General features: G+C 39.3%; 1 protein-coding gene across 1 annotated transcript; it reads right to left on the reverse strand.

Moving 5' to 3' along the window:
- Positions 1-27524: 27524 nt before the first annotated feature.
- Ptn (pleiotrophin) lies at positions 27525-112322 on the reverse strand. The gene is made up of 5 exons (XM_052172468.1): positions 112052-112322; positions 46529-46645; positions 45425-45598; positions 42053-42214; positions 27525-28286 (listed from the first exon to the last, which is right to left on the reverse strand). The coding sequence occupies exons 2-5, from the start codon at positions 46641-46643 to the stop codon at positions 28231-28233; spliced, it is 507 nt and encodes a 168-aa protein (XP_052028428.1). The 5' UTR covers positions 46644-46645; positions 112052-112322; the 3' UTR covers positions 27525-28230.
- Positions 112323-126057: the final 13735 nt, after the last annotated feature.

Genomic DNA, 126057 nt, shown 5'->3' on the forward strand with positions numbered 1-126057 from the left:
TCATTGAACCAGAAAACCACCGAAGGCCAGTCATTCATGCCCTGAGGGCTTGGTGCTTCAAGTATATGGATGTTTCTCCATGTCTTATCCAAACAAAATCTCTTCATTATCTAGTAAAGTAAAGTTACTGAAAAACAATCATTCCAGATGTATGGGTATGGTGGATGGCACCAATTTTTTTCTTTTGTTTGTTTGTTTGTTTATTACTTATATTCTTTATTCACACTTCAAATATTGTCCCCTTTCCTGTTCCCCCTCCCCCAAGAATCCAATAAGCCATCTCCCCTTCCCCAATCAACCCACCCCCGCTTCCATGTCCTGGTATTCCTCTACACTATGGCATCAAGTCTTTTTAGGACCAAGGGCCTCTCCTCCCTTTGGTGTCTAATAAGGCCATCCTCTGCTGCCTATGTGTCTGGATCCATGGGTACTCTTTGGTTGATGGTTTTGTCCCTGAGAGTCTGAGAGTACTTGGTGACTCATATTGTTGTTCCTTCTATAGCACTGCAAACCCCTTCAGCTCCTTAGGTCCTTTTTCTGGATCCCCCATTGGGGACTCTGTGCTCAGTTCAATGGCTAAAACTGACCCCCTCTGTATTTGTCATGCACTAGGACAACTTAGCAGGTGATAGCTATATCCAGCTCTGGTGAGCCAGCACTTGTGGGCACCCACAATAGTGCCTGGGTTTTGTAACTGTATATAGGATGCATCCCTGGGTGGGGTAGTCTCTGGATGGTCTTTCCCTCAGACTCTGCTCAAACTTTTGTCTCTGTATTTCCTTCTGTGGGTATTTCTTCCCCTTTCAAAAAAAGATCCAAGGATACCTACTTTGATCTTCCTCCTTCTTGGGCATCATTTGACCTGTGAATTGTGTCTTGGGTATTCCAAGCTTCTGGACTAATATCCACTTATCAGTGAGTGCATACCATGAGTGTTCTTTTGTGATTGGGTTACCTCACTCAGGATGACATTATCCAGTTCCATCCATTTGTCTAAGAATTTCATGAATTCATTATTTTTAATGGCTGAATAGTACTCCATTGTATATACATAGTACATTTTCTGTATCCATTCCTCCATTGAGGGACATCTGGGTTCTTTCCAGCTTCTGACTATTATAAATAAAGCTGCTATGAATATAGTAGAGCATGTGTCCTTATTACATGCTGGAGAAACCTCTGGGTATATTCCCAGGAGTGGTATAACTAGATCCTCCGGTAATATTATGCCCAGTTTTCTGAGGAACCACCAGACTGATTTACAAAGTGGTTTTACCAGCTTGCAATCCACCAGCAGTGGAGGAGTGTCCCTCTTTCTCCACAACCTCTCCAGCACCTGCTGTCTCCTGAGTTCTTTATCTTAGCCATTCTGACTGGTACGAGGTGAAATCTCAGGGTTGTTTTGATTTTCATTTCCCTGATGACTAAGGATGTTGAACATTTCTTTAGGTGCTTCTCAGCCATTCAATATTCCTCAGATGAAAATTCTTTGTTTAGCTCTGTACCCCATTTATAATAGGGTTGTTTGGTTCTCTGGAGTCTTAACTTCTTGAGTTCTTTGTATATATTGGCTATTAGCCCTCTTTTGGATGTAGGGTTGGTAAAGATCTTTTCCCAATTTGTTGGTTGCTGTTTTGTCCTATTGACAGTATTCTATTGACAGTCACTTTACAGAAACTTTGTAATTTTATGAGGTCGCATTTGTCAATTCTTGATCTTAGGGCATAGGCTATTGGTGTTCTGTTCAGGAAATTTTCCCCTGTACCTATGTGTTCAAGGCTCTTTCTCAGTTTTTTTTTTCTATTAGTTGCAGTGTGTCTGGGTTTATGTGGAGGTCCTTGATCCACTTGGACTTGAGCTTAGTACAAATTCAATGCAATCCCCATCAAAATCCCAACTCAATTCTTCATAGAGCTAGAAAGAGCAATTCACAAATCCATCTGGAATAACAAAGAACCCAGGATAGTGAAAACTATTCTCAACAGTAAAGGAACTTCTGGGGGAATCAGTATCCCAGATCTCAAGCAGTACTACAGAGCAATAGTGTTAAAGACTGCATGGTATTGGTACAGTGACAGGCAAGTAGACCAATGGAATAGAATTGAAGACCCAGAAATGAACCCACACACCTATGGTCACCTCATCTTTGACAAAGGAGCTAATTCCATCCAGTGGAAAAAAGATAGCCTTTTCAATAAATGGTGCTGGCTCAATTGGAAGCTAGCATGCAGAAGGATGGCAACATTTTTTTTTTAAAAAAAAAAAATCTTGTATAATATCATAGGCAACCTTGACATTGCAGTGATTCAGAGCAAATAACTTGTTCTGTCCGAGAAATGGAACGTGGTCCTACAGTGTTTAGAGACCCATTGGAAAAATGATTAAATTGGGTTATGTGCTAAGGTTTAGCTACATATTATTTACTGAGTGTCATTGTTGTTTGTTTGTTTTATTCTTTTCTAATACAAAACATCCAACCGCAGTTTCTCCTACCACTCCTCTCAGTTCCCCTAGACACCTCCTCTCTACCCCAGATCCACTCTTCTGTTTTCCTTCAGTAAAGAGCAGGCCTCCCAGAGACATCAACAGAAAACAGCATAACAAGTTAGAATAAGACTAGGCACAGACCCTCATATCAAGGGTGGGCAAGTCAACGCAGTAAGAGGAAAAGTATCTCAAATACAGGCAAAAGTGTCAAAGATACCCACACCCCCAGTGTTAAGAGCCCCATAAGGACATCAAGCTACACAATCATAACAGTTATGCAGAGGACCTAGTTCTGACCCACATAGGTTCCCTTTGTTTTGTTTTCTTGAGATGATTGGAATCCAAGATTCAAGAATCCCAAGTTAGGTCTGGCTATTCTGCTATTGGTCTCAGAAAGTTTTTCAACCGCCTTGCTCTTAGACGTTCTGATAAGAGGATAATAGAAGCATATGACTCAAAGGGTTTTGCAGATTAACTAAATGAAAATATAGAAAGTTCTTGGAAAAATGCCTGGAATATAGTAAGTGCTGTTTTCAAGACAGTATTACTGTGAGATTCTGCAAGGTGCTCAGAACAGAATCTTTTAGCTCTTTGCTTCCAGCTATGAACAGAAATGTGGATTTCTTTTCTTTTTTTTCAGATGTGATAGAAATGAAGCAAAACAAATTGTGTTTAGAAAATAATTCCATTTCTATATAAAGTAAGAGCAGATTTGAAAAACATTTCCGACTACACACTATAAAAACATTGAATTTTAACCAAGACACACGTAGAACAACCTCCAACAATTTGCACAACCTCCTTCCCCCCAAAAAGGAAAAGGACTTGTTTTAATTATCTGAAATTCAAAAGAAAATTTCTGCTGTTAGATAAGCAAGAAAACCTCAAAGAAATCACAGATTAAGTTAGAGACATAACGAAGTCCAAGGGCTGAGGGCCAAGGGAGGAGGGAGATAAGGGGCTTGCTTCTTCATAGATACTGTCAAAACAACTAAAGTGAAAAATACAAATGTTCTTTAGCTATGATAAGGTAAAAGGAATCCACGACATCCCAAACAAACCTGAGAAAGTCTCTATAAGACAAAAAGAAAATACAGACTATAGTAGAAAATGAGAAGAAATAAACAGAATGCAGAGTCACAAGTTATTAAGCAAAGGACAATAAAATGCAAAGTTAACACTGAGCTGGAAAATGACATTTCTTAGCTAGGAACTGAGTAGGAAAGCTTGAATGAAAATAGACCTAGACTAACATATGTCAATGATAGCTTTATGGAAATAAATCAACACTTAAACCCATAAAAATTTTCTTATAGTTATGAGCCTAAAGAGAAATGCTTATATACATTCAAAAGAAGCCCAAACCCACCAAAAATAAAAGATAAAGGTAGAAAATCTGGCTGTGTCCAAGACCAAAATCTGGCTGTACTCACTGGTGTCTTCCCCTAAAAGAGAGGTGTGAGAAAATAAAAAAAAAAAACAAAGTCAGTGGATACTTGGTAAGGTGAAGTTGGTCAAGTAGAAAGGCATGGCTAAATATGAAAAGAAGAAAAGAATATTGAAAATTCAGCCAGAAAACCAAGACCCCAGTATGGGTACTCTGGCTGCTTTAGTGCCCTGTTGATAAATCAAAGCTACTCAAGAGTGCTTTATAGAGGAGAGAAGTTTGTTGTTTGGCTTCCAGTTGTAGAGGCTGAGAAACATAAGAACATGGGGCTATCTATCATTCAGTCAACATCATTATCAGGGGCCCTTTGATGCACCCAGAAAACCAAAATGAAATGTGATTGCTGAGTTGCCTTCTTAAACAAAACAGTTTCCTTACAATAGACCCACTCTCAGAAGAAAGACATTAATCCTGTTTACTGGCCTCTCTTTAAATTTACAATTGGTATAAAAATTAGCACATGAGGAATTAGACATCACTGTGGCATTTTAAACAAATCATTGTTTAGTAGATTTCCTCCAGCTACCTCCTTTATCTCCAGTCACCTGGGTCCCTTGTAACCTCTCCCCTAGTTCCTAGTTCACATTCCTTGTGTCCTTCATGCCCTTCCTTAGCAACTATCATCACTCTATCTTGGTCTCTTATCTAGTTTTAGGCTTTACTCACATAAAGCTATGTATGTATGTATGTATGTATGTATGTATGTATGTATGTATGATATGTGTATGTATTACATGTTAGAAGCCATATATTAAAAAGAATATGTGGTATTTGATTTACTAGGCCTGGACTATCTTGCTCAATATAATTTTTCTACTTCCATCAATATTTTATGATTTTATTTTATCATTTGAATTATGTTCTCTTGTAATTGTCAGTTCATCTGTTGATGGACATTTATACTGATTCAATTTCCTAGCTACTGTGAATAGAACAGCACTAAACATGCTTGTACAAATGTCTTTGTAGTAGGCTACAGAATTCTTTGGGTATTTGCCCAGGAGCAGTATAGTTGGATCATCTGGTAGTTCTATTTCTGTTTTTGAGAAATTTCCAGATTATCTTTCAATGTTATCATTACTTTCCCCTTCCACCAGCAGTCTGATCAGCCCCCTGCCACATATATCCATCATCACATGCTCTCCTTGCCATTCTTGATGATGGCCACTCTGAGAAAAATGAGATGGAATTGTAAAGTAGTTTTAATATTCATTTCCTAGGTGTTAAGAATGTTGAACACTGTTTAAAAATACTTGCTTGTCATTTGTGTTTCTTCTTCTCAGAATTATCTGTGTAGTTCATTAGCCCATTGATGATTGGCAGTTTACCTTCCAATGCCAACACAATGGTAGTCATATCTCAACCCAAATTTCAAAGAAGACAAACACAGTACCAAAATATGCATGCTGGATTGAACTTATAAAGCAGCTGGAGACTAGCCATGTTTGCTTGTTTAGATGTGCTATGAATAGATAGAAGGTCTTCAAAATACTCAGAAACTCACACAGATTAAAAAATGTTTTAATTCAAGTTCTGACATTGAAATATGTCAATTAATTCCTGACAGCCCCCGTTCCACTTGAAAGAAGATTATAAGCATCAAAAACCTCCACATGGAGCTAGCCACTAGACAAAGAAAATGTCCTAACTTCATCTGCAGACAGAATACTGTCCGAAAGAGACAAATAGATACAGGGAAGTCGACTGCCAAACTCTGCCAAGCAAGGGTAAGAAAGTCCTTAATAACCCCTACTTTACAAAAGGTCTGCCAGATATTCTGGGCCAGAAAGCTGAAGATGATGCTCCAATATTTTAGAGACTATTGGGGACTGTCCAGGCAGTCAGCTGTCTCTGTCCTTTCTATAGTTTTTGGAAACTGAATCCCTGATCTTACTATATACTCATGTAATATTTATTCATTCTCAGGTCTTTGATGGGGTTGAAGACTAGATAGTCATAATTTTACTATAAGCTTAGGTTTTTTAGGATGTAAGAAGATGTTCCGGGTATAAGAAGATATTTTTAGAATGTTAATACAAGTTAGGATAGAAAATTATTTAGATATGGAACTCTGAACTCACCAAGATAGAATAATAAAATATCTTCTCCTGAGTTGCCAAATACAAACAAACTAGATTTTTGAATGTAACTCTTACCTAATAATTTTCTAATTGTTTCATAATTGTTTTACTATATGTTGTTTATTGTTATAAGAGAAAGCCATTTTATTTATAGAAAAAAAAAGGGAATTGTTGAAGTTTGGTCTATTGCTCTGTATTGTAATGATAAAAGCATATTGGCCTAGTTGCCTCAGGGTCAAAGGAGATCCTCAGAATTCACCAAGTGAAACTATGTAACCTTGCAGCTTAATTTAAAACTATGGTTGAATAAAGATGCTTACAGCCTGTAGCTGGGAAGAAGAGAGGTAGGTGGTGCTTCAGCTCCCAGTCTTGAGGTCTAAGACCGAGACCATGAGAAGTAGAGAGATGAAGAGAGAGGAGAAGATTCCATGAGATGCATGATTCATGAGAACATGGCCTTGAGGACTGGCCAGTTGGAGCAAGAATGGCCCAGGCAAAATGAAACAAGTTTTATCATGGAGTTATTAACAGGGAAGAAGGCAAAATAGCCTAGAGGGTTGATATCTGCCCAGCTCTAATGCTTTAAAACTTATTATAAAGATTTTGTGTCTTTTGTTTGGGAACTGAATAATCAACATTTGGTTAGAAACCCCTCAAATAATTTTACTGCATACATATACATACAGGGACGTGTATATGGGAGAGTTTGGAAGGAAGAAAAGCAATGAGGAAATGATATAATTATGATATAATATCAAAAAATAAAAATACAAGAGTACTTGGTGATATGGGCAATATGGCGGACCTGTACTGCCAGACCTCGGTGAGTCTGAGGAAAGAGGCTGATGGGTTTGAATCTTCCCTGAGTTATATAGTAATATCTTTTAAAAAAATCATTTGTAGTTTGGTAGTTTAACAAAGAGTGATTGTAAATATTTCTTTACAAACAAAGCTTTTGATAAACAAAGTAAAGATTATCATGAGTAAGAGTTAATAACTTGGAAAATAAATCTAGATTTCACCAAGCCTTAAAAAAATAATCAAAATCACTTTAGAAAAAATGTAACTACTAAATATCTTACCATGTTTCCTTTTATTGAAGATAGATTGTTTTGCGTATCAGATCTTGATTATGGTTACCCTCCCCCTACTCCCAGTTCTTCCCCCACCCCCAACATCCAGATCTACTTATCTCTCATTAGAAAACAAAATGGCCTCTGAGAGATAATACTACAGCAAGATAAAACAAAAGGTAGCACCTCAGAATAGGGCAGGACAAACAGAAGGAAACCGGCACAAGAGACACATCCAGATGCAGCAACCCACTCATTAGAATTTTCACTTAGAAATTCCATAAAACATTAAACTAGGGGATATAGTAAATAGTAAAAGGAATTTTAGAGCAAAAAGATAGAATTTACATATATGAGGAGAAAAATGTGTCCTCCTGTCTTATGCACAGTAGAGTGTCTCTCTCACCAGCCCCATCTCCTTACAGCCTTATCTTGGGGATTAGCCAGCTCTTCCTGAAGGAACATCTCATCTCCTTCCATATATATATATATATATATATATATATACATATATATATATATATATATATATATATATATATATATATATGACACAATTTATAAAAATAAGTAGACCCAACATGGCATTATGGGACAGGAACCACCACAGAAGTTTCTGAGTTATATTTTGTGTTGGCCATCTACTGCTGTGCATGCAGCCTAACTATAAGAGTCATTTTCCCAGTAAGACTTCCTTAGAGAAGAATAAATTTTCACTTGCAAGTAACTATCCATTGGGGCTAACTTCTGGGTTGGGCATCTGGCGCTTGCCCATTTCTCCTTTCAGCTCTAGGACCCAGTCTGTTCTAGACCCATGCAGTCTCTGTGCGTGTGGCTTCTGCCTCTGAGTTCATACGTACCTTAGACTTGCTGTGCTTAGAAGGCCTTGTTACCCTGGTGTTCTCCACCCTCTCTGACTCTTACACTCTTTTCTGCCTCTCCTTCCACAAGGTTTCCCTAACCATGAGGGAAAGGATTTGATAGAATTTTCCCATTCTGGCTGAGTGTTCCAAGGTCTCTTGGTGTCTGGGTAATGTCTGGCTGTGTCTCTGTGTTAGCTTCCCACCACCGCAGGAGGAAATTTCTTTGATGGTGGCTAATCAAGGCCCTGACCTATGAGAAGAGCAGAAGGTCATTAGGAGATGTTTTATTGCTATGTTGTTTTAGTAGAATCATAGTATTTGGTTTTACCTTAGGTCCCTGGGCCATCTAGTTTCAGATTCTTAGTCAACTAACTCTTATAACATTAGCCCAGGATCCAAATTAGAACTGGCTGCATGACCTGGGTGAGGACAAAAATGTGTCCTCCTGTCTTTTGCACAGTAGAGAGTGTGTCTCTGACCAGCCCTGTCTCTTCGCAGCCTTACCTTGGAGATTAGCCAGCACTTCCTGCAGGATCGCCTCATCTCCTTCCAGCCAGTGATTGATTATACATCTTCATTACCTAGGCAATTCATGCACAGAATGTAGAATGCATTCAGCAGTCAAGGTAAGAAGAGGGGAAAAACCATGATTTGGGACAAGATGTGGTTTAGGTAGAAGCTGTGTTTTAAACAGCAACTCACTGATTCTATGATCAATCCTGTTTGGCTGTCAGAAGGTGTGTGTGTGAGTGTGCATGTACGTGTGTGCATGTGTGTGTGTGGGTGCACACGCGCATGTGTGTTTGTGTGTGTGTGCTGTGTGTGTGTGTCTTCTTTCACGCTGAAATGAAAATTCCCTTAAACTCCAGAAATATTCTTTGCAGAGAGAAATAAGCAACCAAGACACTATCCTCACCGATGTCCCCTCCAAAAACAAATAGTTTTGTAAACATGTTTTCTCTGTGTTTCTTGGAAGACTGCAATTGACAGAGAGAGAGAGAGAGAGAGAGAGAGAGAGAGAGAGAGAGAGAGAGAGAGAGACTCAGATTACGCAGGTTCCGTCAACATGGATACATAAACCTCACACCTGAAACAGAGATTATTTTATTATCACAGAACTAGAAGAAACTGCTGTTTTATGAAATGATTTGAAACCCCAGTCAGCCATCAAGGCTTTAGGGATGGAAAAACCACACTCCAAAACAGAAGCCTGCTAAGGCGTCCCCGCTCCCCAGGTCCTTCCTAGAAATTTACCATAGGGAAAGTGAAAGCAAAGAAGTTTAGGATGAGTCGATGGAGGAGAGAAATGTATAGAAAACCAGAGTAAAATTTGGGAGATGGAAATTATTGCAGGTCAATAAGTGTCTTTGTTGTACTTTGTTGTTTGAAATGAAAATGTTTATTTTCATTTCAAAATATAGGAAAATGAAAGATGGGCTATAAAAATCTCATCAGAATAGCAGACGCTGGCTCACTGGGGCCAGCTTCTCATCTGCTCTATCCTGGTGTCCACATATCTTTCCCTTAGAAATCATCTGCCACCAAATTCCATTGGGGGATCCAAACTTCCATTTAATTGAAGTATTTGTCTGTGTGGAGGAATTTTGTTTACAGTCAACTAGAGTTCCAGAGTACTTTTATGGAAACTCTTACAAAGAACAGTCTCACCAGTCCAGTTGTAAATGTCACTATTTTGCCTATATTACCAGACAGGTTAGCTTCATTAAGTGTCATTATTTTGGATTAGGTTCATCACAATCATTTTAAAACTTGATTCTGAAATTTATCACATAAGCTACTCTCCAATTTTCTATCATGCACAAATTCAGTAGCCATGTTTTCTAAGCACTCAGTCATGTCATTGATTAAAATATAAAAAAGGGTAAAAAAATAGAAATCAACAATATTGTGTTAGAAATAGCCCAACATACAGAAAGAGCAACTTAATTCTTGAGTGATTGCTTGATAACCTCTTAGAACAATCCAGACTATTTTTTTTTATTTTTAGTCTATCATTAACCATGAAGTAAGAGAAGCCATTGTCCAGATGACATGCAGAAGCCATTCCATCCAATATTTCATCCCTACCTTTTAAAGGTAATGTATTTTAATGTATCATTAATCAATAAGCCTATATTGCCCATAACCAATAACCACATTAGCTTTGCTATAGGCTCTTAAAAAATGGTTAATAACTCATTCTTGGTGTCATCCATATGACACCATATCAGTGTACTTGTGGAATTTTCTCTGTTTTCTAAAATAAAAAAACATAAAGATGTGTTTTTGAATATTGGACATTTTTCTTGGCAGACATATTCTGACCATTTTATTAGCTTCACAATTCCAAGTACCAACATTGTACATATCTAATATTTTGGAACACTGTCATTATGCTGTAAACAACATAACAGTGTTTGTGTACCAGAAGGTAGATAAGTGTGGAATTTCCATAGAAACAGGCTGAGTTTCTTAATATTGCCAAAACAATTTGGCATTATGAAGACAATTTGTCATTTCCAAACTTCCTGATAATTGGCCTTACTGGCTTGACTATTCAAACACATTAACTCAGCATCTTACACAATGCAGCTTTTTTCAAAGCTGTGTCTCCTCTTATGTGAAAGGTTTTAAAGGTATTTCTTGTTAAAAACTGTGGATTTGAATATCATACTTGAGCCTTTAACCTTAGTTTTAGCAAGTCTAGCGATGGCCAAGCCCTCATCTTACATTTTATTATTTCACTGATTCCAATCACACACATTTTAATAGCTTCAGTCTGCCTTTTATTAGGACTTCTCCTTCTCTGACCCTTCCCTGGATCTTTTCTGGGTTTATTGCACACTGCTTAGGTGGGTTGATCAGGAGGTCCTGCAGCCTTCTTCCGGGGAGGATGCATTGAGGACTCTGTCCTCAGCATCTTAACCACACAAGGGGAGTGCTTCACTGCAGTTCCTTGAGATTCCACAGGATGGTGGCCTTGTCTCCACAAAACAGACTTCAAGTTCTGCATTAGGACTTTATTAGGCTCAGTTTCAAGCTTGGGTCTCAAAGCAGCTGTCAATCTGTTAAAGCCCCTGGTAACAGCTAAGCTTCTGGGCTTGGGCTCCATCCAGCACCTGTGGCTGTGAATCAGGCACTGTGAGTTGCCAGGTGCTTGCACTGAGCAGCAGAATATCCCAAGAATCTCTCTCTCTCTCTCTCTCTCTCTCTCTCTCTCTCTCTCTCTCTCTCTCTCTTCTCCCCATCTCTCTATCTATCTCTATCTCTATTTCCATCTCTATCTCCAAAAGTGTGTTTTGCTTCTGAGTTTTACTTTTCTATTTTTTTAGCCCAGTTGAAATTTCGATGATAGTAAAAATTTACAGCAAGTAATAAATAATATCTTATTCTGCTTCTTGTCCTCTACTCTTAATAATGTACCTCCTTAAGAGCATCATGTTCCAATAAAGAAGTCAACATGAATTCTGAGTATCCGGTGCCAGTTCTAGCATGCTCTCTATGTCAAGTATAAAACTCATGAGATTTCAAAACTCCATCACCAAAAATATAATGTAAAAAAGGATTTATGCCTTAATGTATACAAAATAAATGTTTCTAGTATGTTAAGTTGATATATATAATTAAATATGATTTCACTTGTTATTTCTTAATAGTATTTAGCAGAAATTTTGAAATTGCATGTAACTTGCTTTTCTGGTTCATATAAGAGTTCTATCGTACTGAGCTTTTGTTGAAGAAAACTGGATGATACTTATGAAAGCTGAGGCTGTAGAATTTCGATGCAGCATTTCCTCAGAAATTCAACTTAAGCAGGCTAGTTATCAAGCCTTCTTTGAAACAGAATGCTAGGGAAGCAGTTGAGAATTTCATGTGACTATGACATGGATAGACCATGAACGATCCTAAAGTAGAACTGAGCTATTGTGGTTGACTTCAGACTAAGTGCCTCACATATATGTGATTTTGTCATTGCTTACCCAGCAAATGCCTCCAGAAGAGTCAAATAATGCATAGAAATTCTACATCCTTTAGAGATTTGTATATCCCTGCCTTATACCTTACATTAGCTTGGCTCGCTTTCATGTGCTAATTGTAGCTAATAGACTAACAGGTGGTGAAATGATGTATGATTCCCCTACTTCACATGTGTTGATTTTAAAACAATATGATAGATTGATATTTTGTACTTATATATTTTTTCTTTTTCTTTTCCTATCCAATTCATTATGTTTGTAGCATGTGGGCATAAGAAAGATGTTACTATTAGATGGCTGCTTAACAGGAATGGACTGAGGGGACCACCATCAGTCATGGAACTGCCTGATGGACCAGAGTGCAGCACCCACAATGATACAATTGACTCATGAAAGCCAGCCAACCTAATGTAAGGTATAAGGCAGGGATATACAATTCTCTAAACGATGTAGAATTTGTATGCATTAATTGACTCTTATGGAGGCATTTGCTGTGCAAGCAATGACAAAATCACATGTACCTGAGGTGCTTTAGACAGAGAGCCAGGAGGTTCTTCCCTTGATTACTTAAATGCATCATTTTTTTTAACTTTTTGTAGTAATGAGTCTTTGTTTGAATTAAACATACTGATTTAGAGGTGAGAACGGATACAGGAATTTGAAGTAACCAACAGACTTTGGTGGGATCATTGAGGCGAGCATGGTGGATACCTAGAGAAGATTGGTCCTGCAATTGATGAAAAATAATTACAGTTTAACAGGGTTGATATCCAGTCACCACCTCATTTAAATACTCACATATGCCTTCCCCACCTATCTTATATATGCTTTTAACCTTTGTTGTATGCTAGGGATAAAGCAACAGAAGAGTCTTTTCCTCTGGTGATGAATAAACCCCTCCACATGCAAAATGGTCTTTAGCCAATGATTTCCATCTGACTATTGCTAATAAGAAATTAATTTCCATTAAAAAGGCCGTAACCTGTTTAACTTCTTTTAAAAAACAGATTTATTTTGATGCGTGAATATCATCTATGTCGATGTGCTTTCAGGAGTCACAAGATGATTTTGGATCTCCCGGAGCTGAAGATACAAGAGGTATCCTCTTGTATCCATCTCTCCAGTCCCTCCCGTAACACTTTTGTTCACCTTGCTTTGTAACCAGGCATCCTGCCCTCTTTTGTGAAGCTGGCATCACTGTGACTGGGGACATGATCAATTGTTGGAAACACTCCCAAGATGATTTCACATTAAAGCCTATGACAATGATTGAACATCTGAATGATTATAAATTATCACCACTTGAATGAATCCTGGTTTAGAAACTGCATGTGGCTTAACTTACAGTGTGAATTTTATGTGTCTCTTGACACATAAATTCTTCAAGTACACTTTGTCTCCTTTCTTTACTGCTTTCCCCCAAGACTTAGAAGAGTGTCTGTCACATAGCATGTAAAGCAAATTAAATAAGGAAATGATAAATATTAGATTAAATGGATCTTTAAGTCTTGACTCTAAGAATTAGACTTCATAGTTGCTATACATGGTTTGGACTAGGTCAATACATAGACCTTTAAGGATGCATGGACGTAGTCAGGAGAGAAGCTTGACGTCCTATCCATTTTCTCTCTAGACAGGTTAGGCATCTAGAATTGCTTCCATGAACATGGATAGCTTGATTTCAGTGAGTGCTGAGGGCCATGCATTAAAGTATAAACACGAGTAAAGCATGTGCACCCTTGTGAGAGTCAGAGCAAAATCAGTGGTGTGGTGGAATTACCTCCTAGATCTCTAATAGGTGGACTGCCTAATGAAGTCCTACTTAATTTGTATAGGTAGGAAGATCTCCATTTGGTGAACACACGGTTGACTTAAATGACTCAATTACCAAATGGAGTGTTGAGTTAAGTGAACCAGGACTGCTGTGGCACAATGCCCAGCTGTGTGAGGTTAAAGGAGTACGTCTCATAAAAACAGGGTCATGGAGTTCAAAACGGTCAGCAATAGGAATTAAAGAACAGTTGCAGGAAAGAATAACAGCATAGCAGGACTCCCTGGAACCTTGATGGCAGACTACTCAACTTTCAAAACCGCCAGGAACGAATGTCTGTTGTTTAAGCCAGCAAAACTATGGTAATTTATTGCATCTGCCTGAGCAACATAGGTCACCATTTGTTCTTTGAGACAGCTAAAAGTGTGTGGGAAGGGGGTGGTACATCACTTGACAATATGTCAGAATGCTATTCAAACAGAATGTAAGCAAATATATTTTAAGCAGTACAGCTCAATTTTATTTCTTGCATAGGAACAAATGTCAGGAGTTTGCCTGGAAAATCCAGAGGATAAATTCGCTTTATGTGAGTTCTATCCAGTGAGTCAAAATATTGAGAGAAGCATCGTGTCTCTTGTGGATGTTCTACATTGCCCAGATATTTTTTTCCTTAGCAATAGAAACTGCAGCTAATTTGTATCAGAGGACCGTATAAAATGTTTCTACTATATGAAGAGATGAAAGAAAAAAAATAAATCTTTTCTTTTACATGTTATCTGTCTCTGTCCTCTTAAATTTATGTTCTCAAGTATGACTTTGTAGTCAGCAAGAGCATAGTCGGGTATTTCAAATGACACTTGCTTCATGTCCATGTATCTGCGGACTCTGTCACTCACAGCAATACTGGGAGACCTGCCATTCCAGGCTTTAAGGTGTGTCTTGATGTGTAGAGACTCTCCCTTCCTTACTTATCACCTCGATGTCATTCTTTTCTCACCAAGCTCATAAAATATAAGAAATTGATGCATTCAAGAGTTAGGAAAGTTCTTATGCTGTGAATGAGGTTTCCTGGTGATTTAATTTCGCTGAACTTCCTATCTCAAGTTTAATTCTATTCATCCCAATGGGTATCAGAGTGAAGAACTACATATTACTATGAAAATGAGCAGTGTTACTACACAGTGGGTCATACTTTAGATAATTCAATTCAGAACATTTTCTACTCTGAGAGGTTTTAATGACTCAATATCAACTGTAGGAATTTTGGAAATAGTTGCAAAATAACAAAAGTAACACTTGGGAAGATCAGCCTGCACACTAAAAATTATCTAACAGGGTGGCATGACACTGGCTAGTGTTCTTTGGCTCACGAAGCCCCAGTTGGCACAAAGAGTGAACAATCAGCATAATAATTTCAGTTGACTATGACAGAGTAGACTCACATTAAGCATGCTATAGTGTTGAAATATAAAATCACAGTAACCATGAATTAGTTTGCCAAGAAGAAAGTAACTGCATTTTGGTCTCATTTGATGCATACCACTGATTTTCTTCCTATGCAGATACCTAAACATGACACCAGTAGCCTTGAGGCCAGTCATGTTAAACAAGATGGTGTGAATACACTTCTGAGTGTGTTCATGCTTGAACTGCCCTGTGGGTGGCTGCAGTCTTCTTCCGCTGTACCAGCCACCCTTTCTCATCCTTTAGCTCCCAGCTCTGGTGTTAGCTCTCTGTGACTGTGAACAAATATGCCTGACAAGTGGAATTGTTGGGAGGAAGGGATCGTTTTGGTTTATGGTTTTATAAGGGTTAGAGTCTCACTGGAGTGGAAGGCTTGTTACATTAGGTCTATGGTTGGGGAGCAGATGGTTCTCAGTTCTCAGACCTTTTATTTTGTTTTCCAGTCTGCTACTTCAGTCCCCTGGGTGGTATGCCCATATTCAGGGTGAGTCTTTCCTCTTCAGCTAAAATTTTCTAGAAGCCCGAAGAGATAGTCCTTGACATAAGTGTCTTTAATTCTTGTAAGAGGATGATCACTAACCATCACACCATCTTTTATCTCCCAACTTGTAGTCTCTGCTACAAGGGGCACTTTCCAGGGGCACTTATTTTATGATCTTAAGAAGCATTCTCTTCTTAAAATGTATTTGTTGATACATCTTTAAATGTTTATAGTTTAACAGGGTGTATTAATTATATATAAAATATATGCATCATATATGTGTGTTATGTGTAATTCTGCATTATACATAATGTGTGTTATATGTAAATGTGTAGTGTTGGTATATATAAATATATAGTATGTGATATAGATGTGTGTGTATATCTATATATGTGTACATGTGTATATGTAATGTGAATAGTAAGATAAAATACAAAAATAACCCATCGATATAAACTGTGAGGTTTTTTTCTTATTGAATAAAAAATACATTCGTCAAATCAATATTTATCTACAGCATTCCATAGGCATCATTAGCCTGGCATTAAGGGAGCTAGGATTGGCTCAGCTTCTTCATCTGGAACCTCTTGCAGTCTTCCTTACGTTTACAGAGGTGTTGATGATCTCCATCACCAAGTCAACTCCAAAGAGTGCTTATCTCTTTAATTAAATACGTAGATTTCCCTGGACCTTCAGCTCCAGGGGTTCCTTGCGATACCTTTTACTTTCTGAAAACAGCCCAGCCTGGCAGATAAGCAAATTACTAAGCATATTTATTCCAATTAAACATTCTGGAACTGAGACTGTTTGGGGATGACAGGGTCTGCAGATGGAATTGGCCATCTGTGACCTGAATGTTTTCTAGGGCACATTTCTTATATGTTCCTATAGTCCTCCACGTAAACAGAGGACCACACAGTGCTTTAGATCTCCAGGTCTTAATAATCAAACAGACATTTGATTCAGTATTTTCTCCAAACATTATATGTTTTTCTTTCTCTATGAAAAGTCACCATGAAATGTCCAGAGATCACTTGGGGAAGGGCTATGGGAATCACCATCATAATTCATTGCCTTCATGTGATAAAGACTTCTTTTTAGTGACCTCAATCCCTTTTCAATAATTTGATTATATATATATATATATATATATGATTATATATATGATTATATATATGATTTTATATATATGATTATATATATATATCAGTGAATTATAACTATTTTAGGGAACAAACACCGGGCTCTTCTGTTTCTGCCTTTCCTAGTTATAAATATTCAGTGTCATAGTTACTGGCTGCCTTGTCTACTGCTCAGTTTTTGTACCTAGCAAGGATATTCAATCTAAGGACTCCATTACCATCTCCTAAATTCTCTGACTTTCTAGTCTATTTGCCATCCCTCAAACCTAGTGGTTATAAAGGTAATTGAAGTTCCTGGGTGTTGACTTTTAAATATTAGTACACACTGAATTCCTTTGTGAGGCTGGTATTCCTGATGGCCTGATGGCCTTAGGCACTGGTGTGCTCCAGGGCTCATAGTACAGCAAAGTCCTCTGAGGAGTTTTTGGTCTCCAGATTGATTGCCCCCTTAAGATTGTTTCTTTTCCTTCTCCCTCTGAGTTGAATTCTCCAGCCTTTTTATACTCACTGTTCTGTGAATCTTTGCTTTCTCTAATCTTCTCACACTCCTCCAACAGGGGCCTTCCATTCAGATTCTTGACAAGGTGTTAAATCATGTGTCACAACAACAACAACAACAGCAGCAGCAACAACAGCAGCAATAACAACAACAACGACAACATAACCTTGATAATCAGGTGTTAACTTTTATGTCCTCTCTAGCAGAAAACCTTATCAGTGAATTCTTTTGACCACCATCCAAGCACACCGCCATAAAAAGACCATTGTTTTCATCTATAACTTGCCCTAAGCCTGGCACACAGAATGCAAGATGCACACAGCTTAACTTTCAGTTTCTCTACAAATAATGTGTTTGTATCTCAATGTCCCATACTTCACTTGGTACACACTTATACTGAAATGTTAACTCATTACTTGGAATTGAAATTTACCTGGGAATCCTGTATTTTTATTGATAATTCTAGTTGCTCACACATTCTCTATAGAATACAGTGCTGACACTGCACAAATGTGTTCCCCAATCTCTCATATTTTAGTTTCGCTCTTTAAAAAGTCTTTGTCATTTTCAGATGAACTCACCAGCTCCAGGCTGTACTGCAGATGTTGGGTACAGTAAATAAGTTGTCTATTAAAATGCAATGTTTTGTTGTTTGTTTTGCTGTGTAATGTAACCTAATTTTGAAAGAATGGTCTGAAGTTTATCAATAAATCTAACACTGTGAGCCCTTATATACAAGAAGAACATAGAAGGTAAATGCATATCTAGAGTGTAGAAACTATATACATAATAATGGCTTGGCTATATTCACTAGAATATTCCACCCAGTTCCAATCAAAGACTGCATTTTAGCAATTCTCTATATATTCATGGAGAAGAATACATGGAAGACATCATAAAATATTATTGCAACCTATTTCAAGAAACTTTTACAGTTATTAAATATTTTTAACATGCTTTTATATTGTTAAATTCATACAAAGAGACATCTCACTGTAACACTAAGTCATGTCTGTAGCTCTGGATATACTTTACTTTGTCCTTCTGCCTAAAATTATCTTGTTAACCTAACAAAACACTAGAAATTGGTATTTAATGTAACAAAAATTCCAGGGCTCTTGTCTCTTCATTGATGTAGGAATCTATGACTTAGATAGGAGAAAGCCCACTTTCATATTTTCATATTTTTGTGTTTTCTCCCATTGTTAGAAAGAGTATTAAAAGCACAGTAGCATGCACAATATATGTGGACTCGCCACTGACTGTAAGTACAATCTTCTACCCTACCACATTATAGTCACTGTAGATATGCACAAGAGCCATTACCATGCATTGCTACTCCTCGCTAGGAAGTCTTATTTAATTTGTTAATAATGAGGCAGAGTGTTTTGAAACAAAAATCATTGTTTTCTCAGTATAACAACCATAGCATTTAAATATAATTGGAGCCATTTATAATAAAATACATTTTGAATTTAATAGACAGTATTCTGTTAAAGATACAGGTTTCCCAAGGTAGAAGATAGAAGATGGACACAAAAATGCTAAGAATATTTTTCTGTGTTAGATTTTGTCTTTAGCATCCTCCATCCTTTTATATATCCCAACAGCTTCTAAGTGGCCCATCTATTAGCCTTCTCCAGGATGCTCATGCCCTTGGTACCTAAAGCAATTGCTAGTACTATATGAGTGCATAAGATTTCACACTTTGCATCCTTCCCTGCCCCCACTTCTGTTCCTTCACTCTTTCTTGTGTCCATTTTGATTCTTTAAAAATGTACTCCCATTTCTTAGTGCCCACTTGAAAATAACGGATGCTGGTTTTAGAAGATTGCATCTAGAAACAAAGATTATTCATGCATGAGAGATGTCTAAAGGAAGGAAGGTATTTGTAGAGGAAACAGTTGCAGAGGGTAAGACAAGCACAGTAGGAAGAACCAGTAACTGCATGGAGAAGACATAAATATGAAACACGGAGATCAAGGAAACCACAGTTATGAAGCTAAGAAGAAAGTAGAGTCCTGGCCTGGAGAATGAGATTATGCCTATGCAGCTATTATAAGGTATTCAGAACAAGACTGGACTTACGGTGCTGATGGTACGCTGACAAAGGAAAAACAGACCTTGTCTTAAAGAGGGTACAATTGAGATGACTACAAACTAATTAGTTGAGGATAGGAGAACTTTTGAAGTAAATTAATAGTTAATGTCTGGATCAAAGCCCAGGTCTGGTTCATGGTCCTGGGTTTAATGTGCACATGAGTGAAACAAAATAAATGTGTTCGTAACTTTATTATTGTACCAGGTCATATTAAATAACTGAGTGGAGAATGATTTACAAAGCCTCTGATGGGACTTGATATGTTCATGGGAATGTGAGGATATAAAGGCAGAGAACCTAAAATATCATAACCGGTTAGCTCAGAACATCCATTTCCCTGTTTAGGAAATAGTCACTCTGTGTGACACTGGGAACCTGATGTGTGAAGTGGTAGGTTATTGTGATATCAGATCTCTTGGAATCACAAGAAAACAGTATTACAGTAACAATAGAAAAGTGGGAAAATCAAGAAAGAGAATAATTGGACAGATAGACACAATTGTAAGGCAGATCAAGATGACCATTTTTTTTTCTCAGTTGGAAAAATTTCATGATTTGCCAAATTAATTACCCACCTCAACTATTACACTGGTCAAATTGATGGTATTAATCATATAGGTAAAAGACAAAAATTTTCTGTGTGTAGATAGTGTCATTTCCTTTGAAGTCTACTGAAGCTACAAATGACTTCATTGCTCACCAACCTCCTTTCTTTGCATTCAATTTGTATATAGTTTGAACTCAGGCAAAGATTTCTAGAATTTATTTATTTCAATTATGCTTTTCATTTTGATATTTCAATTGATTAATTAAAATGAATATTATTTTACTTCATTCTGACATTCCCTTTATGTGACTGAGAAGTGAGCCCTTCTTTGAAGAATTCTTCCACTTTCTTTCCCTGTGATTCTGGTAGGCTATCAATCAGAAGATCTTGAGCTTTGGCAATAAGGGAACCATCTGACCCATCAAAAGTCCTTTCCCAAAGGGAACATCTCATGCTGAGACTTAAATTGATTGGAACTACATTGTGTGAAGAGCTGTTAAGATGCCCAGAGTACTGTTTCTTTCAACTCTCTCATTCTTCTATCTTTCTCAGGGCTTTTTTTTTTTTTTTTTGATATAATTTATTTACATTTCAAATGATTTCCCCTTTTCTAGCCCCCCCCCCACTCCCCGAAAGTCCCGTAAGCCCCCTTCTCTTCCCCTGTCCTCCCTCCCACCCCTTCCCAGTTCCCCGTTCTGGTTTTGCCAAATACTGTTTCACTGAGTCTTTCCAGAACCAGGGACCACTCCTGCTTTCTTCTTGTATCTCATTTGATGTGTGGATTATGTTTTGGGTATTCCAGTTTTCTAGGTTAATAACCACTTATTAGTGAGTGCATACCATGATTCACCTTTTGAGTCTGGGTTACCTCACTTAGTATGATGTTCTCTAGCTCCATCCATTTGCCTAAGAATTTCATGAATTCATTGTTTCTAATGGCTGAATAGTACTCCATTGTGTAGATATACCACATTTTTTGTATCCACTCTTCTGTTGAGGGATACCTGGGTTCTTTCCAGCATCTGGCAATTATAAATAGGGCTGCTATGAACATAGTAGAGCATGTATCCTTATTACAAGGTGGGGAATCCTCTGGGTATATGCCCAGGAGTGGTATAGCAGGATCTTCTGGAAGTGAGGTGCCCAGTTTTCGGAGGAACCGCCAGACTGCTTTCCAGAGTGGTTGTACCAATTTGCAACCCCACCAGCAGTGGAGGAGTGTTCCTCTTTCTCCGCACCCTCTCCAACACCTGCTGTCTCCTGAATTTTTAATCTTAGCCATTCTGACTGGTGTAAGATGAAATCTTAGGGTTGTTTTGATTTGCATTTCCCTAATGACTAATGAAGTGGAGCATTTTTTAAGATGCTTCTCCGCCATCTGAAGTTCTTCAGGTGAGAATTCTTTGTTTAACTCTGTACCCCATTTTTTAATAGGGTTGTTCGGTTTTCTGGAGTCTAACTTCTTGAGTTCTTTATATATATTGGATATTAGCCCTCTATCTGATGTAGGATTGGTGAAGATCTTTTCCCAATTTGTTGGTTGCCGATCTGTCCTCTTGATGGTGTCCTTTGCCTTACAGAAACTCTGTAACCTTATGAGGTCCCATTTGTCAATTCTTGCTCTTAGAGCATACGCTATTGGTGTTCTGTTCAGAAACTTTCTCCCTGTACCGATGTCCTCAAGGGTCTTCCCCAGTTTCTTTTCTATCTCAGGGCTTTTATAACTCAATCCCCTGAACCAATAAATGTACTTATGAGAAAAATTTACACACACACATTCCACTTTAAAACAGTAGTTTTCAATGCCTATGATTAATGAATACTAACTTCTGCACAAACTGAGATTTATAAACCTCCAGGAAACCACTGCAGTATGGGGAATTTATTATAGTACTAAGGTCTTAAAAGATAATGAGATCAACTTTACTATTAAACTAGTAATACATATTGGAGAAACGGGAGGTAAAATTATTGACTGGGTTGCCTGGAATAGTGAGGCTGAAATTCATAAGAATATGGGAGAATGGTGTGTTTAATGCTAATGTTTTCTCCTCCACAGCCTTTCTATGACTGTACCCTAAAGATCTCTTTTGACTAGTTACCATACAACATTGATTAGTGAATCAAATTGAGAATTGTCTAATGGAGCTTATTAAACTAGAATGGGTCAACAGAGGGTGTTTGCCACCCATCTTATATGAACTTTGAGGAGGAAAAAATAGAACACAGGATATTTACCAGTTTGCAGAGATCTGAAACCCTTGAACAAATTCTAACCACTAAGTCCCTTGTCTATGTTCATCTTCTGTCTCCCTTGCTTGAGGAAGTAGTGTCTCTCACGAAAGAAACCTAATGATTCTTTGAGCCCTTGGTCCTCATTGGTGCAAGACTCATTATTATTAGTTTTGACAATCTCTTAAGCAGTCTCCTCTGGTTTACATTGCTTTATCTACTCGTTCCTTACTGCTTCTGGAATTTTCTAAAAACTGCCATCTAAGCATTTTTGCACTAGCTGCCCTTACTCTGTATTAGTTCAATACTTTCCCAAGGTTATGGTGAGATTTGATCACCTCTCTAAATTATTTGCTTCTCTAGCATCTCTCATCTCTAGAAGTCATCTTTTATGTCTGTGTGTGTGTGTGTGCGCGCGCGCGCACATGTATGTATTTCTACTTCATCCCCAAACATGTCCTCAGTAGTCTATGACTCTTGACTAACTTCCTTGTCTAGTTCTGTCATTAAAATTAAAATATCGGCATCCCCTTTTGAGTCTTTCTCTCATTCAACCACTATATGTGAATTTAAAATGTGGCCACATCCTGGGTTGAGTCGTTTGAAGGCTTGGTGGCTTTTGACTTTGAATTTTGGAGTGCCCTATGAGGCCATGTATAAGGACTAGTTATCTTGATGGCTATACATTTTCGGAGAGTGATGTATAGAAATCATAAAGTATTGAGAGTAGCTGCACATCCAGTACTTCACTTAAAGAGTCTTCATCTGTTTCTCTGAGAAGTACATGAGTGAGCAATGATGGCATTCAGTCCTTCAAGTTAGCATCCCATGGGACAAAAGTCTCATCAATGGGGACAATCATTACATTATACAATGGCCTCTCTTTAATACATCAAGTGTTAAGTTGCATAGCAATCGCTCAGTGTGTCTTTTCCCCATAGGAGTATCGATTTCCTGAATATCAACAAGCTTGTTATTTTGTTTACTGCTAAACTCTCAGCATCTGCAAGAGTGCTTAACATTTAATACACCTGCAGAGTATATGAATGTATGGATTGCATAATGAAATTGAGTTAAAATAGCCTACTTATGCTAAGAAATATATTCATGCTTAGTAGAAGAAATACACCCAAGGAGATTTTTCAGAAATTAGTCTGCATTGCAATTAAAGACTCTTCTTTGTTAAAAAAAGACTTTGGAAGTATACTTCTTAAAAGAAAATAATCTCATTTTGTATAATGTTAGGTTTTTTTTTGGTTGGGATATGCTTATTTGAAAGAGTGAATTCAACTTTGTATTTTAGGTTAAGTTTCTTTATTAAGTGATTGGTAAACATGTAATATAAACTAGTAAGAAATTCAACTGTAAGCTGTCCTCACTTTAACTAAAATACTTGAAATTTAGACTGCAATTGAAGCTTTGGTTGAAATAATCATCTTCAGCTCAGCGGGAAAAGAGGATCCATTTCTCAAGCCAAAGGGCAGGCAAGCTGTTTGCTAAGTTATCTGGCCTGCTAACCCTAAAAAGAAACCATACAAGGAAAGTTTCTTTTTACTTGTTAAATATCGCACTTTATTTCACCGGGCATAGAAAATGTCAACACTGTGACTGTGCCACAGTATCATTCAGGAGGTCACTAATGCCCACAACCACTACATACTATAGTTGTCTAAAACATTTATAAAATCAAATTGATATGAGTTCACAGTTTGGAACGAACACATACTACTAGCATATAGTACATCATTGGAAGTAAATTTGCAAATCTAATGAAGTATGTGAGAAAAGGGTGTAGCCTGACAGCAGTTGTTAGAACTTATCTGTCACATGTGCCAAAAAGTTAAGGGATCTAAAGAATTTTCCTCTGTAAGACAAATTAGATAATTCTATTTTCAATTCAAATTATTATTATTTTACTTATTCATTTTATATCCTTCTCACCACCCTCTCCCATCACTCCTTCCCACAATCCCTTCCACCATCTTCCCTTGCCTTCTCCACTGAGTAGGTGGGAGCCCCTTTAGTATGCCTCACTCTAACACATCAAGTCTCTGTGAAGCTAGGTACAGTCTCTTCCACTGAGGCCAGACAAAGCAGCCCAGCTAGAAAATCATATCCTACAGATAATCCTTTATTAGATAGTTATTATATATAAACTTTCAATGTTTCACAGATATGTCCTCCTCATATAGAAACTGACAGTATTCTTTCCAAAGAATGTTTTTGAAGAATACTGATTCATTATCATTAGGAAGAACTTACTTGAGCACCATGATAGATGATAGATAAATGGATAGATAGATAGATAGATAGATAGATAGATAGATAGATAGATAGATAGAAGACAGATAGAGAACATCTGTCTCTGTTTTATAGGTCCATGACGTGCTACCTGACTTCTAGAATGATGTCCAGTGCTATGTCCTTAGGCATAATACTCAGTTTGTGATGCTGGTATTTTAAAGGTCCAATAATTCTGAACCCCTGAAGATAAGAATCCTGAATACTTAACTTCTAGTAATACAGTTCTTGTAGGTGAAACTGGCAATATATGAACAACTGTTCATATGTTCAAGTTAGTGTTCATTTTTCATTGCTAGTTTTCCTGAGCCTCAAGACCTTGGATTTGTGACAACATTCCTCCTTTAAGTAAATACTAAATTAGATATTATGTATCACTCACATTCAAAAGATAGCTTGATATATAACATGCTTATTTGTGTTTTAGTGCCAACATGTGTAGCACTTAGGGATCCCCATCTTTTCTATTTACCTGTGTCTTTAATGAAGGTTCAAATAGTTTTCTCATTAAAAGGTGGAGCCTCATCTGTTATAAACAGATCTCATAATTGTCATGACTAGGCAGATTTAGTGATGGTTGGAGATGTAGGGACCAAAAAAAAGTGTTGTGGGGACTTTGAGAGAAGTCCCAATAGAAGATTCAAAGTAAAGTGTTTGAGACTAAGTGCATTCTCCCTGTTTAAGGCATAGGTTTATCACATAAGAGCTGGCATACTCAAAGGAGCACTGTATCAAGAGGACATTTCACAAGGGGTCATGTTGGAGCCAAAGACAATTTGCATCTCAATGCATGAAAAGAGAAGGAAGAAGCCATAGAAGGCAGTGAGAAAAGTCACACACACTAAGAGAGAGAGAGAGACAAAGAGACAGAGACAGAGAGAGACGGAGAGAACCTGAAAAGTGCCAGGAACTTAATTCTTGGTACGGATGAAGCTCATGACTCTTCACCTACCTATTTAGTAATCTTTCCATGGGAAAACCTCAGAGATAAATTCACTGTTACAAAATGTGAGGTCATTCTGGGACTGTCTAGAGCTGCGATGTTCTCATAATCACTCTTTCCACGCCTGTGGGTAACAGTATCTAACATTGGGAATCTCCCGGAGAGTTAGAGGATCTGTACAACAGTTCTATGGGAAGTTGTATTTTTATGAGGGTTCTGGCAAAGCTGCTTTGTGTCTTCCTCATTATAGGATGCAAATTACTTGTATAAGTGTTTGAGGAAATGAAGATGGCTTCCTTACATTTCTCTATCTTTCAATAACAATGAATTTGGAAATACCATTGATAAAAAATGGGAAAACTTGGAGAAAGAGCATTTTCTTGGCACCATATGCTGTTAGTGGTCATCTGTTTCTTTCCTATCTGTGAGCACCATTGATTTGCAGAATGGCTTCTTCCACCAGTTCAGCACTTCTAAGCAACTTAACAAGATAGGCAAAGTTCTCAAAGTTTAAGGAACCTTGAACATCACATTCTGTGTGAGGGTGATTAGCATTGTAACCCCATTGTTTCTTCTTTTGCAGTGAGTCAGGGAACTGGTGTATAGTATCCTGAGAGTCCTGGGCTACATGACAGAGAACCCTGCCTGTTTCAAATCCTGCCTTGTTCTACAGCTAAAAGAGTACTCCACGGTTATTTATAGGGATGCTTTTCCCTTGGGAGATCCTGTTCTAGTTCACCTTAATTCATTATTGATTCATGGCCTGTTGCTTTTGCTTACATGATGATGAGTGACAGTATTAGTCTGGAGTCTAACCAAGTTCACTGCAGACTCTTTCATCATCCTACGGTGCTGCTGTCAAAACCCCACTTGAGACTCTGCCTTTCTACCCTTTCCCCCATCCATCCCCATGAGTACCTTTTCCTATTAAGGCCAGCACATAAAAGGACTGCATTTACTATTCATGTTCCTGTCAGTTGCACTTTAAAAGGTGCTCTGATTTTATTAAGCATCAATTCCTAAGATGCCTACAAGTTTATCCTTTTTAAATTCCCCACTGGCAGTTGGCCTTGACTCGGGGGATGAAATGGACCTTTCAGCATTTCTAGCTTAGGGAAAGATGGCCAGTACAGTTTAGCTGTGGATATCTTAGACTGCACCATATTAGCTGTGGTGAGGAGGGGTGTGTGTGCACACTTGTGCACAGTATGGATGTGAAGTACTACCATCTCTGAAACTGAGACTGCAACAATCTTGGTACACAGAATTTGCTCATTGAATCTTATTACCTTAGAACCAATGGTGACTCTGTAACAACTTTGCAGCCACACTCAGGAACATTCCAGAGACCTTGTTTCTCTGAAACACAGACCTATGGATTGCTTACTCAAGACTGCACTTCAAGGTCTGATGAGGAGGGAGCCCTTGAGTTCCTTGGCATTTGTGGTAGAAAACAGAGTGGAAATTCTTGATTTCTGGAAACTAAGTGTAAACTATCAGTTTGTACTTTGTTCCTGTCATCTTGATTTGTTTTGTATCATGCCAGCCCAAACTCATCAAAGAGATGAACTCTTTTCTCTTGCATTAGACACTAAACTCATTGAAATGGTTGAATTCCATAATGAAATACTCAATACCAATTCAAGTCTAGAGTTCTTATCTAAAATGCTTGGAACAAGGAGCACTAGGATTTTTATTTTATTTTGATTGGTCTGCACACAATGAGGTATTTCAGGGATGGGATCTAACACTAAAAATTGACTAGATTTGATTCTTATACACCTTGTATATACAATTCCAGGCAAGTTTGTGCACTATGATTCAATATGCCTGCATTTTGACTCTGAGTATCCCTGGGATCGAGGGTGGAATCTTCCACATGTAAGGTCAAATCTGTGCACAAAAACTGTCTGGGCTTTGGAACATGTCAGATTTGGAGTTTATGTATGAGTTACCAAAACATGAAAGAAAAGGAAAAAGAGGGAAGAACATCTGAGTAACACTTTCTGCCCATGAGGAATTTAACTTGCCTACATGATGGACTTTCCCAAACAGCTGGCAAAGGGAAATTACAATACGAATCACTGCACACAAAGCACATTTTATTCAGCATCACTTTGATTTATTTTCCTAGATTTTTTTTCCTCTGATGTAAAAATAATTTCATCAAGAAAACAAATGTTTTTCTGCCAAAGTGAAAGGATTTCAATCCTTTCCTTAAAAAACAAAGATCAACATTTTACTACATCCTTGCTCGGCCTCTCTCCTCTCAGTTTGCTAACTTTCAAAGAAAACATCCACTGGCAGAAAACAATGCATTTCTCTCCAATACAATGATTTATATTTTATTGCTGCTTTATTTAGTGTGTATTTTTTTTTGAATTGGGAAAAAAGTCTAGGTGAAAATCTATCTAACAAGAGAAGTAGTTTACATGGTTGTAACATTTATATTGATGCACAAGGGGAAAATGTAAAAAAAAAAAGATTTAAATGTGAAATATCACATAACTTCAAAAAACAAAACAAAACAAAAATAAAAAAAATTAAAAAAAAACTTACCTCAATCCTACCTCCTATCACGTACTATAGCTCAACTTCCTAAGTAGTATTACAGTCCTTTATTATAAATCCCTACTGGTACTATGGTATACATTAAAAAAAATGCTACTACAAAAACATTTCTTTTCTCTTTGTTTTTGCCTATCATGTACTTAAGCTACAGATAACTGCTGAATAAAAAGCCTACAGTAGGTATAAATGTAATAATTAACTGATCCTGTTTGCTGATGTCCTTTTTCTGGTCCACAGAAGGTGGTGTCTTTTAATCCAGCATCTTCTCCTGTTTCTTGCCTTCCTTTTTCTTCTTCTTTGATTCCGCTACAATTTAAAAGAGAGAGAGAGAAAAGAAAATAGCATCAAGGTACTAATCAATATGATAAGAAAGGCGTTTTTCTTATACTTGGCTAAGGTCAACAGACAAGGTGTTTGCTCTTAATAAGTAGTCAGTGTGAGTGAGTGTGTGCACACAGACAAACTAGAGAAGTATCTACAAGGATAAGCAAGATCACCCCCTACCTATGTGCATAGCTAAGCATGCTTGTTATCTTGCTGGCCGTCTCTGTTTGGAATGTCAAACATCATGTGAGGGTCCTCTTAGAAACATATGCAGCAGGCTGGCCTCACTTGGTTGTGAGTAAACCAGGCCTCTGCTTGATGGACGGCTTCAGGATCCCTGCTTAGTTCCATTGCTTCTCCCAGTCCCTCCAACTGAAATAGTCACACACACTCACTTGTGGTTTTCCTTCTGAGAAAACAGTTCCAAAGTGTTTCCAGGTTCAGTCTCACCCACTGATAATAGATTCAGGCAGCTCTTCATAGGAGAACTATGGACCATATAGTGTGTAGTCTGGTGGAACTTTGTTTAGAAGGTCATATAGAGCTGGGTAAAACACATGGAAAGTATCAACCTGCTCTATACTAGATCCACTAACCCATGAGGACTTGTGCCAAATAACTCATCTTTTTTTTTTTTTCTATTCAGTCTTCTTACTGTCTTTCTTTTCCTGATAATGAGAATGTAGTAGATCACATTTGGAAGGTTAATGTTGTATTCTTCGAGAAAGGCCTGAATAAACTCTGTAGGTAAGGCCTATTTCATTGCAGTAGTCTTACAAGGTGACCACCATAAGAAGAAGGGTTGATTTGAACCTGAGGGTCCCCACTATTGCTTCATGATGGTCATACTGTGGCCACTTGGCAGAGCATTAAGAGCCAGAAGGATCCAGACACTGATGTGTAACAGTAGGGCACCTAGGTTAACAATGAACAGAATCAAGTGGCATGGCATGAAAAATGTTAATTCATATTCCATGCTGGAGCTTTTCCCTACCTGAACTGAGACTGTGAGGCAGAGCTGTTTGCTAGGAAACGAGCAACTGTGAAAGATGTGAAACAAAGAGCTACCCACTAGATGAATGACATGTTCAATCTCTTCAGTGATGCCTAAGGGACATTTCTGCTACATGCATTTTAAATGTTATATGGGATTGTGTAGAATACATTTTCTATGCACAGTCAACACAAGAGAAAAGTCAGCCGAACACTGGTGTGCCAGGGACACTGACTGGCTTGACACTTGTGTATACCAGGTAGAAAATGGGCACATTCAATTATTATTTCAGTAATTTACTTGCATAATTCTCATATATTAACCACACCTAATCACTCACAGAGATGAGAAATAAATATTTGGTTTGCTCCTTTTCAGCTAAAGTCTCTTTTTGCCTTCCTAAGTCTGTGGGCCTACATCATGGACTTACACTCAGCTGTGGCTTCCCTACTGACTTCTTCCACCATGAGACAATAGGGAAGACATGTCAATATTTAATATCCTATTTCTGAAATTAAGACTCAGATAGAACATTTGCCATATCATAGGTGATAGGTGATTGTATAGATTGGTTCTGGTTGAAATGCCACATCTCCAATGAGCTCATCACAGTTTGCCACTGCCATACTTACTAATACTTTAATATCATGTGACCAATGGAGAAAATAAGATTCACAAAATGAGAAGTTTAAACTTTAGGATGCGGAGATTTTTTGCAGACTAAAGTAGAACCTGAATAATTAATTGTTCCTTGTATGCTTCCATATGGATTTTACTTGGGGTTCAAAAACTTATAGACATGGAATCTTGAGGAAGAGGGAGAGGAAGGATTGTAGGAGCCAGAGGGGTAAAGGACGCCACAAGAAAACCCACAGAATCAACTAACCTTGGACAATAGGGACTCGCAGAGACTGAGCTGACAACCAGGGAGCCTGCATGGGGCTAACCTGGGTTCTCTGCATATGTCACAGTTGTGTGTCTTGATGTTCTTGTGGGACCCCTAAAATTGGGAGTGGAGGTTGTCTCCCAGTCTTTTGCCTCCTTTTGGGACCATTTTCCTCCTACTGAGTTGCCTTGTCCAGCCCTAATATGAGGAGAAGTGGCTAGTTTTACTGCATCCTGATATGCCATGCTTGGTTAGTATCCAATGGAGGCCTTCCCTTTTCTGCATAGCAAAAAAAGGAGTATATGGGAGGCAGAGGTGGAGGGGGAGTTGGAGCAGATGAAGGAGGGGAAACTCTGGTCAGGATATAATATAAGAGTGAAGAATAAATATAAATTATTTTTATAATTTTTAAAAAGTTATAAACATCGATGAAATAAGTATTATAGGTTAAATGTGTTACACTAAATCTATGCTTAAATCCTAATCTGTGTATCTCTTGAGATCAATACATTTGGAGACAGAGGCTTTGAAAGATTAATTCAATTAAAATGTAACCTGAATCAGATGACTGGTGTTCTTAGAAGAGACAATAAAAGCATAGTAAGAACACAGGAGGATAATATCCATCTACAAGCCAAATGCAGAGATGTCAGAAGACACCAGTCTATGAAGACTTTGCTCCTCTAAGGCTAGCCTGAAGAAGCATGAAGTAATGCATGCATGTTGTTTAAGGTACTAAGCCTGGAATGCTTTCTTACAGTACCTCTAGGACACTAATACACCACTGAATTACTGCCAGACCAGCTAATGTATGTGTATTGGCTGGTTTTGTGTGTCAACTTGACATAGGCTGCATTTATCACAGAGAAAGGAGCTTCAGTTGAGGAAATGCCTCCATGAGATCCAGCTGTGGGGTGTTTTCTCAATTAGTGATCGAGGGGGGAGGGCCCATTTTGGTGGTGCCATCCCTGGTCTGGTAATCTTGGGTTCTATAAGAAAACAAGCTGAGCAAGCCAGGGGAAGCAAGCCAGTAGGTAACATCCCTCCATGGCCTGTGCATCAGCTCCTGCTTCCTGACCTGTGTGAGTTCCAGTCCTGACTTCCTTTGTGATGAACGGCAACATGAAGGTGTAAGCTGAATAAACCCTTTCCTCCCCAGTTTGTTTCTTGGTCATGATGTTTGTGCAGGAATAGAAACTCCAACTAAGACAGTATGTATATCCTTAACATTTGCTATAGAAGGTGAAAATATGTGCTTCTTGCTTATTTCATTTGTCTTACAGAAGAAATTTTATTAATATCTAATTGATATTGTGAACAATGGAGCCTGGTGCTGGAAAGATGGTTCACCAGGCAAAGTGCTTGTTGCAAGAATACAAAGACTTGAGCTCAATTGAGCTTGGCAAGGATGGGCTCTGCAGTGTGTGTCTGTAGCCCCAGCATAGGTAATGATGGAGACACAGGCAAAACATAGAGGCTCACTGACCAACCAGCCTAGCCTAACTGGTGATCCTGATTCAGTGAGAAATCCTGTCTCAACAGACAAGGTAGAGAAGCTAATGAAAAAGGCATCTAACCTCAACCCCCCCCATCTATTATATGCACACATACATGTATTATGTGCACACATACACACATTAAAATGAAAAGAAGCATACAGGAAAGGAGAATGAGAACTACTGCATGTTTTCTGCCATATGCAGAATCCAGATCTATATATGTAGGCATATGATATATGACATAAAAACAAGGGGGACTATTTGAGGGTGGGAGGTGACAAGAAAGAGATTGAAAAGGTAACAACAGATAGAAAAGGTAACAACAGGTGGAATAAGCAAATCACAGTGCCATGTGCATATGAAAACATCACAGTCAAATCTATTATTTTGTATTTAACTCTCAATATTAACACTGGAAAATGCCAGATTCTGTGTTTGATAATAGTCACACAAACACATAACATTAGACTTGTTCAGCCATCTCCATGCTGAACCCTGGTTCCAAGAAGATAAAGACTCCAGTATCCATCTGTAGCATAGCGAAGACTGGACCTTGATGGCTCTTCCTGAGTCTTTCACATTCTCTTGACAGCACCCTTCACAGCCACTAAATTTATTATTCTTGTGTGTCTGGGTCAAAGTCTGAAAAATAGGAGCTTCTATTATTTTTTCCAGAATGAAAATAGGTTTAGATTGTCTTACAGAATGAATATTATGAACACTTTAATATGTGTTCTGTGTGTCTCAGCAGGACACCCCAGGAACATTTTTACCTGCCTTGGAATTTCTGGTGAGCTTTTCTATGAATAATGCTTACTCTTCTAGAAAAAGCCTTTGTTTAGTGTCTTTCCTTTCACTGCCTCTGTGTGCTGAACACCAGCCAGTCAGCTTTGATTTCCCCATAGGCTCCTGCCAGCTTTGCCTCAGTGCAGAGATGAGTGGGACTGCTGGGAGGAGGGATGAGTCCCTCCTGACAGAGCTTGTTACCAGGACAGCTGTGCCTCACATCCTGGACAGGCAACAGAGCCTGCACAGATCTCAAAGCAGAGCTGAGACGGTCTGGTTCTGCCTGGGAGGCCACTGGTATGGCAGGGCATCTTGATCCACTATTTCTCGTTGTTGGCCCCCAGTTGGATAAATACAGTTCTGAAAGTTGTCATTTGGTTTCAATGCAATTACTATGCAAGGAGAAACTTTAAGCCAGGAATTGTTTAATAGGACTCAATCATAAATGGCTCCAAATATATGTGTCTGGCTGTTTTGAATTATCACAAAACAAAACAACAACAACCAAACAGATCATTGATTTTATTTTTATAAATCTTATATTTAAAAAAAAATTCTTCTGGGAGTTCTTGGTGTGGAAATCCCAATGTTTGTCTCAAGCTTAGCCATTCACTGACAGGGTAAACTTAAAACAAATTGTAACATCTAGACTGTAAAATATGGTAAAACATCTTTGAGCTGTTGTAAGGATTAAGAGAGACAAGCCATGTCAATGAATTAACTTGTCATATATCAAATATCCAATGAATTAAACTACTTTTATGATACTCAAGAAATGCCAATAAGCTACAAAGAACACAAGAATTAATTCTTGATTCAGAAATTAGAAGAAAGAAATAAAAAACCTTCAGAGGAGGAAAACCCCAGGATCCTTAGCACAATAAGTTCTTACTATGAACATTGTTCTAGAATGCTGCCATCCTTAATACTGATTATTATATCGTGTTCTGTGTGCACAGCTAGTGAGCCTCCCAAGTGTGGAATTTATCCAAGGAGATGAAATCAGACACAGAGTGGAGTAAGCACCACAAATATTTATAGTTCCTTGTTCTTGAATCTCCCTTTATAAATAGGACCAAAAACTTTCTTGAATAAGGACAAGATCTAAACACTCAAGAGACCCTTCTTCCTGGTGAGCTTTGAGCAGTGGTATCTCAGCAGAGACTGGAAGTCAGTGCATCAACAGCATGCCTACGTGAGCCAAGCCATTCATTCTGGCCAAGCCCCATTCATCTATCTCCTGAAGTCTGGAAGACTGACTTGACTGGTGCAGAGCACATGGACAATGTGTGGAGCAAAGATCAGGAAAAGTCCAGGCAGGAGGATTCTTGTGAAAGCTGGTCATGATTTAGGATCTCTTTGGAATACATTACCATTTTTGCATAGGAGTCATAGAATCTGTATTGAATATACACAGGAAAGGGTCGTTTGCAATACAAGAGAGCCAGACTCAAACTGCCACATGTGTAAGTCCTCAGCCCGGTTTGTTATGTTGGGATTCTGTCCTGAGTACCTAACATCTCTAAAGCTTTGGCTTCCCCATATGTACAACTGGATGTTGCAGGATGTACTTTAGGACTTTAGCCTAAATGTATATCACACTATCATGTATACACACTAAACTAAGCTATGAACTGCAAGAGTAAGTAACTCATAGATACTCTTACTACTGCAATCGCCACAGGACTTCTTAGATAAGAGATTTTGAGGTAAACGGCCACCTTAGAGTTGGCCATAGTGGTACACTACCATACAATACATTAAGGAAGGTAAGGCAAGAGGATTGTAAACTCGGGACCAAACTGAGCTACACAGTGAGTTCTAGGCCAGTATGGCCCAGACAGTCATACTGCTTTAAAATATATACATACATACATACATACATACACACATACATACACAAAAATGCCTATATCAACTGAAAACAGGAAAATTATCTCAAAAAATAATGCACATTTATCAAGCATATCACCTAGGGTCTGCATTTTCATTTTGTCTTTTAAACTAATATTTTCCCTTAAGTTTTGAGAATTCCATATCTATGTACAACATGTCATCATTTCATCTTAACAACAGAGCTATGTGGTATTTCACATCAGAATTTGGAGGACAAAACATATCACATTGACATGAAAGGAACAGAACCAGGTATTGCATTGGGTATAGTATTATAAGCAGGAAATAAAACTATAGGTGCTATCAAAGATTTCAATAAGAAGAATAGCAACAAAATGAAAATCTGAGCATGAACTGAAGAAGTGGGCTTCTCTTTGATCACAAAGAACTGAAGTCCTACAATACCCTATACTGCCTCTTCTGCTGCCCAAGTGGAAGGACTGTGGTCCTTACCACCTTGCTCTGCAGTCAGAGTGTAGGTGGTAGAGGCCAGTCATGAGTTATTCTGCATGGAGACTCTCTGCTATACAATCTTTCTACATTGTTAAAACTCCCCAAACCTAGGAAAGTCTGTGTGCTCAGGGAAGCTATTCCTCTTCCTGCTGGATGACAGCATCCCCTTCCAAAATAAATAAATAAATAAATAAATAAATAAATAAATAAATAAATAAATAAAATGGGAAAAGATGTTGAGGAACTTCTTTTATCTTCAAAAGAACATACTAAAAGAATCTATTTAGAGCCAAGAGAATGGAGGATGCTGGGAATATCACTTTACTGACCCATTTCCCCATTCAATAGTCAGCTTCCAAAAGCTGCACACTGTGCACAAACAGAGGCTGGCTTCTAGACAGTGGCTATTCGTTTGATCTGTAAAGATGAATTATCAAACCTAAGAGAAAGCTAGGCAGCTGTCCCAGACAGAGAAACGTGATGGAAAACTTTTAGAAAGAGCTGGAAGCCGAAGAGGGGAGTGTGGGGGGCCAGACAGGCATTATTTTGAGTAGAGAAATTAAAAAAGAACCTGGCAGCAGAATGTGGATTGTAGCAGAGCTGGCAGACCAATTTCCATTCATCTCCTCAACCACCGACATCTGACTTTTATACTTCCACCGTAGAGCATCCCAGGAACATTTTGGACAAGCCCATAATGCCAGACAAACTCAAAAGCCAATGACCATCCTGCCAACTAAGCAAGCCCTAAATGAACTTCAAGATACTACTGATGCATCTAATTTTAAAAGCCAGAAGAAGAAATTGCCACACATGGCATAATTCAAAGTATTAGAATAGTCTAGAATGATAATCAATGTCATTTGCAACCTACACAAAACCCACAGCTTCCTGGAGCTCCCACACAAGCACCAGTCCCAGCCTCATGCCTGTGCTAGCTAAAGGATCACGTCTGTTTCCTGGCTGCACCATTCACAAAGACAAGGTAAATGGTAGGACCACCATCTCTCCTAGAACTCTCCTAGAACTTTTTTTTTATTATTGGTTATTTTATTTATTTACATTTCAAATGTTATCCCCCTTCCTAATTTTCACTTTGCAAACCCCCTATCCTGTCCCCCTCCCCTGCTTCTATGAGGGTGCTCCCCCACCCATCAACCCTCCCCCACCTCACCATCCTAGCATTCCCCTACACTGGGGCATTGAGCCTACACAGGACCAATGGCCTCCCCTCCCATTGATGCCAGACAAGGCATCTTGTCTACTACTTCTGCTTCTGCTACATATGAAGCTGGAGCCATGGGTGCTTCCATGTGTACTCTTTGGTTGGTGATTTAGTCCCCAGGTGCTCTAGAGGGTCTGGTTGATTGATACTTTTGTTCTTCCTATGGGTTACAAACCCCTTCAGCTCCTTCAATACTTCCTCTCACTCTTCCATTGTGGTTCCCACGTTCAGTCAGAGAGTTGGCTGAGAGCATCTGCATCTGTATTGGTCAGACTCTAGCAGAACCTCTCAGGGGACAGCTGTCTAATCCCACAGTGATTCAAACATTTAAGGAGATCTTTGAGAAAGGAGATGCAGAAAATCCCCAGAGTTCTTTTCTGTGCTTCTTTCTACAGAGCCATCTGCAAGAGGCAACTTTGATTTCCAATTTTTTTTCACTGTTAATACAGCTCATTTAGTCCCATAAGAGAAATGATTGTTTCAAGGAGAGGCTTAACTCTATTGTCAATATATCCATTGTCTTGCATAAAACCTCTCTAGGCACTGCTGTCTCCATGAAATGGCAACAATACCTTCTCTACTGCAAGAAGAGGATGCTAGACACTAACACATTATGACACTCCTATGCATTCTGCAAGATCAGCCCACTAAATGCTAATTCAAGACTCTTGGAGCAGGTCATCCTCTGTTTATAGGTATAATCCGAACAGCCAACTGTATTTCCCAGACCCCCTTGGAGCAAGATTCTGATTTCAGTTTAAAATCTATCAAGCAGGTATGTTTAAATGCATATGGAGGTATACATGAGTAACTCACAACAGGGACCAAATTTGGAGATATTGGATATTCCCACAAAAAAAAGGAGGTAGAAGGGTCTGATTTGATGAGAGAGCTAAGAAGGAACTTTCAGGCTTTGAGTTATTGCATTGCATGTGCTGAGCAAGGGTTAATATTAGCAGAAAGTTTTTGGTAAAATAACCCTATGCGGGGTGGTTAGATATTTTGCTCTGGATCTGTTGCCTTTGGCTGCATTGTTACTGACCTTGCATTATTCAAGCCAGGTTCTTTGGTCTCTTGGAGAGTCTCTGAACTATATAATACCCTTGAAAAATCTCCCTTCTGCTTAGCCAACTGGTGTGCATCTTGACGCACCTAAAATCACTGGCAGATATAGGGTTTTCCTGATTAAATTAAACTTCATTAATTAAAGTGGTTTTGTTTCCTAAACAAATAAAAGCTGTAGTCTCCAATGCATTCATTCTCTGGGTCTTCACTGCAAGGCTGGTAATAATTAGCTAAGTTCCGATTATCTCTGTAGGTTCTCAAAGCAGCACTGCCTAGATGGACCCCTAGAAAAATGATACCCACTTTAAGTACCATGCCATAATGAAGTTCTCCTTGGGTTAAGTGAGTTCCCCACATGCAAATGTGGGAATTCTTAAATAATAAGATTCAAGAAGATACCCTGTGACATTGAAATTGTGGGCTGGGCCTGAAGGATGGGATTTGCATAATGTTGACAGAGCAGCAGCAAGTATCCTTTCTACATTTTAAGAGGCTGGCTTGCCAAAAAGAGCTGGAATGAATTTTAACGCAATTCTTGCCTGAATGTGATAATTAGCAGTTTTGCAATTGTTCAGATGGAATTGGAAACTCAAGACATTCTAGGTCCCTTTCTTTTCTAATCAGCTGTTCTAAACTTTTACCTTATTAGCAATGGTCAGGTCTCAAAGATAGTGTCCAGGTTTTCCTCTACCTAACAGTGAGTGCTCAAAGTCCTATCAACAACCATGTTCCATTTTGAAATTTAATTACATAGTCCTCATATTAACCCAAGAGCATTTTCTGAACTAAACTGTAAGAAAATAATAAAAGAGATCTCTTGACTAAGAAAAGAAAACAATCCCAAATGGACCTTGATGTGTGTTCTGCGTTCAATGACACAGCTGATACAGAGGAGATGGGACTATAAGCTCAGAGGTTCAAAAATTTGAAATAATTAAATGTGTTTTAATGAGCACCAGCTCTCCACAAAACCACAATATCTTTTGCCATTTATTTTGAAAAGCCTGAAAGTTATTAAAAAGTCCCTTTCAGGTGGGTCTCACATATGAAAAAAGAAAAGAAAATGTGTCCAGAAGACAAACAAGAACAAAGCTTGGAACTCCAGCCCCTGCTGCTGAGAGACTCCAGATAGGATGGCCGTAGCTTAGCTGTGGTTTTTTGTTGTTGTTGTTGTTTTGTTTTTTGTTTGTTTGTTTGTTTGTTTTACTATATTCATTTGTTACACAGAGGCTAGATCAGATGATAGGCGACTTCCCAGAAGCTCCTCTGCCATTCGATGAGTGTAGACCAAAAACAGAATACCTCACATGATAAACGTGTCAAGAGTTGACACAATGGGGACTGGCAAGGTGCAACTGAAGAAGGAGGGCAAGGGCAGCATTTCCCATACCATCTGAAGATGACCCGAGTGCCTGGTACGTGGCTTACAAGCTGGGGAACCCCTGGCACAGCCAATGAACCGCCCTGAGCATGTGTTTCCTCAGGGCACGCAGGAGAAACAAATGCTGTTGCTCAGAGTTGCTTTGCGGTTCAAATTAAATGAGGAAGAGGCTCCTATCAGAGTCCCCAGTTAAAACTAGTGAGTTCATATTGCTCCCTGCTTTCTTGCCAGACTGAATTAAAAATAAAAGAAAGGACTGATGACTTATGCTTTGTCGAGGGAAGGAAGACAGTCATTTATATTACACTATTTTAGAATATGCTTTGGTAAAGGGTAAAGAAATATTGGTATTTCCACAACACTCTGGAGGGCTTCATGAGCAGAGCCTTCTCCATTTTAGCATTTATTTACCATGTGAACATTTACTAATCATCTACTATGAACATTTCTTGCTCAGGGCACAATTGATACACTGAAAAAAAAAAAAAGCCTGCCCTGATTCTTTTGACACTCGTCCTATACCTGATGTCTTCCAAAACTCTTACAAATAATGTCTGTGTGTGGAAGGGGCAAATATTTTTCTCCCATTCAGCCCACTGGCGTGGGGCTTCACAAAGCTTGTCTCTCTTACACCTTACATTAAACTTCAGAACTAGACTCATATTACTATGATTTCTGTAATGTATGAGCAGGTTAAAAAAGGGAGTACATATGTAGAGCTTGCCAAATTTGATTCTGTTATTCCTCAGAGAAGCACCGGGAAAGGATATTAACTAGTGTCTGTCTGTCTCCTCTCTAATCCTGCTATATAGGATCTTATGAGATGGTACCTGGGCAGTACCTATAGCAATGGGCAGGAGGGAGAACAGTCATGATAATGACCATGGATGGTCTGACTTAGTAGCATCTGCTTTTCCAATACCTGAAGAAAATGAGCTTTTTCAAGACTGAAGATACAGAAAAGAAGAGGCTACAGTATTGATGTACTGTTATTTGGGAAACAATATAAAAATAGATAATTCCTGTGTCACTGGTTGCATTTTATTTAAACAACAAAACAAACAAAAAACATATCAAAGAGTGTGTTTGTGTATCCCATTTTAAAAAATCTCCAGTCTAACACATCTCCCCACCTCATCTTGTACAGTAACATTTATTATTTGTGCAGTCTATGTAGTACAAAAATGACATTTATGAAATTGTTTGCTGTTTTAGATGGAAAAGATTGATTACGTTAACAAGGGCCTATTAGAGCAAGGGAGAGTATATTTTGATGTCCTATGATCTATAAAATGCCTAAAAAGGAATTCTGGAACATGAGATACACTCAGGCTAATCCATTATAAATTAGTTACTAGCCTTCATTATTTAATATGAATATACCTTATGGAAAGTCTATCCACTTGAGGCATTTTCACTACCATATTTAAAACTGAATGTGATAAAAACCATTAAGTCATCCACCATCACTAGGTTATTAAAAGGAAAATAATGGAAATATCCAACAGTACAACTAAAATGGAGGCTCCTTCTATTATGTTTCTTGAATATCCATAAGGATTCTTTTCAGTTATGGTCTATTAAGTGTTTTTTGATGGTTTTTATATTCATCAACTTCACCATCACCCTGTGCTCCTTCTGACTTTTTCTTCTCTTTTATCACTCTGCATTTGCTCTCCTATACTGCCACTGTGGTATATATGCACACCATCTCTGTCAGGGGATTTCATGCTGGATCATGAGACCTTTTCAATTTTAGCAGTATAACATTTTCTAAGAATCATTCATCCTTACAGAACCAATGGTGATCTGATGGGTCTGATTAAAGTCTGAGCAGTGGGAATCTTCTATGCTCCCATGGAAAATTCTAGAACACAGTCCGGGCAGAGAATCACTGTGCCTGAGCAAAAAGAACTCCTTAAGTTCTTTCCCTTTCAATTCTGTCTTGGTGCGACATTGGCTCAATTGCTGCTTTGAATCAGTCAGTCTAAAGACTGAATATCTGAACTCTCCCATTTCTGAAAATGGCTCCTGCTTTTTAGCTGGTTGTGGCTAGGTATGTAACACTTAGAAAGTTGGTAAAGCTCCCTGGGATGGCCGCCAAAACCGCAGATCCAGCATCTGAGGTCTCATAGGACCCAACCATCCTGAGACTGGAGGTGGCCCTTTCCATTGCCAGCTCCATCAAAAGATGAAAAACTTGGCATATGGAAAGAACCCCCTCTTGTCATCAGTACAAACCACCAGCCATTCTCAGTTTCGGGGGGCGGGGGGGAGTTCTTTTTCTTATTTTGGCTAACCAGTAACATTTATCTGAATTTCTCTTTACAATGAATCTGACAGGATGAATTTTCAAGTTTATTTTGAGAATCAAGTACAAGGGGAGGTCAAGGGGGTATTTTAATTTGGATTTCATTGAAGCTTATGCCATGAATTGTCAAGGAGAGCTGCACAAAGAACCACAGCACGGGCAGCTAACATAATAGGCATGCATTCCCTCACAATTCTAGAGACTGTAAGTATGAGATCAAAGTGCTGGACTGACCTGATTTCTCATGAGACTTCTCTCTGTGGCTGGCACTTCTCCTGTGTCCTTGGATGACCCTCCCCCTGACGGTGTCTGTTTCCTAATCTCCTCTTATAAGAAAATCTACCATATTGGACTTGGACCCACTCCTACAACCTCATTTGAACTTATCTCTTGAAAGTCCATACTTATAAATATAGTCACATTCTGAGATACAGGTTACATTAGACTTGAAAATAGAGATTTCAGAGATGCAGAATTCAGACCATCATACCCAGGAAATGAAAAGATTTTAGCATCTCTTGGCATAAAACCATGGCTGTGTTGGTCTTGTTTTACCATCTCCAGCATGAATGCAGAGCCTGGCATTCTGGGAACAAATACTTTCTCTCTTTCTTTCTTTCTTTCTTTCTTTCTTTCTTTCTTTCTTTCTTTCTTTCTTTCTTTCTCTCTCCTCTCTCTCTCTCTCTCTCTCTCTCTCTCTCTATATATATATATATATATATATATATATATATATATATATATATATTTGTGTGTGGTGTGTGTGTGTGTGTGTGTTTTAGACTTCTGTGAGCTTGGAAAGTTGAAATACTTCAAACATGTAAAGGTTCTGAAATGATTACAACTTACCATTTTATGTGGAGATAAAAAATATAAACTGTATTGTTCCTCATTCTGTAAAAATTATATTATAAACAGTCTGAGAGAGGTTTGATTTAAAGTTTTCTGTATTATGAACTATGGAAGTTTGTTTATCTTGTCCCAATTTAAAATTTAGGATAACAGACATTAGTTATCCAAGCAACAGCCATCTTAATTGCCATGTTTTGCTGAGGCATTCTGATGTATTCTTGTTTAGGTATGCAGAGAACTTCCAGTTGAGCTCAGAGGCTGCCTCCTGAAAGTGTACTCAGCCAATGGGCATTATTTAATTACTGTCCTCAAGTAACTCACTTTGCCTTCTCTTCGAGATTCTTTGGCGTTTGCCTGAGCCTGTCAGTCTATTAAAACTGTCAGAAGGACAGCTTCTTACCTTGAGGCTTGGGCTTGGTGAGTTTGCCACAGGGCTTGGAGATGGTGACAGTTTTCTGACAGTCAGCATTGTGCAGAGCTCGCTTCAGACTGCCAGTTCTGGTCTTCAAGGCGGTATTGAGGTCACATTCTCCCCAAGCCTGGAACTGGTACTTGCACTCAGCTGGAAAGTGCAACACAATGTAAGGAAAATCCTTAAGAAAGCTCATCATGACGATAATAAGGACACAGTTTTGATGTTAACTGTCTGAATTTAAGACACTGTACCTGAAGTTATAAGAAATAACACAAAGAAATTTCATATACTCTTCATCCAACTTCCCCTAATTTTGGTATCTTAAATAACTGTAGGTCTATCATGTGAAAAGAACACTCCAAAAGACTGGTGAAACTTTTTCAGTTTTATATGCATGAATGTGTATAGTTCTATCAGTGTGAGTGTATATGAACACCATTAATACACACAATCCCAGTGTAAGGGGCCCAGGTGTTGCCTTATACAATAATAGCCTTCATATCACCTAAATTTCTTACAACCACAAATCTCTTCCCCAGCACTTTTCATTCTATAAAGGAAAATGTAAAACTATGTGAAAGTTTGTGACTGGCCTACTCTGTTACCCATGGAATTTAGGAGATGGTAAGTGATCCTCTTGATTTGAAGTACTAATAGTTCTAAGAGGTGAAAACCAAACTCAGATCCACTATAAAATCAACAGATGCTCCTCACAACTGAGCCATCTCTCTAGCTCTGAGACTAACTATTTCTTTGCTTAGCATACATTTCTGGCAGCCAACTTAAGCTGTGTAAATGAATAGTATGTGCTTTTATACATATAAACAACATTCTATGATATAGATATATCAAAGCTTATTTAACCATTTACCAGATGAAAGATGCCTAGATTGCTTCTAGTTTTGGGCTAGAATATATATATATACAAATGTAAATTCTATAGAAATACTATAGAATTCTATAGAATATAGTATCTATGTAAATACTATAGATTCCTGCACAGCATTTTATAAGATACATGTTTTATTTTCTCTTAAAAAAGCCAAAGGAACTAATGAGTAGCATGCTGAAGTCAACTAATATTTAGTTTCATACAAACATATAACAAGCAACCCTTCCCAAAAGTAATATTCTTTCTTTATATGGCTTGCTATTTTCTGTTTCCACTGACAGTAAATCCCTGATATAGCATTTTTGCATCTTACCTGCTTTCAGCATCATAAGACTTTCAGTCCCCCATTCTGACAGGCAAATAGTAATATATCACTGAAGTTTCAACCTCTGTTTCCTTAATTGGACAGAGGAATTGAGTATATCTCCAAGTATCTGTTTGTTACTACATATTCTCCTCCAAAGACATGTCTACTGATATAGCTTACTAACTCTCTTCCTGCATAGTTGGGGTTGTTTGTTTGCTTGCTTTGATTCTATATTGATTTTTGCGACTTTTGTAAATGTTCAAGCATGAGTTCTTTAAGATACATCTTATAAAAATTTTTATAAGTGAATCTTAACAGTGCCTCATACTATTATAAGTCTAATCTATAAGAACTTTGTGGCCTTTGTGACAGTTATTGTCATTTATTAAAATGTACTCCCAAGTTACAGAGGAAGTTGGGCTACACATAGAATAGGCATTCTCCAACTTCACTCATATTCAGGCCATAGTGTGTCCTACATGGCCCAGGTAGGAAACTGTGGCCATTATATTCCATGGTGGCCAAGATAAACACCACAATGTATGTGATGTAGAAAGGAAAGCCATTTGGGATTTTTAAATTGGGATAGGAGCACTGTCCTATACATTCATTCGCCTGAGTGGTTCTCAACATGTGGGTCTTGACCTCTTTGGGGTTGAACAACCCTTTAAGAAGGGTCACCTAAGACCACCAAAAAACACAGACATTTGCATTATGATTCGTAACAGTAGAAAATTTACAATTATGAAGTAGCAAGAAAAATAACTTTACGTTAGCGGTCACCACAACATAAGGAACTATATGTATTAAAGGGATAGAAGAAGATGACTCATGGGATAAGAGGCTTGCCCCATGCACATGATGGATCAAGTTTGGTCCCCAGAACCTGTCTAAAATGTTGAGCAGGTATGGTCACTGCCTATGAACCCAGTGTTCTGGAGGCGGAGACAGGGATGGCTCTTTACTAGTGCAATCACTGAGTTCCAGATTCAACAAGAGACTTCAGAAATAGAAGAGAGCAACAGGGAAAAGACCTCCAACACCAACCTCTGCTGGCTACACATATACCCACACACAGGTACCTAAACCTATGTTCACTCACAAATATGCAAATGCATATGAACACTACACAGTTCACAGCACACGCATGTACATAGATCAATGATTTTCACTCTGTAATGCTGAAACCCTTTCATACAGTTCCTTATGTTGTGGTGACCCTCCCAACCATAAAATTATTTTTGTTACTTCTTCAAAATTATCATTTTTCTACTGTTGTGTTTTCTGATGATTTTAGGCAACCTCTGTGAAAGGGATGTTCAACCCCCAAAGGGGATGGACCCACCGGCTGAGAACCACTGATGAAGAGGAATGCAGATAGTTAAAAATGGAAAATGTTGAATAATAATCTAAAGATGAAAATGTTGATTATTGAATTAAAATTGGAAGTGTTGAGAGAACTTGTCTCAAGTAGACAGATCAGAAAGAACATCATGAAAGTGACTAGAATTAATGGGACAAAAGTCTATTAATGTTGGCTCTGACAGGGCCTGTTGGAGTCAGTGAGAGAACCTATAAACATATGTGGAGGATGGGAAGGGATCAAAAGAATGGGTAATTACAAGGGACGCAAGGAAGGAGGATGAGCACAAAAAGGGGAAGTGGAGAGGGAAGTGGGGAATCGGATAGGCCGAGGACGGGACCATTACTGGTGAGTATCAGTGCATATCTTATGCCTCTATAAGCAATGATCCTTAACAACTAACCATTTTGAGTATCAGTGCATATCTTATGCCTCTATAAGCAATGATCCTTAACAACTAACCATTTTGACTCCAAATGACATCAGGACAGTCTTTCTGGCTGGTAAAGTGAGTTGTGTTATGATTAAAAAAACATAGTAGATGCCAAAGATTTTGCTAATTACCGTACAATGTGGAAGACAAAAACAAATAAATGAACACAACAAAAACTCCAGCCCCTAATATCATTAGTGCTGAATTGGAGAGGCAAGCTGTCTGGGCACTTGGTATCTAAGAAAGTACATTTATTTAATTTAATATAAACATTAGTTGGCCTCGGAAAAATTTTTCATAGAAAACTTCCAAACTATTTTATAGTAGTGATCAAAGCAATAGGAGCACAGGGTGAGACTGACCTCCAAACTGCTTCTTCCAGTTGCAAGGGATCTTACATCTCTGAGTCTTCATGGTCTGTTTGCACTCGGCACCAGTGCGAGTGCCCTCCCGGGTGCCCAGTCCACAGTCCCCACTGGTGGGCACGCACACGCTCCACTGCCATTCTCCACAGTCAGATTTTTTCACCTTTTTCTCTGCAATGAAGGAAACAAAAAGCCATCACCACCCAGAACTGTTGTGAGCTCCTAGACATGACGAAGTTTGTTCCTCAGCACCTCAATTGTGGAATCCATGGTTTTTACCTCTACCTACATTCTCATATAAGACAATGGGTATGCGCTAGATGTCTTCTCAATGATCAAGTCAATGCATGAATAAGAGAGAGAAACAAAATGCAGGGGTTGGGGACAGAACTAAAGCTACTAAATCATGTATGTGATGGAGACTGTTCAAAGCAACTCCCCGACATTTGCTTTTAGAAACAACTATTTCTAAGTGAAGGCATTGTCTCTCTACCTACTTTCTAGATACCATGACATGAGCTGTTCTGCTCATGCTATCTCAACTGTGATGGACTGACATCTCTGAAACACTAAGGGAAATGAAACCTTCTTCCTCTTAAGTTCGCTCCTCAGGTGTTTGAATGAAGAAACAAATGGCTGGATAACAAAGATCCTTCAGATGGAATCTAAAGACTGGTGCGCCTCCTATGGAATCTGTGAGAGTATTAAATATTATAAAAAACAAGTATTTCTGTAAAACTAAAAAGTTCTAAGCAGTTTATGAAAAAGAGAAGTAATGTCTATTTTAAGTAATAGTTGTCAGACTAGCAATTTCATCGCAAATGGATAGTCTGGTTTTGTCTGGTAGATAAAATGGCATAATAGAAATGTGGTCTAGGTCACAGACGAAGACAGCCATGCTGCGGCATATTCATTCATATGTATAACGGGATAACATAACAGAAGTCTCACTTAGCATTACCCTAAATAATTGAAAGGAAGTTAGAAATGGTGGGAGGGACTAGGCAGGGAGCTGGTCTGCATAGGTACTATGGTCTTCATCTAGTCAGGGCTGCACAGGTATCACCCAGTGAAGCATTTCTCCGTGAATCCACTGCTTACCAGGTTTCTCTTTCTTCCCGGCCTCAGCAGTGTCCACTGCTGCCAAGATGAAAATCAATGCCAGGAAGGCAGCTGCAAATTTTCGACGTTGCTGCTGGTATTGCTGGGGTGACATTTCTGGGAGTGAAGAGAAAGAGAAAAAGGTGATTTCTACATAAATCAAGATGAAGATGTTCACTCTTTGATGAAGCACTCTGTGCAAAACTTCTGTATCACTAGATTATTATTATTTTTTTTTTTTTGGTTTTTTTGGATTTGGTTTTTTTGAGACAGGGTTTCTCTGTCTAGCCCTGGCTGTCCTGGAACTCACTCTGTAGACCAGGCTGCCCTCGAACTCAGAAATCCGCCTGCCTCTGCCTCCCAGAGTGCTGGGATTACAGACGTGAGCCACCACCGCCTGGCTAGATTTTTTTTTATTAAAAAAAACTATCAGTTATTGCAAGCATAATTTTATTATTGCTCACCAACAGCTGTAAATAGCAATAAATCACATAGTCTCTCACGATATTGAAACATTCTTCATACTAGACATCATAGTCATTTGTTAGATATGACACTGGAGTTGTGGAAGCAAGAGAATTTCAAAGCATAATCTTAAGCAGAGCCTGAACCCAATCTTGCTGTTGCATCCTTGGTAATAACTACTACAACCATCTTCAGGTTGTCTAGCAGTTCCTAGAAACACTCATGGTGTTACAGTCATGGGGTTCATCAGAAGGGTGATGGCAAATGATGGCCTGCAATAGCATGGGCTGTTTTTTATCTTTAGGTACATTGAGCAATGAGCAGTATCTCTGATCCTTATCTCTCCATGATTACAGCTAACATAGTATCATTAACCCTTTATTCATTAAAGTGAAACACAAAAATAGAGCTATCATGCTATGATACTATCAGCTTATAAACTGACTTTACTCAAGACACAGTAATTCCTCAAATCTAGGGAACAGTGATTACACGTGTTCAAAATATGAAATACTCTTCATCTCACATATGTCAAAATCCCTAGATAACACTAGGAAGATCCCTGTTAAAGACATGTATGATAACTGTCTGTCAAGATGATCGCCTTGCCGAAACATCCCCAAGAAAGTAATTGACTATAGACACTTGCATGATAGTCATTTACTTTCATCTGCTGGGTTAATAGTGTTTCATAGATCACATGAAAGTGCAGAAATAATCTTTGGTTATTATTAGTATGTGACATATTTTTACAGGACTGACAATGGACTAGTTTTATTTTATAAGCTCTTTAGTGAACAATAAGACACAATGTGTGTGTATGTTTGTGTGTGTGTATGACCATAGTTGCTAAGCTCATATCAATTTCCATGATTTTATAATTGTCACTTATAGAATCATATTCCATTTTGCCATCAATGACTGGATTCAATAGTATGAATAAGCCCATTTCATCTGAAACTAAATTAACAAACATGAAACCGGCCTAGCTTCCCTAGCACCATTCCCATCTCCATCTACAATCTGGTATTGGCAGCTTTGCTCTTCCTAATGTTGGATTTGTTTTTTTATAATATGGAAAGTTTTATTTTTTTTTCATTTTTTTATTAATCATTCTTTTCTTTTACATCTCAAATGATATCCTACATCCCGGTTCACTCTCTACCAGCCCCCTATTCCATGACATCCTGCTTCCTGGTTACCCCTCTACCACTACTACACCCCATATCCACCCTCCTCCTTCCCCTTTGCCTGTATGAGGGTTCTTCCCCACCCACCCCAGGGCCAATGGCATCCCTTCCCATTGCTGTCAGCTAAGACCATCCTCTGCTACAAATGTATCTGGAGCCATGGATCCTTCCAGGTACACTCCTTGGTTGGTGGTCTAGATTCTGGGAGAACTGGGTGGTCAGGCCAGCCTATATTGTTCTTCAAATGAGGGTGACAGTCTCACTGAAGTGCTCCTAGAAAATCTGGACTGAGTCCGCATCTCATTGCTACACATAAGAAGCCAGCCCAGACTCACTGATTTGCAAGCTTGGAGTTCTCACAAATGAGTGCCCTGTGCACCTATATGATGCTCTTTTTTTCTTATGATATTAAAAAACCACTAAGATGATTAGGTATAACACCAACCAGAAACTATGTTTTCCCCCAAAGGTGCCTTCCATAGTGCCTAAGCACTGTGGTAAAACTTCTGAGAATTCTTAAAAGGCAAATTAACTGCTTCATTAATGGCTTTTCAATTTTATTTCAAATTAGATTTCACTTTCATGGATTAAGACCTACCTTAAATATAGCGTTATGAAGTAGATTATTGTGAGAATCTGAAAATTCACACTGAGAAAACACAACTCTGGAGAAAACTTTCTGACCAAGCAATGAGTGATGAGACTCCCTAGTCTTAATGAGTGTAGATGAAGAGGTCAGAAGTCATTGTGACTAAGCCAGTATCTTACTATCTTAGCTTTTATGGGAGTGTAAAAAGAATAAAGATTTAAAAGAAGAGTAAAAGAAATGGAATGATTAAAATTACTGAAGTGCACCCAACAGTACTTAATAGCAATACCATTTGAGTGCTTCAAACAAGACTCAATTAACTTTTGGCACCTTCGTTGTACATAGATACATGAGTAATTATGCAGATAGCAGTCTGCATGTGCTATATGCAGGGTTGACTCTTTATCATCAGCATCAAATGAAACCAAAAGCTTTCCCTGCATGTAGTTTTACTCTGCTCGTTCTCCAACATGCTGGGTAGCAGATGACTGCAGAAGGAAAAACAAGTCCCCCTCAGACACACAAAGCAATTAGGGAAGTGGGTAATTACTTTTCACACTGAGAAAAAGAAACAATGGAAGGATAAAACTTCCTAAATTGGCTAAGTTCTTTTGAGAAATTTCTTTCTTTCTTACAACCTTCTGCCATCTTTATTATATTTGACCTGATAGACATAAATCACTCTGGTTAACAAATTGAAGGCGACCATAAATGCATGCTGGGATGTAGTAATATATTGTTGAGTTATCTCAATGAATCCTGAAACTCAATGACGATAAAGGAACTGTGGAAAAGCATTCGCTTTTTACCTCTCCTTTGGAAACAGGGCTGATTAGACTATGTAGGAGATCCTCCTCCCTAAAGAATTATAGTGGAATACAGGATTTTGAAGATGCCAATATCGGGTGTAAATATAGACAAAGGATACCAGAAACTGTCCCTGGTGACTTGTTTATAAACGGTAGTATAGCATCTGGAGGCAGAACCTTGTACTCAAAATTTAATTTCACCAGTATTAATATTTTTGCAGATTGTCTTTGAACAAATCAGAATATCACAATCAATTGAATGATTTTGATATCAAAATATTTAGAGTAATTGGTAGGGCTGCTAATAAAACAACTGCTGGAGGCACTTCCCACAAAATCTGCAGGATAGACATAACCCATAATCCAGATATTAGTAATTACATTATCAGCATGGCTTAACTCTACAACTCTATGGTTTGCATATAAAGTATCCCTTATGAATTAGAGGTTTGGTCCCCAACTCTAGCAAGTAGGGCATTAAAGAACTGAGTGTACTGTCAAAATAATTCTGCCTTTATCAGTAATCTAATCCATGGATAAATTTAAAGATTGGATAGAATATTAAGAGACAGCAGAGCTATAGAGGGTGGACTCTTGTTGAGGCAGCAGGTCACTGAAAGCATGCCTTTGAAAGGTTACCGGTCCCTTTGTGCTACTCCTCTGTCTTAGTCAGGGTTTCTATTCCTGCACAAACATCATGACCAAGAAGCAAGTTGTGGAGGAAAGGGTTTTTTGAGCTTACACTTCCACACTGCTGTGCATCACTAAAGGAAGTCAGGACTGGAACTCATGCAAGTTAGGAAGCAGGAGCTGATGCAGAGGCCATGGAGGGTTGTTCCTTACTGGCTTGCTTCCCCTGGCTTGCTCAGCCCAGAGATGGTACCACCCACAAGGGGCGCTCCACCCTTGATCACTAATTGAGAAAATGCCCCACAGCTGGATCTCATGGAGGCACTTCCCCAACTGAAGCTCCTTTCTCTGTGATAACTCCAGTCTGTGTCAAGTTACACAAAACCAGGCAGTACATTCTCCCCACTTGCCCACCTCTATAAGATGAACAGACATGCTTCTGAATCACCTTGGTCCCAAAACAACGGAGGTCTTCCAACATAGACTAAAACATTGTAGCTGTGAGCTAATAGAAATAGTTCCTTCTTTAAACTATTTTAAACGTCTTTCACAGTGTTGAAAAGTTTAATACAAAATGCACTTTTTATTGAAAAAATATAATAAGCATCAAACTTAGCATTTTGGGTATTATATCAAAGCAAAAGCAAATAAAATGTCACAAGACAGAGAAATAATTTAATTAAAATCAGCTAATGGCTACTTCAACCTTCATGGGACCCAAACTCATCCTGCTTTAGTTTTTGGATGCATAATAAAAATTCAGGTAACTTAACTCATGGTGTATCTATTGAGTTCAGAGTAAAGTGCTGAAAATTAGCAACTATAACAATGCAATTGAACCTGTGTGAAGTGAGGAAAATACCTATTTGCAATTATATCCTATGCCTTGCCACATAGAAAAACATTCCTCTTCCATCTTTTTATGTAAACCATCTAAGACAGAAAAAGCCCCCATGCTGAGAAGTTGTTCCTAAAACTTTAATCTTGAAAAAAATCACAGAAACATAGCTTAAAAGAGGTTGAATTTTTAAATTAATTTATTTATTTTACACTTCATATTTTATTTCCTTCTCTCCTCCTTAACCCCTATCTCCATGTGGATGTCCCCACCGCCCACCCCACCTGACCTCTAAACTCCCTGGGGCCTTCAGTCTCTTGAGGGTTAGGTGCATCATCTCTTAATGAACACAGACCCAGCAGTCTTCTACTGTGTGTGTGTTGGGGGTCTCATATTAGCTGATGTATGCTGCCTGTTTAGTGGTCCAGTGTTTGAGAGATCTCAGGGATTCAGTGACTTTTTAAACTAAAATAATATCTTAGCCCATTGGATCATAGGATATGTTATATTGACACTGTGATAGAAGCAATCATTGGTCTCTCCATGATCAAAAGTGATCATCAAGTGGTTAAAAATGCACCTGTATGCCTACTAGATATTTTGTGGTCAATTTGCCTTAACTCCTAAGAAATAGGAAGTCTTGTAAATTATAAAATAAAATAAAATAAAATAAAAGGCATTGAAAATTATGTAAAACCACAGAATATCTGAGTGAATCTTTATTAAAAAATAGAACACTTTTCCAGGAACATCAAGGTACTTTGCATGTTCCTCGTCTCAAATACAGCTCATCTCTCAGGAAGTAATTAATAGAGAAATTATTTCCATTTATTGTTTGAGGACTTTATTGAAATATAATTTAAGCTTACCTAATTTTTTAAAATTTGAATGTCTTTTAACTTATTTTTAACATACATGATTGCCAGCTATTGACTTCTAGTTCTTGCTTCTTACATTCTTAAAAAAGAATACATACTATCCAGTCAATGTATCCCAGATTCTGAATTTTGGTAATTATAGATTAGATCCAATTCAATATTCTTCTATCCAGGTGAAAATTAAAAACTGGATATAGAAGCCTTCCCAGAATGATTTCTAGGATTCATCAATTTGCCATTTCTGATGTTAACCCTAATCCTAACCCATGCCTCCTTTTTGACCTTGTTCTCCTGATTCTAATGAAATATTTGAATCACTTAATTTCCCTATGTTTAACATCCACAAATTAGTTCACTAATAACTAACTAGTCAATATAAAAAATTTAACAGTTCAAAATTAAAACTAATTAAACATATTATAGGTTTATGTTTACCTTTCTAAAGAAAAAAATTAGGACATCCATGTACTTATTTAGATAAAATACCACAGAAAAATCTGTCATGTGCTCTGATTTGGTATGCTGAGAAATCCATTTAGAGTAAAACAATGCAGCCTTTCAGATCAACTCCTATCAGTCTTTACAAGTGTATATACATTTTTTGAAAATTGCTATCTGTCTCTGTCAAACTTAGCTCTAAGTACACAGAAGCATGCAAAATAAGGAGGGAAAATAAGTCAACTATAAAAACAACTGAAAACAAATGAGTGCATTTGATAAATAATGTTTGATATTTATTTTATGACTGATGTCTCGATGTATTTGTTATGTGATTAAATGAGTCAAATACCTTGAACTGTCTGTACTATTTCTTTACTACTTTTAACTTATGTGATCACCAAAGTAGAGATTTAGTTTTAAATTTTTAGAATTTTCTAGCTTCTTCATGACCATTTTAATATCTATTTACTATAATTGGGTAGAAGAACAATTAAGAGTTTAGAGCAATGGTTCCCAACCTCCTTAATACTGTGAGCCTTTAATATAGTTCCTCATGTTGTGGTAACCCACCAACCATAAAGTTATTTCGTTGCTAATTCATAACTTTAATTTTGCTACTGTTATGAATCATAATACAAATATCTAATATGTAGGATATCTGATATGTGGATCTCCCAAAGGTGTCACAACCTATATATTGAGAACCACTGCTCTAAAGGGAAATGAAACAGTTCACTATGCAGAGAACATTCTTTAGCTCAGACAGTAAATAACTCAAAAGTTTTAGGAAGTCCCTGAAACCTAGCAGACACACTAGGCTCCACCCACACCAGGTCACTATAAGCAGTAAGGACTGTTGAGACACACTTTGAGACCATCCAAGCCACGTGAAAAAGACAGAGACCAGCAGAGCTGTCTAGAAGACAAGGTAAATCAGCCAAGCTTCTTAGAAGAGGCTCAGATCAACCTAAATAACTGGAAATGACTCTCTCAAGCCCACTGAGCTGCCTAGAAGATATGTAGTGCAATCCAGTTTTCATAGAGAACTTTTTGGTTATGCAGGTGTCTTTGAGTATGCTTTTTGCTCCTGAGAGTGATGGCTCCTCTATATTCTTGTAAGTTATCCCAGTCAGACTCATTGGTTCACCAAATTGAGCTTTTCTTGTTTTCTTATTTGGACCTGTTTTTGGTTCTCTATCTGGGGTAAGTAGACATTTGGTCATGTCTCCCTAAAGACAAAGTCACACAACATCTAGCACAACATATCCACTGCTTCTCTCTTCTCTGTATGCTTCTGTGTTACAATGCATTCTTCCTATCCTGTTGTCTTTAACCAAAGACAAAGTGGTCTGTCTTTGCCAGTGGCGTGCTCCTGTAATGACCCGTTAATGTTACCCTGCCTCCTGATATATCGTCTTACCTCTCTGATTTTCTTTTACAATGTTCTCCTCTGAAGCCAAGCTGCCCAGACCAAATAAAAAGCTACTTCTCACATGAGTGCCCCTCCCATATTATCATCTCTCCTCTTTCTATCAATGTATTTTTAGCCAGAAAGTATTGCACTTCTTTAATCCTACAATAGTTTAATCTGCCTGTTTGTTTGTGCTGTTCCATGCAATAAATTCTTCCCCAAATCTGTCTACCTGGTGTCAAACTTGACCAACTAGCATGGTTGAGTCCAACAATTTTACCCTCTCTGAAGCCTTTGCCTATTTCATCTTATGTTCTTTTGTTTTGGAACTCACTGGTCCATGCCAAGTCTAGATACTCTAATCACATACAACCCCTGAATGCCATAGTCACATGTTACAAATTCTGTGAAATGAAACAGGCAAAACAGGTATGAGCACCAATGACTGTTCAATCTAGGAAGAAATACATTTAGACAAACAGAATACAGCTTATAGGTAAAGTAAATAAGGGAAAAAATGAACCTGCAAGCCACTGTAGCAACTAGTTTTGCATCTAAAGCACACGCACGCACGCACATACACACCTGTTTGCTCACCTGGGCTTGTTTTTCTGTCACACAGAAATTAACTTGTTAAAGCTTTGTTCTTGTTTGCTAATTATAAGTCTATGCCCAGAGGGCAAGCTTTGTAGAATCATGACACACGCTGGCCATGGAAGTCATACTTAAGTCTGGAGGTAGAATGCAGACACACAAGAACACATCCCATGGGGGTGTGCAGAGCACAGCATTTTTCTGCAAGAGGAGCTAAAATATATCTTATTTCTCTCTTTTAAAGCCTATTAAACCTATTGCCCCCATGGTGCTTGGGAAGTACAGACCTTGTTAAAACTAGTTTATTCTAAGTCAAATGTCTGCTAGACAAATATAATACCCTTCTTATATCTTTATTGCTTCTTATATTATACTTGAGAATTTGTTCCTTAAAGGAGATTTTTATTGTTTTGATTGTAGTTTTCCTTATTCTTTAGTCACCTTTCTTCTATATTTTTATAAACTTCACATTGGTCTATTGTAAAAAGATCAGGCCATTTCCCTGGAGTCATACACTGTCTTATAAATTGGCTTATGATATTGCTAAGTCATCACTCCAGCCTTCTTGAACTCACTTATTTAAAACTAAATCTTGCAAGGAAGTGTCCCAGGTATGAGTACAGGACACACAGCATAAAGATGAGTTCAGCAGCAGACAACCCTGTAACTATGTGCATATTGATTGGACTAATAACACGATGCAGTAATTTAATTTGATGTGACCAATATCCTAAAAATCTAAAACTCTCAGACTGAACTATTTCAATGCCAGAGATGCACCTGCTAGAGATTGTGATATTTTGTGACACTTTCAGTAGTCTACCAGTTTTTATAGCCTTTATATGAAGTAGGTATGTGCTAGTGAGAATATTAACAGCAGATATGAAATAGATTCCTCAAAAATAGTCTTGCAAGGCGTGGAAAAAAGAGAAATGGATGATTCTGATGTTTCCCTGTGGTAAATGAGTGAACAGTCTTCTCTGAGTACACAGGCCCAAACAGTCATGTTTCTTGGTAAGATGAAGGGTGGTAGAGAGTTGAGAAATGTTTTATTTACTGGTTTACATACTTAAATATTTATTTTTTACAACATTTTTTGCAACTTTCTATGTAAAGAAGAAAAGACATGAAGGGAACTTGAAGCTGAAGCATCCTATAAGCAGTGTCAGTATGGCATTTACAAAACATACAGCCATGAAACGTGGTTACCATATAGAGTAGCTAGCAGCACACAACAGATAAAACTACCCCAGGGAGACTGGCAATGGTTAAAACTGATACAGTTTGTGAGATATCAAAGTGCTTTTAAAAAATCGTGTGTTTATAACTTTAAAAATATAGTTTAATGTTCTTGGCAATATCTCTTTGTGGGAAATTTGAATGACCTTTCTTAATTTGGGGCATTTACAAGGAAAGTTGTAAGATGAATCATTATCTGGACACAAGAACTGCTTTTATTATCAAGTCATGAATAAGTGCTTCAGGTTGGTGGAAAACCCGACTTTGTACGCATGCAGCCTAGCTCAGTATGAGAGTATATTCCAAATTATGTAACCTCAACTACAAATGGAAAAGACTACTGCCAGGAGTGCTACTGTGCTTTTGTGTTATTCCAAAACAATTCAGTACAGCTTTACGAACTACTGTGTTCAGGCGACATTTCTAATTGCTGGTGACTTTGCTCACTCAGGCGAAGTGACTCAATTAAAAACATAATTAACAAAACAGCATGCAGATTTTCAAGTTCGCCGGCGTGCCACTAAGCAAAGGAATAGCACTACATACGATCTCGCACTTGGGGAAAGATTAAGAATACACATTGTGGCTCTCATCTCAGTGATGTGTGTGAGGCAGGGAGTTTTCAGGGCTGCAGCATGCTCCAACACACAGGAAAGGCTCCTGTGCATCTGCTGCAAGATCAATAACTACTAAAAATGATCCACCTTGGAAGAATTTTACAAAGAAATTTAAATGTGTTGATTGGCTGATACAAAGTATTTCCATTAATTTAGAAAGGTAGATATGTATGACCTCAAGACCCTGGATAGCTTTGGGGACATCACATATTCTTTCTCATTCATAGTTTTAGGAGAGATGTAAAGTGAGCTGGTAATACAACATCTTCAGACAAGGAAGAACTGACCAAAACAAGGCAGGCTCTGGTCCCATCAGTCCTAGAACAGAAGGCCCTGAAGTACATTAGCCTCAACAGTCTAGTTGTCTATGAGACCCAAGTTAAAGTGAGCATTGGGGGACTCCCAGACGCAGTATGAAATGCACATAGACAAAACTTTGACTGTCCTAGACAAGTGTCACAAGCTTCATGGGACTAGCTTGCCCTGAATTCTAAGCTTCTGGTGTCCTTTGCTCCCATCTGTGAGTAAGAAAGTTATTCTTTACAGCTCACAAATGTTTATCTGGAGCAGGCTGGTTGAAACTGTAGTATACAGGTGATATGTTTTCTCTTCTAGAATTTATACAGATGCATGACAAACTTGATTTATAGTCATTATTCAAGCTAGCAAAAATTTTTTTCCTTAGAATATACAAACATCTACAATATAATCAGTAAATTACTTACTCTAATAACTTGGTATTTCCTTATAAAAAATAGAAAATTCTATCCTATGACTTGGACAGAAATGTTCCCCTTAATTTGTTTCATTTGACCAAAAACTATGAGCAAAACTTCCTTTAAATGTTTATTTATTTATGTGTGTTTGCATGCATGTGCAGTCTCATGAATGCAAACATATCAATGCCAAGGTAAGTATGTAGAGGTCAGAGGACAGCTCTCAGGAAAGGGTTCTCTCCTGCCATTTTATGAGATCCAGGAATCAAACTGAAGTTACAGGGCTTGCATGCAAGCACCTCTGCCCACTGAGCAACCTTGATGGACCTATGAAGCATTCTTTAAAGCTCTCTATAGCTGATATATCTAATGCCTAGACCTCTTTGAATCATTGGAAGAAACAGTGAGACATTCCCATCCCATTCATTTGTAATAAACGCCCTATGTCTTTCTTCAATGCTTCCTAGAAGACTGGCTTGAAGTTTTCTTTCAGTTTTAGTAACACGAGCTCCCTCACTTGGTACTTGGTCCTCTTGACTCATGGGTAATCTTTTCTTTTACATCTTTTTAGTTCTCAAAGACCTCCCCAGTGCCAGATTTATGCTTTAGGCTCTTCTATCACCAAAACTCTGCTGTCTCAACAGCCAAGAAGCACCCATCTAAACAGATGCTATCATAAAATAATAGTGGTTCATTAAATCGATATTTGTTCTTCAAACTGTACGAGGTAACTAAATCTTTCTTACATAAGACCAATGAGTATTAAAAATTACAAATAATTTTCTAACCCCCCCAAGTATATATTTGTGTGTGTAAAGATGTGACCAAAAGAGAGAGTTTAATTTGTATTTGTACTGTCTGTGAACACGCTCAGCATTGGTACCAAAGTGGATGCTTGATGTCAGGACCATCTAAACTCACTTCTAGGTTGCTATAAATTGCTCTAAACCCCTTCCCAGAGAGTTCCCACAGTACTAACAAGGTTCCAGATGGGTACTGAGGCACCATAAGGTAAGGAGGAGATGTGTGCTTCCTTGGTTTAGCTGGCAAATACTGGGTTATGAATGCCTGGTTCCATACCAGGAACAAAACCTCAGAATAAATGAGCAGTTGCCCAGGGAGCCACTTGGACTGAAGCTAGCCTCTGCTTCAGGAGCGGAAGAGCTGGGCCTTGCCATTCTTGATTTGCACGCCTTTCAGCGGCTATTTCCAACTGATTCAGTTCATACAACTCTAGCTTTCATTTAAGGCTGAGCTCATTGACTACAAAAATAAAGAACTAGAAGAAGAAGAACAGGATTCAAGGAAAGGCTTCATTGAGTATGCAGTGTTGCTTTGGGAAAGAGGAAAATCTTGTTAGAAACCTGGCAATCTTACTTCATTAGGGACCTACTGACATCTGTAGTCAGAGAGAACAATGGATCAGTTTAAAAAATGGGTCTTCTCAGTAGTTAGGTAGGGCTGCTGGATCCCCACCCACCATCTCTACCACATTCCCCACATTCCTGCTCACCCTTTCAGCAATGGCAGAGAAAAGTAGTTACTAAAAAAAAAAAAAAAAAGTATGTTGAATAGAAATGAGATTCATTAAAAATTAGACAGTTAAAGAATGGTGAGTCTAATTATTCACACTGTTCTTTAGAAACCCGATTGCTGCTTTCTGCATACATGGTCACATGGCTCTCATTCCCACCATCCTCCTCTCTCCCATGCATAGCTGTACTCGCTCTCCTTTCACCAAAGTATCTTCTGTGTGCAGAGCTGGAAAACCAGTTTGAGCATTAACATTAAATTTCATGTGGTTATGGGAGAGTCAGCTGCTTCCTAGTCGCGTCAGAGACTGAAGAAGGTCCATTTCCACATTAAAGAAAGGGACGGAATCTTTTTCATTCTTTACTTTGGGACCATCAAATGTTCCCATTCACTGACCTCCCTTCCTCCTTAGAAATAATCAGGCTTACATCTAAAATGACCATTGGACATTAGTGAAGGATAAGAAAGAGATCAAGAGGGTTTACGCATACCAAACAAAGTTTAGTTAATGAGAAAATGTCGAGATAACAATGACAACATTGCTTCTCGGTACCTTGGTTTGAGGTAAATTTCTTGACAAGTGTTCTTAACATAAGCACCTGAGGGTGATAGTTAATTCTGTATTTTATAACTATAATATAAAACAATTGAACTTAGATGACTAAAAACTAGAAAAAACCTTGAGATTAATAGAAAGTAATCATACTATAAAAATGCTATTAATAATTGGAATGACAACATTAAAAGAGTTCTGGTTCAATGTTCAGGTAACTGAAATTGGGATAAATCTGGAATCACATTGGCAACAGACTCAATAATAATAGTATTCTGAATGGTTTATAACATTGAATTAGAAGCTAAGAAGATAACTATAAAATGTTGCAACCAACTTATTCACAGCCACTCTTAAGGCTCAAGGAAGGGTTTCTTGAGCATACCCTTAATATATGCAAATGGAAATGTGAGTGGAAAAAAAACCAGTCTGACAATTTACCCCCTGTCATTTGTGAGGTGCATGAAGTGTTGGAAAGTTGTTTATATCACACTGAAATCTAAAATTTTCATTTACTAATTTTCTGAGAGGAATAAGTCTTACTTCTTGGCAACTCACAGAAAGACAGTCAGTTAGAGAATTAACTCGGACTACAATGTGTCTGCTGTGTCTAGGACAGCAGGGAACCACCTGCTAATGGATTAGAGATTATCACCCTGCAGGCACTAATTCTAACTCAGCTCTAAACTGTAACAGTTGTTAACCAGGATCTAAGTATCTGCTTACAACATAAGATGATGTTTTTAAATAGTAGCTAATATACCTTGCAACTGCATGTAGGTATGAAGCAATTGTACAATCTTTCTACTTCTATTGCCAGGGAAGCACCTAATCAACTGACAATCACTGAGGACACTGACATTTGAAAGACTGACCAGCCAAACCCAAGGCAACAATAGCACATTGCTGATACTCTTAGGTTCTTATTCATTATCTTTTGAATTACACATGTAAATTCTGTAGTCTGGCTATCCAGTTTTCAAGTGTCCAATATACTTAAAGAAAAATAGATATTATACCCAAGGATGTTAGTATCTACATAAAATTAAAGGCTAATTATTCTTGAAAGTGATAAACATGTAACACCTGATAACAGTTTGTCCTGAAGGAAGTACTTACAACCTTCACAATACTGGCATCCCTTGTGTCAGCTGACATCCTAAAGAAACATACTTATAAGCCATTTAAAAAACTGGCAAGACAAGAAAGAATATAGACTCTACATTTATATAAACCAAACCTACAATAAACTTGTTGAAAGAAAACCTTAGTTCTCAAAGACATCACCCTCTGCTTACTACACTAACCCAATATTTATGGTTGCTGAAGCCTTGGATCCTGTAGCTTTGTGATATCTGGCAGCAGCCTACCTGGAGATCTTTAGAAGAGAGTCTTATTCTCCTGTCAACGATCATGACAACGTAGAGTGGTAACATGATATCATGCTCAATTTGTAGGTAATAAATTAAATTCCCACAGAGGAAGCAAAAGGGAGCCACCTAACCTTCAAAAGTAAAAGTCTCTTTTTACCCACAGAGCCATTTATAATCAGCAAATTCCCCAGTATAAATGTTTATTAAAATAGTGCACTGGGTAATGATAGGACATGTTGTGACTCTCTTGAGAAAATAGACAAACAAGTGTTTGAAGGAATAGTTTGTTAATATGTTAAAAATCAGAAGAACTGATATGTTTTAAAACCCATAGATATGATTTTCTGTTTCTTTTTTAAGTTGTTTTTCCATTTTTCATAGAAACAAAAGATCAATAGCTATATCTATTTATTAAATGGTCTTATTTTACCCTGCTCATCCAAATACTGAGATAAACATGGCAGGTGCTCCTAATATTTAGTCAATTCCTTATCACTGTAAGATTGAAGATGTAATAAATTGAAAAATTCAAACCATATAGCTAATTAATTGTGAAGATGGGGAGTTAATTTTCTGGAGTTCTAATTAATAATTATTTATTATGTACTGATAGTCATACTTTATGACGAGAAAATATCAGCTACCTCACTTTATATATTATAATCCTAATCTGGTGATGTGTTTTCAAAACAATATATTGAATAAGTTAATTTTTTCCCCTGAATGATGGGAAAAATTTCTTGTTTTGGCAGTAAAATGTTTCTACTTATACTCTTAGAATTCCACATTCTGAATTCCTCTACTACCATACTTCTTTAAACTGACTTTTCCCAGAGGACTTTTAAAATGGAACTTATACGTAGGCTATAGTCAATATAGCTCATAGCCCAAATTTAATCACTAATGTAAACCTTACCAATGATTATCTGGATGACATAGATATGACCCTTTTTCTCTCTAGAGTCATTTGAGAATTAACCTAAAACAAGAAGAATGTATATGTTTTCCCCCAAAGAGTATAGAAATAAAAGTAGCCCTAAATTGATCCTTAAGCTTCTAACCAATCAATTAGAAGTTGTTTAATGATGTCATACAAAAGCCTTTATGTACATATTAAATGTTTATGTAACATACAAATATATTTTATACAATTTGTAAAGGCAGTAGTGGTTAAGTGAGACAAAATAATGCATAGAATTAAAAGTTTTATATGATTTATGTCTAAAAACTGTTTACAGTGCAGTACATTTTAAAGATAGGGTTTATCAGGTTGCTTCTCTTTTTAAATAATTTCCACATTATTAAAGGTGTTGGTAACAATTATTGTCAACTGTTGGTCCTTTCGAGAAGGTCAGGTAGAAAAATCTATTTGTTTTGTAAAGCCATGTCTTCTCAATATAATTGTAGTAAGAGTCTGACCTCCCTGGCAATTGTGTCAGGAATGCATTAGAGGATATTTACATAGTTGGGGACTCTCATCTCAATATGTAAATTGGATCTTTTAAGGTCAAACAGAGATTAGAGCTTGGTAAAATTCAGAGTCTGGTGAATGATTCAGAAGAAGGCTTTAAAATGTGTACTGAGATGTCATTTAGTAACTGAAATGTCATATAATAACAAAGTGGTTATTGTATTGAGAAAGCAATCTATCTGCTTAGATATATTGGCTTTGAGCAATTTTGTGAAATAAGAAAGTTTAATGTCTATCTTCCCAGCTATTTCCTAGAAGAAACTGAGAATCTCTGATGGACATCAAATTCATTGTTTTCTATGTGTTTCAGGTGACACTGAACAGTTTCTGCCAGGATTTTTGGTATTGTTAAGCATGACATATAATTAGTTACCACTTTCAAAGATATGTGACCATGTTCTAGCAGCATAGAATCTACATAGCATACCTTCCTTATCCTACATATCCTTTTAATTTTATCTAAAGCCAGATTCGTTTAACAGTTTAGTGCTGGGACTAAATGATAATCACAGACACATGTCTGCACCAGATGGAAGGTGTTGCTTGTTTGGGGAAAGCATAGCCTTCCTGTGGAGTTTGGAACCTTTAGACCCACTAATCCTGAAGGAAACTAAAACAATACTTAATATATTCTTTAATGTCATTTTCAGCTAAGAACTAAAAGCAAAATTTGCCTGTCACCTACGTGGTGAGTTTAATTTGAAAGGCCAACAGAAAAAAAATGAGGTAAAACTGATAATATGAGCCTTCCCATGACAACAATATGAAGATCATCATTTACATTTGCAGTATAAGGCATTGTACTACAACTAAGTGTATATAATTTCTAAAAGAGCTACAAATAGCTTAGAAAGCAGGCAATATCAATGCCTTTTCATAGAAAGAAAAGATTCAAGCAAATTACACTTATTGCGCAGCTTATACATACAAGGGTGGTGAAATCAAGATCTAAAGTTGGTCTAGCTTGTTCCTAAGCCTGTACTCTAAAGACTAGTTAGGAAGGGGACAGAGTGATTATAACAGAATGAGAATTTTTGAATTGAAATGTTTTCTCCAAGCTCCTTAGATCTTGAACATCTGAATGGCTTTTATACAAGATGGCCTCTTTGCTTCAGAGGGCCATGAATCCTCAACTCCCAAGCACATAGTTTGCAGAATTCCAAAATGTTGTTCAAAACATTTAACCTTCTCCTCATCATTTAGCAAACCACTAACAAAAGAACTGCTAAGACAGTCACAGTCAAGGTGTTGGGGTTTTGTGTAAGCTCCACCCCACACCTACCTGGCAATAGCCAGGTATGCCCCGCCCCAGAGATCTGGCCCACTATAAGAAGGGCTACTTGCTCCTCCTCTCTCTCTTTGCTCACCGCTCTCCCACGCTCTTACCTCTCTGCCCCTGGGGCTCTTCCCCCCCCCTCCATGTGGTCATGGCCGGCCTCCACACTCTCTCTCTCTCTCTCTCTCTCTCTCTCTCTCTCTCTCTCCCACTAACTCCCATCCCCTATTCTGAATAAACTCTATTCTATACCATGTCTGTGTGTGTGTGGTCCCTTAGGGGCAGAGGTGCCTGGGCAAGGGCCCGCCTGGACACCTTCCCCCACGCCGCCTAGCCACACTCACCTAACTCACCTATATTCTCACCTAACCCCTTATATATTCCCCCTACTTCATCATCATCCTTTTACTCCTTTTACTCCTTTTACTCCTTTTACATCCTTTTACTCCTTCACTGACTTGACTCCTTCACTGACTCCTCCACTCACAAGGTCCCAAATTTCTTAACTTTAAAATAGAAGATCTGAGAGGACCTGATTCAATCTCATGACACCACTAAATCTGGGTCTTGTGACCAACAACAGGGTAATTCAAACTTCAAAATATAAGAGTCATTTGGTCACGGGCTCTGATACGAAGGGCTCTCTCTCTCTCTCTCTCTCTCTCTCTCTCTCTCTCTCTCTCTCTCTCTGTGTGGGTGTGTGTGTGTGTGTGTGTGTGTGTGTGTGTGTGTTGATATGCTTTAGATGAGAGCCAGCAAGGAAGGAAGGTCCTCAATCACCCTCAAGAAATTCAATATCTGACAATCTGAGACATTGGTGCTATTGTTTGAACATGACATGTCTCCACAGGTTCATGCTACAACCTGATCCCCAACAGCTGACACTAGTGACAGGTGACTGGGGCCAAACAGTGCTAACTTTATCAGTAGACTGATCCAATTAATTCATAGCTGAATGGCCTATTGAGAGGTAAGGCCTAATTTAAGGAAGTAAATCTTGGGATTAATCTTCGAGAGGTGTATCTTCCCTCTTATCTTCATCTCTCTCTTTACTCTTTCATTGCTCCTGAGGTAGGTAGCCTCCTCTGTCACATGCTCCTACACTGCCATGATGTCCAAACTCATTATAGTCCCGTGGCATAAGACCTAAATCGCTACGGATAAAAACTCTGAAAGACTGAATCAAAATCAACCCTTTGTCCATTAATTTATTTTTCTCAGGTGTTTGTTGTAGCGATAAAAACCTAATCCAGCTAGAGAAAAATAATTCTTTACAATCTCCAGAATCTAATCCCCAAACCAAGAACCCATCCACCTCTTGCCCAGACATCTAATCTACAGAAATGTAAGCTAATAAAGGGGTATTGTATTAAGCAACCAACTTTATAGCAAATGATTTCACAGTAAGAGGAGAAAGAGAGAGTTTCAAAATATATTTTCTGAACAACAATGTTAAGACATAATTAGGATTTAATCAAGTTTCAACAAGTGGACTACTAGATAACATTAATGAGATATCAATCAATGGCAGATCTATTGCTCTGGTCATCTGATGATGTGAATGTCTATGAAAATGATGATACTCTGGTTAATAATGATGTAAGAATGAGCAGAGCTAATGCATGAACAGCTAAGTCAAGACCAGCCACAGGATTTGCAGGGTGAGTGGTAGGTAGATGACAGTCAAGACCTTTTAATTTCTCTTAAAAAACACATTTTACTTTCAAGCCTGACAATACTTTAACAATACATGGAATTATATATATATATATATATATATATATATATATATATATATATATATATATCATATATATGTATCAGATATATCAGATATATATCATAGTATATATATACTATGATAGAAAACATAATTAAAACACTTGGAATAATTATTTCTTTATAGAATGTTTGAATAATGTTCATTAACTTCATTCCAAAGTATTGAAGTTTGTGATGAATGGTTTAGGTGTTAACTTCATTTTAACTATTCATTAATGGGATACTAAACTTTTACACTTTATATGTTAATATCTTATTTAGCACACTTCAGAAGCGAAGTTATTGTTTCTAACAGGACTTCTACAAAATTTTGATATTTTTACATAGAATATCATGTCTTCAAAAACTGCTACTTTATTTATACTTTTATTCTTGTTTATCATTTTGTTTTTAATATTACTAAATTCAGTATAAACTAGTGTTTTAAATTAAATATATGTAACTGTACTTGTTTGTCATTTTTAATATCACCAAATTCAGTGTAAATTAGTACTTTAAATTAAGACTATGGAAGTGAACATTTATCTTTTCCCTCCTAGTATTTGGAATAAAGTGGTTTTATTTTATAGATACTTCAGGTAAGTAACATTCCAAAATACCCCAGGATTTCCTAGTCTATATACACATATACCTTCCCCCATGTATCTTATTTGGCACAAACCCTGTTTAAACTTAGTATCACAAAAGATGCTTGCCATTAATGCCTATTAACATTTTAATATAATTTTTATTCTCCCCATTTTCCATCAGTATAATAAAATAAATGTACTTTGTAAATGCACTTTGCACTATTCAAATAAACTTCACTTGACTATGAAAACACAAATTAAGACACAAAGGAAGTGTGGGAAGATATTTCATGGTTCGTTACGCTTTGAGAAGAGGAATGGAAAATGGAATTATAAATGACAGCTTTGTCAAAATGCATAAGTGTGCATGTAAATTAAATACTGAAGTAACTGAATCATTTTGACAGGGCTAGACCAAAGGACTGCTTTCTTAATTTTTCAAACTTTAAGAAGATTGGTTTACTTTACATTTGGATGATCATTCTTTCTTGTTTTGGAATATGATTACACTGTATCAAAATTACCCTCCTACAGGCTCTAAATAGAACAGTTTCTATCCATAACAACAGACATAAGTAATACCATTCATGTTTACTGTAACTGTTTAGGGCAGACCAAGGTTTCTCAGGTTGTTGGGAATCCTAGTTTGGGACTTTAGACCTCAAGGATTGTAAAGAGTGAAGGTCATAGAGGTGGGTGTTTAAGCAGCCTGCTGTCTCTACCAGTATGTCCAGAGCTCTTTCTACTTTGTGTAAGGCTGCTTTCTTTTATGACAGTTACACCCAGGTTTGTAAATAGCTAAACACAATACAGGCATTGTGATGGACCCAGAAAAGAAGTAGAACTGAGGGTCAAGTGAGAAAGAAAGACACTTATAAATAGATGGAGTGGAAAGAGCAAACTTGTATGTGAGCATCTTCCCCTCACCACCAGTTAACTACTGAAGAGGAATCAGAGAGGAAGTGTCCCTAAATAGATTTATAAGCCAGCATCATGCAACTACCAAAGTTTCCCAATTGGAATATTTAACATACTAATATTTGGAGGTTGAAATAGTTATGGAGACATATGGGGAGGGGGGATCCGGGAAAGGGGAAATCATTTGGAATGTAAACAAAGAATATAAAAAATAAAAATATTAAAAAAAAGAAATAGTTATGGAGGGGTATTGAAAAAGACAGATGTATACTGCTGGGTGGTAAAGTTTTGGATGATTCTCCCAAGCCCAGGTCAGGCATTTGGTGGAGTGATAGCCTGTCCGTGATTATTCTTTTAATGATTTCTTTAAGACAAGTTCAGGTCTACAGTAAAACTGACAAGGAAGTATAGGAATTCCACATATGTTCCCTCCTGCTATCCATAGCATATCTGTATCCTCCACTAGGGAGGTTCAATTGCTACAAACAATGAGCTTACATCAGCATACCATTATCACCCACAGTTTACAGTGGGATTCACTATTAGTGTTATATCTGGACAAATTCATGGTAGCATGTATCCACCATCATATTCTCACATAGCATGATTTCATCACTCTGAAGATCTTTTTGCTCTGTCTGATCTGACTTTTTAATGAAACAATTTATTATAGATACGAAACATGGTGAGGACAGGTAAAACACTGAATCTTGTTGACTTAATTCTAATAATAGTACTTAGGCTATAATTGTTCAAAAGCTTTCAGCATTGACAAGTGAAACAATAAAATGCCTAAACTTTGCTCTAAGACTAAAGGAAAAGTTTTGGTGCACCATGTAAGGTATGCTGATCAACTTGCACATACATCAGCATCTTGTTCCTGCATATACATTTATGCACTTGCAGGTGCTACTGACTTCCTTCTTTGGTTTGTTTTATTTAACTCAGGCAGGCATTTTAATGGAGGTGCATGAAGGTTTCTTAAATTAGCTGCACATCTGTCTTTTTATTGTTGTTGCTTTGGATCCCACAACTCAGAGAAGGGAGTTGCTTTTCACTTCAGCTGAGGAGTTGAGCTCAATCTGTTTAGGTTTTGAGGAGAACTGTTGAGTCCCACAAAGATGTCATGGTATCTCTTCCTCCAAAAGAGGGTTGTGACCCCTTTGGAGTTAAATGACCCTTTCACAAGGGTCTCCTAACACCATTAGAATACACAGATTTATATTATGATTCATCATTGTCTCAAATTATAGTTATAAAGTAACAATGAAAATAATTTTGTGCTTGGGGGACCTCTTTTAAAGGGTAGCAGCATCAGGAAGTTTGAGAACCACTCTCTGGGAAATCCAAGCTTACGTCCAGGTCCACTGGCTGTAGAGTTCTTTGCCCTTTCCCCTTGGCTTGGACAGAGTGCCTTTGAATCCCAGTGTCCACCAGGGTTGTTCCTGAGAATAGTTTTGCTTTGTAAAGTTAATAGCTGGCTCCTTCACTTGGCAGTCAAGTGTTTCATCAAATGCCAACTAAGAATAACTTTTTTCCCACTGGGACATCCCATGCTCTACCAAGAGAGTTTGGCCTATTTGTGAGTTTCTCTGTCACCTACCCCAGCCATCAGAAAGCTAGCCAAGTTGTCATTGCTGAAAAGTCCACTATTGATCGTGTCTTGACTCTTTCTTCAAGGGGCTTCCAGGTATAGGAATCTTCATTTGCATATGTGGCAAATAAAAAATACACAATTACAACATCTTGTCAAGTATTTGGCAAGCAATGGAAATGAAATCTCCCTGGAAAGGCCACCTGTTGGTTTATGCTGATTTTTATGCTAGTCTTGCCTCACGTGGTAGTCACTGGCTACTTGTAGCTGTTTAGTGCACAAAAATGAGCACTAAAAACTGCAACAAAGATCAAGGTGAATGTAACGACCGTGAGAGCAAAGGAGAATGTAGGAAAGTCTTCAAGTGTAGTTACTTATTCAATAAATGGACTCATTTATTCAAGGGTCAGCTGTAGTGAAGAGTTGACTACATTAAGTTTGTACTTCGACACAAATAGATAATATGCAAATTTTATTCCTCTATAAAACTTGACCTTTGCATGAGTACTTTGAAAATATGCATATATATATATATATATATATATATATATATATTATTCCCAGCACCATGGCAAGAGCTAGCAGTACTCTTTCCAGTATACTGCCTGGCTCATTGCTTAGAACTTCACTGTGTAATAAAACAGTCATTAGTCCTGTGTGACTGTCAGCACTAGAAATGTGCCAAGTCTGAACTGAGACATGGGGTAATCAACCTGAATTCCAACGATGATGTAATATACAAATGATTGGTTGTATTCTTTTGAGTTAAAGTAGTTGGAAAAAAATCTTTGAAAAGATCATGAAATCAGTACAATTCCGAGTGCCTAAAATCAAATCAAAGATGAAATAGCTATATGGTATCACTGGATTATGAATATATGTGTTTTCTTCAATAATATTTAACTTTAAAGTGATATTTTAAATACTTTATTTTTATATTGAATCCATGGTGAAATATTACAACATATTATTAGAGTTAATTTTGTCTGTTGGGGGGAGCATATATGATTATAGAATAAAACAAGGTTACATATGTAAATTATATTGTATGTTTAATTTTTTTTCTCATTCAACTGTTGCTATACCCACACTGGTGGGGGAGGTTATGCACATGTACACACACACACACACACACACACACAAAACTATGAAGCAAATGGATGAAGGGACCTAGGAATTGTAAGCTACCTCGGCCCCTCTCATCCCCCCTCTTTTCTGATCTAGAGAGGTCAGTTATATTTGTGCTCCAAGCATAGGTCACATGATGTCATGCAAAGGTGGCTGAGGTTAAATGGAAAGCCAGATCCCTCTGGTTACAAAGTCCCCACTTGCCAAAGCATGAGGAGAAGGAAGGAAGGAAGGAAGGAAGGAAGGAAGGAAGGAAGGAAGGAAGGAAAGAAGGAAGGAAAGAAGAAAGAAAGAAAGAAAATAAAAAGAAAGAAAAAAAGAAAAAACTATTCAGAATTACTAACTCCTTAACTCCTTAGATGTAAATGTGAAAAGATTGTGTGCAACCACGATATACTGTGAACCTTGCCGCCATTACCATTTATAATAACTGCTACAACAGCTACTTCTTTAAGCAACCAAAATGTGGTGAGTGTTATCAAAATTCCATGATTCTGGAGAAATTCCAAAACCAACAATGGCTCAAATGAAAACTGAATATTAATAAAAGAAATACTGTAAGGCTGGCAAAGAAAGGAATTAACAAAGAAAGTTCTAGATAGTTTGGCATGTAGTAGAAATGTCCAAAAGAATGAGAGCTGGAGCTAGAGAGATGGATCAGCAGTTAAGAGCACTGACTGCTCTTCCAGAAGTCCTGAGTTCAATTCCCAGCAACCACATGGCAGCTCACAGCCATCTGGAATGTCCGATGCCCTCTCCTGGTGCGTCTGAAGACAGCAACAGTGTACTCACATACATAAAGTAAGTAAATAAATCTTTTTTTAAAAAGCGATTTTTTAAAAAAGAGTAATGGTGGGAGGACAGGGGAAGAGAAGGGGGCTTACGGGACTTTCGGGGGTGGGGGGCTAGAAAGGGGGAAATCATTTGAAATGTAAATAAATCATATCGAATAAAAAAATTAAAAAAAAAAGAGTAATGGTAATTAGGCTTAGCACTTCCCATCTATTTCAATTGTATGATACTAGGCATTATTTTGAGACTACCTGCTTGTCCAATAAAACAATCTGATATAAAAGTAGTCAAAACACTACTGTTTATTTTTTAAAATAAAGTCCCCACCAGGCTTGTGCTATAGCTGATTGTTTCAGTGTTCTATGGAGGCAGAGGGTGGGAGGGATATTGGCAGTTTTGAACAGAGGGTTTCTGTACAGCCTCTGGCTGAGCAATACCAGGCACCACACCACTTAGCCCATAATGACACACCATGGAATCATAGAGACACAATTATTCTCTTGAGCGTCTAAGCTGATCCCAGCATCCCTGGCCTCCATAGACAGTGGAAATCAAGGCAGATCAGGTCCCTTCCATGTGCTACTTAGGTTCTGCTTGTCATCCTATAGGAAGTTTGCTATAGTGTAGAAGGCTGAGCAGCTTTTTTGCTGTCTAAAATTCACCAAAGAAACAAAAAGTGTCCTAAAGCAGCACCCATCTCTGTCAACACAAATATTTCCCAGTGTTCAAAGAAGTTCAGTTCGTACCTCAGGAAAGTACACAGAAAGGAGAGTTGATTGACTTCAAGAAGTTTTCATAAGATACATTCATATAGAAAAATGCCCCCCCCCCAGAGCTCCCAGCAAGTAAATCACCAATCAAGGAGTATACATGGAGGGACCCATGACTCCACTGCATATGTAACAGAGGATAGCCTTGCTGTACATCAAAGGGAGGAGAGGCCCTTGGTCCTGAGAAGGCTCGATGCCCCAGTGTAGAGGAATGTCAGGACAGGGAAGCAGGAGTGGGTGGTTGGTGAGCATGGAGAGGGGGGATGGGATAGGGTGTTTTTAGAGGGGAAACCAGGAAAGGGGATAGCATTTGAAATGTAAATAAAGAAAAATATCTAATAAAAAAAAAAGAAAAATGTCAAACAGGAAAAATACTTGTTTAAACGAAGTATGTTACAAGACAGGGAAGTTCCAGTATCGTCACATCCCAAGAATCCAGAATCATATCCCTCAGTTGACATGGTCAGGCCTGGCTTTGATATGGCATGGTAGGACACAAAGTCTTGAGTGTTGCACGGGTGAAGGTGGCCAGAGCACAAGACGTGTTAAGAGTGGTGAATAAACCACTGGTCTGACTTGGCCGGGAGTTTCCTGGATGATGGTAGCTTAGGTAGCTGGCAGAGAGCAGTGGATTAACTGCTGAACTTTTGGCTGGTGTATTGTTCAAAACTGTATGAAGAGAATGAAGCACCAATGGGAAGAGATGTGTGAGTGGCTGAGCTGAGGGACAACTGAAGATCTGGTGGCCTTTAAGTCTCAGGTGGAAAGTCGAAGGTATGTACGTTGTTAGAAGCCAGACAGAGGAGAGGGCAGCCTCTAGAACAACCCTGGAAAGTTACACATGCTGAGGGAAGCAAGCAAAGCTCAGAGTTACCTACTTCCAACCTTTCTCATCTCCTGGCAGCGCCTCCACTGGCCAAAGCCAACCAGAAGCCAGATGGCAAAGGAACCTGTTCACAATTTCTGTAAATACCAACCTCCTGGCTTTCAGAGCAGAACAGAGACATGCAGAGCTTGGGATGCATCAGAATACACTGAGCAGAACTAAGCTGGATGGAAAGGCAGTCTATGGACCAGAAGGGCCAGGGATGGTAAACGCCATCCGAGCTCACCACCAGCATGCTCTGAGACTCTACCTCCCATAGCCTCAGTATGGAAAGCTCACACTGTAGAGGCCGGGGAACTGTCTCAAGCATCTGGGCTGGTGGAATTGCAAATAAACACCTAAAGCAAAGGCTGTGAGCAGAGATGAAGAACACAAAAGCTCACAAGCAGTTTTGGGCACATAAAAATTCCTCTGCAGAGCCAGGAGGTGGTGGCACACACCTTTAATCGCAGCAGGCACAGGTGGGTCTCTATGAGGCCCAGCCTGGTCTACACAACGAATTCCAGGACAGCCGGAACTACACAGTGAAACAATGCCTCAAAAAACAAATTAACAAACTCCAAAAAGAAAAAGGAGAGAGAGAAGAGAGAGAAGAGAAGAGAAAAGAAAGAAAATCCCCATTGTCTATAAATTTGAATTTCCAAAATCCTGCAATTTGGGCTAATCCAATTTTTTATTAAATTTTGATTAAACTAATCCTTGGCTCTATATTTATTAGCTGGCCAAAATAGGCTTTAGAGTTTCTTTTTCTGCCTTAGCAAAACACTAACCTGAACTGTTCAAAAGCTTACTGAATCTCTGATTATCCACTAACAAGAATATGTCCGGGCCGCTTAGCTTACTGTTAAACTTTCTTAAATGTGAGATTTTTTTCCCCCAGATTTTCTGATGCTTCCAGAGTTTTTGATATGAAAATGTTAGTAATTAAACAGTGATACACTTTGTACTAGAACTTAAGTTTCAAAATCCACAGCCTTAAGATACATGGCGCCCCAGATGGAATTAGGAACAAGCCTGGGGGAGCACAGATTATTGTGCTCCCTATCTCATTGCCGGCCCTATGGCCCACAGCGGTGGAGGAACTATGCCCGGCCTTCCTGCCTGGCTAAGCAGGATACACCCAACTCCTTCCCTCCTTCCAGCTCCTTCCTCTTGCTCTGCCTTTTCCAAACACCTCCCTGCAGGGGCTTGAGTTCCCTTGCAGAACTTGCATAAGGACAAAACAAAACAACCATTGGTTTAGTTTGTTATCTGAAACTCAGCTTGTGGGCAGGGAAAGAAGGCGGGGTCAGTAATATATCCAGGAATTCAGGTTCCAAGCCCAGCTAGGGGCACCCAAACTGAGGCAGTACAGCAGCCCCATCTCTTCTGCACACAGCCTCCTAGGTTCAAATTCTCGGGAAGGCTTGTGCTTCAGACACCTTAGAAGAAATTAGGGAAGTCTAAGCAGTGTCTCACTAAGTTCTGAGAACAAAAAGGAACTCCCTGGCCCCAGGGTTAATGAAAAATTCTCAAGAGCTTTCCTGCATGCTTCCAATGGGTCTCTATCACCTCCCTGTAAGGGTTCTCAGCTATACACTGATCATCAGCTGTGTGTATAGCTAGTCTCTATTCTTTAGGACCATTCTCTGTAGGTAGTCAATACACACCCTACATGCCTTTAAACTATTACAAACCCCCTAACTACATTCTTAATACTAGCTGCCATTCGATGAATTTGCGCTGTGATTATTTTGGTTTTCCTTTTTCTCTTGGGTGCAGCCATAATATTAAATGTTTTGTTTGCATGCCTGAAGTTCAGCGAGTCTTTATCAGAAGCCCACTAAGAGATGAAGGCTAAAGCTCACTGACAAACAGTGGAGCGGAGTGTTTAAGAGATCACGTTATCATGGGAGGACTATTAGAAACAGCACCGGGATTGTCCACAGTAGGTTATGCTGTGGTCCATCACACATAGCGTGCTGAGAGGCAGTGTGCTGGACAAAGGGGAGCATTCCTGAACTGGAGAGATGCACAGCAACTCTGGGAGTCTGAGGAACTTGAGTCACGTGGGTAGCAGGGCTGGGAGGGGACAGAGGCAAACCTCCCTGGAGCTCCCTGGCCAAGTCAGGCTAATGATCTCCAGATTAAGTGAGAGACTCTGTCAAAAATGAAAGTGCAGTACAACATAGGGTGTCATTCAGTCAACCTATGTTATCCAGATGCATGAACAGGTGCATGCATGCACGGGTATACACATGCATGGGCAAACACATGTGTGCACTCACACACACACACACACACACACACACACACACACCAATGCTGAAGATATCACCAAACATAATGAGCAATTATGTTCAATATGGAAACTGAAATTTGTCACTGTGACCAGAACTATGCCCTGGTGTATAGATATAACCCCGTCACATCTGCAGCCTTTATCTTCAGTGCAGGATCTGCTCTGACTCCTAGTTTCCATGACTACCCCTAAGGAAGGAAGGACTATCATGAAAGCACACTCCTGTAATTCACTCTTCACTTGAGAACTGGCCTTTCAGAAATGGCCAGCTGACATTTCCAAAAGATGATACAAAGAATGTAGAACCACAGTGATGCTTGAGTAAAGTGCACTGCTTATGAAATAGAGCATGAAAACCCCAAATTAGTGCCCCATACACCAAATTCTCAAACCCCCCTCCAATAAGTCTAAGTTTCAAGACTCTGTCATGGAGCACCAATGTCTTCTTCTTGAAAGGCTGATAGATTGCATACCCAAGAACGGAAGTCAAAGATGAGGTAAGTGCCAGTTTCTTTTGAGTCATATATATATATATATATATATATATATATATATATATATATATATATATACACAACCATGTAAATTCCAAAATTCAAAATTCAACAATCATTAAACTAGACAGGAGTCTTCTCATCAGGGAGGAAGAGCCCTGTGATGTGGAGAAGAAAGCAGCAATGGACGTGTGAGCATAGTTCTTTGTGTGTCTAATTTGGCTATGCTATCATTGTATCCTGAGTCAAGCCCACAAAACCATGTCTACAATCCCTAAATGTTACCTTGACCAGATAAGACTCTTCCTCTGAAAATATCACTCTGGGCATAATATAGATTTTAACTTACTTGCTCCATCTTTGGGGAGTTCAGACTTTGATGCTTAAATTCTTCTGTCTATACCTTCAAGCTTAATTCTCACCTATTCCTCCACTTTTAATGTTATGCAAACAGACCCTTAAAAGAAAATTTGGTTAATTAGAAAAAGTCAGGCTTCAATTCCAGACAGAAAACCTTCAAAGGGCAAGGTACGATAATTACCAATATGAGGCTTTTGGAATTCACATCTCCATACCTTCTGAACAGTACCTTAAAGATTTGTGTATTTATCAGAGACAGAAAAAAAAAAAAACCTAGGATAATTTGAGGGAAATACATCTTCAAGAAGAGACTGTGATAGGGAAGACCCAACACACACACACACACACACACACACACACACACACACATACACACACACACACACACACACACAGTGGCAGCTACGAGAGAGTGGTCCAAAGTCTTCTGTAAGTACCACAAACATACCAGTAGGTATAGTAAGCATTGTCACACTGTAGAGAATGAACCAACTTGTAAAACCTGGAGCAGACACTTAAAAGAAGATAAAGGATGTACATATTTGCTAATTCAGATAAGGAATTAACAATCAACAGGTCTTATTTCCCTCAAGGATGTCAAGGCAGGCTGAGAATTGTATGTATAATGACAATAAAATATACAGACAGCCTATGTGATACCAAGCACCACATGTAATGGGAACATTGGTGTTAAATGTTAAATGTCTACAAGAAAGTACCAGTGAGGTCCTTTTCAGAGAGAGCTGGACTCTAGAGACTCAATTAAGACAAACAGGAAGGATGCTAAGAGATTTCTTGTCCTTTCAATTCAACAGAGGTAAGCATTGCTTGGCTTTGTTTTAAACTTCATGTCATATGTCATAATGAACAGATACATGTTGGTACATGTGAGAACTAAGATCTACCAATGTGAAGATAACCTCAAACCTCTTTACTCCCGTATGTCCATATTAGAGGGAATTCAGGAAAATAACAGTAAAGCCTCTGTGTGTGTGTGTGTGTGTGTGTGTGTTCTAGTAATTTGTTGTATTATGGTTTTCATTTTAATTAATCTTTAAACCACTCATTGAAAGAAATGAATTCTATTGTTTTCATCTGTTTTGGTTTTTGAGACAATGTCTCATGTAAATCAGCATGGCCTTGCATTCACTACATATCTGAGCCTTGCCATAAACCATTGATCCTTTTGTCCTGGGATCACATGTATATACACCTAGCTTAAAAACAAGTTATGTTTGTAAAATAAAAATGTCATGGATACAAAAGAGTTTATATATAAGAAATTATACATGGTGGTTCACATAGATACCACAAATTATGCATACTTCCATATTTGACCCTAACGATTCTGTGACACAAACAAGCTGATTTTCATTATTCCTCTTCTTGAGAGGTAAACTCTAATCCTCAAAGAACCTGAATGTCATCGCGAAGTAGACACAGATAATGAGAATCCGTGTCCTCTGATTCTTAATTGCCAGACGGCTTGAATGTCGTCTACGTAGAAACATGGTATTTAACTGCTAAAAAGAGGGAACATCTGCTGCTTTTCAAGTCAAAATGAACAGGTTGAACAGTCAGGTGCAATTCAGTGGGAGAAAAATACAGAAAGATAGAGTGGATGGAGAAAAGCAAGGCAATCAGAATCGGAGGGAGACAGAAGAACTGAACTTGCCGCTAACCTACACTGAGCACCTGCTGAGGCCTGCCTGGACTGTCAACACCGTCCTGCCCAGCCTGGGTTAACAATTCATTTTTCTTTTAGTAGATCTTTTCTTTATTTACATTTCAAATGTTATCCCATTTCCAGGTTAATATTTCTTAAAGAGAGTGTCCAACAATGTTGTCGCTGCCACTATAAGGACTCTTGATTAAGTAGGATATAATACGGTTCTCCAATTTGTTCTTAATCTAGCTGGTGCCTTTATAATTCTAAGAGACGCCCACTATAAAGATCTCACTGTTCTGTTTGACAGAGTTTAGGATAAATAAGCTGTTATTTAATGGTAGCCTACACTTTTAGAAATAACCCGGAATAGTTCAAAAATGTATCCACTCTGCCTTCCCTACTCTTCAAATAAACTAAGCAGTTTAGATCCTTCATGAAACAATAACTATTGCTTGTATGGCATCAGTGAAAAAATGCTTTATGTCCGTGCCTGTTCACAGCATTGTATTTATTGTAATAATATCAATAAGGCAGTGTTTCTATGGGCCAGCTGCATGGGGCATGGAAAAGACCATTGTTTCCCGACGCCCTCACTATATCTTATTGTTCTGCTACCATGGAATTTTGTTGTTTGTGGCTATGATTCTCCTAAATGCTTTTGACTTGGAGAGAGTATTTGCAAGATTTATCCCTTCTTTGATTTGTCTTTCCTGTGACTACAGTTTTTTTTTTTTTTTTTAAAAGATAACTCATATTCTGGTTAGCTATTGTAGAGTCCATGAAGGGGAAATTCTGTTTCCTGGGTAATTCTAATGAGCTACTGGACTTTAAAACAGCTGTTGGTGTATCTATCATCCTTCTATTTCATCATAGACTCAGGTTGGTCTTTGAATTTTCAGAAAGGAATTAGATTGTTATTTTATTGTTAATGTGAAAATCTTTCTCTAAACAAAATAAGAAGTCCCATGAAAATGTCTCCCAGCATCATTTCGGGCTGTTCAAGCATTTACTTGGGGTTACCCTTAACTGTTAGTTGAATAACAATTGGTAGTGGGATTATTTGTAAGGAATCAAACAGTTTCCTACAATAGAAAAAATATCGAGATGCCTAGAAAAAAAGTTTTCAATATATTCTGCTCATTATTCAACCTTTATACATGTACAGTGCAGACCATTGTGCTAAGGATAGAAAGAAAAATGAAATGGATGCCAAGCATTTAAAAAGTCTTTAGAAAAACTGTATTTTGGTCTTAATGCTAATTCATTCCTTGCCAAAATTATATTAAAACAGCACATAGGAGTCAAAAGCAAGTTTGTTTCATTCTCTGCTTGTTTTGATAGAATTTCTTGCATTTTTAACCAAGCGACACAAATAAAACCAGTAAGCTTAAATGCGAATATATTGTACCCAGGGGACACAAGTCACTGAGTCTTACAAAAATCACTAAGAAGTGGCGAAGAGAAGAGAAGACTCTCACACAGCACAAGTCGCCGGCAGCTTTAATACTGAAGAAGAGTTGTCCCTGGGCAGTGCTTTAAATAAAGTCGTCTCTAAGGTGGGGAAGCTTTACTTGAGGGTATGGAATGCACAATATACGCCAAACCCAACCGTTGAGAAGGTCCACAGTGTTTCAAGCACAATGCCTCCCATATAAAGTCACCAGAGACCATCTGAAAACCACTACAGAGAGTGGGACCTGACCCTGGCATTTGTGGTCCTCCCCTTTTCTCTGATCTTTTTCTCTTTTTCCCCTCCCTTCCTTTGTATTTTGTTTTTGGAGGGACAAGTATTTGCCCAGTTTCTTTGGGTTACAATATGTTATCCCTAGTGGAAATCAGGGGCTTGAATTCAGAAGGTGATCACTCTTGACCTTCGACCCTGGTGCCTCCCACCCCACAGTTCTGTTTCCATGGAAGTGAATAGCAAAGTGGAAAAATGGGAGCAGGCAGAGTCTATAGCTATTCACAGACCACCTCACCCCACCCCCCCAAAGAGAGAGAGAAAGATGAATGAATCCCATTCATCAATAAGCAGGAGATGAAGAAGAATGGTCTACTGGCTGAAAAGCAAGCTCAGGGAGGGAGAAAAGAGAAGTCAGGGAAAGAGAGTCAGAGGAGTAAGGAAGTTAGTGAGCAGTGAACGTTGCAAATTCTCAAAAGCAAAATCTCCCCGAGCGATGTCTTTGTCAGGAGAAGGCAGTTTCAAACAGGAAGGCTTGTGGCTTGGTGCACCCTTTCTTAAAAAATAAAATAAAATAAAATAAAATAAAATAAAATAAAATAAAATAAAATAAAATAAAATAAAATCAAGCAAGAAAAAGCAATACATTTTGAGAACACTCTGAAAATAAAGCCAGGGAAATGGCAGACACTGGTGGAAGTAGTGGAGAGTCAGGAAGGAAAGTCCATTATTAGACTTGTATATATCTAACAGCCAATAATGGTAGCTAGAGCAATCTGTCTGCCACCCAGCATGGGTGAACATTTCAATATGCCTTGAACCAAACAATGAAGTCACCTGAATCTGGCTGTCCAGATAAATGACCAGCTGACAGCACAGGAACTCACAAATACACAAAGCATATCATTTCAATTTAAGAGTGTCCATTATGGGGTAGAGCATGAAATCAGCTCAAACTCAAATTTAGGGCAAGTCCAATAATTGCAGATATGGCTATAGTTCCTCTTCCTCTATATGATATAAATATTCCCCAATGTATTCATTATATATCTAAAAGCCTGGGCTTTATCTGTTTGTCTTGTTTATGGTGTGAACACCAGCTCTAAAGTCTTAAATACTCTAAGGAGTTTTTCTTCTATGGAAGTCAGTGTAACCACCACAGGCTTCAGATAAAATATGCTGCAGCAAGAAGGTATTTTTTATTTTTACCACTTTTCAGTCTACCCCTCTTATACCAAAAAGACATCACTTACATCATGATGGGTGGAGAGGGACTGTGCTTGCAAAAGACATGTCCTCCTGCCTCCTCACTGACGTCTTCCAGCCACATTCAAATAGAATTCTAAAATTATTCCACAGGAAATTTGGCAGTGCTCCTAAATGTCTGTTTGCACTTCCCTTTTCCCCTTCATCTCTCTTGACACTTTTCTGACTACATTTTCTAGAACTGTCAGATTCCAAGCATAAGAATATACATGAAGGAGGTGATGTATTATGGTTGGAGGAAAAAAATAAAATAAAGAGGCTGACAGTCAACTTTGCAAATTCACACAAGCTGGACTCAAGTAGAGACCTCATTGTATTCCAGGGTACACATCTACTTATCTCTGTCAGGGCCAGGGAAATTAAATACCCCAAACATTACAAAATGGGACAGAGCCATGAGTGTAGGAAAATCCATGATAGAAGAGGCCATCAGAGGCTCTGCCCATTGTCTTTTCCACTCAGGAAACTGAGATGAACACATAGCCAAGACTTGTGATTACCCACACCCTGCACTGTTTCCTCTGCTCTTCCCTTCTGCTCTACAGATTCCCATGCAAAACATCAAAATGGGGACTCAAATGCACAGCCAAGTAGACTCAGTTCCTTTTGGGCCTCCGCCAGATTCTCATTAGGTCCTGGACGTGTGAGCCAGTGCTGATTTCCATAGCTGATCTAGCCTAAATCTGCCCTTCCCTGAAACACTAGGCTTTGTACTTGCCTTGCAGTCTTTAAATGGGGATTCCGGTGAGAGCACTACCAGGGGCACCCTCACTGTTCATTATTATGAAACTGATGGGCTCTAAGTCTTCTTCCCTGAAAGCTCTGACAGGGTGAGATCGCGCTGGATTTCAGAATCATTGCTGTCCATGCTAACTCTGCTTAAGAATGAGAAGTGGGTTTGAGAGGGTGGGTAGGATGCAAAATAAAGGCAGAGTGTTTTTCCTCAAATTCACCCCGCTTCATGTGGGAGCTAGAGGCCATCCGTACTCAGGAAAGGCTAATTACATAAATCAGATGCCCTGGCTGAGTTTCCAGTCCTCTGGGAGCAGCAAGAGAGCTAGGGATAAATGAGGTCTTCTAGGAAATGAAAGGGCCCCTTTGAAAACAATGCCAAAGCTAATACAGCTTAGCTTCTCCTTTTGTATTTTTTTAATAGAAGCAGGAAAATCTGGACCAAGGATAACAAAAGTAGCTGACTTTTTATCTTTCAGAAGATTTTGGAAATGCATACATAATTTATTTACTTTTCTTGCTCCACAACTCCTAGATCGTTCAGACATCCTACTATATCCTGGAAATGTAATCTGGCTTATGGTTTCAGAAACTGTATTGGTTTCTGAATGTCCTAACAGTAGGAGCAGATACTGGGTAGCCGGGGCTGGACATGATGGGGAAAATCACAAAACTGTGAAGTGGGAAGATGTACTTCTCAGTTTGTCCACTCACGGGCACCATGGCTTGGATGGGCATCTTGCTTTCTGGAGCCTTAAATTCCTCAAACAAAAACATAGGCTTGACCAACACTAGTAATGAAAACCCGCAATAACTGATTCTAGTTTTCCATACACACCACGAGCAGTCAGCTCACAGATGACAACCTGAAATTCAGTCTAAGAATCAATGGCACATAAGCCAGAAATTCTGAATGTCAGGCTTCTATGTCGAACTTTGATGGAGTTTCATGTTTTAAATATCTTCCTTGTGGGAAGTCTCAGTCCCTGTGAGAGTTCATTCCTTATCTTATCTCTTTGCACTGGCATGCCTCATACTGAATGCTTTGGGGTAAAGCTTCTGAGCCATCTAATTCCTCAATTTTGGGGAACTGGAAAGGCCTTTATCCATAAGGTAGTAGTAAATGTATCATTAGCTGGATTCTCAAACTCAGTCCCTGGGTCACTGAGTGTTTTCATAATCATCTAAATCACAAAATAAAGAGGGAAACCTTTCTGAGAAAGCCTGATAGAAAGTTGTCTTAATTATACTGGTATATTTTTATCAAAAGTTTTTGTTTTCTTTCTCTCATATTTCTGACTAGAAGCAACAAATTAAAATTCATTCTTGCCTGATTTAGAGCCCATGTTAAATACACTTGTATTTAATGTGGTGGCCCAGTTTGGTGTTCTCTGTGTGTAACATAACTTGTCACTCTTCAGATAGTCCTCATAGTGTACACAGATATATACCCCATGCACAGCAACATTTCCCAATAAAAAGAGGGCAAAGCCACTGAAAAACAGGAGAGTTGGGGGCAGAACACATTCATGGGCTTCTCTTCCCATGGCTTTTAACCTGGCTGCTCTGTGCAGAGTACTATGTATTGAAGTATATGGCTGTTGCTGTGTGCTTGGTGGGGGAGCAGCTTCACCTGACTACTGAATATAAAGTCCCTAGGATTATACAGCCTTTCCCCAGTTATCCCAAGGAGGTATATGCACTCCTTGGTCCTTACACTAGGACCCCAATCATGCCTCTGTAATTTTTCTCCCTCTGACCTGCTTGTCTTACAGCCTATAAAAATTTTATCTCATCCACTGGGAGGAAGAGCTACCTCTCTCACTGAGCCAATTCATTGTTTATTGTCATGAATTTTATGCCCTGAATCCTCATAGCTTTCGAAGCTCCAAAATTTATTACTATTTAAAAGTCATGAATTCCATTCTCCTTTGGCAATAACTTCCTTCTTCTCAAGGTTATATTATCTTTTCCCCTAGCTGCTCAAGAAAAGTGAAAGAAACTGCTGACACCTAAAAAGAAGAAAACCCAGCTCAGAAACAACCTTGCTATTTCACATTAATGTATCATAGAATCACCGAATGTGTAAACCAAGACACGTATGCATTGTACATACATCCTACCAGTACTGGGACCTTTCTCAAATCACCTGACCTAGACCCACCAAAACCTCATGAAGCATTGATCATCGGCTTCATCTGTCTTTCATGATGGCTTATGCTAGACTGCTTCCAGGAGCTGGGATTTGAAGATCATAAGGTTAAAAGAAAGAGAGAGAGAGAGAGAGAGAGAGAGAGAGAGAGAGAGAGAGAGAGAGAGAGAGAGAGAGAGAGAGATGAAAGAAAAAAGAAAGAGGAAAAGGAAAAGAAATTATAGACAGAGTATGATATGTACCACATTGGGTTGACCTGGCCAGAATTAGAGTCTCCCACACTAAGGAAAGGTAAATATGAGACCTTCTGTGGCAAGCAAGAGGTAAGCAAGCACAGGGTGGCTCAGGCTCCTCTCTTATGTGAGTCAGTACACAGACTCTCAGTAAGTGTCCTGACATGTAAACAATGTCTTAAAGACTGTGGGACTTAAAACACAAGAAGATTTGATCCATTGAAGGGCTCTAAATGTAATAATCATCCTGACATGGATATTTGACACCCGCCTGGCTCGAATGAGGAGCATGCTAACACTGTTAGGCCAGGAAGCTTCCTTATCATGTCCATTAAAAACCCACGTGAAGCTGGGTCTGCCTGAGGGAGGAAAAAAGAAGGATGGAGTCAAAAATAGACACTGAAATGGAGCCAGGAGCAGAGAACAAAAATGAAGATGCTCTACAGTTTCTCACATCCTAGAGGTATGGGATGCCTGGGGATATGGGGAAGACATTTTGTTTTAAAATAGCACTGCTACTGAGGGAGCAAAGCTTCAATGGTCTTATCCAGTGCAAGATACTACATGCTACAGAATGGATCCGTCAGGCAAGACCAGGCAAGGTATGTCCACTGGAGGAATAGCAGTACTATAATTATACAGGTATACAACTGTTTTCTGATTAGGTAGGAGGCCCACTCCATGGAAGGGAATCATATGTGGTACTGTAAATCTTGTCAAAAGCCCATAACTGAAGAGATCATAGGCCCCAGGGGATAGCTGCTATTGTTGTTTACAAAACCATACTGCCGAACTGACTTCTAAATATTAACATTTACAACTATTGTCCACCACCCACCCACACAACAGAAAAAGGTTGTAGGAGGAAGGGCTAAGGGATATATGAACCCTTCCAGACATCAAATATAGGAAACACTAACTTTACAGAATAAGATGGTGGTCAGGTGGTCAACAGTTTGAATCATTTGCCAATAAAAATATATGTAAATTACAGTGTGTAGCCACCATAACTCTGTGCCCCTGTGTTCAGGGAGTCTCTAGAGCACACACGGCGTAGAGTTTTGTTTGAAGGCGTCTTGCTTGCTTTTCTTCCTAAGACAAAGAGCAAGGCAAAAAAATAAGGGTAAGGAAATGGGACTCTTACCGCCATGGAAAGGGCGAGATACCCAAAGGAGTTTGGCCGGGTCGATGTTTTTCCTGGGTGGCTCATGCACCCCTCTGCCTCCCTTGCCTGATTCTGGGATGTGGTAAAGTTGCTGAGCCAAGCTTCCTTATCTCAAATTCAGTTTAAATACCAACCTTTCGGAAATTTGTTACTGTTTATTTTTTTATCATTTCTCCCACCACTCGTACCCACATATTTAATAAAAAAATAAAAGATATGAATCATGGAATACATTTTTAACATTCAGTCTAAGTGAACATCAAATATTCAAGCAGAAGGCTAGAAACTTCCACTTCATCTAATTAAAAAAATCTTGATTTTGCAATAATTATTTTCTAGTTTATAACAACTTACTATAAGACAAAAATATAAGATACATGAATTGGTTAGAGAAAGAATTCACTGGCATTAACACTAAAGCTAATGAATTACTTTTTAACTTCTTACATGAGGTTGCTATGGAAAATATTTTCACAGTGATATTTAATAAGCTGTTTACCATAGGAATACTTTGAGATGCTTTCCTGCTGTACTTGAAATTTTTCTATTCTTTTCTTTTCTTTTTTTTTTAAGCCTCTATTTGACTCCTACTACCTCATCCATTTTGCAGATACCAAGTCATCTTGGCAGCAGGCAGTCCCCACATGTCTCCTAAAAAACATTTTTCTGAAAACTCTCAGACTGCCACCTCCCTAAGTCATCCTGGTGTGATGGTTACTATAGACTGCCAATTTGTCAGGATCTAAAAGCATCCAAAAATCAAGTTGCTGGACATAACTATGATAAGCTATCTAGTTAACTGAACTGTAAAGACCCAGAATGAATGTGGCCACAAAATGTCATCAAAAGAAGGCAAGCTAAGCAATAACACTCGTTACTTCCTGGACAGTGCTGATGGACTGAGAACAGGCACCTCAAGCTCCTGCAGTGGTAACTGACTTCCCCACCACGGCGGACTGGACTGTGCCCTGAAACCGTGAGCTACAATACCTTCGGTAAGGGATTGTGTTCCCACAGAGCTTGGCAGTGGCCGCTCAGCCATTCCAACTCTCTCCCAGACAGAAGCAAATGTTAAAAAAAAAAAAACAAAAAAAAAACAGCAGGAAAACAACAACAACAACAACCAAAAGCAATAAATTGTAATGACTGTATTTCCCAGACTCTCTAGGAGGTGATCTTAGGGGCAAGCACCAATCAGTTGACCTTATAACTTGGAGAACCCAGTATTGAGGGAACGAAGGCGGTTGATAGGGGCTGAGGCAGGACCAACTGGTCTGTAGATAGCAGTTCTGTCCATGGCCTTGTAATTCACTCTGAGATGCCTTCTTTCCTGTGCCTGACAAAACGCCGACCCAAAGGAAGCAGCAGCTTCATGTGTATCTTCCTGAAGGGAGGCTTTCTGACCAAGGCACCCATAGCCACTCTGGTACGACCCAGCTCTTCATTGCATTCTCTGTGTGCCGTCCCAGATATCCAGGCTAGAAGACAACTCTTCAGCTCCGCCAATAATTCTAGAACCTATTCCATTTTCCTACTCCCTCACTCAAGGATTGGACTATCTAGAGGGGACTTTTCTGGATGTAGCTTTTAAAAGTTGGCCAGTACTCACTCTTTCCCTTATAAAACTCTGTTCTCAACCAAATTTCTCATAATTGTCAAAGGATGAAATACATTTCGGCTCTTAACCCATATCAAAAGTGTTGATCATTGCTGAGACAAGGTTTTCTCCATCTCCAACAAAGTTGTTAAGATCTGACTGCTACAGACGGCGTGTTTGTTGGGGTGAAAGCTTTGTTTAGTCTCACTGGGACCCAGGAGGCTATAACCTGTTCCCAGTGTGGTCACCTTGGACTGCGCCTGAGCCACTCCATGTTACTCAGCCTCTTTCAGTCGGAGGCTGAATTGTGAACAGAAGCTGAGGAATCACATTTGGGAAGCAGAAGGGAAATTATCGCTTATTTTAGCTGCTACTTTATTTTTATCGGGTGCCGTGTTATTCCACAGTCTATTGCCGAGCTGCTGAGTGAAGAGCAAGATGGAGGAATCTCATTAGAAAAGAAGAAAGAAAATATCTATGAAGCTCAGCTCTAAGCCGTGAATCATAACCAAAATGTTTAGGAGGCCGCAGAATACCCTAAGTGACACAAGCCCAAGACGAGCTTTCCTGGAGCAGTCTGTGCATTAAGTATTCTGTTAACTATGGTGGATTCAGCAATGTCACACCTCATTACTGAGTTCTGTGTGTATTATGATACTTTTTCATAGGCCCTGGGGCACTGGGCAGAGGTGAAGCAGAATCTCCAGCGCCGTGTCTATGTTCAATAGGATGTACACATGTATAAAATATTTATAGCACAATTCAAGGTATATATTGTGAAGTAAAAAGAGCTATACGAATTCCCTCTGTCTTGGGATACTGAATAGGCTTAAAACCAAAGCAAAATACCTGTAGGATAGAGTCTTTATTTCCTAGTTTAAAGTTATTATCTCAAGTCCAAACCCATCCTATATATTATACAATTTTGCAGGGATTTTTTTAGTGGTGGTGGTGGTGATGCTTGTTGTGTATGCGACTGAAAACTTTGCACATCACTATTTATAATGTATGCTCATCCTCTGTTAGGATGATAAGATTTAGTTCTTGGCTGGTACTAATAGAAAAGTTGGTAGCATGGATAAGGAATTAGAGCCCCAGAGAGGGGAGTTAGTGAAAAGTTCCACTGTTCTTTTGACTTGAAAACTGAGTGAAGGTCAGTGGAAAAGAGGATGCTAACAAGTGTGCAAGGAAATGACATCACTGTCAAACAGACTCGCACCTGGGGGTAACTGTGATTCCCAGCCAAAGGAAGGACATGTTTTGATGGCAGCTGCCTTTGGCCCTTCATTATGGCAGAATGATGGGTATTAGAAGGATGGAACCCTTACAGGAGAAAGTGACAAGTCCAAGCTAAATTCCTCTCAAGCCACAGAAGAAAAGTAAGATAGTCATCATAGAAGATTCTACATCATTTGTAACTTCAGGCTAAGAATGTGGAAACTTAAATGCAATCTTTAGGGGTGTGTGTGTGTGTGTGTGTGTGTGAGTGCATACATGCCTGTGAGTTGTGTGCATATCTGTATGTACAGATGAATATACATATATGGGTAGAGGCCAGAGGTAGATGCCATGTGTCTTCTTCTACCTAACCATTTTTTGAGACACTGTCCTTAGGTCTGCAGCTTGTCACTTCAGCTGGACTGCCATGGCAGGCCAGCAAGTTCCAGGGATCCTCTTGTCTCCACATCATATCGCTGGGATCACAGCAATGGCTTTATTAGGAGCTGGTATTTCTAACTCAGGTCCCCATGCTTGCAGAGCAAATACTTTACCCACACAGCCAACCCAACCCCCCCCCCAGCTTCAGACAGCATTTTCATTGCAGCCAAACTGTCCAAGCTTTGAATGTAACTAAGAAGGGAACCAGAGCCCTCCTGGGGAGCCCTGCCTTACAGATTGGGCCCCTTAAAGAATTACCTTTCCTGCAGATTAGTCAGCTGCCAGATCTGGTAGATGTCATAAATCTCTAAGAACAGGGCTGCACTCATGAGAAACCCCAGGTGTTTGAGCATCTAGGGTGCTGAAATATGCAAGGCCAGCCCTGCTAGTGCCAAATGGGTCACAGCCACCCCTCTGTGCTTGAGTTTCCCAGGCCCCTTAGTGGAACTGCTCACAATTAGCTGCTTTGTCTGTCCCCAAGCCAAGCCTCAAGCCTCTCTGTTGGATGTGGGGCTGCTCTCAGGTTGATTCATTCTCTCTCTCTCTCTCTCTCTCTCTCTCTCTCTCTCTCTCTCCTCTCTCTCTCTCTTTCTCCCCCCATTTCCACACAAGCATGGCAATCTTAATCAGAAGCACATGCATCACATATAGCTGATCTAAGGATGAATACTCTAGGGCTGAGAGGCGTGATGGGCGGACCTGGGGCAGCAGCAGGAGGGGGTGCTAGCTAGCTAGGTGTACAGGTTCTAGCTCCGCTTGCCTCCTCTTTTAGCCCCCAGCCATTTGTCACTCTGTCTTTGTCTTTTGCTTTTCCCAGTAAAGGAATCAAAATAGTATTTGTTGGGAATTTTGGAATTTTTTCTCCCCTATGTGCTTTCTGACTTAAATTCGAACAAGAATTCTTAAATATTCAGGTACTTTTAAGTCCAAACTTCTCTAAAGTGTCCTAGCTGGGCAGTGGGCGTGAGCATGTGGGATGTACAGTAATCCCCAGACTTCAGATCATCTGCCCACATACCTAAGAGCCCACACTGGGGAAGTCCTGGAGACCTAAAAACTTTACTCATTTGCTTTCATCTTAGAAACCACAAAACATTTCAGTCCCACATCAATACAGGCATTAACAGGGAGCTAGCTCTTTCTTTCTTTTTTTTTTCTCTTTGTGGAAATCATGGAGTCTTCTTGATATAAAATATTAATTAAATAGAGTAAAGATAATTACACGTAGGGCATTCAACAAGGCAATTTCAAAAGGGTGCTATGGGGCTAAGGAAATAACATTCTGAAAGGGTTAAAGCCACTGTGAAACTCTACAGTCTCAGAATGGCTGGCATAACTGTACAGAAGGTCATTGAGATGTATGTAGACGTTGGTCTGATTAATTTGTGTGTGGTGTTTATTTGCAAGGGATTTAAAGTTTTCAGGATAATTTTTAAGAAATAAAATCTTTTCATTAAATAAATTACAACCTCTGAAGGAAGATTATGTGTGAAGTAAGACCCTGGTTACCACAGATATGTGCACAAAGGTTGATAAGAATCAGTTGGTGTACTGGGATCTCAGATAGTTACAGGAGCTGAGGAGAAGGACAGAAAGCCTATAGTAGCAGAAGCACATGGCCGAGAAGTTAGAAAATGGCTATGTGGTTAAGCAACACACTTTTCCTTTACATCCTATGGTAAGGCAGCAATTCCAGAATCTTCCAAAAAATAGGAAAGTCACATAAAATGCTCCATTGTCTTCCATGTAGTATTTCATCTCTGTGTCTATAGATGTTGACATTTGTAACTGCGTTGAGCTCATCTTATATAATTTTAAGGCAACAAATTGTGGGCTTTGGATATCCTTTTACCTCTGTCCTTAGGCTATTCAGAGAAGTAAGTCACATGTAGCGAGTTAGCAAGGAGAATCGGTCACAGGCTTTTCTGAGTGGTAGGAACGTGGCCCTCTCCAGAGCTGTTGACGTTCATTTGTTATGAAGTTATCAGCATGGATTGTAGAGACGGACAACTTGAGTTGACTCTGGTCTTTGCTAACTACTGGCTGAAGATTTTGAGAAGCAAACAGCAACAACAACAGAAACAAAACCATCGAATTCCTTGTAAAATGAAACAGTTATGTTTCAAGTAAGATAAAGTACACAAGAGCAGTCAGTATGACAACAAAGAGAGTTAAGCCCTCCCCCATGAACACCCACATTTTCTAGTTAGGTCTCTGGGTTTTGATGTCCTGTGCCATCTTTTGATGTTCCAACATGCTTGCTCTTTCAGCCCTAACCACTGTTGTTTCTTTTTTTTTTTCACTCACCAGTTTAACCCAATAATGGCTAAGCTCACTTTTTCTTCTGACTTGATATCATAGGCAACTACTTGGGTTCTTGAGTAGCATAAATATTTCCTATCTGGGTGTAGGTTGTGTATTTTTAAGACCTACAGTTTCCTTAATTCCCTTACGTGTCAACGTCCTCATCTCTGGTGTGCTGCTCTGTAATCCCCATGGCTTTCTAAGTTCCTGTAAGGATTAACTGAATCAGTTAATATACGGATATATACTCAATAATTAACATGAAACATTTAAACGTTTCTGCCCCTAGATGTTCAAATGTTACAAAAAAGGTGGCTTTGACGTGTGTGTGTGTGTGTGTGTGTGTGTGTGTGTGTGTGCAGTCTTTTACCCTCTGGATATAACAAATGAATTTTTAAAAATTCCAGGATTTTTCCCCTGTAGGGGCTTGATTTTTTTTCATTTTATCAGAATCTGACTGATTCTCAAGCTCTCTCTCGGTGTCTATAAAGACCTTTGAAACCTATATAGACAAGAATAAAAACACGTTCCCAAGAGCTGATGAATGGGCTAAGGGGAGGGGAGGACTACAGAGAGTACCTGAGTCCAGCTGCTGCTGTGCAGACACCTGCTCTGCCAACATTCCCAGCAGCATTTCAGATGTCCTGTGACATCTAAGGGTCACATACAAAGTTAAGTGGTTTTAGTCACTATTCAGTCCACCTTCAGAACTACTGCCCTCCCTGGTCTACCTAATCTAAACACATCCCATTACCTAAGAGACCTCATGTCTGTGTCCCATAACTTTTTAAAAAGCAAAACAAAACAAAAAAACCCTAATGCCCTCTATTTCATTAACTCTATGCTCCCTTTCCACAGTCTTCATGTGTTCATGATGCTCCTGCTAGTTTGGAAAACATACTGTAATACATTCGTATTTAAACAAACACTCAGTAGCTTCAATTTTATTACTAGGAATTATACCATAAGGGGATAAAACATTCTTACCTCTTCTCTTTCTCCTCATCTTTTATTGAAATTCGCCCAGCCACTCCCATGAACTCCTTCCCCTAAAAAACATGCTTCTCACATTTCATTTAGACACAGTAAAAGGCACAGGGAGGAGCGTGGCTACATTGTAAAATGAAGCGGCACCGTTCAGTGTCACATCCTGAAGGAGCAGTATGTGCTCTAACTCCCCACTCTGCCATATTACAGCTGCGACTGTACCCTTTTCCCACTCCCAGGGAACTGCGCACTGCGGGTTTCTCCTGCAGATTCGTATCTGCCCTTATACAGCTAATAAATAGTGCTGCATTCTAGATTACAGATTAGAAATGCATGGGCAGAACGAGTGTAAATAAATTGCCAAGGGATGTTCTAAAAGGTAAAAAGCATCTTCAAAGGGGTTTAGATAAGAGAAGAGCACTAACATGGAAGAAATAAAACTCCTGACTGCACAGGAATATATAACTTCTCTGTGGGCATTTTTTTTTTTAATTTCAACTTCGCATTATAAACTTTCTGTTGGTTTTCTGACATTCACTTGTCTTGTGGGTTGAATTGCAATCCTAACAGCACTTGCCAATCACAAACAAGCACTCAGCTTTCTATGGTCATGCAGCGCACTGTGGAGCCGGCCCACGGGGTACCTTGTTATCCTTCCCACACACCCTGATATAGTCATTCTTCGTACAGAGCAAGCTGGGCTTGGGGAACGCTGTATGTTATGTTTTTCACAGGCTCAAAGTGAGCTTTGAGGTAGACTGCATGTGCTCAGGCTCTAATGAGTAGACCCACAATGCATCCTGTGCCCACAGGTGTCCCATTCAGAGCACCCAGGCTAATGGACAGTTAAGGCGACAACTGGACAGCTGGTAGGACTCACTTGATTGTCAGCTACGCTCTCCTGCTCTCAGTGGTAGTGAATTATATAACCCGTGCACAGCTCAGCAAAGCTAAACAAGCAAAGAAGTTTCGAGGTCACCTCCCGCTGTCAGCTCCAAACTTGGAGGTTAATACCATTTATCAAGGTCTCTTAAGGCCAGGCTTTTGACCTGCTCACAGCTTGGTTAAGAGTCAAAGAGATGTTTTTTATTAAAATAAAATCTTTGTAGTCAAATATGGATTTGATTCCTCTGTGGCTTTAAAATTGTTTTTTTGTTGTTGTTATTGCTTTTCTTTCTCTGAAGAATGCATCTGTTTTATTTCCTCAGAAGTCCTATTACATATATGATCATCTGAAATGTTAGCTTCATTGTCTTCCCTGACATCCAGCTGCTAACCTTAAAATGAATTAGTGATGTTGACATTTCTGCTGACATTGCTAGTGATCAGGTATAGGTGCCAACTTCTCCAATGGCTGAGGCTAGAAGATGGTCTGCACTATACAAACCATAATTTATCTGTACCAGTGCTGTTTTCTTGCACATTGACCATTGTACAAGAAACCTTTGTTCTATTTGACTTTTGTCTATTTTACTTTTGTCTATCTTATCAACATCAAATCATAGTTCTCTTCTCCTTTCACCTGTACTTAATATTCACATCTTAGTAGAACTATGACTATGGCATTGGTTAAAGAACACAGGGATCCAGATTTAAATATATGAAAACAGCAAAATAAGACATTGCTTCATGCTTAAATTGTGAAAAAGACATCATAGTCTTAAGGTGCCATCTATAAATTAATTATTTTCTTGAAGCTTTACTCAAAATATGCCATGGGTGAGTAGGAAGGGTCAAATGATATGCAGAATAATGGATGCTTATTTGTTATAAAGATATATTAATAAAAATTCAGAATAAGAAGTTTGGGCTTCAGCATTGAAATTATATGAGATTAACAACTGTGGTTTGTTTTGTTTTGTTTTGTTTTGTTTTACTTCAGTCCAGAAATGGAGGACTGGGCCTCAGAACTTCTCCACACTCTCCCCTCACCCACCTCCATCCCTCACTGGTCCTCTATCTCTTTGTTCTCTTTTATTCTCTCCACAGTCCTTCCTGCTGGCTAATTCTGTGGCTTGCCTTTGTCCTACAAAGAATAAAGGCAGGCACCTTCGGTGTTTCTCTACCTGTGTGTTCTTGAAGCATGGAAGAGCATCCCGTAAATAGTTTAAGGATAGATACATGGATGGACACGTTCTGCCTCAGCCTCTGAACTCTACTTTAAATTTATGAAAACCTTACTCAATTGTTTACTTTTCAGGAGTGACATGTGGACAGATTCACTAAGGGAAGCTGTTAATTTGCATGAGGCTATGGGACAGCAGAAATGATCATTCAGCCAGACACCATGGAAAGCAATTCCAATAATGAATTAGTGAAATTACAACTGATCTGGGACCTATTAAAAATTGTGTCCAATCACTAAGGTCCTCTTACTACTGTTTGTAAAGTTACATATATGCAATATTTATTGACTATGCTGTCATAAAATAAAGAGTGAGATTTGGAGCTTTGGGGGAAACTTAACAGGATTGACCCAAACAGCTAACTCTCTTACCCTTGTAGAAAATTTACAGCATGTAACAGTTGCCTTTTCCTTCCTTGGAAAATATCAGACACCTTTCTAGGTTTGGATTAGCTTCCAACATTGCGCTCTTTACTCTTTCAGTGTTGTAATATAACCTAAAATCCCATTAAAGTGATTTTGTTGCTAGCTTCAATTCCATTGGGAACAGCCTCTTCTCTTTTGTCAGGCCTGTGTTCCCCATTTACATGGATTAGCTTGCCTTCTGTCTTGATGGAGTGTTTGCTGCACACAGAGGATCTCTCAAACAGACACAGTGTCAGTGTTTCTCACACATGTCTCAAGCCATTTACATTTGAGTTTCACCTCCCATTAAATTCCTTCTTTCTTGTCTGTACTTCTATTTCTGTTAGCCAATTTCTTTGGATTACCCATTTCTGAAAACTCACATGACTTTGAGTTTACTCCTGGGTGATAAGGAGACACGCATATCACATGCTTCTTGTTCTGTACCTAATGTGAATAACAGATCTGCAGTGATCTGCTGTGAATGGATAATGAAAGGATGTGACTGGCCAGTGACCTTAAAGCACATTTGTCTTGGTAAAAGGTACATGCTACTTTTGGTTCATACACTAAAGTATGGTCTATGTTTGGCCACCTAGTGTCAATTAATTCAGATGTGAAATGGATCCAAGCAAAGGAAAGATTGCCAGTGACTAAAAATTTCATTTCTCTGTCAAAATTTCCAAGTGACCTTTGCACTTTGTATATGTGGAATAAGCTATTTTAAAAAGGAGGAAATTCAGTTCTTAGACTTGAAAGTGCCTTTTAGGAAAGAAAGATAAACTTTCTTAGTGCCCTTCCATAAGATATACATCAATATACCTTCACTCACAGATTTAGGAAGACAAAAGGGGCAGTTGTGGATAGTATCCTGACTTTGGCTATGCAGGATCAAGTGCTCAAACCATTAGTTCTCTAACTTTCTCACAAATTAAAGCCAGCAGGACTATCAGAGCATAGTTTTCTGACCCCACCTTCAGAGATTGGGGTGTTATCTGAGAGTGTAACTTTCTAATGAGCTGCTAGGTCATACCATGATACCAGGGACCATATTTGAGACCTTCTGTTTTAGACACAGGCAGAAAGCAATTCCAAGGGAAAGAAGGAAGAATCAGAGGGCCTGCCTAAAGCCAGAGCTGGAGCTGAGAAGCAAAGCTCCAAGGGACCTGGGGAGTGTTTCACCTGGGCCCAGAATTTCATGAAAGAAAAAACAGAGAGGTTTGAAAACTTCAAGCAGTTTACTTCAAAGGCAAAGTTAGTACCTGCTGAAGTCTAATCTAGACCTGAAGACCAACTTCAAGTCATTCTGGAACAATGTTCATATTGTCATAAGCCCTATTTTTAAGATATGTAGAATATATAATATATATGAGGCTCTCAAACCTTACTGTTGATGGATCGCCTTTTAGCATTAAAAACAAATGTTTGAATGTAGCAATAATTAATGAAAAAAGAGGCCATGGATATGAAAGAGGACAGAGAGGGGTATAGGACATTTGGAGGGAGGAAAGGGAAGAGAGAAATGATAAAAAATTATACTGTAATCTCAAAAATAAGATAAATTATTTTAAATGAATATTTTAAGCTATCACCTTTAGAAAATTTGATTTCATAATAATATACCCCAGAAAAATCTTAATGTAGGCAAACTGCTATCTATCTATCTATCTATCTATCTATCTGGGGTTTTGTGTTGTTGGCTTGTTTGCTTTGTTCTTGTTTTTGTTTGTGATTTTGATACAAGGTCTTTCTACATTGCCCTGGCTGTTCTGGAACTTACTTTGTAGCCCAGACTGGCCTATAGCTCACAGAAATCTGCCTGCCTTTGCTTCTGTCTCCTGAGTGCTGGGATCAAAGGTGTGCACCACCATTCTCATCTAAACTGCTCTTTTAAAAGCAGTGTTTTGGGGTCAGAAGATGGCTCTGTGTGTAAAGATGCTTGCCAATGGGTAATACAAACCTGACCCAAGGTCAGTCCCTGGAACCCAAGTAAGGGCAGAGAAAAGAAACTCATTAAAGTTGTCTTCCAACCTACAGGCACACATATATACAAATAAATAATAACTTTAAAAATAAAAAGACTCTTAATAAACTGTGTCAGTCAGATAATCTGTTTTGAACTGCATTCTCTCTATGGATCATAAACAATGTCTCCAGAAGAGCCTATAATGCAGGTGAGGTAACTTACACTCTCCTTTTTTATAGGAACCCTGTGTTGACTTCCACTAGCAGAATCTCATTATTCTAATGTATAGAGAAGATGATCATAAACCAACTAGTTTTATAGAATCTTTTAAGGGTGATGATGAGATAAGTGGGGGAAATTTTTCCAATAGAAACATGATATACTATGATTAGTTATGAATATCATTAAAGAAAAGTGTAAACAAAATGTAAGATTCTTTTTAACCTATCAAGTGGGTCACTACAGTGACTCACCCTGTATTGCAGGAAGCTCCCTTATTCAAAGGAACCAAGGATACAAACCTTCAATGAAATCTATTATTTGACACCCCCCCCCCCAGAAATTGTGAACTAAAGGCTTTCATCTGTAAACACACTAAATACAACAGAATCCAAATAAGTGGCTTTCTTTTTTGAAATGCCTTTTCTAATGTGGCTCCCCAGGACATTTCCTGCCCCTCCTGAATCATGATTAAACTAAGGCTTGGAAGCCAGACAATTTTTACTTCCTGGGCTTTCTTTCCATTTAATCAAGCTGGACAAATAAATTTTAAGGAAGAAAAAATAAAATTGATCTGTGTCCCCATCTTCCTGTTCGAACTGAGAGGGAAGAACCTGGAATGGGATGAAGAAAAGTGGGAGAAAGAAAGGGAACATCTTAGACTCCCTGCAGGGCACATGGAAGGGCAAAAGTCTACCACAAAACTCCAACTGTGTTGTTGGAGATTGTCCCAGGACAGGAGCCCTTCAGCCAAGAGCATTGGGGCTGCATCTGCCTTTGACTACAGCCCTAAACCATGTCTATTCTGAGGATTGTAGTCAGTGTGTATTGAGCCCTATAGTTTGGCTTTCACAGCTATTCCAGGGCTGAATTTCACAAGTGAATCTATCTCTCCCACTCTCTGTGGGAGTAATGTCTCTCGACATGACCGGTAGAAGAACATTCCTCTGGCACAGGAAAATGAACAAAGTCAGGGATGATGGGCATCTCTATGAATGACACGGTGAGCATAAAAAGTGTCGACTCTGGGATGATAGATGATTCTCCTTTGTCAACTGGCCTCTTCTGGAAGATTCCATATTTATCTGAAGTACCTAGATCTGACTTTAGCATTTTCCTAAAAGTCCATGGATCTTAGGAACCCCTACATAGGAGCAATATCACACAACACATCTTCCAGGAAGTAAAATCATTCATATAGTCTTATCACATTTCAAGGAGACTGTGTTTTAAAAGCTCGTCCAGAAGAAGATGCAGTTATGATTGTAGGAAATTAAGTCTAGGTGGCAGCCAGGTTACCACCAACCAGAGATCGCAAGTCTGAGGCTGGTACCTCCCATAATTTCCAGGCATCAAGGATGCCAGTGGAACGCAGGAACAAGTGGAAAGCCTGTGCCCAGCTCCCATTTAGTTCCAGTGATAATCTTGCCTTTCGTACTGCCTTTAGACTAGGAGCGCTGATTTTTCCAAATACACTCTCCCTACATGTTCCCCCTTTCTAATGACAGCACTAGAATTCCCAAGTAGTTAATTTCAGCATCTCATCTTTGACTCATCTTCAATTCACTAATATTCCATCGGTACTTACATCCCAGATTTTTTCTTTTGTGTTACAGTGTCTGGTGAAAGGATCCTTCCCAACTCCCCACTTATACCCAAGTCTTGGAAATTCATTCCATTATCCATTTACTTATTCATCCAATTTTGATCATGAAAGACATTAGCCTTAAAAGACAAGCTAAGTAGGGAGGATCGATTAATGCAATTATTTCCAGACAAGAATGAATTAAGCACTAACACCATCACGTCTATCTTAAGTATGCTGCTCCCTCTCAATATTCTTCAATCACAAATCAAAAGACACTCTGTTCTGGAAACCTCCTTTGACCTATGTTGCTGATTTATATATATTTTCAATATACTTTCAATGTGCATATCTAAGCACTGATAAGCTATTGATATTCCAACCTGCTACTCTATGACTAGATTGTACAATCTGGGGACTGGACATAACATATGTATGTCAGTATTCCTGATACTAAACATAGATTCTGGCCATATATTGTCCCTCCCCCCCCCCCCCCCCCCCCCCCCCCCCCCCCCCCCCCCCCCCCCCGCTCCAGCATTGAGCTGGGTTTTCCAGCCTCAGCTGGGATCATCAGTTATCAGCCTGTGAAATTCCTGGCCCTTGTTCTTTAGAGAACAATACAGCTGCTGCTCTCACCTGGAGGCCATGGGCAGCCTCACCTGGAAGCATTCTGGATCTGCTAGACTTGAAGTGCTCTGATCTCAGCAGGCGACCTGCTGAGACTGGAGCCAGCAAGTTCTCTCCTTGAAGTCTGGGAGGAGGGGTTTCTTCCTAAACTATATATTAACTAATATTTATTAAAGTCTTAGTCTTGATCAGCACGATGTTGACTTGACTCATTTCTCTTTTTCGCTGTTTCTCCATCCATCCCTAAGTTTCTCTTCCAGAACAGTTTGTAGTAGCTGCAGGCAGCTACAGAATAATATATATATATATGAGTATATATACGCAATAGACAACATAAAAACAAAGAGTGTTTTAGAACAAAATAGAAAATAATTCTTTTCAGCAGGGCAATAAATACAGTTTTCATGGAAAAGATGGTAATTAGGCAAATGATGAAGTTTAAACAATATTTCTAAACTTGCAAAGATCAAAGATTTGGAGGGAGGATGGTCCACAATACGTTCCCCTTCATAACCCAACTTACCTTCTCTACCTCCGCTGTAAGTTCTTCAGGAATAATCTTTCCTATATGATACTTTACCAAGTTTCTTCTCCCTTTTAAAGGATATTCAGTGATTCCTTGCTATCCAACCAAAGTACCTTAGCCTGCACCTAAAGGGCCATACTATTATTTTCAACACTTTCCCCAACTCTAATGTCGATTCCTGAACGTCTTGTCCAAACCAGGCACATTCCTCCTCACCCATACCTCTCGCTGCTTTGGTCTGTTAGTTACTGTCCTTGCTGCTGTGACAAAGCACCTGACAAAAGCAACTTGAAGAAGAGGATGTTTGGTTTGGTGCAGGGATTTAGTCCACCACAATGGGAAGATATGATGCAGCTCAAGGCAGGAGGACCTGAGGCCCACTCCACTCCAGATCAGGAAGGACAGGGCTAGACTAGAAGTGGGACAAGATTATAACTCACAAAAGCTCACTTCTAGTGCCCTAGACCCTCCAGAGATGCCTTAAGCCCAAAGGTTCCACAACCCCACAAACCAGTATAAACAGCTGAAGACCAAGTGTTCAAACAAACAAGTGTGGGGGGACATTTCACACTCAGATCGTAACACTTGGTGTTATTTCCATCTTTTCCCACTGCCTTTCTATTCTGTGCAATCCAACTCTGATTTTGTTTTAAATCTTAACCCTGTCCTGGCTTTCTTTTCTCCCAGAGAAAGTAGGTCTTCTTCCTCTGAAAAACCTAATTGAATGGCTATCTGATTTTATTTTCAAGCCACAAATATTCCTTTTCAGGCTGGAGAGATGGCTCAGTGGCTAAGAGCACTGATTGCTCTTCTAGAAGTCCTGAGTTCAATTCCCAGGACCCACGTGGTGGCTCACAGCCATCTGTAGTGGCTCTCTTCTTGTGTGTCCAAACAAATAAATAAATATTTAAAAAAAAAACAAATATTCTTTTTCTCTTTGGAGGTCTCCACTAGGAATCCAAAGCCCACAATAACAGATGAGGTCTTACTCTAACAAAGATAATAGCATGAACAATTAGTCTGTATGTTGGAAATCCTATCTTAGAATACCTCAAAAGTTCTGCCCTTCAGGCAGATACTTTGTTATATACATTATAAAAGAAAAGGGTTCTTGTGGTAGATTTAAGATTTAGTCTCATGCAGGAGAGGAAATACAATTATTATTTGGAACTAGAAACCACTGACTTTGTCTATGATGTAAAATAAAACCTCTCACTTTCTATTCTGATGTGTTCCTGCTCAGTGGTGTGAGGATCTAGTACAACAATATGCTAGATATTTCAAAAATTGAGGATAAAGGGATGTGAGCATTTCCACTATAAAGACAGCGTATATGAAAAGCCATGTATGTTTAACCTGATTTCAACATTACATAATGCACCCCATGCACCAATATATCACACGGCATAATACACACATACACACAAACACACTATATATATATATACATATATATATATATATATATATATATATATATACTACATGCATACATATATACATACATACATGTGTGTGTAATTTTTATGTATTATGTTTCAGTCAAAAAGTAAATTTCAATCTACCAATATTTCCTACTGCCTTGTTCTATTGATTGAACTAAGGCTCTGGCTATTTTCAGCTCTTCCATGCAGTCAGACTAATGATGCCATTAACTGCATAGACCTGCCCTTTGTGGCGGGTATATCATTTTCAATGCCTTTGCCCTCTTTCCTGTCATCCTGGGGTTTCCTCACAGTTGCCAGCCCTCCACGCTTTGCCCCTCTTCAAAGCTCATTAATAATAGTCTCTAAGCCAAACCATAAAAGACATTATGAGGGGCAGAGGCTCAATGCTTCCTGTAACAGAGTGACCTTGTTGCACAGAACAGGCTGTAGGGCGTGGAGAATCCATCATCTAACCTTTCCCAGCCTCTGTTCCTCTGTGCCCCACTGTTGGATGTCGAAGCTCGACAGTGAATGCTTTCCAATGAGAAACTGTAGCAGGATTTTTTTGTCCCCATCCTTTGGTCCCTATTGTATGTTCAGCTGCACTGTAGCTTGCTGCTAATCAAAGCCAGGGACTCTCATACACAAACAAACACAGCATTGTGGCCTCCCCCAGGGCTGGAGTACAGCAGTCCAACAAGTGAGTCAGGTGATGGCGGGCCTGAGGATCAGACAGTAGCTCCTAGACATGCTCCTGCCTTCAGTCCCAGAGGAGCCCTGTGCTCAGCACAATCATGTTGAAACCACCAGGCCAGGTAAAATGGATGCTTGTGAAAACAACTAGAAAGGATATGAGCGCAATTGGGTGGGTCGTGTCTCAGTTGACTGCAACATTCATTACCCAGAACTATATTCTGCAAATATTGATGAGTTAGAAATAGATTAACAGTGTGAGAATCTGCTACTGGATCTGGCTATGTTGAAGGGAATGTTGAACTAAAATACTTCAAACATTTGTCATTGAATGAGAGATGGAAGTAGAAGACTGAGCTATCGAACGTGTTAGATAAACTTGGACTACAATGTCAGTTTCACATCCTACCACCTTCTATGATAGTACCAACCTGAGATTCAGTTCCTTTATTTGGGAGGGAATGATTTTTACCCTACAGAATTATTGGAAGAATTTAACTGAGAACTTAATGCAAAGATCTAATAACAATGCCAGCCACTATAGAGAAAGCACTCAGTAAATACTGCCTGTTATCACTATTGCTAAACAGGGCACCATAATAGTTAGATAGATAGGTAGGTAGATAGATAGATAGATAGATAGATAGATAGATGTAGCAATAAGAAAGAGAACTATCTAGTAGTAAGGGACAAAGTCCATTCCTGCCCTAGCAGTGCTAAGGAGCAATGCCTCAAAGGTAGTGACAGACCTTACATCTCTAGTTGCTACCACTTAACTCTAAGCAGAGCAAGGAAAGCAGGAAAGGCAATGGCCAGAGTGAAGGCCAGATACAAAATGTATCTTTATTCAATAGCAGGAAGCTTCGCTGAGTGGGTGTAGCATAGACCCTAAAACTGTCCTTTAAGTGCAAAGGATAAAGCAGGAAAGAAAACTTGTAGATGCCAAAGAAAAGGAGTATGCTTTTCACAATCTTCAGCTTGAGCATCCAGTTAATATTTTAACTTGTTAGGATGGATAGAGACCTAGAGATGAGTGAAGGGGAGAGACAGAAGCTACAAAAAAGGTTAACCATATACCTTTCAATAACAAGCCTGGATTGAATGTCTAGTTCGGGCAGGGATATGCTAAGAGTAGTCCACACATGTTGCTAATCATGTGGTGGACATAAACAAATGTAGCTTTAAAATGCTCAGCTGTTGTGACTCGTGCTCAGTGAATACAAATACCCAGTATCCAAGATGATCTAACGATTGAACCTGTTTCATATAGAAACTTCCAAGAGGAAACTGTTCCAGTTAGATGCTGTGTTATGGGATATATATCAAGATCAGGGAATTTTCTTTATCAAACACTAACTCACAATTTTTGTGTTCTGTTTTTATAGTGTGTAATTTGAATGACTCTCAGTTATATGTGACCCTCCTTTCTGGGTTTTCCTTTTTTCAGTAAAACTCAGGTGTACCTAATAAATTAGTCTCATCCTTCCTCCATTTATACCCTAAAAAAACTTTGCTACTGGTCTTTATAACCTTCCTAAGATATGTATGCTTCTCTAAGTCTCCAGCATCAAGGATTTTGGGCTTGTTTCAGATCTAAAAGATTCTCCAGTATAACTTCCATTTATGATGCAGACTAGATACAAATATTCTAATATTCTCAAAAAGTGTGATTTTGTTTAAATGCTACCAAGAGGCAAGATAACCCATCCCATGTCAAGTTTCAAGACCAACAATTCATTCCTGTTTGAGAAGAACTGTCTCTAATTCTTAGGCTGACACTCTTTAATTTAAAACAAAAATAAAAACAAAACAAAAAGCAAAAAAAAAAAACAAAACAAAACAAAACAAAAGCAAAACACCCTCACACCTTCTCTCAAGGACCTCTCTCCAGTTGCTTAGTGCTCAAGGCCCAGATGATGGTAATCATGAGAATGGCTATGCCTTGGTATAGATTTAAATATCAAATGAGGAAGGAGGCAGTTTAGAGGAGAAGGTAAGAGAGCCATGCTTGCTTTTCATACTTATATGAGAAGTTTTGATAAAAATGTCCAAGCAAAAAAAGGAGTTAGATAGCATGTGTACTACATTTGGTATATACAAGTCAAGGCATAAAACAAACTCAGGAAGATGATAGATCAGTGTACAGCAGAGCCCTGAGCTGAATGGGACCCTGCTGTGTCCCCTTCACAGGACGGAGACCCCACACTTTCCGAGGGCTGGATTACATAGGTGGAATAAAAGGATGAAAGAGGAACAGCTTCAAGGACCATGGATAACCAGCTCTGGGTCCCGCACCCAGGATGTCCTGGTTGAGACGGGAATCTTTACAGCTGTAACTGACACAACCTTGTCTTCAAAGACTCCCTCTGGGAAGATCAAGGAAGGAACAGAGCTGACCCCCAGTGGGAGTATAGCTTCGTGGAATTGTGATGGCAAGAGGTATCTGGAGCCAAGGGATTGAAAAGTGAAATTTCCAGAAAATTTCCCAACAAACACTACCAAAAGGATGTAGCGGTGTGCTCCAGATCATTTGTCAGAGGAGGAAGATCCTTCAACACTGCTTAAATGGATTTTTTTTTTTTTGAGGTCTAAAGTTCCTATAGAGACAGGCTTAAAGCTGGGCTCTCTCCCATTTTTATTTCTCCCATTTATATTTCACTAAGACCTCTGCTCAAATTCACTTTTCTTTCATTCTTTTTTCGCTTTCTTTTGTGCAGCATCTGAAGTCAATGGCTCCTGTTTAACCTCTTGCAAGAAAACCACTGGATGAATCATTAGAGGCCCACAGAGCCAGCCCACACTTGGCCAATGTCTGCTTCAAAAGAAATCAGTAGAAATCCACATCTATCCGTTTACTCTGCTGAACTGTTTTTTGATCTACATCTCCAAACCAAATTCATTCATGACAGCATTGAAGTACATCTCCAAATCCCCAGATATCACATATCAGAAGCACATCTCACCATCGGAAGCACAGTCTACTTAATAAGGGTGAAAAACACTTGAGGCTAAGGTTGGTGGGAATCCTGATACTGGCACAGACAAGAAAGGCATTTGACTTTCTCCCCTCTTCTGTGATCAATGATGTGGTTGTCAAACCCCAATTTGATCCAAGTCACTTTCAACTAGAGCCAATTGGACATTAGTCACTCCAAATAATAACAGAGCAAATAAATAACTCCCCTGAAGGCTGCCAAACCCTGGAGCGACAGGCATCAAAGAGGTCTTCAGGCCTTAGAGTTTACCCACCTGCAGTGAGCTAGACCCACCCTGGAACCCTGGAACAGCTCAGAACTTTCCCAGGCCCCAGGGACTGGTTAAGGAATTAGATGGGTCCTGGGAGGGACCACACAGCTGTGTCTTCCCTGAGGAGACTTTCTCTCTTGACTACATGGAAAGGGTCCTTTGGATAAAAACAGAACACACTGTTTGTGCAGCTTGTCCTTGAACTGGTACATGCTAATTCTTCAAGATAATTTGTTCCCATCTAAACAAGTTATTCTTTGCTGAGACAGAAACTCTTCTTGTTTACCACATAGGATGTTGTCTTGCATTTTTCAATTTCCATCATTTTAATAAGAATCCATAACTTACTAAGCATTTTTGTGATACCAAATTACCCATATCAAGCTAAATAAATTGAATTTCCATCTTAATTAGCTCATTTGGTAGAAACAAATGTACATGTTAATGTGTGTATACCTATTAAAATATTGCATGAATCAATTATAGTGTTATAGAAATGGAAGGTACGCAATTATGCATATAACATAATTATGCATATAACCAGTTTTAAGTCATACCAGAAAAACTGTAAAAGTTTATGAGTGATAATACACAATGTATATTCAAAGAATATGTTTTTTTCTCATAGAAGGTGATTAACCTGTACCATGAACATGTTTTTCTAGAACAGGGAAAATATATTTTTCAAGTATATTAGCTTTGCTGATAAGAAATATAGTGAAAAATATTTCAGGTGATTTAAGTTAATCAGCTTACAAGTTTGAATAATTAGATATCTAGGCTAAACAAAGAGGATGGGAAGGAAGACTGCGATAACCTTCCAAGATTTAAACATGCATTTTGGGTTAAAATTAATGAGTTACTTACCCTGTTTCCTACAGGACCAGGAGGCTTCCTCATTTGAAGTACTTCTAAAGTAGGATGCCCATAGAAAACCAGTTTGGGTTGTTTGTTTTAAGCTAGGTTTCTTTTCCTTTTTCTTCTCTCTCTCTCTCTCTCTCTCTCTCTCTCTCTCTCTCTCTCTCTCTCTCTCTCTCTCTCTCTCACTTTAGTTTTAAAGAACATTAATATTTAAATCAGATTCTCCAGACCTTTAGGGTATTTTATTTTTAAGCCAAAGATTCTAATCATCGCTTATAGGGCACACTTGGTCAACTGTTCACGGTGCTCACATCTACAGACACTATAATATGTTAAACCCCAAGAATATTCTTGCCATCAAAAGCAAAAATCCTGTGACAAGGACACAGCAAAATCCAAATTCTCAGCATATGAGGCAAGCTATTATAAAAACATTGTTCTAAATCTTTGCATAATTTCTATTTGTTTTATCCGAAAAGATTTTCTTTGTTTCCTGGGATTATTACCAAATTATATTCACTCTTAGTTTAAATCTGGATTGCCTTTTTTTCTTCTGGACATCCTAGAGTCTCTTAGGATGCCTTGTAGAAAGATGATCTCTGCCCTTCTTTTATTATTACACAGAAGAGAACAGGAGGGTAGCATGGTAGATGTCATAATACAGATAAGAATAACACTAAGAAAATCTGCTATTATATATACTTTCAATACTAAGGGAAAAAAATCTACCAAACGCACTTAGTAATTTTTTAAAGGGAATTTTAGGAGACAACAGTTGGAATTCTTTTCATCCTCAAGTGAACCCCTGTGCATAGCACCGGGCTACTTGGCCTATATAGGCCAAGTCAATAGTAGATATGTAAGGGTTATTTTGAGAAGCAATCAGATGCTGGAAATATTTGGAGATGAAAAGAGATGTGTGGGTATATTTTGCATGTAGCAAGAAGGTTTCTACCAAGGATCCTCATGATTTTTATCAAGCTATCGTCATGTGTAGAAAGTTATGACAAAAGAACTTATCACACAAAACTAGGTGTCTTGTTACTCAAAGTGAGTTCCCCAGCCCTAAACACTGCCATCACCCCAGAATCCTTGGACATATAGGTACAGTCCTTAGGGAGACCTAGGAGATCTGAACCTTCATTTGGCGGGAAATTCCTGGGCAACTCATCTAAACCTGAAAGTCACATTAGAACTTGTATGGTGCCAAAAACTCAAAGACCTAAATGTGGCAATAATAGCCAATTGAAAAATGTAGTGTGTATCCTTTAAGATTCTAAAAGGCTTAACTAGAACACCGGTATTTAATAAAAGAAGTCATGCTGGTTTCAGTTTGGCCTTTTTTAGGATTGTCTTCTCACTTTTTTTTTTTAAGCTGTGATTCAGATTTCCTTTCCTTATTTCCTGCCATACATCCTTCCTCCTCCCCACTTCAGTGGGTCAGACGTACCCTCCCCCCCCCCCCCAGCATCTTTAGCAATCTCTAGGTATTCTGTGACAGTGAGGAAGACAGCAGCAGATGTGGGGAATGAGAAAAGCAGGATCTGCTTAGGTGGGATTTAATTTGAGCCTGTGTTTAGAAGGATGGCTTACAGTTTGTGAGCATTGCACCCACTGAGGAAGCAGATCATTACTTTCCCAAACCTGAGCTTAAAAAAAAACCAAATCCCAATTTTCAAAAGACCTAGTAACACACTCATTATCACATACTGACCTGCTTGCTGGTCTCTGACTCCACTCCTCTAGTCCCTCATCTGTACCAGAGCCTCTATCAGAAGGTTCCTAGAGTTGGATTAGTTATGCATATGGCTAATGCCAGCCATGGGGGGTGCTCTACTTTCGATTAGAAGTTCCCTATATGAAAAATGGTCTCCAAAGCTTGATGGTAAAAGTCAAGATCTTTGGAGATCTAACCTGCCAAATATCCAAGGCCTTGAAAGTACTCAGCTCTGAACCGTATTTAGTGAGGAAAAGCAGAAAAGATTGAGGAAAATAAAAGGGAGTATTCTTTGAAGAGGTAGCAAGTATCATATAGGGAGTGTTGAAGAACAGAGCACAAAAGATGAGAAGATGGAAGAAGTCTGTAGAAGAACCTGCATCTCATGCTGTGCATTCCAGACTCCCAATCATACACTCCGGGGTTATGAGTCCTCCTATTAAGACAAACTCTGAAGATAAGCCCCAGGCATCATCAGATGCCCACACATTGAATTAATCCAACAAACACTGAAGAATAGGACTGTTTTAGGTTATTTGCCATCTTATTATACATATTTTGGATTTTTGGTTTGATTTGAGAGCCTAATAGGAGAAACATTCAATTAACTGAACAAAAAGAAAGATGGTTGATACAGAAAAAGAAAACTTTCAAACTAGGGAGTTGAAGATAATTTGTTCTGTTGCAGATACATTCTTGAAAGGTGCCACATTGCTTTCTCTAAGTATTCCTTGTTCAGCATACAAGAATAAATTGGTACAGATATACAGTAGGGAATTAACTTTTTTGAAATTTTAAGAGTCAAAGCCTAGACTATACTTTTGAAGAAGATAATATGCTGAGTTGGTTATAGAAGAGCATGAATTCTCTGTTTTTACTCTCAAAGTAATCAAGAGTCAGAAATCATGGCAAAGGATAAAGGTAGGAGGGGTGTAGAAAAATAGACCCAGCAGGTCAACAGGATCCCTCAAATGAAAGCAAGAAAGTGAGACTTGGAGACATTTCCTCTCGAAGTTTAAGGAGATCAGTAATAATACATGATATTTATTGGGAGGCAGGAGGAATGGGTAAAGGACATTGTGGGACTGGATCATGATTAGCAAAGAAAATGAATATTCTTCAGGGTTGTCTATCTTTTATTCACTTCTCAGCCTTCTGTGCTGCATCTCAGATGGACTTTTGCCCATCAGATACTGTAAGATTCTGGTGTTGAGGAAGATCAGCCTTTCCTTTAAGGGGTTTAGTGGTGTGGCTGAGTGGAGCTACTACGGACTGGGATTCATTAGCTGAATCCACTGGCTACTCTGATAGGAAAGGAGCTATTCTCTGGCAAAGGTGATGGAGACACAGAAAGAATGGGAAGAAGAATTGAGGATCGCATGAAGGGGATTCTGGCTTGGACCAGTTTTTGTGGCTTTAATTTGTGACAGCCAGAGTAAGATTGCTTTCTTTTCCTCCACATAAGCATTTCATCAGAGTATAATCATATCGGATTTGAATAAATCTTCCTGAGGACACCCAATATGAGGCATCATGTTTTAAAATTATATTTATTCTAAATAAACTCAGACTGAATTCGTAAACTATCAGATCCATTTTTATTCCTGGTCCAGTATGCAGCAAATGAGAAATGAAAACATGAAGAAATTAAGAGTTTAATTTATCCTCCATCCTAAATCACAGATGCTTTTGAAATGCGTGTTTAATGCGATAAACCCCAGCATGGGCTCTGTTTTTTATTTCTCACTGGAACCACTTAGGCTAAAAGTCATAACTGCTATATTGCCTGCTGGGGCTAAGTGCCTAATGTATATATCAAAAAGATAATAAACTTCATGAAGTTGCATTCATTTGTCTTTGTAACCACAGCATATTATATGATGACAGTGGGGTACTTAGAAGCTGTAAAAGTCTGTTAGAAATAAAACTACATCAAGTCTATATATGTTTTTTTTTTTTCAAAATAAAATTGGTCCACAAATAATCCTTTCAGTTCTTCGTCATGGGTGAAAGGAAGAAAGGAAAGAAGAAATGGGTGAATGGAAGGGGGAAGAAGGAAGGGAAGAAGGAAAGAAGAGAGGGAGGGAGGGAGGGAAGGAGGAAGGGAGGGAGGGCTTAAAAGGGATTCTAAATCTGTATACACCTATAATCCCAGTACAAAGGGAAGGTAGAAAGACGGTATGAGTGTCAGGCCAGCCTGGGCTACACAAGAAACTCTTGTCTTACAACAAGACAAAATCAAAACCACAACCACAAAAATGGCAATCTAGAACTCCATTTAGAGAAAAAAAGAGTGTAGTGTTTTCCCATGGAATCACAAAGGACTGTGGCAGCCTTGGGTCAATTAGAAGCTGGAATGAAGGCAGAGAAGAGAGAGAAAAGTTTAAAGCAAATGTCCATATCTGGAAGCTTTGGGGAGAAGTGAACACATAGATGAGAAGGTGGGTGTGCACAGAGGATGGGGCGGGGGTCAGACACTGATGCCTCCCAGGAACCCCAGGAGGAGATGGTCAAGAGAAGGCAGGGTTAGCAGGCAGTGCTGCTGCTGTATGGTAAACAGAGGAAGGACAAATGGACTCCAGATGGAGTCACCTATGGCGTTGGCTTTTAAAGGACTATTTTCCCACACACACAGGTGGGAGTACATTGGATTGTGGTTTCCTAGAAATTGTTTTAGGTGGATTTCTAGTAAGGAATCCCACAAGTTAGTATAGCTTTCCAAACAAGTGTGTGAGCAAAAGGGGGGAGGGAGTAGAGTCATGTCGGTTTGTGATTTGGTGTTTACTAAGAGAACTTCTCAAAGTTCCCAATGGTTAGTTTCCAGGACTCACGTTGTTCAAGATTAATACCAAGTAGCTGACTTTTTGTTGTTCTTATTATATTTGTGGAGTTTAAGAGTCTAAGAATTCTACTCTTAGGAAATCTGTACTTTCTTTTTCTATTTGAGATGGACTTTATCCTAACTCGCTATAATAAAATGACTTTAAACACAAACATCACTGGGAAAAGTTAAACTTTATTGCTCAAAATGTCTCAGGCATGAACTGTTGATTACATTATCCCTGCCTATCTTGGGGAATTAGGGGAATGTTGAGCTGTATGATCAAATTTTTAAGTGTTACCATAGTTGCAAGCCTTCAATTGTGTTTGTGCTCTGCTACCCTTTTAAACATAACTATCTTACATTGTCATAAAAGGGCCTGTTGTAGTTATTGATCAAGAAAGATTGTAATAGCAACATGCAAACTGCTATCCGCAAGTCTGGCTTACAGTGTCTAGTAAAATAGTCCAACAAATGGTATCTTGGATGGGTCATAAACACCAAGAATGGAAAGACTTCCCAAAAAAAAGCCAAGGTCCAAATTCTCCTCACGCCAATTGATGGATGGAGAAAGCAGGCCCAGTTCCCAAAGAAGTCTATATCTAGATGTTCCTTTCCCCACACTCCTGGAGAGAAGGCATGGCCTGTACCAGAGGACACTAAAGTGCTTTCATTTGTTCATGAGACTGGTATACAGAGGAGAAAACATCTCCCACCTCATCAGCTTTCCCTACAAAGCATGGCTCAGAAGCAGTACATGGCTCTGCCCTATTGGACGATCCAGTATAAACCAGACTTCAAAGTAAGTCAGGGGAACTCGGTGTGGAGCGCCCTTGCTGTCCCACTGTCCTGAGTAGTCTCAATCAGACCTTATCATCAGCACAAGAGTCAAGGATGCTTGACTTGTCACCATGCTGTCATAAGATCACAAGTGTTTGGGGAACTGCCACTTGTAATCTTCCTTCTGACTGCAGCCTGTTGCTAACATCACAGCATTTCACACAGCTCAGGCAAATCCGGAGTGTTCCAGGGATTCACACCGAGGAATAACAGCAGGAATGCCCCATAGGATCGCTACTAAAATGAGAAATCGGAAATATCTCCAAGAGAAAAATAAAAACTTAAAATCTAAAATATTTGATTTCTAAGATCAACTTTGTTGATAGGAACAAACTATTAGGAGCCTTGTGTTATTTTCAGTGACCAGGTTTTTGTGAAATTGCAAACCAGGTCATTGAATTGCAGGAAAATAATTTACCCAATTAAAAAAAAAAAGTCAGATCTTGCTTCAGAATGCTGTGTGTAAAGACCAAACAAGAAACAAAAGCCATCCAGAGGTGGTGGTGCATACCTTTCTTCCTGGCACAGGAGAAGCAGAGGCAGACAGATCTCTGTGAGTTGGAGACCAGCCTGGTCTACACTGTGAGTTCAAGGACAGTCAAGGCTACATAGAGAAACTCTGTCTTGAACAATAATAATAAAATGAAAAGGAAAGAAAGAAAGGAAACAATGAAAGAAACAAAGAAAGAAAAAAAAGAAACATAAAACTTTCACTTAACTGGTAAGTTTGGGTCCCCAGTGCTCTAGAAAGGGGTTCTAGAATACAGACAATTACATTTTATAAAATAAACACAATACAAGATGCAGTCAAATGTATTCTATTCTCACCCCCATGGGATATCATTTAGGAGTCAGATGACTAAAACATCATGTTAGCAGTAGGTCTGTATCACTCACAGCCCTACCTCTGAGAATATACAGTGTTTGAGCCACAAACAAACACTTCGATCCAGGCTCTGGAGGGGCTACAGTTTATACATGTCTGGGGTGGGGCCTGGGAAAGGCGTTGCACATATGTGCAGTCCACTAAGTGAGGAAGACCTGGGTCTGTGAACAGAGGGAGAAAAATCGCCTTCTTCTAAAGACTTTAATTATGATGAGAGAATTTAAATTTTAAAAAGTTTCTTATAGTTCAAAAGCATGGTATTGTGGTTTTCAAATAAAATGATTTCATTTTGATAAGAAATAACCACTATTGGCGGTCTGAAACAACACAGGCCCCAAAGAGGAGTGGGAGGACCCCCTAGTTTCCTTTGAATTTAACTGGACTACAAGTGTTTCTAATGACTTGGCCTTGAAGGCACATAATTTACTTTAAAAGGGACATAATGAATCTGGAAAACTCCAGCCTTCTGTTCTGTGTTGTCCGACCTCTCTTTTGTTTCGTTCTCATTACCTTTTAATATTCTCACAGAACAATTCATTCCCAGATGATCAAAGGGCCAAAATGGGCTGTACCGTTTCATCAGCTCCACGTTTGCCTGGGATCGTGAAATTACTCCATTATGTTGTTAGTTCAAAAGCTTTCCTTTGGTAGTTCCTGAAGGGCCTCTGAGGCCCTTCCTCCAACACACACACACACACACACACACACACACACTTTTTTAAACTATGCCTGGTAGTTTCCAGAGGAAAGATTCTGATCCACTAGAAGTCTATTACTTTGTTCTCCCCGAAGTGTGCCTTCCTTCCTTCCACGAGGCACCCGCTCTGCTTCCAAGGTCTCACTCTGCCCTTACAGCTCCAAAGTCCTTATTACTAAGGAGACAAGAACTAGTTAGCAATTGTTATGTGAATTACATGTGTGCTCTTGTATTTATATGCCACATCATATCCCAAAGAAGTGTGTGTGTGTATGTGTGTATGTGTGTGTGTGTGTGTGTGTGTTGCATACATATACATTTTAGAAGAGAGGAAAGGCATAGAAGTGTGTGTGTGTGTGTGTGTGTGTTGGAGGGAAGGACACCCACAAACACATTTTAGAAGAGAGGAAAGGTTATATTTTATGCACAAAAGAAGTTACTATTCTCAAAATATACTATGGTAACAACTGGAATATCACCTCAAAATTTCTGGGTGTCTGCCAAACTAGTCCTTACCACATCCCTGGTCTATTTGGATAAAACTGAACATGGAAGTGCTTCTGTGCCAGTCCCAGTCTGCTGTACCATCCCAACCACGCAAAGGTAGAATCCAAAGTATGTCTTTGAAACTTTGGACTGAACTGCTTCTAGAAGCTTTTCTGGGCTGGCGGGCAGCCTAGGGAGTATAGGCTGCTCTGGAGAGATGCTTCTCCATCAGCAGACTCAGGAGGGGCAGGCTGCCAGGCATGTACCACACCTAGAGTGAGCAGCAGTTGGCAGTTGGCAAGCGCTAGGGCAACCTGAGAGGTGGAGGTAGGAGGTGAGACCTGTCTGCTGGAACACCCTTCCTTCTCTCTCTTGCTTACTGGGCCGGACACACCCACTGAAGCTCCAGGTTTTACAAAGAGCACAAATGTGCCCTCTCCCGCGCTTTGCATGCTCCAGCAGGTAGTAGGAATGCCATCCCCATGCACTCTCCACAGCACAAAAGCTCCTTTCCTTCCCTCCCCCCCATCCAAGCACGCGCTAGGTTACTGAACTCATCCCCCAAAATCGTTCGGCTGGTTTGCCTTCTAGAGCAAGTCCATTTTAAAAACCAATCCTATTTAGCGGACTCCAGGCAGCTTCTCTCCGGCTCCAACCCCCACGTACTGCAGGCTGCCAGGAAAGTGGCTTTGGGGTAGGCACACTCCACCAGAGACCCTTTGGGGAAATCCACAGGGAGCCTTGCACTTACTTTGGCTTGCAGATGTCCTCGCTGACTAGCAGGCTGCCTTTGTTGCAAAGTGCGGGGCGAGGTTTCTGCAGCGGACTCCAGGTATCGCTGGCTGCTGCTCCTGCCTGGGCGGCTGCGCTCTCCCCCCTTCTGGATGGATGACTAAGTGCTTTCTTTCTTCCCCTCTCTCCACTTTGGATTTTCTTGTGCTCTGGGGCTTCCTTGGCGGGATTTTTGGACGGGAAGGCGGGGAACCTGATCCTGCCTTCACTCAATTACACCCTGCCGGGGAGGGAAAGAGAGAATGGGAGGGAGGAGAGCGGGCAGAGAGAAGAAGCAGGCTGTGCGAGGGAGGGGGGAGTGCTTTACCCCCGAAATCTGATTGGGAAGCTTATGAAAAGCAGACTACTCTGGGGGCAGTCTTTCCCCAAACGGATTTGCTGTAGAAAGACCATGGGATGTAAGACGGGTTGGTCTCAGCATCCACCCAGCAAGGTATTTCTTGTACAAACTCCCAAGCGCCGTTTCTCCCCCTGCCATGGCTCTAAACCTCAGCTTATCAAGCAGGATATCTTAATAGGAAAATTGAAGGCATTTTAAACTACAGTTTTGGTCAGGCGCTTTTTAAAAAAACCTATTTGGGGTCGGGGGAGCCATGTGCCACGTGTAAGTTGTCCCTTGCTTTCAACCCCCAAAGGCCTCCCTGCAGGGAGTCCCTGCTAACTTCAGCTGCCAGTCGCAGCTCACCTACAGTCACAAAGCTGCAAAGCACTTTTTTTTTTCTGGGTTGTCACAAGGACTGACAGATCTCTGAAAATTCCCAATTAAATGTCACTTTCCTTTAGGGGATTTTTCCATTCTTGGCTTCTTTGGTGCCTCCAGGGTCACGTATTTTGTGACAGGCTCTTGGCAAAGAGCATAGGGGTATAATCGGTGTGCCTCAAGCTCTGGGGTTTGTAAGACTCAGAGGGTAGACTTTCTGGCTTTCTGAGATCTGCCTCTCCTTTAACCAAGGAGAGCACAAAGTGAGGCATCAGAATTGAGTCTCACATAGACACTAGCGAGAAAAAAATGGGGTAAAACCCCAATCTACCCAAACACCTTCAGATTATAAACCCGGCTCCAATTTCTCACCAAAGATGCATCTCTTCAACTCAACTTACAGATCCTATGGATTCCATAGGGCATTTTAAACCCTTGCATCTTAAGACCACTCCTTTCCTAAAATTAGAGCCATTAGTTATAGCAAGTGGTTTTAAGGGCTATGGGTCTTCTATTGACTGTTACCAGTACCAATGTCCAAGAGTCATCAAGGGACAAAGATGACCCCGCAGGAGTAGATTTAGTCCACCAATTTTCGTTCCCCTACCCCCAGCCCTCCAAAGAAAGAATGGACAGAACTTCATTTGCACACCTGATCTGTCTTCCTTACAGGCTCTTCTCCACCTTTCCATACAGAAATCTCTTGAATGACTTCCTCAAGACCGATTCTCAGGCTATGCTCTTCCCTGTTTGAAAGCTCACCTTTGCCATGAAGCAGTCCATGTGTGGGTTCTTATAGTTTCACCTGTGTACATCATGAACTTCTCACAAGCTTTCTTTGGCCAGACCCTTTACTGTAAGAAAAGTTCCACATTTCCTGCAGTTCCACAGTGATGGTGTTCTGAGAACATGACAGAAGAGCTGTCCCTTTCCCTTAATTTTATCTTCATCTTCAGCATAAGCTGCCGTTGGTTCAGTGGACCAGGCTGGATTTATCCTGGTGTTGGTAAGGCAAGCACAACAGTCTCATGATGTCAACTCCATCTCGTTTGCTGCTTCAACATATCACATTTTAATTAAAAAGGTCTGTGTGAAAATTAATTGCATCTCTGGTTCTCAAATGGGATCAGTTTTATCCTCTAGGAGACAGTTGGTAAAGTCTGGAGACATTTTCAGATATCACTGCTTGAGGGAAGATAGGACATATCCCATCGGTCCTCTGGTGAAGAGAGGTAAAGAATGATACTTAAACACCCTATGAATACACCCAGTGAATACAGTGCTTCCAGTGCAAGCTTTCCATATAGGGCTGGAGTTTGAGTCCCTAGGACCCACAAAAAAAGGTAGGCAGGCTTATAATTCCAGCACTTGGGAGGCAGAAACAGGGGCTTCTTGGAAGACATTGTTTAGCTAGATGAACCAAATCAGTAAGCTCTAGGTTCAGTAAATAAAGCACAGAGTTGCATCAGGGGAGACAAGTGATATCATCTTCTATTCTCACGTGCACATATGCGTGCACATATGCATGTGTGTGACAGTATGCACATGTGAGCCTGCCTTAACATATGAACAATGCTCACTCACACTCGAATTAGTTGTCCCAAAATATAAATAGTGTCAAGACTGAGAAGCACTGATGACAATTTTTTCCATGGTATTTTGAAAATGTGGAAAATACAAAAAGTATTTCTTTTCATAAGTAGAAATCTATAGCAAGGCAATAAGTTGCACTTTAAGTCAACTCAATATTTTTACTAAAGCTTAAATAAAACACTATTAGTGCCTCCTGAGATGCCCAACCTCAAGTCCATATGTCATAGGAATATTGATTCCAGATTTCCACTCATTTCTCTCAGTTGACTATCAGCGGTAAGCACTTAAGTATTTGACTGGATAGAACCCTGAAGAAAAATGTTAAAAGTATCGATGTGCAAGAAAACGCATGTATGTTCTCAGTTAACAAATTAAAATCAGAGAAAAATAATGTGATTAGCCACTTGAAAATATATGCTGATGTAAACTCCAGAGATTAAATTTTGAGTGGTGGCCTAAAATACTGAAGAAAATGGCCATGTGAAAACCAAGAAGAGACTCCAAGCAAAAAGAGCACCAACTGGCCCTGCTGGAGAGCTAGCACCAGGAACAGTAAGAGGCTCAGCTCCTGGGAGCCCGCACCCAGCACCCACTGGAAGCAACTGAAGTTTACTCCAAATGGCAGAGATGCCACTAAGAATGACAACGCCTGACTGGTTTCACAGGGTCCCTCAGCTAGAGTGCAGACACAGGGCAGGAGAGCAAGAATAGACCCAGAGTCCCCAGTAGGAGGTCCTGTGATTTTTCCAGGACTAAAGTCTCCTCCTGCCCTCCTGCTGGGAGAAACTAACTCCAAAAGCTCTTCTCTTCAAAGCTCCTGTCAGCACTTATTGGCATGGGTTTCTCTGCCTTGCTCTGCCTCTGCAGGTGAAATTAATGACCACAGGCATGCGCATTACCAAGTTAACATATGATTAATGGAAAGGGATTTGAAACCAGGGAAACTGTCATGGCTTACAGATGTTTGGAAAAATGAGGCCACAGTGACAGACACCAGGAGCCAGCAGGTCTCCTGGACATTCCACTTGACAGGAGCGTTTGGATTCTGGCTTACCGCTCTCCAGTTATCCCATCTCCCTGGAATGCAAAGGAAATTCATCAAGCCACCGCAGCTGGAAGGCAGTCCCAGGAACACATCTAGAGAAATGATTCTTAGCAAGTTAGGTTACTTGCTTCCTGTATCCTGCCTCTTGTCTTTGCTGGCATTGTCTATGTGGTTAAGCAACCAGGTAAGCAGACTCTATTCCTCAGACTTTCACTCTGTGGAAAATATCTAGAATCAATTACTTAAGAAAAATTAAGTCTCTATGTTCCACATATTAAAACCACACCAGTCAGTTCCTGCTGAATCTAAGTAGCTTGAGATAGTGCCCCTCAAGCATTTCGGCCCTTCTTGGCAAAAAACCATGAACAGTAGCTTCCACATTGTCAAAGCAACGCAGAAGAACAATTGTCATCAGGGGCAACACCTATACTGACAGAAAATATCAGGCCCAAAATACCCAGTGTGTGTGTGTGTGTGTGTGTGTGTGTGTGTGTATGTGTGTGTATGTGTGTATGTGTGGTGTGTGTGTGTGTGTGTGTGTGTGTGTGTGTATGTGTGTATGTGTGTATGTGTGGTGTGTGTGTGTGTGTGTGTGTGTGTGTGGTGTGTGTGTGTGTGTGTGTGTGTGGTGTGTACTTGCAGAAATATACATGTGTGTTGTCCTTATTGTTTTCAGTATGGATATGTGAGCATGTGCAGATGTGTTTTCCTGTTAAGGTCCAAGGTCACTGCTGGGGGTTTGTCCTTGACCATGCTCCACCTTTAGTTTCAGAAACAAGGTCTCTCAACAAAACTGAAACTTATCAGCTTACCTAGGCCCTCTGGCCAACTAGCTCCACAGGTCCATCTCTCTCTGCTCACCCCACACTGAGGTTACAGGACTGTTCTTCTACCCTCAGCCCGATGTGGGTTCTAGGGGTTCAGGCTTATGTCTTGTACTCTTGAGGAAAGCACTTCCCAGCTGAGTCATCTCTCCACACCCAAGATCCCACATCATGAAACAACAAAATACACTATCATATCAATGTAGGCCATTTATAAACTAATACTGTATAGCAGTTTGATTTTATGTGAAATTCAAATGCTTTTCTCATCGGCATGGCCAAGTACCTGACCAGAGCAACTTAAGTGAGGAGAAGTTTATTTGGCCTATGGTTGGGGGGATTTTAGTGCATCATAGCCTGGGAAGCCAGAGCCAAGCAGCTCAGTGTGTGTCACCAGGAATGTGAAGTAACTGCCACTACATTTCATGGTTGGCAGAAAGCAGACAGCAGTCTAGGTGCAGCACTTTGTACTTATCCACTTCATTCAAGGCCTATGGGTTAAAGTCAGGAAGGACACAGAAGTCTCCAAAACAACAAATGCTGTTGTCATTGCCTTTTGTTGCCTGTCATGACTACACAGCAAAATGCAAGTTACTGAGGGAGAAACCACATCAATGGTCTTACATACAGCAGGACTGTGTGTATGCTCCACCAAAGGAGCAGGTAAGTTAAGCCCACTGGTATAGTAATTGTAGAACCATTATAGGGGACAGTAACTGTTTTCTCACTTGGTTTGAGTGTAAACCCAGTCATAAGTTTATGACTTCAGAAGTTATAGACCCTAAAGGTAGAACCTCTACTGTTGTGCTAGATTATCATACTGTCAAAACCATCTCTAAACATTTTTGTTGATACCCACTGACTTGGGATGTGTTCAACCTTGGACAGTGAAGTATATCTTTGCAATAGGCAACAGTCAGCAGAAAATACTAGACTGGGTAATCAGCCCTAAATGAGATATCTGTATCATCAAAAAATACTACGGAAGAGGTGGGATATATAAGATATAAGATCCCTAAGGTTAGAAATGGTTTGAAATGTATCTTCTAGCCAGGGCATGGCTATTGCACTCAAAATCATGATAGCTATAATTATCTGCACAAAATCAAGCCAGGCAAAATTCTGATACATATGGAGCAGATAATGTCTGAGAAGCTAGTAGCAGTTGGTAGTTCCTAGAGAAGAGAATTCAGTCTTTTTTTAAAAAAAAAAAGATTTATTTATTTATTATATGTAAGTACACTGTAAGTAGCTGTCCTCAGACACCCCAGAGGAGGGCATCAGATCTCATTATAGATGGTTGTGAGGTACCATGTGGTGGCTGGGATTTGAACTCTCGACCTTCCGAAGAGCAGTTGGCACTCTTAACCGCTGAGCCATCACTCTAGCCTGAATTTAGTCTTCTTTAAAGGATGTGGCCACTAACAGGATGCCATGCTCTGGTGGATGACCCCTATACCTATGGGCATATAAGTGGCACCAGATGGACTTAGTGGGATATATATATATATATATATATATATATATATATATCCCACAAAGCATCTTTCTTTATATATGTAATCAAAAAGAAGAACTGGATTCATACCTAGAAAGAAAGATGATTTGATAATCAAGTGAAAATTTCATTAAAAATAGATCATGGCAGGGGGGTTACTAAAGAGAAAACTGAGTGGTAAATAGCAATTGTCCTTCTTTCAGCAGATCCAGGTTCACTTCCCAGCCCCTACAAAGTGGCTCACCACCATTTGTAACTCCAATGTCAGAGAATCAGATGTCTTCTGACATAGTTAGGTATCATCAGTGTATCTAGTACATGGATATACATACAAGCAAAATACCCCTACATATTAAATACAAATAAATAAATCTTTTTTAAAAAGTGACCACTAAAAATAGCAAAGTAATTCTGGAAGTATTCTCAGAATACATGGGTGACAAAAACATTGTAACCTGGGATTTTAAAATATCTCATAAAACTTGATAATCAGAAGCCAGTCAATGCTCTGAAAACTGGGCAAATTAAGGGAAAACAGATGAATGGCCATAGGCACCTGAAAAATATCTAATTTTATTTGATCCATCTCAGAAATGCAAACTAAAGCTCTAATGAGCTGTTAACTGCACTTACCAGCAAAGAACTACCATTTAAAGACTGCCAACCCTAAGAGTTGATAGGGACAAGGAATAACATAACCACTCTGAGAGACAGTATGGCAGCTTCTTATAAATTAAGCATGAATCTAGCATATAGTCAGGCTTTTACATTAGACTTTTCATTGTTAGGTAGCTGCTCAAGAGAAAAATATGTCACACAGAAAGATTTGTGCATAAATGCCCATAGCATCTTTATTCATCATAGCTCAAAACAGGAGACAGATTATGTATCATTAAAACGTCGTACAGCTATTGAATGCTATTTCAAAAGCATAATGAATGAGAAGAATTTCAACACCTAACACATGCACTGTGACTCTAATATCTGATATTCTACAAAAAGAAATTTGAACCTATGTGGCTAAAATAAATATCGGTGTTTGCTTGGCCTTGACAGTTGGAAGTCAGGAGAAATGATCAGAATAGCAAATAGTCTGTCAATGTGGTGGCTATATAGGACATTTTTCAAAATGTTATCAAGCTGTAAAGTTAAAATAGATTCATTTGATTGTATATGGTTAACTACAATAAGGAGTTGTGGGTTGTTTGTTTGTTTGTTTGTTTGTTTAAGTATCACATTAAATTCTGGGCCAAACACTGCATTAAGTAGAGACTGTGTAAAGATAAAAATATATTCACTATGAAGTAACAAGTCCTTTAAGATTCAAATGAATCTATTTTAACTTCACAGCTTAATAACTTTTGACAAATGTCCTGTGTAGCCACCACTTCAACAGACCATTTGCTAATTCTGAATCATTTCTCCTCAGGTCCAAGTGCCAGGCCTAGGCAAATAATCGTGTCGCATTGCATGAAGCGTTCATGTTCTTTCATTCATCCTGGTTTTGGAGTTAATTCATTTTAAGGAAATGATTTCTCTTTCAAAAAAAAAAAAACAACAACAAAACTGTGTTCTATGACTTTGAAAAGTAGCAGATTCACTTTAACAATTCACTTCATTCATTCATTCATTTCAAAAACTAGATTTTAATGTCTAACATTAATAGCTAGTGAATTGACAGTCAGCCAAGAAGGACAGTACTCGTTACTATAGTTTAGTTCTCTGTTGCTGTGATAAAATGCTGACCAAAGCCAGCTTGGAAGAGAAAAGGGTTTGTTTCAGTGTGTATATCATAGCTCTTCCCTGAGGGAAGCCACACAGGAACTCAAGTCAGGAACCTGGAGGCAGGAACTGATGCAGAGGAATGCCTGGAACCAGAGTCAACCGAGGAATGCTGTTCACCCAGTCTGCATGCATTCTTATACCATTCACCAGCACCTACACAGTGCTATCAATGACTGTAGTGGGCTCAGCCCTCCCACATGGATCATTAATTGATAAAATTCTCTACAGAATTGCCACAGGCCAACTGATGGGGACATTTTCTCAATTGAAATATCCTCTTCCAAAATTATTCTGCTTTATGTCAAGTTGACAAAACAAAACAAAGGGAAACAGCAACAACAACAAAAACAACAAAAACCCTAAGCAGCACGGTTATCAGGGACTGGCTCACCCAGAGTAACAGACCATGTCTGCCAAAAGATGACACAAATCACATTACTAACAAATGCTTTTGAGTTTAAAGCAAAAGAATATTCCATCAGTTAAAAGGAAAAGCTGCCACAGCTTAGGATAAACCAAAGGACACTGGATGCACCCAAGCAGGAGAGATGGGAGTATCAAGAAGTCCACTTTGCAGTGGGCCTTGAAATTGCCTTTGCTATTGATAACAGAAAGACATGGGAGCATGCCAAGCTCCAGACTGACTTAATGCAAATCATATGTGGAAAGGCAAAGTTGGCATATGCAGAAAACATGGAGACAACAGCCTAAAAGGATGAAAATGCAAAAAGTGGTTGCTATGCTGTCAGGCTTCCATTTGTGAATCTAAACTTCCACAGCATCAGGAAAATGTACTTGGAAAACAGCATCTAAAACCTGGTCCTTCCTAATACGCATACTTCTTTATAGAGGCCAGCGTGCTGTTCCTGTCAAAGCCAGTGAGACTTCTCTGTGGCCCCTGAACACAGCTTTCTCAGGGCTCCTGGGCCCTTGCTGCTCTCTGTCCTCCTAGGCATTTCACTGCCTTCAAGCCCTGTTCCTCAGTCACCACAGCCAGCGTGCTTCCAGGACGACCCCACCCATTGAGCAGCCTGAGCACCAACATCACTTCTCCTCGGGATCACTATTTATTGAGTCAAACCAATGGTTGTCCTTTGGAAGGACTGCAGACAGGTTTCCTCGCTCTGCTGCTGGAACATGTTCTGATTCTGGGTAAAAGAGCAATCGCTCTGGGCCTTGGTTTTTCTCTGACAGGTGAGACTAGCAGCCTTCAACTTTCCATTGAGTGTGGGGATTTGAGATTTCATAACTGTAGGGATTTAGATGTCCCTAAAGAAGACGTATCCACAAAAAATATCTCCTCCTTTTATTGTCACTCTTTACACACTCTTTACACAGTGTTTCTCAACCTGTGGGCCACGGCCCCTTTGGGTGATCCAAGCAATGTTTTTCACGTGGGTCACCTAAGACCATCAGAAGTGTCAGATGTTTACATTATGATTCATAATCGGCAAAATTACAGATGTGAGGTAACAAGGAAGATAATTACTATGGTTGGGGGGTCACCACAACCTGAGGAAGTGTATTGAAGGGAGTCAGCATTAGGAACTAACTGCTGTGCTAGATGATCAAGTGCAGCAGCAATGCTGTTTCCCAGAGTCCTGAGTCCTGTAAGTTTGCAGAATTTTCCCATGGATGTATCATTTAGCACACACCATGACCTGTGAGAGGATGGCCGTCATTGTCCCCGTTTCACAGGAACTGGAGGTGAAATCTCCTAATGAGGACAGTGGTAACTTATCATGGAGGTAATTGACTTTTTTTTTTTTTTAATTTGGGAGTTCTTATGCAATTTCCTCTGCCTCTCCACTGATGCCAGAAAATGTCATGCCCACATAAACTAGTTTTTACATACTAATGGCAATTTTACAATGTAATAAAAACAGGCAAGATTATGATGTATACTGAATTTTGATGTTCTTTAAGTCATTAATCTTTTTCATATACCCAAACATGTTTAGGGGAATTAGTCAAAGAAATACAAACTGTAGTCATTTGGTTACAGTTTTCTGGGACTCTATGGTTTACTGCCAAATCAGTTGTTGGTGAGTGATTCATCATTCCAGTTTGATTTTGGAAACAATTTTCAGTTTCCACTAGTCATGAATATTTAAGAGCATATTATTATTTGAAACCAAACTTTACCCTATGATATTCAACACATCATTTTCCAAGTTTCATACAGAACAAGGCTCCAGGATGTCATTACATGGATGGAGTCTGCAACGCAAGGAATCGGGAATTCTCTCAATCAATGTGTTCCGTGTGGCTGCAAACACACAGGGAAAGACAAAGGGGGCGTTGAAGAAAATGTGCCCATAAATTATGCTCACCAAATTATTCTTAGAGATACAATATCAGGGTAGTCATTAATTCCTTAAAGTGGGAGAATGCGATAGAGAGAAAATTGGAAAGCAGAGTTAGAAGGGAGAGAAGGTCAAACATACTGACTTCTTTGTTTATTCAAGATTGATTTATAGTTTCTTATATCTATAAAGCAGTTTTTCTTTCAAGAACCATCTTATTCATTTCCTAGTAAATGTGCATAACAAAACAGATACAGATGGTCGATAAGCAAGTTAGAAATGGATATTTTCCTTAGTCCTAGGGAACTCGAGAGCTCAGTTTGCAGCAATTTCTGCTTCTATCCCTGCTCCCCCGCACCGCCCCACATGGGTTTGGGTTGTGCATGAAAAGAGAGATTCTGTGACTAATATCAATGAGACAAAGAAATGAAAGTTCTCTAATCCCTGGGCCAGCAGCCAGCCTTTCCACTGTACGGGAGCCATTGGCCAGAAATCCCACTGTATGCTGGGCCCAAAGCCAACCAGGACTGGATACAATGAATTTCACAGCCACCCTTTCAGAGCTGACAGCAAATGTTGGGGCACCAACAGCCTTTGATAAGAGCTCCAACTTTCTCTCTAACATTTCTACCCCATAATAATACAGCTTTTCTCTCTTTTTTTTGTTCCTCCTCAATTTATAAAGCAGTACTCTCTTGAAGATTGCTTAGTGCTTTGAGAGACTCGATCTCATTCATCTCAGTACTTATGCTGAGAGGAGGTGGGGCTGGTAGCCAAGACTAGGAAATCAATATTCTCTTCCTGTTTTGAATGAAGGAAAGAGAGGGGGAACAACACAGCACTTTATGCAACAGTTCATTCTGCTGCCGACATCTCCAGGCAAAGTCTCACATGAATTTTCCTCCTCCGATTTAGTGAGCTGATTCTGAGCTCTGCAAACCTGGCTGTTTGATTCCTAATGAGTTGTTTACTCAGGGCATCTTCTGTCCTCTGAAGACCAGGGACTTTTGGGAGGCTAAATACATACACAAACTCGTTAATACTGGCCTCTCTTGTTGACCTTTCTGGCTGTTTCACATTTAAATATTGATTCTCCTTCCTTCTCTCACTCTCCCAGTCTCCTCTCAATGGCAGCAGCTGCCAGGAAGCTAGAAACTTCACGCCAAGAAAGCCCCCAGGAGAATATGGCACCATTAAAATATTTTTTTTTACCTTATATTACTGTTGTTCTTTACAAGCCATGAGCAGCTAGCTGAATATTAGGTAACACTCACCCATTGGGGAAACATTGAATCTGACTTCCATTAGAGACACTGAATTATTTAGTGGGAACAAGAGCCCCAATCAGCTGTCTGCTTAATGGTGGCCTCTTGGGTCTATTCACATTCTTCCCTTAAAAACAGAGCACATATAATTTACAACTTGTTAATTTTAGTTGTGAGTAACTTGGAGGGAGGGGCGTACTTTCCAAGAATTAGGTTAAATAAAGCACACGTAGAATATTTTTAAAAACCCAGAAATGGTGAAGGCCTTATCTAATCATAACCTTCTGTGATTTCAGATCTTGTCATAATTTATTCTGGAAAAGAATGTTTGGATTTTGCATTTCTCAGACTATAAATGAATATTAACTGCTATCAGAACTCAGATTTTAGGACAGTTTGCTAAGGAACTAGTGTACATGACATTTTTGACTAATGCTAATGATAACTCGGGTGGAATATAACAATGAATGAAGCAGCCCCAACCTAGAAAGACCTAGGCCACGTGTCCTCCTGGGTCTGGGGTTCTTATGCCACACCCTCAGATCGGAGTATACAACCTGGTACAGGAATGGCTTATCTCTTGATGAGCTGGCCTTAATACCAATTGGGGAACTGATAAGAGTGCCACTGTTGTGCCTTAGAGCTCCTGAGCCATGCTGGTTATCATCATGGTTCATGGCATTACCTGTTGCTCAACGCAACAGAAAACAAAAAAAGTAAAAGGGAGAACTTGAGAGCTCTATAGAGCAGAACAGCAGAACAAAAAAGTGATTTACAGAGGGAAGTGGGTTACATGGGGAATGGAACTGGGAAGGGAGAAGGGATGCCCATAAAGTGGGAGAGGAAGGAGGGGGGAATAACACTATGCATGTCTGGAAAAGCACAAGGAATCACTAGTTACCTAAAATTGGGCACAATACATAAATGTCTGTGTATACACACATGTCTAGCTTAAACAAAGTTCTGCCGCTTGGTTGATTACTGCTCCATCAAGAATCAAAGACTATCTAGCAAAAACCCCATAACCAGGAGACTTCACAAACAACAAGCAACGTGGGCTATTGTTGTTTCCTTTGGTTGCTTCCCAGAGATGAAGAGCAAATACCTATTTCTGAAGACACTGTGTACTTTGGATACAAGGTGGAGCCTCCTCCCTGAGGGTCAACGTCCACAGTACCTGATACTATGGTTTCCATCCTACCAGAAAGCGCCATTGCAAGCCTCCAAGGGAGGGAGGCAACTAATAGTCCTGACCAGTTACAATGCCTGTGAGCTAACAATGACCACTAGCATGGCATAACACGCTGAGTTCTAGTAGTGGCACTCACATCAGCTCTTTAATTGGTCTAAAGGCCAGACTATTACAGAAAAACCAGAACTGGTCAAAGTGCAGAGGGCAAGTGGTTGTGGAGTAACCAGCCCCAACAGATACATCTACAGCACGACTCCTGCATGTATGTGTGTGTGAGAGAGAAAGAGTGTGTGTGTGTGTGTGTGTGTGTGTGTGTGTGTGTGTGTGAGAGAGAGAGAGAGAGAGAGAGAGAGAATGTGTGTATGCAAATCAAGAGGCCATGTTTTCAAGAGGGAACCAGGGGAACTGGCACATGGGAAAGATTGGAGGGAGAAAAGGGAGGAGAAAATGATGTAATTGTTTAATGATTTGAGAAAATAAAGTAAATAATAAAAAACAAATATGTGTGTGTATATACATGTCTAAAGGTATCCCTTTATGTCTCAGCATATATGCAAAAGAGAAATCAGTCTGGCGGTTCCTCAGAAAACTGGGCATGACACTTCTGGAGGACCCCGCTATACCACTCCTGGGAATATGCCCAGAGGATTCCCCAGCATGTAATAAGGACACATGCTCCACTATGTTCATAGCAGCCTTATTTATAATAGCCAGAAGCTGGAAAGAACCCAGATGTGCCTCAATGGAAGAATCGATACAGAAAATGTGGTATATTTACACAATGGAGTACTATTAAGCAATTAAAAACAATGAATTCATGAAATTTTTAGGCAAATGGTTGGAACTAGAAAATATCATCCTAAGTGAGGTAACTCATTCACAAAAGAACACATGAAATGCAGTCACTGATAAGTGGATATTAGCCTAGAAGCTCTGAATACCCAAGACATAACTCACATATCAGATCATTCCCAAGAAGAAGGAAGGAGAGAGGGCCCTGATCCTGGAAAGGCTTGATGCAGCATTGTAGGGGATTACCAGGACAGAGAAGTGGGAGGGGTTGATTGGGGAACGGGCAGAGGGACTAGAGCTTATGGGACTTATGGTGAGGGGGGAACCGGGAAAGGGAAAATCATATGGACTTTAAGCAAAGAATATAGAAAAGAAAAAAAAAAGAAAAAAGAAAGAAAGAAAAAGAAAGAAATGTGCTTCCCAGCCTGATGACCTGAGTTTCATATCAGGGACCCACATAATAAAGCAAGAGAATTAAGCATTCTGCTAGACTCTCTGTAACCAGCATACCTACACTGTAAGATGTGTATACACACACACACAGACACACACAGACACACACACATTTTAAAAATTCTACTCTGGTTGTGCTCTTCATAAAATGAAAGCCACAGTATGTACCAGTTGAGGTGATTCCTGTGTGAAATTATAGCAGTCTAAGTGAGTAAGCTAAACCTGAGGAACAATAGATTAGAGAGCATAGAATTGATTAGAGGTAGTGTGGTCCATGTGCTGAGTGGGAATACACAAAATGACCAAGAACAGTCCCCAACTCTCCAACTTCACAGAGGATAACACTGGTCTTTGAACTAAGGGACAGTGCTGGACTTAGAAAAAGGTCCATCTCAGGAATCCTGAGTTTTGAGATTTGTGAAAGATGCCAGAGGTGGAGAATGTATTGTTCAGCAACAGTTATCAGAACTATATACCACAGCACAAATTGCAGCTATAAATTCCACTTTATG

The sequence above is a fragment of the Apodemus sylvaticus genome, chromosome 2, assembly GCF_947179515.1.
Source record: "Apodemus sylvaticus chromosome 2, mApoSyl1.1, whole genome shotgun sequence".
Taxonomy (NCBI): Eukaryota; Metazoa; Chordata; class Mammalia; order Rodentia; family Muridae; genus Apodemus; species Apodemus sylvaticus.

What these genes read in the sequence shown, in the direction of transcription:
- Ptn (XM_052172468.1), bottom strand. Translation starts at nt 46,643, where the DNA reads ATGTCACCCCAGCAATACCAGCAGCAACGTCGAAAATTTGCAGCTGCC. An exon ending in CGGGAAGAAAGAGAAACCTG is followed by an intron (nt 45,599 to 46,528) that starts GTAAGCAGTGGA and finishes CCTTCATTGCAG; the next exon opens with AGAAAAAGGTGAAAAAATCT. An exon ending in CACCAAGCCCAAGCCTCAAG is followed by an intron (nt 28,287 to 42,052) that starts GTAAGAAGCTGT and finishes TTTAAATTGTAG; the next exon opens with CGGAATCAAAGAAGAAGAAA.